The sequence below is a fragment of the Dromiciops gliroides genome, chromosome 3 (assembly GCF_019393635.1).
Source record: "Dromiciops gliroides isolate mDroGli1 chromosome 3, mDroGli1.pri, whole genome shotgun sequence".
Classification (NCBI taxonomy): domain Eukaryota; kingdom Metazoa; phylum Chordata; class Mammalia; order Microbiotheria; family Microbiotheriidae; genus Dromiciops; species Dromiciops gliroides.
The window spans coordinates 427,432,468-427,576,646 of NC_057863.1; positions in this window are offsets into that span (position 1 = coordinate 427,432,468).

Consider the following 144,179-nt stretch of genomic DNA (forward strand, 5'->3'; position numbering starts at 1 on the left):
AGCTAAGTTTTATATCTTGTGTGTGTGTGTGTGTGTGTGTGTGTGTGTGTGTGTGTGTGTGTGTGTGTTTTGAGTGCTGGGAATCAGTGTGCTGCAGTTGACCTCAGAGTCAAAGATGTGGGTTCATGTCCTGCTTCTGATAAATTCTGGCTGTGTGATTCCAGGCCAGTCATGTGACCTCTCAGTGCCCCCAGACAATTCTCTAATATTGTAAATCTACATTGAAAGAGTGAATGGCCTAAACAGTTCTCTATAATAAGGAAATTTTAGTTTTAGTCCAAAAATTGAAAAAGTAACATCATATGAAAAAGAAAGTCCTCTGTACTATATAAAAGAATCATAAAAGTGTAAAGATATGTTGCTTAACAAAATATTCTGGATTTAAATATAAACTTCAGAGGATGAAAAGGTATGGAGAAGACTGGATCTACATTACTGTATTGTACTCACACTAATGAAATCATGTATTTACCAAAGAACACACTATCTAAAACGATAGATTAGAATGAAAAGTCATGGAAAAATAGAATGTTAGAACTAAAAGAGACATTTGTAAGGGCCAAATTTATTATGGGGATAGTTAATTGGGTGGCTCACTGTAATATTGGGGTTCAGAAAATAATGAGAGGCCCTTAGGTCCAAAGTTTCCTCCCTTCTAAACTGCCTTTTTGGTTACTTCTCCCAGGCTAATAAGGAAGGAGATTAACAGCCTCTTTTCCACACAAAAAATCAGGTTTTATTCATGGGAATAAAATTTACAACAAAGGTGAATTTAATAAAGCCAGGGACGAGGGAATAAGGGAAGAGAAAAACAGATAAGCTCCCTGGCTTTATTAAAGACTGACTCAAACCCCAAACTTTCTTCCTATTCAGTTAGCCCAAAGATCTGACCTCAATTCTACTCACCACCTGGGGTCTGTAGTTTCAATGGGAGTCAGTTGTGCAGTCCCTCTCTGGTATGATCCTCTGCTCACCAGAAGGAAAGATAGCTTCTCCAAGCAAGAGTTCCCTTTTTCTACTTTTTCTCTCCCTCCCCTAAAAGGGAGGTCCTTCAAGTTGCTTGGTTGAGAGTGGCCTCCCTAGTGATGTCAGCAGTACACTAACACATCACTCAGGACAGGCCAGGTGTGGCCTATATCTAATCATCCTCTAAGTAGGTACTTAGTTTCTCATTCTCACTCAATTCAAACAATACTAAATCAGTCAGGTGGGACCCCTGGGCAGCTGCTAAATTCCATTATTTTATCACACATTAAAGGTCATCTGATCCAATTCCTTCATTTTTTTTTGCACAGCAATGAGGGTTAAGTGACTTGCCCAAGGTCACACAGCTAGTAAGTTTCAAGTGTCTGAGGCTGGATTTGAACTCAGGTCCTCCTGGATCCAAGGTCAGTGCTTTATCCACTGTGCCACCTAGCTGCCCCCAATTCCTCCATTTTATAAAAGGTAAGTATTGCATAGTGAAAAGACCACTGAAACAAAAATCAGCAGGACCATGGAAAAATCACTTGATTTCTGAATTTCTTTGGTCATACATAAGATAGTCATTTCCTAGATGTGTGATCCTGGGCTACTCACTTAACCCTGTTTGCCTTAGTTTCTCAAAAGTAAAATGAGCTAGAGAAGGAAATGGCAAACCATTTTCTTTGCCAAGAAAACTCCAAAGAGGAGTCAGAAATGACTGAAACAACTAAACAACAATGAAAAACAGATTATACAGTTTTAATCAAATAAAACTAATAAAATAGGTAATCTGATACATAGTTTTAAAAGACTACTATTGTGCTTCTATTGTAGTTGGACATAAATGGTAAGCAATTCATATAGGTTGTTTTAATTATGATTGTCTGGGAATTCTTTGGATGTCTTGTATGAAGTATACCCATAGGGGAATGGGGTCCAATAACTTTGTCAAAGATAGGAGGCCAAGTTGAAAGTAAAGAGATTAATTAACATTCTAAAGAATTGGCTTTTGCTGATTTTTGGAACACATATTTAGTTTTTATAATCTTTCAAGCCCACTTAGAATTACACAGCCATTCAAAGTAAAACATTTCACATAAGAAGGTGGTATATAATGAAAGAGGGAATCCATCAAGGGAAGAAAGGGGACAGTTTGAAATACAAGTGGCAGAATTTATTATAAAAATTAGAAAACAATCCAGTTTGAGGCAAGAGAAAGGGGAAGAGATAAAATATTTTTACAATTGTGAAAGCAGGCCTTTTAGACCTAATTGCAGAAATAGGAAGCAGCTATTAAAACAGTAGATGGGATCATTTGCTTTTACACGTCCTTATCATATGTGTATGTGAAGGAGACAGAGAAACAGAGAGAAAGAATTTGCTTAGTCCACAAAGTACTTGGGGGACCTTCTATATTATTAGTTCACCAAGATATAGACACAGTATTTGTTATTCCTATATTTTCCCCAAATTGCACAGTGAGATTTTTTTCTAAATCCTCAAAACCTGGGAGTCTGAAGGCAGAAAGAGTGAATATGGAGAAAGGCCTAGGGAGATGGCCAACTCAGGCACCATATTCTCTTCTCATCCCATCTTGCCTAAGATGTAAATAACAGCAACATCAACAAGATGATGATGATGACAAGAACGACAATGATATACACTTATCTTCAAGGCTAGAAGAACTCCCCCTCACACCCCCCCCCAAAACACTCTCATCTATATGCTATTATATGAAGTTCATGTAGTGGGATGTAAAGGTTTTCAATTCACAGTTCAATTGAATATGAAAAAAGACTTTAAGGGTAAAGTCCTTTCAGAGATTCAATACATTGTTCCACAGGAGCTTCAGTCAAAGGGTAAATGATTTTAAAAGAGGCTTTTTGGCTTGCCTGGGACTGGCTATTTATATTAATTTAAAAGGATGAAGTAGAAGCTTTGGAAAAGGTACCCAAAAGACCACAGAAGGAACCATGTAATGCACTCAAATTCTATTCTTAAATATACGATATGCCAAATCAAATGCTTCACCCCTCCATACTTATTCAACCAACTTCAGTGTAATCTATGATGATTAGTTCCTATAGTAAACCCAGTGCAATTGTGTAATGTTTTAAATACATATTTAAAGAAAAGTAGCTCATAGCTTTGCTTTGTGGGTTTCTATTTACAGTTTCAACTTTAAGACATTTACTCACAAGTTTTTTCCTGCAAATAAATAAATTGACAGCAGATGGTCATGGCTTTAACCAGCAGGCTTAAGCTAAAATTCTTTTTACCTGAGGTTCATCTTAAACTCATCCATTTTCCAGATCTAAAATACAAAAACTTAACTAATTTAAACAAACCAAACCTTTAAAGTTACATATGGCATCATAAGAAGTTAGTGTCAGAAAGAAGCTTTGAGACATCATTAGAGACTGTATCTGCATTGGCTTCAATACTACAATTTCCTCTTGAAAACTAACAAGCTGAAGTCTTTTGAATTTAACTGAAGCCCCAAACTTTAGCTCAGGTGATTAAACTGGTTAGTGACAGAAGAATTCTGACTCAGCTTTTTTAAAAACTCTATTTACGGGGACAGCTAGGTGGGGAAGTGGATAAAGCAGCAGCCCTGGATTCAGGAGGACCTGATTTCAAATCTGGACTCAGACATTTGACACTTACTAGCTGTGTGACCCTGGGCAAGTCACTTAACCCTCATTGCCCTGCAAAAAAAAAATAAAATAAAAAAATAAAAACAAAAAAACCCACCAACTATATTTACTTATGATCAGCATTTCCTGTCACTAACTATAGCTCTAGTATTAAGGGTTAGTTTGAAATTTCCCATTAGAAAGCCTAGTGCTTGTTGATTAGTTTATTATTTTGGCTCATGTAGATCTTCCCCTTTTGCTTTTGTTTCATTGACCCATAAGTCAATGTTCCCCTTCTCTTCTCTGTCAAATGCAATTGTATTCCTGTTACTAAAATCTATATGAGTTTTCTGAAAACGTTGCTCAAGGCCTACTGGTTTTTGTATATACTGGGACTATACTTAGCATATAATAAACCAGTTATTATAATGTTAACATGTCTCTGTGGGTTGATAAGTATTATTGGCAACAGAGCAATGCATCTTTGGACAATTTTATGTCAGAAATCATTGTTCTAATGCCCTTATTTATCAAATGAAAGAAACTTAAAAATAATGAGAAAACAATGCTAATGATAGGATTAGGGTCAGAACCAAATACTTCCTATTTCTAGTTCTTTGATCTTTCCATTATAACATGACATTTTCAAGAAATCTTTCAAAAACAAGAATCTCAAACATCAAACAGTATCTTTTTTTTTCACTAATTCTTTATTATGGTCATCAACCACCATTTACCTAATCTTGCTCTTATCCCTCAAACTTATTTTGAATGAAACTCTAATTCACCCTGAATCCTCTTCATGAAAAGCCTGCTGCCACCTTCAGGTTATGAAATTATTCCTGTAACTGTCCTTCAGAGCCCTATTTCTTGAAGAAATTTTCGAAAGAACTCAGCTTCATTAGAGCCCCTTTTTCAAACTTCCTTCACCCACGAGTGTCCCCCACCCCATAGAAAAAAGTTAATTTCCTATCCCCTTTCTAAAGAGTGAGTTATCATCATCCTAATTAGTATCTCTAAATAATTACAAACCAAGTATTTAATTTAAATATATTTCCCTTTACTAACTCCTCTAATGGAGAAAATATTTTTCTCTTACACAAACTGCTTTTTGCAAGAGTTCCTCAAAAGTGATTTATAAAAATGGCTATTTCTGCTAGAATAACATATTTTAGACAAAATTTTAAATAGCTTCAAGATAGAATTAATGCAGTTTCATGACATACCTTGAGAATTTTCAGCCTACCACTTCTAGCTACTCATATATAATGGGTGAATCCTACTGCTTGTGACAAAATCATTGTTGCTTAATTACATAAGAGATAGATTGTCTTTATTGCTTGTGAAACCTGCCTAGAAGGACTATAGATTATTATTTACCTTGAATAACATCATGTAAATTTTAATAGAGAAAGGTACTCTGGAAGGTTAGTTCTGATGTTTGCGATATTTTCAAGCTTAAAATGTGAAGAGCTTTTAGCCAACTCTCCAGAGATATCCATTCCAGAAACAAACTTTTGAATCTTTATCCAAATTAAAACTGGATTTGAAAACCTATTGCTGCTCATCTATTTCAGTTCACAGTATCTTTGATGGCCCTGTCACTCAACTGAACTATTGAGATAATGCCCTTGGGACAACTGCCATTCAGTCTGGCTATTAACAATACTCCTGATAACACTGTCATTCAGCTGTGCTATTTACAATACTCTGGAGACTACTATCATTTGGCTGTGCTCTTTGCAGTGTTATTGATACCATTTTCCTGACCCCTGATTCTCACAATACCCTTGATGACACTGCTGTTTTGCCACAGAGATAACAAGGTGACAGAACCATTACTTGTCCACTTTCCAACTCTTGCTTATATCTTTGTTGCCAAAATTTGATCAGCCATGCTAAGACTATCAGTGACTTCTCCTTCATTCCTGAATTAAACTTTAAAAAGCCATCTTATATCTTAAGGAGGAAGAAAATAGTTTTTTATCCTCATTAGAAACAAGCCTTCTCTTTACTATTAAAGATTTTCTTCCCTGGTGTTTCCATCCTTCATTATGTAGGCATAAAATGACAGGACTAGAAAGAATCTCCATATGTCACCCTAGTCCTGTATTGTTTACAATAAAGACAAAATCACTATTATTCTGGAAAAATTGGGAGCTATTTTTAAAGATCTCCAGGGAAGAATAGCCTCTTTTGTTAACATTACAACAATACAGATATCTGAATAGCTATTCAAATCCAGAGAAAAACAGCTTGTCAAGAGTTAATGATTCAGGAGGATGTGAGTTCAAATCCAGCCTCAGCCACTTGACACTTACTAGCTGTGTGACCCTGGGCAAGTCATTTAACCCTCATTGCCCTGCAAAAACAATTTTTTTAAAGAGTTAATGTCCAGGGCTAGGGAGATTACAGTCCTTCAATACTAGAAGAAATATACATGGGGTGTCAAAGGATGTATAAACTTGGATGAGGGCAGGGAACTTTCATTGTTTTCACTAACCTCTAACTGAAATTTAGTAGCTCTATAATAGGGGTCCACAGGCTTTACCAGACCGCCAAAAGGGTCTGTGGTACAAAATAAGTTAAAACCCCCTCCTCTATACTCTGCCCTAATTGTACCACATTGGGGATTGTTTTCAGATGAGTGTTACATTTTAGGAAGAATACTGACCAGCTGAAGAGAGCCTAGAGAAGTGAACCAAGATAGTGAGGCCCAAGGTCATGCTATATTGGGATCCATTGAAGGAACTGGGTGTCTTCATCGTGTCTTCATCATGGAGCAGAGAAAAATTAAGGAAAGAGTATAGTCTTCAAGTATGAAAGTCAGTTAAGATAACTCGGGATTTCAGTTGGTGCCCTACCTCTAGCCTCTCCACAAAAATAGCCAATGGCAATCTGGATTGTGAGGTGAATTCTTCTTTCTAACATTTTTTTTCTTTCTGCCCTCCACTATTATATGGAGACAACTCCAACCTTTCCTGTTCAACACTGATATTCTCTGCTTGCCCTGGTACATAGTTCCAATCTCACCCTCAAAGTCTCATCACAATAAAAATGGTTTCAGAACCTTAATAGGATCTCTCCAGGACAATGCCAATGTCATTCATCTTGCCATTTTTGCCTCTTATAATATTTGGATACTGAGTGTCCCTACATTATTTCCTAGTCCTTCAGCTCTTTTCATATCAGTTTGAACATTATGAATGGGAACAATTGAAAACAAGGAACCTTCAGGTGGAATATCCTTTTTACTCTTTAAAGAATAGACTGCACAAATTACCTCTATGCCCTCAGTCTCTCTAAATATATATTCTGTTCATTCCCTTTCTTGACTGCTTGATGAACCAGTTCAACTATACACTATCCTGCACACTCTAGTTCCCTATTCCCCATTCCTATCCTGGACCATGCCTTGACAAAACATAACCTTGTATTATTCCTACTCTACACCAATTTTGCTACTATCCACATGCCAGCTGATTAGAGCTAGGGAAAATAACAAAACTCATGGTTACTGGATCCACAAAAAATTTATGTTCCTCTTATATCAACTTGGTCCTCATTAAAACAAAGCAATCCTTTTATATTTCCCTAATCAATTCATTTTCCCACTCATCACAGCAGCTATTCCAAATCTTTCCATCTCTTCTCAAGGCCCCATGGCATCTTCAAATCCCTTCAGGTGAGACTTTGCCTCATACTTCAATGAAAAAATTGAGGCTCGTTTTATTCAGATATCTCTTTTCCACTATTTTCTGCTTCAGAAGAAGGACCTTCTCCTTGACAAGACAAATGCTTCAACATGTGTCCTTAATCCTATTCTTTCTCATCTTCTTCAGCAGAAGACCCATGTATCATCCTCATTCAATAATCTTTGGTCTCCCCCTGTCTACAAACTGATTCCCTGCTACCTCCATACAAACCAATCTTCGAAAAAACCTTCATCTGATCACTTCTATTAGGTACATGGTCTTATATCTTTCTTGACTTTTGTGACTAAACTCCTTAAAAAAAGCCATGTACACTTGTTGCCTCCAGTTCCTCTCCTGTCACAGCTTCTAAACATTCTGCAATCTGACTCATGACCACATAATTCAAAACTATCTCCCTAAAGTTATTAATCATCTCTTAATTTCCAAATTTAATGGTATACTTAGGAAAGTGATCAACAGTGCTAAAGGAGGAAGAGCCAAGGAAGTATGTGGGGTTTTTTTGACTTAAGCCAAATATAACACTGACTAAAATGCAACTCCATTGTATGGGTATCTTTACCCTTTTTTAGAGACGTGGAAAAGTTGGAGTTCACAAAAATAAAATGGTTTGTCACAGCTAGTAAAATGTCTTGGAAAATATTTGAGCCTGAACTTTTGTTCAAGTGTTTTTGTCGAGTGTTCTGGGTCAACCATGAAATGTGATTTGCAAATCTAAAAATGCTACATTAATGACAATTATTGAGAAAGAACATTAAATAGGGCTGTAATTCTAGACAGGAGATAGACTGTTGTGGGCATTAAATGCCAGAATAATGAGTCTGTGAGAAGAGATGAAGATTTGAAATCGGGATGTTGGCAATATGAGTAAAAAGGTGTGCACAAAAACATTAGATGTTATGGAGATGGTATGGAACTTGGTCATCTATTGGATGTGTAAGAATTTAATGTGATTTGGGACCCCCACCTTTGGCTAAGATTAGAAAGCTTAGGCCCTCAGGGTTTTTCTCTGTGTGAACCAGGCTGGTGCCCCTCCCTCTCTGCTTCAACAGCTGAGCTAAGAAGCCCTGTGGGCCTTGGAGCCTTCAGGGGTGGCCAGCCTCACTGGATGGCTGCGGAAAGCCCCATCTTCCTCCAACCTGAGGGGATATGCCCTGGAGATCCCAGGCTTACTCCACCCAGCCCCTGGCTCTGGGCACGGCTGACACAGGGTCTTCATCCTGTCTTGGGGCACAGCCGCAGGGGGTACCAGCAAGGTAACTTGGGGGCATGGGCATCAGCTGGCCTGTGTTTTCTCAGAGATAAGGGTTTTATATTCAGGAGCAGGGGTAGTAAAGACGTAGTGAAGACAGAGTGAAGGAGGATGTAATGAAGATGTAGGAAAAGTAGTGGGTCGGTCAATTAGACAGGGGATGCTATGGTAGACAAGTGAGGGCACGGCCAGAGAAAGGATGGAGCACACAGAGACAGGGAGTGAAGGCGATAGTGACAGCTGGCCAACCACACCCATAGGTGAGAGATGTGCAGGCAGCAGGAGAGAAAGTTAAAAGAGATAGTGAGTCTTGTGTACTGAAGTTCACAGGCTGTATTTTGCTTTTCTTTGTCCTTATTTCTACATTTATCTCTAAGTTTATTCACCACAATAAACCCTGTTTTGTGTTAAACTAAAAAGAGGCTTATCAGTCTGGGAGAAGCAGTTGGGGAAAGTGCAAACGGCCCTTACAGACTGGCTTAGGCAACTAATAGCAGTTAGATAGCCAGCCAGCTAATTACAGCTATAGAAAGCTAATTTGAGCTATAGAAAATTTTACAGATGTAGAGTGAGGAAACAGGAAGAGTTGAAGATCATTTATAAGTATAGAGTGATGACTCAGACTTTTCCAATCTTCTTATACTTTGGCCCCTCCAAATACCCTATGATCCAGCCTTCCTTCTGAAACTACCCATAATTCATCCTGTGTACATCTTCTTTGTAATGGTTGTTTGTATGTGGTATCCCCCCATTAGACTGAGAGAAAGAATTGTTTGGTTTTTTTTTCTCTTTCTTTACATTGTTAGCACTTCCAGCTAAAAGTCAGTCAACTAGCATCTGTTGGGTGAAAACTATTTGCCAGGCACTGTGCTAACAGTTACGTTTCTTAACCACAATGTTCCATCTCCTAATGCCTTGCCTTCGTATAGTTGCCCCCCATGCTTGGAATAGTCTGAACTCTCACTTCTTCCTCTTCTCTGGTTTTTCTTGTCTCTGCTTTCCTATTATCCCAGGGCAGCTAGGTTTGGGTAGAACACTGTCTTTGGAGTCAAGAAGATCTGAGTTGAAATCCAGCCTATACACTTGAACACTTACTAGCTATGTGACCCTTTAGCAAGTCACTTAACCCTGATTGCCTCAAACATCCAGAGCCAACTCTAGTCATCCTAATCTGTATCTTGCCACTGGGCCCAGATGACTCTGGAGGAGAGAGTAAGGCTGGTGACTCTGCACAGCCCTCCCTCACTTAAATCCAATTCAGTGCAAATCATGATATCACCTCCCAATATCATTGTCCTCTTCAAGAATCAAGGACAAATGCCATCAACAATAATGTCCTATTATCCCAAGCTACTAGTTTCTTCCCTCAGAGATTACCTTCTACATATATACACTTGTACATACATACCTACTTACTTACACAGAATGTGATCTCTTTGAGGACAGGGAGAGAGTTTTTACCTTTCTTTGTATTGATAGCAATTGGCACAATGTCTGGCACATAGTATTTAATTAATGCTAATTGACTGATTGATTAGTTAAATAGAGGGTAGAGAGGTCAACCAGGTTACTGAAAGGCCTCCTAAACTTCATGTTTGCAGGAAGTGCTACAATCTTTTTAGAGGGAGCACCAACTTGATCATATAGCTATAACAAAATCTGTGCATAATGAAATTCCTTTATAATAAAACATATAACAAATATATAATATATGTTATAATGTATACCAATATTGTATAGTGAAAGGCCTGAGGCCATCAACAAAAATAGGGAAATTGACAAAGAAGTCATATTTCAGTAGGAAGCTGATATGTTAAATTTTGCATATGCTAAATTTGAGGTACTGGTGTGACAACTGGGTGAAGATTCTTAACTGGAGCTTAGGAAGGACATTGATACTGGGTATATAGATTTGGGAAGTCACCAGAAAGGGGTGATTACTGAAACCAGAAGAGTGGATTAGAGTTTTAGTAGAGAGTGTAGGAAGAATAAAGACTTAAGGGGAAACTTTATTTAGGGTCAAGGTGAAAAAGTTTCTCTCTGAAACAAAGGTTGATCTTTTTCTTTTTTCTTTTTTTTTTTGTCCTGAGCTATTATTTCAGGGAACCTGGGAACTCCAGGTAAGGAAATTCTCCCCAGTCCAGAGCAACAATTGTTCTTCAGTTGTTAGTTGGAGATAGTTAGTTACCTGGGATACTAAGAGATTAAGTGATACCTTTCTTTTTTAACATCAGTATTCTTCCAGAGATCCAAAATAACTGTAGGTCACCCAAAGAGCAAAGCAGAAATATATGAAGTTTATGAGTAGGTTATAATATGGTAAAAAACAAGAAAAACTCAAGAGGATTAAATAAAGAATTAATCACATGGGAGGGGGGATGAATCATGTAGGAAGATGAGTGGATAACTGATAAATAGCTCATGTAAGTCAATGGCATTCACATGATGTCAAGAAACCTAGAGGAAGGGCTCATGGATATTTGGTAGAACCATCTATGGAGGATTTATAGGAGGATGTAGACAAAGCCATACATGTTGAAAAGAGGTAGATGTTTTCAACTTGCATCAAGGGAGTACCATAATTGAGAAGATCACACATCCTTTAAAATATGTAAAAATACAGTTATATAATTCAAGTATTACATAAAATTTCAGGTAAAGCAAGAAAATAAAAAGCATTAAAATTGATAAGCATATATTTTTAAAAACATTCGATATAAATTCTCATTATATGGCTAGCTGTGCTTGACTAGAGAAAATTATGAGCTGAAATCTATTGAGCCAAATTAAAATGCATTGATTTGAAAAATAAATATTTGTTTTACAGGGGGAAAACACTGCAATTACTTAAAGTACCCTATTTCAATGAACATTAATTAATATCCATAAAATATTTGAGCTGTTTGCAGTTGCAAAACATTACAATGCTTATAGCTCATCTTGGAGGATGTCCTTGAGTTTTGTCCTTTATAGCCTCTTCATTTAAGAGCTATTCTGAATGTATCTGTCACTGTTTGGAGTATGTTATCTTTCAAAGCTGAATTTTACTCATTCCTTAATGTATCATGATGTTCAATTTCTCATTACGAATATCTTGGTTTTTCTGTGAAGTGACTTCATATACTATATTCTCAATCAATCATCAAGAATTTATTGAATAGCTATTAGGTGCTAGGCACAGCAATATGTTCTGGAAATACAAAGACAAAAATAGTCCCTGCCTTCAAAGAGCTTATATTGTACTGGATGAAGTTGGAGAAACCAAAATAGAAATACATATGGGCATATTCATGATAACTTAATGAGGAGACACAAAGCACTAATGTCTAAGACAGATCAGGAAAGATTTATTATAGGAAATGTTACATTTGCTGAATTTTACAGGATGCTATAGAGTCTAAGAGTTGAAACTGAAATAATGGCATCCCTAACATGGGCAACAGCCAGCCTATAAAGATTCAAGGAAATATCAAGTTCAGAGAATAACAAGGAGATCAATTTAGACTTTGGAATAAGTGAAGGAGAAGAGCATCAAGCCTGGAAAGATCAGCTAAAGTCATATTGTGAAGGGCTTTCTACTGTATAATATACCAGTTAAGCATCCTATATAATTTTGAAGATTTATTTGATGTAAGACATACACAACATAACTTTACCCTCTACTTCACTTCAAATTTACTATGGATACCCACCAAGGAATAGAAAGTCTTCCCTACTTTTTGTTAAACGATTATCACTTATTTCTACATCTTACATATTGCTGACCCATGGTAAAATATGCCAAATTGGTTCTTGCCACTACAAATTCTTAATTAAGTTGCTGGTATGAACGATCAACAATTCTTTCATTGATATTGTATTCAGGATCTGTTCGTTCATGGAACAGTTATAAAATGTTGTCATTGTATGACTATTACAACCCCTCTCTCTGGGAGTTGTTGGTCCCAGAGTTCTCCCTTTGAAGGTCTTTTTTTGTGTATAACAAACTAAAATGAGGAAAAAGACTTGAGAAGGCTTGCCTCTCCACTGAAGCAGAATGACACAGGGAAAGTATTTGGGTCACAGGACCTCAGTTCAAGGACTAGCTTTGAAACTTAGTATCTTTGCAGCCTTCAACAAGTCACTTAGGCTGTGGTTATCTTCAGTGTTCTTATTTGTAATTCAAGTCATTAAATATTTATTAAGTGACTACTATGTGCCAGGCACTGTAACATGAAAGACTTGTACTAGGTGTACTAGATGGATGCTGGGATATATGGGGTGTCCAGGAAGGACTAGTACTCTGGTGTGATGGCTGCTGAGCCAATCTCAGGGATGCTCATCCACCTTTGGTGTCCACCTGTCACACAAGTCTCACCTGGGGCTCCAAGAAGATATAGCATGAACAGCAAATTGTTGTTATTTGTCCTTTGATCTTGAAGACAACCATGACATCGAGGTGATGTCATGACTTACAGTGAACGGATTTATGTGAGGGAGGGCTGTACAAAGTTACCAACCTCACTCTCTCCTCCAGAGTCATCTGGGTTCAGTGGCAAAATATTCATCAGGACAACTAGAGATGTCCCCAGATGTTTAAGGCAATTAGGGTTGTGACTTGCCCAGAGTCAAACAACTAGTAAGTATCTGAGGTAAGATTTGAACTCAGGTCCTCCTGACTCCAAGGCCAGTGCTTTATCTACTGTGCCACCTACCTGCCCCTGCACAGCAACTACATCCCAGTAAAAGTGGTCCAGCAGATGAGCCAAGCAAGCTTGAAGGTAACCAGTGGTCCTCAAACCTGTTGATGAGTTAGGAGGGAATGTCCACCCCAAGCTTATGAAGAATGGGCAGATGAGAACAATGTGTTCTAATGGCCATGAAGGCAGCTGAAGCAGATGCTATGGAGATTGATGTAACATCAAAGACAACAAGGTAATTCACTACATTCTGGGCCATCACCAGTGGTCTTAACTTTTTGCCTTACCACTGGAATTCAATGAGTCAGGAAGAGTGAGCCTGACAACTTTGTGCAACTCTGCCTCATTTAAATCCAAGTCACATACAAGTCAAGACATCACCCTATGTCATTAGTCCTTTTGGAAAACAAAGGACAAACAACAAAAGATGGACTCTAAAGTCCCTGCTAATCATTAATCTATGCTGCAGATCTTCCATGGGTCCCAAGATATCACATTACATCTGCTTTCAAGTGTCATTTTTTGGACCATAGGGATTATGCTTTCTTTAATTAAGCCTCCCAATCTTGACCTTTTCAGAAAGTGATACAATCTTTTTAGAGGGGGCACCAACTTGAACATATAGCTATAATAAAATCTTTGCATAGAGAAACTCCTATATCGTATAACATATATTATATAATAGCAAATATATAATGTTGTAATGTATAACATATATAATAACATAACTCCTAAAATATCCTGCAGTTCATCTCACATTTCTGAACTGTCCTATCCATAGCCCTTCCTGTAAAGAGTCACTTTTCCATATTATAACATCTCAACCCAATGGGTAGACTACACTAACTGAACAAGAGGGCAGTATCTCAGATGCTGTGTCTCCTACTATCGGAATAATTGAGTCACTGTACTTCCCACTGAGGAATTCTGTTGTAATAATTCAATTTATTCATCTATCCAGAACAATTACTCTGAAAGGCTGAAAGTCACTTGGCTTCATTTCCATTGCATCCTGTAAGCTGCCAAAAATGTCATAAAGACAGGAGGGCAGGAGGAAGGATACTCATCTACTTATGCAGCCCTAACCTCTCTCCTGACCTCTAGTTTCAAATCTCCAACTGCCTACTGGACATTGGATGCCCCAAAACATCTTAAACTCCACATGTCCAAAACTGAACTCATTATCTTTCTCCCCCCAAATCCTGCCTTTTCCTAATTTCCCCATTACTGTTGAAGTTATCACCATCTTCATGGTCACTTGGGCTCACAACCTAAGTGTTATCCTCAACTCTTAACTCTCTCATTCCCCATATACAATTTGTTGCCAGGGCCTGTCAATTTTGCCTTGATAACATCTCTCATATATGACCCCTTCTTTCCTTTAGCGCTGCCATCACCCTAGTGCAGGCTTTCGTCATCTCATACCTAGACTATTGCAATAACCTTATGGTTGGTCTCCTTGCCACAAGTCTCTACCCACTCCATTCCATCCTCCACTCTGCTGACAAAGTGTTTTTTCTAAAGTGCAGATCTGACCACATCCACTCTATTCCCCCAAAATACAGTGTTTCTCTATCACCTCCAGGCTTAAATATCTTCTTTTTCATGTTCAAAACCCTTCATAACCAAACTTCCACTTCCTTATCTTTCCATTCCTCTTATCCTCCACCTATTCTGCAATATAGTAACAATGACCTCCTTTTAGTACCTTAAACAAGACATTTAATCTCCCACCCCCTGGCATTTTCATATTTTCCTCCATTCACTGAACACTGTCCCTCCTCATCTCTACTTTCTGACTTCCTTCAAGTTCTAGCTAAAATCCTACTTTTTACAAAAAGTCTTTCCTGATTCCCTTTAATCATAATTCTTTCCCTCTGTTGATTATTTCAAATTTGTTCCATATATAGTTTGTACATAAGTGGTTTCATGTCCCCCATTAGACTGTCAGCTCTTTAAAAGCAAGGACTGTGTTTTATTTCTTTTTACCTGGAGCACTTGGCACAATGCCTGGGCCTTATCAGGTGCTTAATAAATGCTTATTTACTGACTGACTGACTGACTGACTGAGTGACTGATTGTTCTTTAGGCATATCAGTATGGCAGCTGGATAGCAGACTGATTCAGAAAGGGGAAAAATTAATGTTAAGAGACTAATTGGGAGGCTAGTACAATAGTCCATATAAGAGGAAATGTAGACCTGAAATACAGGGTGGTGGCTGTGTGAGGAGAGATAGGGACAAATATGAGATATGTTGTGAAAGTAAAATTGACAAGACTTAGCAATTGACTGGATGTGGGGCTTGAAGGAGAGTAAAAAAGGTGACTATGATTCTAAGGATATAAACTTCAGACTGGAAAAAATATTGGTGTCCTCAACCAAAATATGAAAGTTAAGACAGGAGGAAAATTTGGAGAAAAGGTAGTTTTGTTTTGCACTTGTTTTGAATTAGAAATTCATTTTAGCAATGTATTTAGAGATATACAAAATACCAATGGCCTTAATTTTTTTTTAATTCACAAAAGCTGTCAGTAAAATCTATTTGAGGATTCTCTTTTTTCTCTATCTCTCTTTCTCCATATATGTGTATATATGTAAAATAAAATGTATATATACACACGCAAATACTCACTTGTCTATAAGCATATATCTATATGTATATATACACCTACATGCATTTTCTTATTTACAAGAAACATATATATTTATAAATATAGATATGTCTGTATATTTATTTATAAGTATACATACATATATTTAGTCATCATAAGTAATATATGTTTATATAACAGATTTCTATTACATATATAATTTATTTTTATTTATTTATTTATAAGTAATACTATTTCCACCGTACTAATAATCATGTAAAATATAAAACAGAAAATATAAGTTTAAAAGAGAGTTGAAGATGAAATCATATTTGATATTAGAGTCAATGGGGAGCCACTGGAATTCATTGGGCAGGGATTTAATATGGTCAGAGCTGCACTTAAAGAAAATTATGAGTAGTTGCATGGAGAATGCATTGGAATGAAGTAAAACAGGGAGGCGAATTTCCCTCGAAGCAGGGAGATGAATTCAGTGGCTATAGTCCCCATGAGAGATATTAAGAACCTGAACTAAAGGAATGGCTTTTCATGAGAGATAGTATGGAGATAGAATCCACAATATTCAGCTACTCATTAGACTTTAGAGGTGCATAAGAGTGGGGAGTGCAACATGCCACAAAAGTTGGATCTGGAGTTGTAATATGAAGGCCAATTTGTAAACAGGACAGAGGTTCCAGAGGGCACAACAGAAAGATAAGGTAGATTGGGATCAAGACACAAAAAGAAATGAGACAATTCTATTTGACACAGGTGGCTACAAGAGAGCCAGGAGTTGAAAGCATAACTACCCAACCCAAAGGCCTCCTTCTTCATGAAGACTTCCTCTATCTCTCCAGAAATCCTCTCTTCTTCCTGTGCATTCTCTAACATCTTGTGCTCACCTCTTTTATTTATTTGTATTCTATTTTACATGACTGCCATCTGAGTATCTCTTCTACTTGGTCTTTGAAGGCAGAAACTACAAATTATATATCTTTGTACCAGTATCTAGCCCAGGGCCAGGCACATAGCATGTGCTTAATAAATGTTTGTTGAATACTGAATTTTAGGAAATATGGAAGAATAAGCTGTTTTCATGCCCTACTACGTCAATGCCCTACTCTGTAGTATAGGATGATGAAAATTCAGCATTACCCTGTGATTAAGTAGGACAGTCTGTTCAGTTTACCAACTCACAAAATCATTTTTTCTTCAAAACAAATTGTGTCCATATGGACATGTTGAAGTCTGTTTCACTGCATTTCTACTGATTTATTCTTTAATTAACCTCACAAGTCTTTGCTTTTGAAGATCTGGATAAAAGGCACAATGGGCAAAATACAAAGCAGGAATTAGTGTTCTCTATTTTGGCAAGACCATAGCAAGTAAAGAGCAAAAAAAATGATTAGATCAGCTCTTGGTGTCTGAAGTAGCCTAGTTATTCCCTCCTCTCTAACTTTTTTTTTTAATTTCAGTCAGCATCTATGCATTGATGCTTGAAAGTACTGTAAAATCCTCTAGGAATATTATCAGAAGAAATCTATCAAAAGGAGGAAAACAGACTGAAGCACAGGGTCCCCCTCCCCTTATAGCTATTAACTAATCCTTTCTTAACAATTCAAAAAAGCATGCAGGGTGTTTAATTCGATGCATGACATGTTGTCCTCAAAAAACCTCCTGTCTTCATTTTTGTACTTAACCTTACCAATAAAAGCACCTCTGCTCCTCCACTGAACATTCATTTAGCCCATCACAAATCCAGAAGACCTTGACTATCTTCACAATAAAGCATTAAAGGACATTGCCAGAATTATTTTGCAAGAAAAAAAAAGTTTTGTTTAATAGCAGACTAGTTAATCAAAGTGAAAGACCTGGATGGCCTCCATGCCAAGACAGTGAGGAGCCTGGCCTCAGTCAATGACCCATGTGTTATTTCATCCCTAGGTAAATGTCATGGATGGAATATACTTTTCAATACCACCTTGCTATCAATTCTGGTCTAGCTAAATAATTGATTAACCCCTTTCAGAGTATTTGATATCAGGGGCTGAGAACTATTTTAATGACAACATCCAGAGCATCCTTAAAGCAGGCTCCAAGGTACCCTAATTCCAGTTGTCTTCTTCAGGGAACCACTATGGTCCAGAAACAGTCAAGCAACAAGAAATAAAACAGATGAGATCTTGCCTGATATTATAAAACTTGAGAGTGAAGAAGCATGGGAGTAGATGTAATTTGCCTATCACTGAAATAATATCCCAATAGTGGCTGACTTCTATCAATAAATAAATATTAAGTGCTTATTCTGTGCCAGTTAGGGGCTATTAGGAGGCACAGTGAATAGAATGCCAGGCCTGGACTCAGGAAAACCTGGGATCAAATCTGGCCTCAGACACTTATTAACTGTGTGACTCTGGCATCAGTTGGCATCAGTTTCCTCATCTGTAAAATGAGCTAGAGAAAGAAATGACAAATTGCTCCACTATCTTTGCCAAGAAAATCCCAAAATGGGGTCATGAAGAGTCAAACACAACTGAACAAAAAACTTTATCATCTTCAGATTTAAAAAAAATCAGGCTAATTTTGTTACAAGCTGGTTAGAAATGGTATTCATACCATTAAAGCTTTAAATACATCTTATTTTTAAACTTATTAATTCAAATGATATTCCAACATCATAGCAAAACTTGTTCATTTTACAGGACTAGTCATTAAAATATGACAAAAGCTACTGACCTTAAATTAATCAGTGAAAGTAACAGAGTAATCATTGCATTCTTGCAAAATTTTAGGTTTGCTCTGTTCTTATTAATGTGTCAAGAAACTTACAAAATTTTCAAAGCACATTTATACTGCCTTTTCTCCTTTTAGCTCAAATTAGTATCCACTTCTAAAAGCCCTCAGCTTCTTTAACTAAAACAAACTGACAAAAAAGTTCATTTTTTAGCCCAGGAGACATATTATAAAATCACACAATTTGAAAGCTTCAAGGAACCTCAGTATATCTACTCCAACTCATATATGAAAGTAAATCTCAGTATTATATATTATTATATTAATGTATCATATCTATATTATAATTAACACTATAATATTAATTTTAGTAATATATAACTATTAATTGTCATGTCATGTTAAAGAATAAGAATATATTATAATTATATATTATAGTAATAGTATTAAATTATATTCCCAAGGGATCATCTGACCTTTTAAATATGCTCATAAAACTTCCCTCTTAAAGTCCTACCATGACACTGTGCACAGGTACGTATTTAATCCATGCTATTTAGTTTGTCATTATCAGCCTCAGATCAACTCTGTTTATTCCATTATACACTTGCATACCCTAAAGATCTGTGATTCTTTTGGTGAGGGGCAAACTATCCAGTGTACTATAACATATTAAATAATCCCTAGGAAGCTGACTGAAGAAAATATGGGTTAAATTACTTTCTGGGCATCACAGTGATAGCATCAGAGGCATTACTTGAACCCAGGTCTTCCTGACCACAGGGTCAACATTCTTACCACTATTACATGTTGTCATTGGTGCTGCCATTGCCTCTGACCTTAGGATACCACATGAAAGTACCAACAGATACAGATATCAGGGTGGTTTTTTGTTTGTAGATAGCTATTTACCATTTCATTTTTTATATATTTAGAATTTTATTTTCCCAAATTACATGTAAAATACAAATTTTGACATCGATTTTTTTTTGCTGAGGCAATTGGGGTTAAGTGGCTTGCCCAGCATCACACAGCTAGTAAGTGTTAAGTGTCTGAGGCCAGATTTGAATTCAGGTCCTCCTGATTCCAGGGCCAGTGCTCTATCCACTGCGCAACCTAGCTGCCCTGAAATCGATTTTTAAAAAGCATTGTGTTGCAAATTCTCTTCCTCGCTCCCTCCCCTCCCCACCAAGAACTCAAGCAATTCAATATAAACTATATTTGAGCAGTCATGCAAAACATTTCCACATTAGCCAGGTTGTGAAAGAAAACAAACACAAAACTTCAGATAAAGGAACTAACAAAAAATTATTCTTCAATCTGTATTCAGATAACATTAGTTCTCTCTGTAGAGGGATTGGATTTTTCATAAGACCCTCAGAGTTTTCTTGGAATTCTTGAAAATAACCATTATCCACAGTGGATCATCTCACAATATTGCTGTTATTTTGTATACAGTACATTTCACTTTGCATCAGCTCATGAAGGTCCTTCCAGGTTTTTCCATTTATTTTTTTTGGGGGGGGGGCAGGGCAATGAGAGTTAAGTGACTTGCCCAGGGTCACACAGCTAGTATCAAGTGTTTGAGGCTAGATTTGAACTTAGGTCCTCCTGAATCCAAGGCCAGTGCTTTATCCACTTCACCACCTAGCTGCCCCTTCCAGGTCTTTCTTATAGCATCGTGCTCATCATTTTAAAAATAGTAAACTACATTTATATAGTACTTTAAAGAGAGATTTCCTTACAACAAATCTATGAGGTTGATTATTGCAATAATAGTAATAGATAACATTTATATGGTACCTTATACCTGACAAAGAATTTTCTTCACAATAACCCAGCAAAGTACCATACATTTTGTCATCATCACCAATCAATCATCATCCATCAATACTCATCATAAATCAATCCTCATCTTCTTCCAATCATCATCATCATCCAGATATCAGGTTTTTAAAAGTAATTGTAGCCCAGCTTATAGGAGACACAGATTCTGACTTCTGGCCTCCCATTGGTCTCCATGTGTAACTGGGGGTGTGGGTGGGGGATTGATTGCTAAAGGAGAACACTGGACCAGGACAAGAGCAGAGGCCAGCTGACAAACCATGTAGAGAGATACTGAAATGAAATTTCAGTCTTCTTGAGAAACAGTATTCTGCTGCATTAATTGGAGACAAGGGCTTGTCTTTGAGGGCTCTGGAAGATTATTGCCCAAGTAACTAATAAGAGCAAATTGAGGGACCATCAGAAAACTTGCCTTGAGGTTGGAACACCAAACTTAAATATTGAAAGAATTGAGTTAGAGATACTTCACCCCAGGTGAGTCATGATGGTAGCATGAAAGTAGCATTTTTTTCCCATCTTACCCAATACATCACCTCCACAACAACCTAAAAAATAGATTATGCTGAATTAGTCAAGAAAATGTCACAGTGAGTCATTTTTCAACCAGGACAGCTTACAAAGATAGCTCTGTAAACCCTTGGGTCAGGGCTGGCCAGGAGTACAGGACAAAGAGCAGCAATAGCAACAGTGAAAAACAACCTAATGCACAGGGATGATAAGGAAGTTGTGATCAATAACCAGGACTAAAAGCACAAGGGTGGAACAAGATCCAAGAGAACCCTTGAACCAGTGCTATGAATATGGGTGGCAGCGCTTCCATCCATTACTCAGTTGCAGGGCAGAGGAGTGGTTACAAGCAACAGAAGCCCTAGTTTTGTATGAAGCTAGGAACAAGTTCTAAAAACTTAGCTATGTGGCTCTGTGTGCAATAAATAGCAGAGGAGAACTCAGTTCTAACCTTTAGCCTAACACATTAGCCTACATTGGAATCCCCAAGGCAAGAAACCAACAGGGTGGTAAGCAGTTTAGTCACTTTGAACCTACAGTACTTCCCAGAAAGCTAACAGTAACTGAGTTTAACAGCAGTCTACTGTAACTAAGCCACATACAATCCAAAAAACTACAATTTGGGTCAGGAACTTACAAAGCCCATACGATGAGGGTAGTGAACAAACCTCTTCCCAGATCACTCTACCTTGGAATCACTAAAAAAATTTAGGCCCCATACTGAGTTGTGAAAACAACAACAAATCATAACAAGATAGGTTTATGCCAGACATCACCACCACCACAGAAGGGGAAAAAGCCCAACACTAAAATGAAATCCAAAGCTAAGAAGTAATCTGGAAGAATAATCAAAGAAGAAGAGCCTAATGACAAATAGCTCTTATGGTGACAGGAAGCTCAAGACACAAACACAGAAAACAACAATGGCTTTAAAAGCAAACTCTCAAAAGAATGCAGATTGGATACAAGTCAAATAAAAATTATTCAAAGAGTTCATGAAAGAGATTTAAAAAGAGCCAACAAAATGATTTTCAAAACCAAATAAAAGTGGTAGAGGAAAAGCAGGAAAAGAAATGGAAGCTATGAAAGAAACTTATGAAAAGAAACTTATGAAAAGAGAATTAATAGTGTTGTAAAAGAGGTACAAAACATTAGTGAAGAAAATAACTCCTTATAAGTGAGTTGGTCAGATAGAAGCTAATGACTCCATAAGAAATCAAGAAATAATAAATACAAAGTCAAAGACTGAAAAATAGAAGAAATATTAAATATCTCATAGGACAAACAATTGACCTAGAAATTTGATCTATTTCTCTCCTTGATCTAGGAGAGAGAAAAATTATTTAAATACTTGAACAATAACAACAACAAAGAGCCTATGTATCATATTTCAAGAAGTTACAAAGGAAAAATGCTCAAATACCATAGAATTAGGGGGCAAAGTAGAACTTGAAAGAATTCACTGATCACCTCCAGAAAAATACCCCATGACAATAACTCCCACAAATATTATCAGCAAAATTCAGATTGCCCAAGTCAATGAAAAAATACTACAAGTAACTAGAAAGAAAGAATTCAAGAATGATAGCACCAGAGTCAGGATCACACAGTATTTGATAGAAACAAAGGATTTAGAATATGATATTCTGGAAGGTAAAAGTTCTAGGATTACAATCAAGAATAATCTCTTTGGAAAAACTGAATATAATTTCTTCAGGGAGGAGAATAGATATTTAATGAAATAGAAGACTTTCAGACATTTCTTATAAAAATGCCAGAGCTGAATAGAAAATGTGACATTCAAACATAGGAATCCAGAAAAGAATAAAAAGTATTAAATGATGGAGAAATCATAAGGGAATAAAGAATTTATATTGTTGTAGGGATATATGGAACCACTCAGAACTTTCTCATCACTGGGACTCTTAGATGAAGTCTAATTAGATAGAGTCTAGGTGTGATTCTTTTTATTTTTTTTTTTGCTTTGAATAGAATTTTGTTTTCTAAAATATATGTAAAAACAAGTTTAACATCAAATTCTATTTTGTTGGGATCATCTCAAAAGAATAATGGAAGGGTGGGAAAGAGGGAAGAGAGAAGTACAATGGGGGAAATTATAATACATAAATATGGCTCAAGGAGGAGTTTATACAATGAAGGAAAGGTAGTGGGAAAAGCAAGCAATTTTGAGCCTCACTCTCATTTGAACTGGCTTAAGTAGGGAAGAATAAACATACATACATAGTTCAGAACTTACCGGACAGTGTAGTAAGATAGAAAGCTGTTAAGAGATAGCGGGTGAAGGAAATAAAAAAGAGTGTAGAATAAGGGAGGCAAAGGTCATGAGGAAAATAGTCTCTTAAGGAGGAGACAATGTTAAAAAGAGAAGGATAAATATTAGAAAATAAGATGGAGTGATATACACAATTAGCAATCATAACAAGGATTGCTAGTGGGATGGACTCATCCATAAAAGGGATGAAATGGCAGAATGGACTAGCAACCAGAATTCAAAAGTTTGTTGTTTACAAGAAACACAATTGAAACAGAGAGATACACCTAGAGTTAAAATAAAGGGCTGGAGTAGAATCATAATAGCTTTACTTCTGCTTCAACTGAAGTTTAAAAAAAAAAAGCGGCAGAATTAGCAATCGTGATTTCAGACAAAGCAAAAGCAAAAAAAGACCTAATTAAATGAAATAAAGGGTACCATAGAACAGTACTCAATATATTGACCAAATGGCATAGCATCCAAATTCTTAAAGGAATAATTAGTTACAAGACAAAATAGACAGTAAAACTATACTAATGGGGGAACTCAATTTACCCCTCTGAGACCTAGATATATCTAACGATAAAGAAATAAGAAAGAAGTTAAGGAGATGAACAGAATTTTTAAGAAGTTAGACATGATAATCATGGAGAACATTGAATGATTATAGGGTTATATCTATTTTTAAACTGTGCACGGTACTTTCAAAAATCTGAACATGTATAAAGACACAAAAACCTCAAAAATGCAGAAAAGCAGAAATACTGAATACATCTTTTTGTGCCACATTCAATAATTACAACAATGTAATTTGGGAAAACCAAATGTTGCAAAACAAAGAACAAGTTTGGCTCAAAAAGACAGATGTGAAAAGAAGCATTCCTCAAACTTCTAAAGCGTAGGTTCCACAGGTATGGAACAATGAATTTATCAGATTTTTCTCATTGTATTGATCAGTTTTGCTTAATTTTTTTCTCTTCTTCCTCCTTTTTCTTTTTTTTAAACCTTGTTATAAGGGAATACAGTAAAGAAGAAAAGGAGTACATGGGCAATTTAGCATATTAAAATAAAAAGATATCAAGATATCAATTAAATTTACTTTTAAAATCCTAAATTTTTAATAACAAGATGATAAGGTCATGTGTATTTTCATACCTGACACATAAGAAGTCTGTTTCCCAGAGTATGAAAATAAATGTTATTGCAAACATATAGATGCTTTTGGCAGGATATCAAAAGAACACTTGAAGCCAACTCTACAGAAACCCTCAAAGTGTTATGTTCAAGATGGAAGGACCTCACAGGTCATCTAGTCCAATTCCTTCCTTTTATGGAGCAGGAAACAAGTTGAGTTAGTGTCAGAACTCACTATAATCAAGATCTCAATCACAATTTAACTTCTCAACCACAGCTGAAATTTGGCCTTTTGTCATCTTTCCAGTTCTTCTTATGCAACTGTCTCATGATTTGGGACAAATAGCTACACAGAGAAGGGTTATTGCTCAAGTAAATATGTCCCCAACTTCATTGAAACCTCTTTTGACCTGTGGGAAAGTTTGAGAAATCAAAAAGAATAGAACTTCATGGAAAAGTAAAGCATCCCATTACTGAGTGGCTGGCTTTCTCCTAAGTGTTGACTCACCTGAAAACCTGGCCCTGGTCCCTCCCTGTAAGCAGAATTCATAGATTCATAGGTTAATTGGTATAGAACTAGAAGAGACATAAGAATACAACTAATCCAACCCTCTTATTTTAAAGAGGAGGACACTATAGTCCAAAAAGGTAGAATGCCCAAAGTTATACAGGTACAGGTAAATCCAGTGTAAGTAAATATATCAATGACTATTCTTAAATATCCTTAAAATTTTTCTTGAAAATATCCTTAAATTGTTGAAGAATAATCTAATATTCTTCATAACTTTAGGGATTTATAATTTCATTGGTACATGCACTTCAACTAGTGACCCAAATCTCAACCCTTCCAATAACTTGGTAGACTGTCTTTGGGAGTTGCCATGTCAGGAAAATTAATCATTCAACATCCAGCCTGTAATCTGACAATCATAGTCTAAGAAAAAGGAAAATGGGAAAAATAATCTAATCCAATCCCATCTTTATATGGGCAAGGAATTAAGGTCTTAAAAGGTTAAGGGCCTGGCCAACAGTCATATTGATAGGAAATGATACTCAGGATTTGAACTACCAACCTCTGATTCCAAATACAGGACCCTTTTCACAGCCTCTCATAGCAGTACAGCCCAGTAACAATGCCACTAAACTTAACTAAGCTTGCCTTCTGAAATAATTGGTCACCTCATTATATGAGAAGCCTTTATATACTGGGTAGGACATTCTAGAACATGTACTCAGGTGGCGTAGGGGATCTAGGATCACCTTCACACTATGATGAAATATCAGAGTAGGTTTTCAGTGGAAGATAAACAATGGAGGAAAAAAACAATATCACTCTTTTATTTGGACAAGTGAAATTAGTGTTAATAGCTGATATTTATAGACCATTTTAAGATTTACAAAGCATTTCACATTCATGATCTGTTTGATCTTCAGAGTAGGCTTTTGAAGTACTTATTCATTAAATATAACACTACCCCATACCAAGCATCATGTAAACAATCTAAGTAATGACCTATTTTACAATGATAAGCAGCTTTTATACCAATTTTTTGAAAGGGAGAACATGGCTATTTATATCTTTTTGCTTTAGTGATATTCACCCTCTTGAATTATAGGAAGAGCCCACCTGAAAGAAATCAGGGATAGTTAGAGGAGCCAAGGCCCTATATATAACCATTTCCTCATCTTCTCTCATAGACAATGCTCTCTAGGCAAAAGATAAATATGCAAAAGAGAAGAGTTCACTAAAGATAGATAAAAACAATCTGGATACTAACATATGCTTAGTTCCAAATAAGAAGTTAGTAAGAAAAATGGCCAAAGACCACCTTTGATCCATGTAGGAATGCTGAAGTATCCACCCTAGTTCCTTCTCCCCATCCCCACAGGTAAGGAGAAAAAAAAGGTAGAAGGGCATATATGGATCTAGTTTTCTACCTTCCTAGAGATAATAACTCTAAAGACAGGTAGTCATCCAGCATCCTGTATTTGATAGGATGGAAGGAAACAGATCCATACACAAAGACTTATATAGAGAGAAGACCCTAGTTTCCATGGGATTGAGAGAAATGAAATACACTAGGGGGCACATCAACATCAAATTGCCTGTCTAGGTCAGGAAGAGAGGAGCTGGGGTGCTAGTCTGAACCATAATGACATGGCTTCTGTCCATCTGTCTGTCTTCAGCTTGACAGAGTTCCAGTGTTTATAACAATATTTAATTAATTTTTAACTTGTAAATTATGCAGTATTGTGGATATATATTTATATTTATCCCTACTTTATTGACACTTAGAGGAGACAGTGTGGTATAGCAAATAGAGACCTGGTCTTAGAGACAAGACAATCCAGGTTCAAGTCTCACTTTTGACACATACTTGCCTTGTGAATTTGAAGAAATCACTTAACCCTTTGGTGCTCTAGGCAACTCACTCAAATTTTAAATTGCAATCAAAGTGTCAGCCTACATGTATTAAAGGAATTTTCTCACCTAAGAGTTCCCTATATCATATTGTTGATGCCCTATCATTGTGTCCAACTCTTCATGACCCCATAGATCACAGCACACCAGTGCAGCCCAAGGGGGTTTCTTGGCAAAGATACTGAGTACTTTGCCATTTCCTTCTCCAATAGATTAAGGTAAACAGAGGTTAAGTGACTTGCCTAGGATCACACAGATAGTGAGTGTCTGAGGTTGGATTTGAATTCAGGTCTTCCTAACTCCAGTCCCAGTGCTCTATCTACTGAGCCATATATTACCCTATATTATAGTTGCATAGATTGAGAGCTGGATAAAACCTGAGAGGCCATTGAGTACAATGCCCCCATCACCAGTAAATTCATATCTGTATCTTTTACTGATACTTATGCAAATCTTTAGATTTCAAAGTATGGGGCTGAAGGAGGTGGGAGAGTAGAAAGGTACTATATTAATATTTCTCTGCTCCTAAGGATTTACCTAGAGATTTTATCATTATGCTTAATTTAAAATGACACAACACTCTATCATCAGGAGAACATACACTTTGAATTGTTTTATTGCTGCTGGTGATGGATTGTCAAGCATCTGTACTTTCTCACCTAGGTTTTCTTATGAGCAAACATCACACAGTGGTGGCAGCTTGGAGGTAGAAGAGAGCAGTTTATGGTTATGAGTAATAGAATAGAACATGGTTAATTTCTCCACAAAAGGGTGATTAGCACCAAAACTAACATTAACACCTAGCTAAGTTAAAAATCACAGAATGATGAAATGTTAGAAAGGACCTTAGAGGTCATCTACTCAATCCTTTCACTTTACAGCTGAATTCTACTAAGTCAGCGACCTGCCTTCAGCCTTCCCTTCCCAATTTTTCCTCCAATGGTTGCCAAAATAATCTTTCCAAAAAACAACTTTTGCCCAGAAGTCAATACCTATTGCATGTGGTATAGACTTCTTTGCCTGGCATTCAAAATCCTGAATGATTTAGCCTCCTCCTTTCCTAACCTTTTCCCTCAAAATTCTACTTTGTGTATTCCAGCCAAATGTGATTATTTCATATTCCCTAAATGCCCTCAAGCATTCCCAGCTGGTGCCTTCACTGTGGAAACGATTGATGCTGCTGCTACTACTGCAGATGATGATGATGATAGCCAGCATTTATATAATGCTTTAAGATTTTCAAGCATTTTATTTATGTTATCTTATTTGATCATTACAATAACCTAAGGATAAGAACTGGGCATACAAAGGCAATGCTCTCAAAGAATTTAGTCCAAGCAGGGGTAAAGTGAAGATAACATGCAAATGACTATGTACAAACAAAATATAGACAGGAAAAATTGGAGATAATCTCAGGGAGAAGGCACTAAGATTAAGGGCCAAGAAAGGCTTCTTTTTTTTTTGGTGAGGCAATTGGGGTTAAGTGACTTGCCAAGGGTGACACAGCTAGTAAGTGTTAAGTGTCTGAGGCCAGATTTGAACTCAGGTACTCCTGACTACAGGGCTAGTGCTCTATCCACTGCACTACCTGGCTGCCCCCCAATAAAGGCTTCTTGCAGAAGGTGGGAATTCAGCTAGACTTGGAAGCCAGTGAAGACAATGGGTAGTAATTAGGGGGTATTAGGTAGATGCTATTATTATTCCCTGAAACTTAGACTTGTAAAGTGACACATAGCTAGTAAGTGTCCCGGGATTCCTACTACCTCCAGTACCTAATATAAAATCCCCTGACTTTTAAAGTCCTTCATCATTGGGTTCTTTCCTACATTTCCTCAACAACAAACATTTATTTTATTTTTTCCAGTTACATTTAAGGGTAATTTTCAACATCAATTTTCATAAGATTTAGAGTCCCAAATTTTTCTCCCTCCCTTACTCCCTTTCCTCCCCCCTCCACAAGACAGCAACCAAGTTATATATGTACAATCCACAAGTGCTCTTTTTATCAGTTCTTTCTATGGGGGTGGATAGTAAGCTTTGTCATTAGTCCCTTGGGATTGTCTTGGATCATTGCATTGCTGAGAGTAAAGTCATTCACAATTGCTCATTGAACAATACTGCTGTCACTATGCACAATGTCCTCCCAGCTCTGCTCACTTCACTATACATCAGTTCATGAGTCTTTCCAGGTTTTTCTGGGATCATCCTGTTTGTCATTTCCTAAAGCACAAGACCATTCCACCACAATCATATACCACAGCTTCTTCCCTCATTCTTCAACTGATGGACATTCCCTTGACTCTCAATTCTTAGCCACCACAAAGAGTTACTAGAAATATTTTTTGTACAATTTTCTCCCTTTTCTCTTTTTCATGAATACTATTGTTAACACTTTCCCTTCCATCCTATTCCCTTCCCCATGATATTTATTCTATTATCCATCTTCTTTCATCCTATCCCTCTTAAAAAGGGATTTGCTTCTGTCTGTCTCCTCCCCCAATCTGCCCTCCCTTCTTTTGCCTGTCTCTCTTTATCCCCTTCCCCTCCTATTTTCCTGAAGGGTTAGAGACATTACTCTACCCCATTCAGTATTCCCTCTTTGAGCCAATTCTGATGAGATTGAGGTCTTTGAGCCAATTCTGATGAGTGTTGGGCTCATTTACTGCCCAGATTAAATAGATTACTCCACCCAGTTGGGTGTATGTGTGTTAGTTCCTCCTTGAGGCAACTATGATGAGTTTAAGGTATTTGAGCCTTTTCTGATGAGTGTAAAGTTCATTTACTGCCCTGCTCCCCCCTCCATCTCTTCCCCCACTCCATAAACCTTTTCCTGTTTCTTTCATGTAGGATTTCACCTCTGCCCTCCACCAGTGTATTCCCCTCACCCCTCAATTTAACCCTAAAGATGTCATCATGGGGCAGCTAGGTTACACAGTGGACAAAGAATCCACCCTGGACCCAGGGGGATCCCAGACCAAAACCTGTCCTCAGACCCAAGACAGTCACCCACTGCATGACCCCAGGTGTGTCCCCCAACTCCAATTTTTTATGGTTCTCTAGGGTCTTGTATTTGAAAGTCAAATTTGCCATTCAGTTCAGGTCTTTTCATCACAAATACCTGAAGGTCCTCTTTTCATTAAAGTCCCATTTTTTCCTTTGAAAGATTATGATCAGTTTTGCTGGGTAGGTGATTCTTGGTTGTAATCCCAATTCCTTTGCCCTCTGGAATATCATATTCCATGCACTCCAGTCCTTTAATGTAGAAGCTGCTAGATCTTGTGCTATCCTGACTGGGGCTCCACAGTGCTTGGATTCTTTCTTTTTTAGCAGCTTGCAATATTTTCTCCTTGACCTGAGAGCTCTGGAATTTGGCTATAATATTCCTAGGAGTTTTCCTTTTGGGATCTCTTTCTGGAGTTGATTGTTGGATTTTTTCAATTTCTATTTTAGCTTCTGCTTCTAGAATTTCAGAGCAATTTTACCTGAGAATATCTTGGAAGATGATGTATAAGCTCTTTCCTTGATCATGGTTTTCAGGTAGAGCAATAATTTTCAAATTATCTCTCCTGGACCTATTTTCCAGGTCAGAAGTTTTTCCCAGAAGATATTTCACATTTCCCTCTATTTTTTTATTCATTTGGACTTGCTTTATTATGTCTTTTTTTCTCATAAAGTCGCTAGCTTCCATTTATTCAATCCTAATTCTTAGGCAATTATTTTCACCAGAGAGCTTTTTCATTTGGCTTTTCAAAATGTTGACTTTTTTGTCACATCTTTCCTGCATCACCCTCATTTCTCTTTCTATTTTTCCTCTACTTCTCTAACTTTATCTTCAAAGTCCTTTTTGAGCACCTCTATGGCCTGAGACCAATTAATATTTTTCTTGGAAGCTTTAGATATAGGGGCCCTGATGTTGACATCTTCCTCTGAGGGTGCACCTCAATCTTCCTTGTCACTGAAGAAACTTTCTATGGTCCTCACCTTTCTCTGTCTGATCATCTTGCCTTTCTTTTACTTGACTTTTATCTCCTTAAAGTGGGGCACTGTTTCCAGGCTGCAGTATCCCAAGCTTCAGACATCATAGGTGGTGTGATTTAAGGAGGATCAGGTTCTTCACTTGCCCAGCCTGCTCCCTGGTCTGTAGATGACCCCAGAACAACTTGTTAATCAACCAGCTTTGTGTGTTGTGGTTGTCAGCTCTGATGAGCTTGTGCCCCTCCCCCACATGGGCCACTGCTACTCAAGCCTACCTTCTGGTTCCCAGCAGGGGTGAAAAATCCAAGTTCTGCCTCAGCACCAGCATAGACCCCTGTAGTCTCCCCCCTGCCAAGGGCTCAGCCCTCTCGCCAGACTGTGAGCTTAGTTCCAGAAGACACTGGCCCTTCAGGTGATTCAGAAGCTCTGGGGGGTCTCCTTCTCTGGTGAGGCCTTCCTGGAAATGGATCTGTGTCAGGGTGACTGTGGGGTTGGGCTCCACTCCTATCTGAGCACAGCAGCTCCCTCCTTCTGACCTTGCAAGCCGTTGTTGGTTATAAGATGATTTCAGCACATTCTTCTGTGGGTTTTGCTGCTCCAGGCATTGTCCAAAGGCATTTTATGGATATTTTTCAGAGTGATTGTGTCATGAGTTCGAGAGCTCACTGCCTTTCCTCCACCATCCCTTCTTACATTTCTAATCTTACACCTTATTCCCCTTTGCATTCTCTGTGATCCAGTGACAATGGCCTCCTTGCTATTCCATGAAAGGAACACAATGCCTAATATATATTAGCTACTTAATGAAATGCTTGTTGACTTGACTTGACTCCAGGTCCAAAGATCTATTCACAATGGCACCAGTATTTGGGTTCAAATTGTTTCTTTAACTCCTTTTTTTTTTTTTTTTGTGCAGGGGAATGGGGGTTAAGTGACTTGCCCGGGGTCACACAGCTAGTAAGTGTCAAGTGTCTGAGGCCAGATTTGAACTCAGGTACTCCTGAATGCAGAGCCGGTGCTTTATCCACTGCGCCACCTAGCTGCCCCTCTTTAACTCCTTCTAACTAATGTTAGGCTTCAAAATTCATTGCACTAACAACTCTTGCAACCTCATGCAAGTCAGTTTGGATTAGATGGCTTCTGAGGTCTCTTCTAGCTCTGAATCTAAGCTCCAGTGATCCTACCTACAATTTATCCCATCTCTCCCTGTTCAATCCCTTCCCTTCCAATTTCTACTCTTTCCTTTAATGACCAGCTCAAAAGATATGTTGTTCATGAATCCTTTCCTGACCTCTAGCCCATGAATAAAAGTGATCATTTTCTCCCCTGACCTCACAGGACAAATTTTTGTAGCTCTATTTTTGAGAGCTTTGTAATATTCAATCTTGTATTATAATTTTAAGCTTTGATCATTAAAACTGAATTAGGATTTTGGGGATGCCCTGTATTTCTTGTTTGTACCTTATATTTTTTTCCCTTCTTACATTAGATTGTGAACACTTTGAGGATAAGGACTGGTTTTTGCCTTTATTTTTTATACCTAGAGTTTTAGCACCTGGCAAATAATAGATGCCTGATGCCTTCCTATTGACTTGCCTCGGTTTGACAGGTTATGGTTTCCATACTACTTAGTATATAAGCTCTTTAATGCAGGAATTGTTTCTTTTTTATGGTTCACCACTTTGCTAGCCATGGTGGGTCAATACTCAGAAAATATTTATTAAAAAACAAATCAAACAGCGTTTTGTTAAAGTTTTCTTCATTCATGTTGAAAACCAATAAAGAAGTGGCATGAATACTCTTGATACTTTATACTATTTTTATGGCACTGAGCTTTATACTGGAACTATTTACCAATACATTTTCTTCTCCAGCACCACAATAAATATTTAATCAATCTTTGAAAGCTTTCTCTCATATCTATTTAAAACATGACCATTTTGCAAAAGTGATTGCCTTTGTATGATCATCTGTCTCTGTGCATCCCCTTGATTTGCCAAATTGTCTTTATTATAATTATGATCATCATTAAAGTGATATCCCTGCCATATGCTAATAAAAATTAAAGAAGATATAGAAATGTATTTGTAAGAGAAATGGTGCTAAAGGAAAGAACAGTTAGGAGTGATTTGAATATATACACATGCAAGAAATATATTCACTTTTACTTTTTCATCACCAATGACATTGTCAGTGTCCTTATTAATCTTCCTTTTTGCAAGTACTTTTAGTTAAACCTATTCCATGTTACTTTCTGTCTTTAATATTCTAGTAATAAGTGAGCATTATATGAACCTTTATTCCTTACCAGGGATGTTATTTATGCCTGTCTTTCCTCAGTCACTAGAGCTTATAGTTACTTTATTTAGATTAGCCATTAAATGCAATTATCTATACTTTTTTCTTGAGGGAGCACCAAGTGTGTAATTGTTACTTTCTTGCCTTGAAGTGGTTAGTCACAATTCATGTTCTTTTTCCTCATCCTCCTTTTTCTTCTTCCTCTTAACATTATTATGATTATTATTCTTTTTTATTTGTTTTCCTTTTTGTTTTTTTGGTGGGGCAATGAGGTTTAAGTGACTTCCCCAGGGTCATACAGGTAGTAAGTATCAAGTGTCTGAGGCTAGATTTTAACTCAGGTTCTCCTGAATCCAGGGCCTGTGCTTTATCCACTGTGCCACCTAGCTGTTCCTTATTGTTCTTAATGTTTATAACAATATCTAGCATTTATATAGTGTTTTAAAGTTCGCAGAGTATTTTACAAATATTATCTCATTTTAACTTTACCACAACCCTGAGAGATAGGTGCTATTATTATCATCCCTGTTTTTCAGATAAATCAACTGAGGCAGGCAAACATTAAATTATTTGCCCATGATCACTGAGGCCAAATTTGAACTCAGGTCTTCTTGACTTCAGTTCCAGGACTCTATCCACTATATCACCTATCTACCTTAATATTATTTCTACTATTATTTTGTTTCATCATGTCTAGATGTGTAAATATTCCTTTTCCACTAAGCCAGTCTCTTCTTTTAACAATCAATAATGAGCTATATCCACTGCATTGAAAATTAAGATTCTCAAGTACATGGCTAAAGAAGATTACAATTTTAAAGTAGGAGCCTTCCCCTGGCAATTCTACAGGACAAATTAACTAAGACCTGGTTGATTCTTTAATCTGTTTTTATCTTCACACGTCTGAAAATTGGAAATACATTTGAGCCAATCATGCACTTACTAATCCTTGAAGACAAGATCCACATTTTTGAGAATAAACATCTCTGGTAAAATCAGGCCCCATGAGATAAAATTACCTTACAATTGTATATAAAGTTCATTTGGCTATTTCAAGGCTCTGTAAAACACATTGTACCCACTTTCTTTACTTTATGTTTGTCTGCATTTCCTTTTCCCTAGACAAATCATAAGCACCTGCTCAACCCACAGTGATTTCTTCCTTTCCTCACCAAACTTGATGATTGATCAGTTCTTATGATAAGAACCTACAGAAGGTAATTCAATCAATTTGTCTGAGACCCTCAGTCAACACCTATTTAAATTACTAGGGCCTACTATCCTCCTTCATTCATTAAAGCTTTAGTTTCTGACTGTTGTTTATTATCTCTTTCCTTGTCTTTGTTTCATAGTTCTGATAAATTACTCCAATGTGGATAATTCCCTGATTTCCCAGGTTCTGACTGAATTGTTAAGTGATGCTTCCTTACCCTGAAGGCAATCAATGCTTGTTTATTAACAGGGAAGCCGGATAACACCAAAGCTTAACTCTGAAAGCTCTTTCTCATCTTGGGTTTCATAGTCCCCATAGGATTCATGGGAACATTGCAAAAAGACTATAATTTCCAGATTAAGAGGTAACTCTTCAAGTCCTATTGCTCTCCCTTCCAGGTCATGCTCTCATCTTCTACAAGAATCTTTTCTTCATCCTCTTTTATTCTACTGTCTTCCCTCTAACAATTGTCTCCATTATCTATATCATGTTTGTACATAGTTGCTTTGCTGTTGTCTCCCTGCTAGATTGTGAACTCTTTTAAAGAAGGGACTATCTTTTGCCTTTATATCTAAAACTCATAGCATAGTGCTTAATAAATGCTTATTGACTGAATGAATGACCACTACCAATTTCTAGTATCACTTAAGATGGCAACCAGGAGTTATGGATAAAGTTGAGGTATGGAATCAGAAAGACCTAGATTTAAATTACTTATCTGATCCTTACTAGCCGTGTCATATCACGGATCAGTCTCTTCACTTCTTTGAACCTCAGTTTCTTCATCTCTAAAATGAGGGGGTGATGATGTCTATATTATCTTCCTCAAAGCATTGGGAGACTTAAATGAAATATTATATGTAATGTGCTTTGAAAATTTTAAAGAGCTATCTAGATGCCACCTATGTTTTTGATTAAGAGGTTTTCATCTACACAATTTGAGATTGCTTAAGCTAGAAGGGGCCTTAGGGATCATCTAATCCACATGTCTCTTTTTATAGACAAAGAAACTGACTCTCAGGACAATAAAAATGCGACCTTCTCCAAGGTCACACAGCCAGGAAGTAGAAGGACCAGAATTGAAACTGCAATCCACTGGTTCCACACCCTTTCTTTTTTTTTTTCCCACATCCTTTCAAGACAACATGTTTCCTTCTACCTGTGTCTCCCTCCTTCCCAAAGTGGTGGCTAATATCACTTGAAAGATGGGAGACCCATTTATGTTGGGGGTATGGGAAGACTATTTACTGAAAAAGCATAATCCAAGGACTTCTTATATCAGAGAATGTCAGAATCATAGAATTTAAGAGTTGAAAGGGGTCTGTCTCACCCAAATCATGCACAAAAGGAAGATTCCACAGATGCAAAACTATGATCGTCTAACTCCTATTCAAGTCCTACAAGGAGGGAAAGGCATCATCTTTCCAGGAAGCCCACTGCATTTTTAAACATCTCTAACTATTGGGAAGTTGAGTTTCACTCATTTTCCTGATATAGATCCTAAATTTGCTTCTATGTGTATTTCACCCATTGCCTCTGCTTTAGACCTCTAGGCCTAAATATCAATCAATCAATAAACATTTATTAAACACCCACTATGTGGTAAGCACTGGGAAATTAAAACAGGCAAAAGATAGTCTTTGCCTTCAAGCAAGTCACAATCTAAAGATAGAAAAATCATGCAAAGAAAGCTATAAAAAGCAAATTATATACAGAATAAATAGGAAATAATTAAAAGAGGGAAGATATGGCAATAAAGTGGGGTTAGGTGAAGATGTAAATGAAAGGAAGCCAGGGAGGTCAGTTGTTTGAACAGAGGAGGGAAAGTATTCCAGGCATGGGGGAGAGTCAGAGAAAAATGCCAGGAGCAGAGAGATGGAGGGTCTTGTTTGTGAAACAGCCTGGAGGCTAATGTTGATAGATCAAAGATGACATATTGGGGATAAGATGTGAGAAGACTGGAAAAACAGAAGGAGGCTAGGTTATGAAGGACTTTGAATTCCAGATATTTTGTATTTGCTTGTGTAGTGAGTAGGAAGCCATTGGAATTTGAGTAGGTGGGGTGACAAGTTTGGACCTATGCTTTAAGAAAATCACTTTAGTGGCTGAATATAAAATAGATTGGAGTGGGGAGAGTCTGGAGGTGGAGGCAGACCCATCAACCGGGTGATTAGGGTCTGCATCAGAGTGTTGGCGGTAGTGTCAAAAGAAAGAGCAGAGTGCATTCAAGTAATAATTTGAATTCGATAGGCCTTGGCAACAGTTTAGATATGGTGAGGTAAGAGAGAGTAAGGAATCCAGGATGACTCCTGTTTTTGAGCTACCGTGAGTCTCTTTTTTCCTAGAATAAACACGCTGTTTTGTTCAATTGATTCTCATACGTCAGGTTCTCAAGGTCATCATGTTGGTTGCCCTCCCTGAACATTCTCTAATCTGTCAATTTCTTCTTAAACTACAGTTCTTAGAACTGAAGACAATACTCCAGGTGAGATCTGATCAGGACAGGGTACAGTGAGACTATCACATCACTATTCCTGGAAGTTATTGTCCTCTTAAGGCAGCCCAGAATATAGTAGCTTTTTTTTTGGCTGCCACATTATATTGTTTATTCATATTGAAACTGTAATCCAATAAAATCCTCAGACCTTTTCACAATTATTTCTGTCTACCCAGGCCTCTTCCATTTTATGTTTGTGAAACTGATTGTGTGTGTGTGTGTGTGTGTTTGTGTGTGTGTGTATACTATCACAAGATTTAACATTTATCCCTATTCAATCTTATCAGATTCAGCCTCATGCTATAGCCTGTCCTGTAAGCTACCCCTCCTATCTGTCCAACAGCTACAAATTGGATAAACATACCATCTATACCTTTATCAAAGCCACTGATAAAAATCTCAAATGGCACAGGGTCAAGCAAAGATCCTTTAAGTACTCCACTATAGACCTCCAACCATGTTGATGTTAGACTTTGAACAACTACTTTTTGAGTCTAACCCTCCAACCAGTTCTGAATCACTTTGATCTTTATTTTTTAACTATGGCCATTGACGTCTAGGATACACTAGTAATAGGAAGCATTTAGGCATTATGGAAAGCCACTGTTGGAGGAATAAAGATCTGGATATAAGTCTTGATTCCTAGATCCTCATTCTCTATTAGGCCAAACAAGTATCTGAAGGACATTATTGATGGATGAGATTGTCCGAATCCCATAGTACATGCCTTTTGATCCTGGGAGGGAGATGTTGCTCCACCCAACTAGAGAACCTCACAGAGAATTTAATCTAAGGTGAATTCTAGGCCATTGTGTTCCACTTAGCCAGGTCTGAGCAGAGGTGGACCCCCTTTTGTCTAAATTGCCCTAGTCAGGGGTAGTCTAGATATTGTAGTCTAAGACTGAAGGATCAGAGTCATCCCCCCCTCACTAGGATAAGCCCAAATCTCATTAAAATATTTATTCTTCCCATTAATTATTAACCAATCAGAGTTGATTGCCACCATCAAGAACACCAATGCTTCTGATGGCTTATCAGCATTGAATGGGTCCCATGATGGGTTTTTGGCATTTGAGAGAGTCACTGACCCCTTTAATTAAATATATGCTAGCATGATTAATAAAAAGATTAATTACCTGAAACTCTGCCTCAAAGTTTTTATACATCACTACTTTTCTCAAGAAAACTGCACTAGGAGCCTAGCTGTACCATATCTAAAACTATGTTATAAAGCAGCAATAATCAAAACTATTTGGTACTGACTAAGAAATAGAGAGGAGGATCAGTAGAATAACTTAGACACTCAAAACACAGAAGCAAATGAATATAGCAATCTCCTATTTGATAAACTGAAAGACTCTATCCTATAGGATAAGGACACAATATTTGACAGAACCACTGGGAAAACTCAAAAAATAGTATGGCAGAAACTAAGCATAGACCAACATCATATACCATACACCAAAGTCAAGTCAAAATGGGTACAAGATTTAGACATAAATGGTCTATTAGACAAATTAAAAAAGGAACGAATAGTTTACTTGTCAGAACTATGGAAAGAGGAAGAATTTATAACCAAAGATGAGCTAGAGAACATTATGAAATGCAAAATGGATAATTTTGACTAAATTAAATTTAAAAGTTTTGTACAAAAAACAATGCAAACAAGATTAGAAGGAAAGCAGAAAGCTGGGAAATAATTTTTACAGACAGTGTTTCTGATAAAGGCCTCATACCTAAAATATATAGAGAAATGGAATCAAATATATAAGAATCCACATCATTCCCCAATTGAGAAATGGTCAAAGGATATGAACAGGGAGTTTTCAGATGATGAAATTAAATCTATATCCATGTGAAAAAATGTTCTCAATCGCTACTGGTTAGAGAAATGCTAATTAAAATCACTCGGGGATACCACCTCACACCTATCCAATTGGATAATATGACAAAAAAGGAAAATGATAAATGTTGGAGAAGATGTGGGAAAATTAGAACACTAATTCATTGTTGGTGGATCTGTGAACTGATCTAACCATTCTGGAGAGCAATTTGGAATTATGCCTAAAAGACTTTAAAATTGTACATACCCTTTGACCCAGCAATACCACTACTACTAGGTCTATATCTCATAGATCATAAAAAGAGAAAAGGACCCACATATACAAAAATATTTATAGCTGCTTTTTTGTGGTAGCAAAGAATTGGACATTCAGGGGGATTCCCATCAGCTGGGAAATGACTAAACAAGTTGTGGTATATGAATGTAATAGAATACTATTGTGCTATAAGAAATGATAAGCAGATGGATTTCAGAAAAACCTGGAAAGACTTACAAGAATGTATGCTGAGTGAAATGAGCAGAACCAAAAGAACATTGTACATAGTATCAACAACATTGTGGGATGTTCAACTGTGATAGATTTAACTCTTTTCAGCAATGCAATGATCCAAGACAATGCCAAAAGACTTATGGTAGAAAATGATCTCCATGAGCAATTTGGAACAATGCCCAAAGGGCTATAAAGCTGTGCATATCCTTTGACCCAGCAATACCACTATTAGGTCTTTTCCCCAAAGAGATCATAAAAAAAGGGAAAAGGACCTACATGTACAAAAATATTTATAGCTACTCTTTTTGTGGTGGCAAGGAATTAGAAATTGAGGGGCTGCCCATGTACTGGGGAATGGCTGAACAAGTTGTGGTACATGAATGTAATGGAATATTATTGTGCTGTAAGAAATGATGAGCAGCCAGATTTCAAAGAAACTTGGAAGGACTTACATGAACTGATGCTGAGTGAGATGAGCAGAACCAGGAGAACATTGTACACAGTATCAACAATATTGTGTGTTGATCAACTGTGATAGACTTGACTCTTCTCAGCAATACAGTGGTCCCAGATAGTTCCAAAGGACTCATGATGGAAAATGCTCTCCAAAGAACTGTGGATTCTACATGCAGATTTAACCATACTATTTCTATTTTCTTTCTTTTTTGAGGTTTTTCCCTCTTGCTCCAATTCTTCTTTCACAGCATGACTAATGCAGAAATATGTTTAATGTGATTGTACATATATAACCTATATCAGATTGCTTGCTGCCTCGGGGAGGGGGTAGGGAGGGGAAGGAGGGAGAAAAATTTGAAACTAGAAATCTTATAAAAACTAGAAAATAATAAAATACTTTTATGATTAAAAATTTTTTAAAAATAAGTAATGCTTAATGAGGAAAAAATATTTGAGAATAGTCTCCAATAAAAAAAAAAGTCGTGGTCTGAGCTCAGAAAGGAAGGAAGGAAGGAAGGAAGGAAGGAAGGAAGGAAGGAAGGAAGGAAGGAAGGAAGGAAGGAAGGAAGGAAGGAAGGAAGAAAGAAAGAAAGAAAGAAAGAAAGAAAGAAAGAAAGAAAGAAAGAAAGAAAGAAAGAAAGAAAGAAAGAAAGAAAGAAAGAAAGAAAGAAAGAAAGAAAGAGAAAGAAAGAAGAAAATGATCTCCACATTCAGAAAAAGAACTATGGAGTTTAAATGCAGACTGAAGCATACTATTTTCCCCTTTGTTCTGATTAATATGGCAATTGTTTAACATAATGGTACTGTATAACCTGTATGAAATTGCTTGCTGGACTTGGGACAGGGTAGGGCAGGGAGGATGGGTGAAAATTTGGAACTCAAAAAAATATCTACATGTAATTGAGAAAATTTAAAAATAAAAATTTAAATTAAAAAAAGAAAGAAAGAAAATCCCACCATGGTCACAAAGAGTTGAACACTACTAAAAACCAACTTAACAACTACCCTGCCATTTTATTTGATAAGATAAAAGCAGCAACAAATGTAAAAGGAAATGATATAGTTGTTTATAGTCCCAAGAGCCACCTTGTTTCTCAATCCCATGTTCAAAACACATTATTTGATTTATGTCTGTTCATTTGTTCTGTTCAATATACTATATTCTATTCATGTATGTCCATGTTTGTTCATATCTTCTGTGCCCTTCCAAAATAACATAAGATTAGTCAATAAACAAACTGAATCTGTTGAACTTTAAGCATGTACAAGAAAGAGTGGAGATTGCAAAAAAAAAAATGTGATGATCACAGAAAGTTCGAAAATCTCAGGAGGAAGACATAACCATATCTTCAACCCATATATTCCTATATCTCCAAGGTCAGCCTAAGACTTTCAAAGATGTCTCTTTTCCCCAAGTTTCTTGTTTTTTTCCACTTCATGTCATCTTATACTCCTTTTTTTCTCCTACTCTGGGTACTGTTAATGTCCTAACTATGCATTTCAGGAAAGAATAGAAAGATGTAAACAATCATGAGGAAGCTGTCTATCCAGTTAGAGTATAAGCTTCTTTTCAGGAAAGATTATTTCATTTATTGTGTTTATATTCCCAATACCTAGCACAGTGCCTGACAAGTGATTAACATTTTTTTTGGTGAGGCAATTGGGGTTAAGTGACTTGCCCAGGGTCACACAGCTAGTAAGTATCAAGTATCTGAGGCCGGATTTGAACTCAGATCCTCCTAACTGCAAGGCCAGTGCTCTTTCCATTGCAACACCTAGCTGTCCCCAAGTGATTAACATTTAATAAATGTTCATTGTTTGATTAGTTTATATAAAGCATTCAAAACCTCTCATTTTCCTTAAGTTCTGCATACTGCTTTATCAGTTAACACTGAGTCACACATTCATGTGATCTAAGGTACTTCAGAGGCTTTCTAGTCCAGCCTCTACTTAAATAAGAATCCCCTTTCATGCATTCTTGACCAGTGGACTGGCTTTCACTTGAAAACCTCCAGTGAAGGGTCCTCCATAAGAAGCAGGCTTTCTTATTTATTTCAATGTTGCTTTAAATTGGAAAGGAGAGAGAAAGAATCAATATTTCACATATACCAGAATTTTAAGTAATAAACCTAACCAAACAAGAAAAGAACAAACGTATGAATATTTCACTAGTGCTATTCATTTCATTAATTCCAAGTTCAGTCCTCTCCTTACCAATGCAGATGCATTAGTAGACTTGTTTAGCCACAGTGACTCTTGAAAGCTACTTCAAAAGTTGCTATGACTAAAATATTCACCAGTCTGACATCTTCTGGGTAATAGTATCTCCCCAAACCTCTTACATAACAAATAGTCCATTGCTGTTCTATACAGAATATATTTCCCTTCCAATGGATATACCATGGTTTGTGTCCCATTGACATAGTTTTAATAATTCAAAGACAGGGAAGACAATGTGGTACAGTAGATAAAGTGAAGAATGTTGAGTCAGGAATGACTTAGTTAGAATTTATTCTCAGATACAATTTATCTGGCTCAGTCAATAAAAATCTATTAAGCACCTACTACATATGAGGAATTATATTAAGCCCTGAAGACACAAAGAAAGGCAAAAGACAGTCCCTACTGCCAGGAAGGAAAGGCAGTTAAACTATTTGAGTCTCAGTTTTTTCATGAAAAATGAGAGTGATAGCAACACTTGGCTCATGGAGTTGTTTTGAGGATCAAATAAAATAGTACGAATAATAAAGACAGCTTTAAAAAAACTCAATGTCACTTTCATACCACAATGAAACACTGTAATAGGACTTTGATGGAGACAATAGTATATATTCATTTTAGAAGATATCACATAAATTCATGTGCAAAAACAGGTTATTTTCTGATTTGGGGTAAATGGAGATTAGAGGAATTCTATGAGTTAATCAGATCCTTCATTTTTCAGCTGGAGAATCAGAGGAAATAATGGCTCTTGTTCGGTATTAGAATTTGGACCTCTGTTCTATCAAGTACTTTGTAATAAGAAGAGTCAAATTGTGGATTTTGACCATATCTCTGGTTCCTTTGATGTTTTCAGTTCTCTTTATCAGAAGCCAGCATGCTTTAAAGCAAAGGCAAAGCTTTTGTTTTCCTTCTTCATAAAAGAAAGGTCTGGCTCACTTGTGTTCGTGCTTGCCTGAGTGGCTACAAAGGCTCACAGCAGGACAGCTGCTTCTGCTGTGATGACTCTAGCCACATTTAAGGGCTGGCTCTGATTTCATACCCCCTCTGGGTAGTAGACAGGAATGAAGAACTTAGTGAAAGACCATTGGAATCATGATCATGGAATAAAAGTAATTCAGAAAGAGTTGAGCTAGAAGAAGACAATAATATCCCATGTTTTCTTATATGAACAATGCTTTAAGTCAATCAAAAGCATATTTCTCTCTTATCAGTAGTCACTCAGTCTTCAGTGGGCATGGCACATGTGAATCTCTTGCAGCAAGGTGACCATGTTTCATACTTCTATACCTGACTGATTTGATAAATATTTCTTTCTTGATCTATTATCTTGCTTTTACCACAACTAAAACCAATTTCTTACAAGTGAAAGACTATCCTGACTTTAAAGGACTCCAGTAATGTTATATCCCTAACTCCTTTGGTAATCAATTCTATTTTATAATAAACCTTCATACTAGTAGATTTTCTTATTAACTTGCTCTCAGTGCATTTTCACCATCCATAAAACTCTATGTGATGAATAATGGGGACAGAGGGCAGGGAGGGAATCAGGAACAATGGGATAAGAAAGACCATGCCAATGGAAATCAAAATATAGCAGGCAGGTGACCAACCTAGAAGAATTTTGAGTGCAAACTCAGCCACAGGCTGTGTCTAGTGTCTGCATCTCAGCTAAGCTAAAAATATAGAGGATCATAAACATAGGATTGGGCACAAAATGATGAAATTTTAGTTCATGGAGACCTACATAAAATATAATATTCAGTCCTGTTTGGCCCTCCTAAGATTCCGCTGTAATGGTAGCAAAGTGCTAAAATGAAAGAAAGAACATATTAAGAGTCACATAGTCCACAGTAGTAAATTACTTTAGTAATGTATTGTTTGATAAACCCAAAGACTACAGCATCTGGGATATGAACTCAGTATTTGGCAAAAATTGCTGGGAAAACTGGAAGATAATATGGCAGAAACTAGGCATAGACCAACATCTTACACCTTATACTAAAATAAGGTCAAAATGGGTACATGATTTAGACATAAGAGGTAAATTAGGTAAATTAGGAGAGGAAGGAATAGTCTACCTTTCAGATCTTTGGAAAGGAGAACAGTTTATGACCAAACAAGAGATAGAGCATATTATGAAATACAAAATGGATGATTTCATTTATGTTAAATTAAGAAGGGTTTGTACAAACAGAAGCAATGTATCCAAAGTTAGAAAGGAGGGAGAAAGCTGGTAAACAATTTTTATAGCCGGTACTTCTGATAAAGTCCTCATTTTGAAGATAAATCAGGAACTAAATCAAATTGATAGGAATCCAAGTCAAAGCATATGAACAGGCAGTTTTCTAATGGAGAAATCAAAGCTATCTATTCCCATATGAAAAAATGCTCTAAGTCACTATTGATTAGAGGAATGCAAATTAAAACAACTCTGAGGTACCACCTGACATCTGTCAAATTGCCTAGTATGACAAAAAAGGAAAAGAATAAATTTTGGAGATGATGTGGAAAAATTGGAACACTAATGCATTGTTGGTCAACCTTAGAATGTCTAAAATATTGTTTTTAGATATTCTAAGCACTATGTGACTCATAGTACTCTTAAATGTCAGTACTATTAAGGTTCAGTCTTCATCCAAAGATCAACAAGCTGAACTCTTACTATAAGAATTGGAATTCATCCAAATCATTATTTTTGCAGAAGATGAATCTAACAAAAATAATGATTTAAAAGCTAAATGCAAAAATGGTTTACAAAAAAAAATACAAAAAAAAATGGTTTACAGCTTTTCCTGAATAAAGGAGTGAGTGGTTTCCTCTTGCATCCTAAAGTTACAAGAAATATCATTTCATGGGTCACTTTATATTTTTGATTTGCAGTATTCCTGCCAAGCTTAAACAAATAGATGACCGTGAAAATGAAGTACCTAATGAATCAGTGAATTAAAACACCTTTATTAAGCATTTACTATATACCAAACACCATCCTAAGTGCTAGGGGTACTAACAGGAAAAGAAATAGACCCAGCTTTCAAAGAAGTCACACTCTAATTGGGAGAGACAGAACATAGACTAGTCATTAGCTTAATGCCTAGTCTTCATGGATTCTAGGAAAGGCATTGGACATGGCAGATGATGATGAACAAGACATTAACTAACAGTATGAGAAACTCTTTCATATTACCAAGGATAGAGTACTAGAATTGTAGTAAGAGGAATTAAGGTTAAATTCTACCTCTGTCTCTTAATACTTGTGACTATGAACAATTCCCTGAAATTTTCTGGGATAATGGATTTTAGGAATTTACTAACTGTGATTCTGGGCAAGTCACTTAATCCTGTTTGCCTCAGTTTCCTCATCTGTGAAATGAGCAGGAGAAGGAAATGGCAAGCCACTGCAATATCTTTGCCAAGAAAACCTCAAATGGGATCACAAGGAGTTGGACACAACCAAACAACATATTTCTATATCACTTCTTGTGTAGAAGTAATTGTTTCTGTTACAGTGCCAAATAACATTTTTTAAAAAGGAATTGGGGCAGCTAGGTGGCGCAGTGGATAAATCACAGGCCCTGGATTCAGGAGTACCTGAGTTCAAATCTGGCCTCAGACACTTGACACTAGCTGTGTGACCCTGGGCAAGTCAATTAAACCCTCATTGTCCCACAAAAAAAGAAGAAAAAAGAAAGGAATTAACTATGGCTTAATAGATAGGAAATGAATGGTTACAAATGTCAGGGTTTTTGGTTTTTGGGGGGTTTTGGAGTAGTTTTCCCCATAAAGTCTAAAAATAGTATGCTTAGATCAAAGTAAATTACAAATTAGAAGAAAGTATAAAGATGAGAAAACATATAAGCAATTACAACAAATCTCATTTGACCTATTTGTATCAGTTTCTATATTTTAAAAAATGGGGGTGGGGAAGATACATGAACTCATCACTGTTTATTAGAAAGGTTAGCCATGAGAAAATGGTCTCCACAATGAGATCACCACAGACAGATGCATAATCTCCTTGGTCAGTATATAGGTATTGCAGTCAAAGTAACTAACCCTTTATAAGTTTTTATGAAAAAAAAAATTACAGTACACTCAATATATCAACAAGAATGCATTAAGTAGCCACTATATGCCAGACATTGTGCTAAGTGTTAAAGATATAAACATATAAAAGAAACAGTTCCTGTACTCAAGGAGTTTACATTCTAAGAAAAGGAAACATGTGTGCATATAAATATATACAAAATACATATGAAATAAATTCAAAGTAATTTGTGCAGAAGATTGAAAGCTAGGAAAGGGGGAATCTGGAAAGCCCCATGTGGGAGAAGTTGAGGTAACTGTGAAGGAAACTAGGGATTCTCAAAAGTAAGGTGGAAATGCATTCCAAGCCTTTGCAAATTCAGAAATCGGAGGAAATTATGAGAAGTATCACTTTAGGTGATCGTCGATCATAGTGTAATGTATTTAGAGCTGCTAGGAATCTTTAAAATAATTTTGTCAAAATCCCCCATTTACACATAGGAAACTAAATATTAGAAGAAGAATATATAAAGTCACGCAGATAGATAAATGTCAGAACGAGGATTCAAACTCATGTCTTCTGACTCCAATGCCTTTCCACCATTCCATATTTTACAAAATAGAGGAAAAATAATTAAAGGGTAAACATCCCTATGTGGAGATTGAGATGAGATGTAGCTAAGCCATATCATCCAGAAAATATTTGTAAATAAAAACGGGATAACAAAAATAGCAAGAGCATGAAATAACATGTCAGTAATAATAGAGATGCATTTGATTTCCATAATCTTACACCATCAATTAATCAAACAACTGACAAAAAATTTTTAAATATCCAGTATACACTATGCTGGGTACTGACTATACAAATATCATAAATAAAACAAGTCCTACTTGCATGGAGCTAGCATTCTAGTGGAGAAGTATAGTGTGATATTTATCTAAACAGAATACATATAAAAAAGAATAAATACAAAGCAGTTATAGTAAATAGTTTGAGAAGGAAGGCAATAGCATCACAACATGAAAATACAGCTAGAAAGGACCTTAGAAGCCATCTAGTCCAACTACTTTAATCTACAGATAAAGAACTGAAGCCCATAAAGCTGACAACTTACCCAATGTCACCATAGACTATAACAAAGAGAGCTGGCATTTGAATCCAGGTATTTTCTCCAAAGACCAATGTTCTTCCATAGTACCAAATCACATCTCCTGCAATTTGAAAGTATGAAGAAAGGATCATTTAGAATGTTATGTTTAACCTGTGTCCTTTAAAAAATGTTTATTTTCTTTAATTTTATTACTTTTTAATTAACAAGTATTTATTTTCTCTCTTCATCCTTCTATTTACTGAGAGAGTGGGACTAAAAGAAAAAGAAAATCTTTGTAAGAAATTTGCATAAAAAATAAAAATAAATCTCTACATTGACCACATCCAGATAAGGTATGTCTCATTCTATATATCGGACCATTGCTTTCTTCCCAAAAGCTGATACCATTCCTTCATCATTGAACCTCACATTGGTTATTGCATTGATGAGACTTTTTAAGACTTTCAAAGTCCATTTGGCCTTACAATGGCAGCGTAAAGGTATAAAAAAAACAATATTCCAGTTACATTAATATACCATCATTTTTTTTCCAGCCATTGCTGTGAAATATGGATGCTCTATTCCTTTTTTTGTTTCATTATCAATCATTCATCTTTTCCTTCTACCCGCCCCCCCCCACCCACTGGAAAAAAAAAAAAGAAACCCATACAGGATCCCATAGTACATTAATATAGTTAAGTTTTTAGTGCTTCACGTGGTGTGATCATGAATAGGTCTATTCAATGCCTCCTTATCTATAGTCAGGCCCATTCCTGACCCCATTTAGGTCGTGTTAGTGTGTGTTTGGTTGAGTTTTCACAGATTTGCTACTGAATGTTAGTTATAGTTAGCCTGCTATGAGATTCTATGGGTTCAGCACAACTGAATTGCTGATCCCCTTGGTTTTGGTCCTCCTGCCCTGGTCCTGTTCCACTGCAGGCTTATTGTAGGGCCTAAAGGTAGGAACTGAGTCCTCTTCTCTGTTAATTTGGCTCAGTGCCACACAGGTTATGTCCTCTGGAATTTGTCCCTTGCTGCTTAAAGAGTCCCTGCTTCCTCAGGACTGACACCACCATACCTCACCCACTTGGAACTGGGTAAGAGTGATAAAGCTGCCACATTTCTGTTGCCCAGTTCTAGTTTGCAGGGGTTTCATGGAAATCTTTCTTCCCAGGTGTTCAGTCCTTTTAGGATTTCTTGGGCTCTAGACTAACTCCCTCACTGATGCTATCACCACACTCTGACGTCATTTCTGGTGGTGGCTGCCACTGCTGTTACACTGTGCTCCTGGCTAGCCCCTATCCTGGGTGTCCATAGACCTCTCCTATCTATCTCTATAAGCTTGCTGGGCCAGAAAAAATGACTCATTGTGACTTTTTTCTTGGCATTTCCTCCTCAGATTTTGTTTTGGCTAGTTTTTATGGATGTTGTGGACAAGTGAAAAAGAAGTTAAGAGACCTTGCAAGGTACAGCTAGGTGGTACAGTGGATAGAGCACCAGCCCTGGATTCAGGAGGAACTGAGTTTCCAAATTCTGGCCTCAGGACACTTGACACTTACTAGTGTGTAACCCTGGGCAAGGCACTTAACCCTCATTGCCCATAAAAAACAAAACAAAACCAAAATAAAAAAACCACCACCAACAACAAAAACAAAAAGAAAATTGTATCTCACTATGAAAATGATACCTTTATTAGAGAAATTTGCTACAAAATACTTTCCCTAGTTTGTAGTTTCTCCTTTAATCTTAGCTTTTTGATTTGTTTGTGCAAAGAAAGCATTTATTTAATGTAATCAAAAGTATCCACTTTAATCTTTGTGATCTTTTTTGATCATGAATTCTTCCACTTAGCTGTAGATCTGATAGGTATTTTTCCCTTGTGCTCCTAATTTGTTTATGATGGAACATTTTATTCCTGGTCATAAAACCATTTGAAGCTTATTTCAGTATAAGGTGTGAACTGTAGGTCTAATTTAATTTATTCCATACTGCAGTACAATTTTTGCAGTAAGTTATTTTTGTTTTTTTAAAATCAAATAGCGAGGCTTTATACCAGTACCTGGAGTCTTTAATTTAACACTAGGCAATTAGGTTTGTTTGCTTTCATATGTAGTAAACACCCACATCGGTTTTCAATTATCAATCTATTTTTAACGAATACCAAATTATTTGAAAATCACGTCTTTTAAGTATAGTTTGATAACTAGTATTACTAGGGCCCCCTTCCTTTATATTTTTTTTTCATTGATTCCTTTGAGATGCTTCATTTTTGTGCCTTCTAGATGAATTTAGTTTTTTTTCTAGTTCTATAAAGAAATTTTTTTATAATTTGATTAATATATCTCCAAATAAATAAATAAATTTAGGTAGCATATCTCTTTCTCCATATTGGGAATTGTCCTATGAGCAATTTTATTTATCCAATGAATTTTTTGTCTTCATTTATGTAACAGTGCTTTGCGGTTTTGTTGTTGATGTTGTTGTTGTTGTTGTTGAATCATTTTTAGTGCTATCTGATTCATTATGACCCCATTTGGAGTTTTCTTGGCAAAGATACTGGAGTGTTTACCATTTCCTTTTCTAGCTCACTTTATAGATGAGGAAATCGAGTCAAACAAAGTTAAGTGACTTTCCTAGGGTCAAGTGCCAGCTAGTAAATGTCTCAGGCCAAATTTGAACTCATGTTTTCCTGACTCCAGGACTGGTACTCTGTGCCAGCTAGGTGCCCTGTGCTTTATAGCTGTATGCACATAGTTCTTTTATGTATTTTGACAGCTAGATTCCCAAATACTTCATACATTCTATAATTGTTTTAAATGGAATGTCTGTCTCTTCCTACTTAGTTTTATTGGTTTTCTTAAATATTCATTAGTTTTATGTCCTGGGACTTTTTTATGGAGGTAGAAGTTATTGTTTCAATTAATTTTTACTTCTCTAGGGTCCTTTAAGTACCTCATCACTTCATCTGCTAAAATTTTTTCTTCTCTGTGCCTATGCTTTTTCTCTTCATTTCTTTTCTTCTCATGTTGCTATAACCAGCATTTTTAATACTATACCAAATAGAAGTAGTGAACAAATGACAACCTTGCTTTACCCCAATCATATTGGAAAGGTCCTCTATAGTTTATCAATTTTGGTTCTTGGTTTTAGATATATCAATATTAATAATATCTTAAGTAAAGGTCCATTTACTTCTATGTTATCTGGCGGTGGTTGACAGATGTTTGTTTGAACAGAAATAAGTTTTGTACATGATTTTTGGGTTAAGAAACAGTAAATTACCTATATTTTCTAGGTGCAATTCTAATATAAGACCAACTTGATTCATAACATAATTTTCATGATATATTGCTTTGGCCTCTTTGCTAAATGTATTTTAAAATTTTACATCATTTGTTCAGTAAAGATATCAGTACATCATTTCCTTTTTCTGTTTTGTCCCCCTTTGACCATATTAGTATCACAAATGAAATCCTTCTTTTTCTGTTTTTACAATTTGTGTAGTAGCAGAATTAATTATTCTTTGTATGATGGAATTCACTTATGAATCCCCTATATTGGAAGATTTTCCACCCTTTGGGAGTTCATTTACAGCTTGTTCAATTTCTTTCTCTGAGATTGAGTTATTTAAATTTTGTATTTCTTGGTTCTATTAAGGCATTAATAGTTATTCTAAATATTCCATTAATTTCAAATAAATATCAGTTTTAATTGACAAGCAGGTTAGGCAAAATAGTTTCCAGTCCTATCCTTATGTTTTCTTCATTGGTTATAAAGTCTCTTTTCATTTTTGATACTAAAAATTTGGTGGTCCTCCTTCTTTTAAACCCAAATGGCTTATCTATTTTATTGGTTGTTTTTTTTTTTACAAAGGCCAGACAGATATACAACCTTTTCCTCAGTGTTCTCTGGGCCTTCACAAACATTGACCATGTTTGGGGGCTAAAAAAAATATAGTTAAAAGCAGAAATATTAATCATCCTTTTCAGATCCCAATGCAATAAAATTATAATAAAGGACCATAGGAAAACAGATTAAAAACTAATTGGAGACTAAACATACTAATCTTAAAGAAAAAGTGGGTTAAATATCAGATAATATAAACAATCAATAATTTCATTGAAGAGAATGAGAAAAATGAGACAATAAATCATTACCTATAGAATACAGCAAAAACAGGAAAATGTATGTCTTTAAATGGTTGCATCAATAAAATAAAGGAGTATCAATGAATTGGGTATGGGATTTAAAAAAAAACAAACTAAAAATCCCCAATTAAACTCTAAATTGGAAATCCTAAAAATTTAAGATGAGATTAATAAAATTGAGTGTAAGAAAATCATCGAATTAGTCAATAAAATTAGGAATTGTTTTTTTATGAAAAAACAAATAAAATAGATAAACAAATGGTTAATGATTTTTAAAAGAGAAAGTAAAAACCAAGTCAATAGTATTAAAAATGAAAAGTGTGAATATACCAACAACTAAGATGAAGTCAAAGCTATTATAATGAGTGAATTTACTTAATTATTTGCCCATAAATTTAACAATTTAAGTGAAATAGAAGAATATTTCAAAAACATAAACTACAGAAGAAAAATAAAAGAGTTAATAGACCAATTTTAGAAAAATAAATAGAAAAGGTTATAATGAGACTGCTGAGGCCCAAAAGCACCAGGACCAGATAGATTTATAAATAAATTCTTGTCAAATATTTGAACACCAACTAATTCTAATTTTAAATAAATTATTTGGAATAATAGGTAAAGAAGGAGTCCTACCAAACTCTTTTATGAAACAATTGAGACCTAAACTAAGAAGAGCAAAAGAAAGAACAAAAAGTATATTTTCCCCCTAAGAACTGCTTTTGTAGCATTCCATAAATTCTGATATGCTGTCTTATTGTCATTTTTCTTTAATGAAATCATCAATTGCTTCTATGATTTGTTCTTTGACCCATTTATTTTTTTTAGGATCAGATTATTTAATTTCCAATTGGTTTTTAATCTCCTTTTCAATTGTACATTATTGAATGTAATTTCATCGTCCATAATGATCTGAGAAAGGCTGTGTTTATTATTTCTGCCTTGTGTTTATTATTTCTGCTTTTCTGCATTCCTTGTTAGATTTCTATGCCCTAATACATGGTAAATTTTTCATGTAGACCATGTACTGCTGAAAAGAAGGTATATTCCACTTCTATTCCCATTCAATTCTCTCCAGAGATCTATCATATCTAATTTTTCAAGAATTTTATTCATTTCCTTTACTTCTTTCTTATTCATATTTTGGTTATATTTATCCAGTTCCTGAGAGGGGAATGTTAAGGTCCCCCCACTAGGATAGTTTTATTATCTATTTTTTCCTATAACTCATTTAAATTCTCCTTCAAAAAATTTAGGATGCTATACTATTTTGTGCATATGTTAAGTATTGATATGACTTTGTTGTCTATGGGTACCTTTCAGCAAAATATACTTTCCTTCTTTATCTCTTTTTACTAGATTATTTTGCTTTTGCTTTGTCTGAATCATAATTGCTACCCCTGCTTTCTTTGCTTCAGCTGAAGCATAATAGATTCTGTTCCAGCCCCTTATGTGTATACCATGTGTATCTCTCTGCTTTGTGTTTCTTGTAACAACAAACATATTGTAGGACTTGGGTTTTTAATCCATTCTGTTATCTGCTTCTGTTTAATGGGGTGAGTTCATTCCATTCCACATTTATAGTTATGAGACTTAACTTTCTCTCCATGCTATTTTTACCTGTTAATCCTTCCCACTCTGCCCTTCACCATCTCCTTTCCCACAATTGTTTTACCTTATGACACCACCGTTCCCAAAATTCCCTCATCTGTATCAGTCCCCTCACCCCCTTCTATTAAGATAATTTCTAAATAAAACTGAGTGTGTTTCCTTGTTTCCCTCGTTAAGCCACTTTATGAGAGTAAGGTTTAATCTTTGTCCTGTCCCCCATATTGCCTTCTATTATAAAAATTTTATGCCTCTTTGTGTATGTGTGTATTCACCCCTATTAAGTTCTCTCCCCTCCTACTTCTTCCATGGTAATTTCTTTAAACCCTTATTTTGTTTTCTATGGTGTTGTATCATCAATGTCACCTTATGATCACACCCTCTGTCTAACTATACTCTTTCCAATAATTCTTATATTACAATTTTTAGATATACAAATTCAAATAAACTTACAAATATTATCATACCTTAAATATTACCTTATGACCACAAGTTCCTTTACATATACTCCTTATTGCACTATTAATTACTTTTACAATAAAGTTGAGAATTACAAATATTATCTTATCTTACAGAACTAGCAACAGTGTAACTTTATTAAATTATTAAATTTTTTACAGTTTTTCTTTCTTGTTTCTTTTTTACCTTTTTATGTTTTATGTTTCACTGAACCTTGTATTGGATCAAATTTCCCATTCAACTCTCCTGGCCTTTTAATCAAAAATGCTTGAAATTCCTCCTATTTTGTTAAATATCCCACTTTTTCCCCCTGAAAGGATTATACTCAATTTTGCTGGGTATGTAATTCTTGGTTATAAACTTAACTCCTTTGCCTTCTGATACATGGTATTCTAAGACCTGTGATTCTTTAATATGGAAGTCGCCAAATCCTATGTAATTCTGATTGTAGCTCCATGTTATATGAATTGTTTCTTTTTGGTTGCTTGGGAAATCTTTTCTTTGATCTGTGAGTTTTGAAATTTGGCTATGATGTTCCAGGGAGATTTCATTTGAGGATCTCTTTCTTTTTGTTGTTGTTGTTGTTTTGTTTTGTTTTTCCAGGGAAATTGGGGTTAAATGACTTGCCCAGGGTCACACAGCTAGTAAGTGTTAAGTGTCTGAGGCTGGATTTGAACTCAGGTCTTCCTGAATCCAGGGCTGGTGCTCTATCTACTGCAGCACCTAGCTGCCCTTGGGGATCTCTTTCAAGCTGTGATTGGTGTATTCTTTTAATATCTATTTTGCCCTCTGATTCTAATATTTCAGGGCAATTTTCCTTGATAATTTCTTGAAAAATATTGTCCAGGACTTTGTTTTTTTAGCTTTCACGAAGTCCAACATTTCTTATATTATCTCTCCTGGATCTATTCTCCAGGACAATTGTTTTTTTCAATGAGAAATTTTACATTTTCTTCCCTGTTGTTTTTTTTTGCTTTTCTGACTTGTTTTAACTGTATCTTGATGTATTATAGAGTCACTAGTTTCATTTGATAACTTTATTTTTTAAAGAATTTTTTTTCTTCATTAACTTTTTGGTCATTCCTTTTTCCATTGGCTAAATCTGGTTTTTAGGGAGTTATTTTCCCCAGTAATTTTTTGTATTCTTGCATTATTATTTTGTATTTTCTTATCATGGTTTTGCCAATCTTTTCTCAACCTCTCTAATTCGATTTTGTCTTTGTTGTTTGTGTGTGTGTGTGTGTGTGGTGTGTGTGTGTGTGTGTTTAGTGAGGCAATTGGGGGGTAAGTGACTTGCTCAAGGTCACACAGCCAGTAAGTGTTAAGTGTCTGGGGCTGGATTTGAACTCAGGTCCTCCTGAATCCAGGGCCGGTGCTCTATCCACTACGCCACCCAGCTGCCCATCTAATTCGATTTTCAAAGTCCTTTTAAGCTCTTACAGGAATATACTTTGGGCCTGAAACCAATTTGTACTTCTCTTTGAAGGTTCCACCTGTAGTCAATTGTTTCTTTCCCTCTTCTATGTTTGTGTCCTTGATATTTCTTGGTTATTGAAATAGCTGTCAAAAGTCAAATGTTTTTATTGTTTTTTTTTCTCTTTTTTTTCTGTTTTCCTCATTTTGTGTCAACCACTTACTGAGTTGCTAAAATTAACAGTTGGCCCTGGAGGAATGATCCCTTTGATCATCAGGCCCGGGGTAGTACCTGCTGCTGGGTTTTTATGGTAACCAGTCACTCTGGTAGCAGGCACTTGAATGGTAATTTTGTTGCAACCTGCTAAATCCCTGGGTCTGGTTTGGCTCAGGAAATAGTCTCTCTTCTAGGAGGACACTGGGGTGGAAATCTGTTTAGGTGGGGCTTTACTACTGTTGAGCAGGCTCAGAGGTCTGCTGTAGGCCCCTGCTATGAGCCCAGAAGCTATTGCTGTTGCTGTTGCTGCTGCTCTTGGATCTCTTCTCCCTCCCATCCAGGTAAGACAGACCTTTCCTCCCGGGCTGGTAGATTGCTTCCCTGTTCCTTGAAGATTACAGAAGCAGTTTTAGGTCAGTTTAGAGGGGAAATCTGGGAGAGCTGTATTGGGTTGCTTCTTCTCTTGGCCATCTTGGCTCAGAATCCCTCACTTAGATCAATAAAAAAGAGAAAAAGCAGATCAATGATTTGGGCATACAACTAAAAAAACTAGAAAATGAGCAAATTAAAAATCCCCAACTAAACACCAAATTGGAAATCCTGAAAATCAACGGAGAGATGAATAAAATTGAAAGAAGACTATTGAATTAATAAATAAAACTAGAAGCTGGTTTTATGAAAAACCAAAAAATTAATAAATCATTGATTTGTTTGATAAAAAAATAAAAGAAGAAAACCAAATTACTAGCATCAAAAATGAAAGGGATGAAATCACCACCAATGAAGAAGAAATTTAGACATTATTAGGAATTATTTTGCCCAATTATATGCCCAATAAATTGACAATCTAAATTAGATCTAAACAATTGGAAAAATATTAATTGCTCTTGGGTAGGCAGAGTCAATATAATAAAAATAACAATCCTACCCTAGTTAATTTATTTATATAGTGCTATCTAGTATATGATAAACCTAAAGATCCAAGCTTTTGTTACAAAAACTCATATTTAATAACAACCTGCTGGGAAAACTTGAAAATAGTATGGCAGAAATAGGTATATATCAACATCTCACACCATATACTAAAGAAGGGTCAAAATGGGACACTGATTTACAAATAAAGTGATGATAATATGAGAAAATTGAATCTGTCAGATTTATTGTCAGGGAAGAATTTAGGACCAAAGAGGTTTAGAGAATAAAATTAAATGTAAAATAGACTCATTTTGATTATATAAATTAAAAAAGCTTTTTCAAAACCAAAATTAATGTAATCTAAGATTACAAGGCAAGTAGAAAACTGGGCAAGATTTTTTTGTGGGGCAATGGGGCTTAAGTGACTTGCCCAGGGTCACACAGCTAGTAAGTGTCAAATGTCCTGAGGCCACATTTGAACTCAGGTCCCTACTGAATCCAGGCCATTGCTTTATCCACTGTTGCCACCTAGCCCTGGCCCCTTGGGAAAGAATTTTTGAAAACAAATATCTCTGATAAAGGCCTCATTTCTGAAATATATAAAGAATTGCATCAATTTTTAAAAATAGAAGTAATTCCCAATTGATATTGTGTCCAAAGGTTTTGAACAGGCTGTTTTTCAGACAAATAAATCAAAGCTATCAATAATCATGTGAACAAATGCTCTAGATCATTATTGATCAGAGAAATTCAAATTAAAACCACTCTGAGATATCACTTGACATCTATTAGAATGGCAAATATAACAAGAATAGAAAATATTGGTTGTTGGAGGGATTGTGGGAAAACTGGGATGCTAATCCACCACTGGTGGAGTTTTGAAAAGATTCAACAATTCTAGAGAGCCATTTGGAATTGTGCCCAAAGGGATATAGAATCATACATATCCTTAGATGCAGCAATACTATTACTTTTTTATGTCCCAAAGAGATCCCCCCAAAAGAGAAAAAGACCTATTTGTACAAAAATATTTAGAGCAGCTCTTTTTGTGGTGGCTAAAAATTGGAGATCAAAGAGATGCCCATCAATTGGGGGAATGGCTAAACAAACTGTGGTATATGATGGTAATGGAATATTACTGTGCAGTAAGAAATTACAAACAGGATGACTTCAAAAAAGCTTGGAAAGACTTGTATGAAATGATGTATTGGGAAGTGAGAAGAATCATGAGAACACTGTACACAGAGACAGCAATATTGTTCAATGAAGAACTGTGGATGACTTGACTATTCTCAATACAATAATCCAAAACAATCCCCAAAAGAATGTTGATGAAACATACTAACAACCTCCAAAAAAAGAACTGATATTGATAGAACAGACTGAAGCATGCTATTTCTCACATGCTTTCCATAAGTGATAATATGATGATTTACGTGATCATATATGTATAAACCTAGCAGATTGTTGCTGCCTTGGGGGGGTGGGTTTGGGCAGAAGGAGAGAAGGAGGGATAGAGATTGGAGATACAAAATAGAAAATAAAATGTTTAACCTGAGAACAAAACAAATAATTAAACAAACTAATTAGATGAATGAATGTGTTTTGAACATTTTCCAGATTAAAAAAATAAAGAAAGAAAAATATAGATAAATTTCTTTAATGAATTTGGCTGCAAAAATCCTAAATAAAATACTAGTTTAGATTAAAAATTACAATATTACAAAGATGATATACCAAGCAGAATTTCCACTGGTGGAATCAGGATGTATTATCATAAGAAAAACTATTAGCATAATTGATTTATGAATAATAAAGTAACAAAAAAACATGATTATGTCAATAGATGCAGAAAAAGCTTTGATAAAAACTACAACTCTCATTTCTATTTTTAACAAACACTAGAAAGTACAGGTATGAATGGATTTTTCCTTAAATTGATAAAAACCATTTACCTAAAATCACCAGCTAATATTATTGTAATGGGGATAAACTAAAAGCCTTCCCAGTAAGATCAGGTGTGAAACAAGAATGCCCACTGGCCCAAATATTATTAAAATATTGTATTGTAAATCCTAGCATGACAATAAAAGAAGAATGGGAAATAGAAGGAATTTAAATAGGAAATGAGATAATTAAAATACTCTCTTTTTGCAGATGACATGATGATATACTTGGAAAATCCCAAAGACTCAACTAAAAAGTTAATTGAAACAATTAATCACTTTTAGTATCAAGATACCAAAAAAAATCCACCTAAATCATCAGCATCTCTATACTATCATAAGCAAAAACCTTCAAGAGAGATAGTAAGTGATACTACTTGTAAAAATAATTATAGACAGTATAAAATACTTGTGAGAATGCTGCAAAAGTAACCAAGAAAACTACTTGAACAAATTATTTTTAAAAACTATCTATACCCAATAAAATCAGATTTAAGTAAATTGGGAGAAATATTCATTATCTTGGGTAGGCAGGACCAATAAAATAAAATGACAATTTTACCTAAACTAATTTGTGTATTCAATGTCATCCCAATTAATTATAAAAAAAAATTACTGAGTTATAAAAAAATAACAAATTCATTTGGAAGAAAAAAAGGTCAAAAATATCAAAGGAAGTAATAAAAAATGTAAAGGAAGGAGGGTTTAGCGGGTTAGCAGTATCAGATCTTAAGGTCAGTAATTATCTACCTGGTACTGGCTAAAAAATAGAAAGGTAGATCAATGGAACAGAACAGACATACAATTTCAGCAGCAAATGACTATAGGAACCTTACATTTGACAACTGTAAAGACTTGAGTTTGGGGGAGAAGAATTCATTATTTGGTAAAAAAAAAAAAAAAGAAAAGAAAAGAAAAGAAACTATTAAGAAAGCTATAAAACAGTCTGGCAGAATGGGCGCATAGACCCAATATTTTACACATTAACCAAGATAAGGTAAAAAGATAATAAATGACCTAGCTATAAAGAGAGTACAAGATTTATGGATAGGTGGATATTTATAATAAACCAGAGATAGAGAGTAGTGGTGAAAGAGAAAATGGATAATTTCAATTATTAAGTTAAAAAAAGGTTTTGTACAATAAAACCAGTGTAGCAAAGATCGAAGGAAAACAGAGAATTGGGAGGAAGGGGGATTTATAATAGTTTCTCAGAACAGAGATATCATATCTCAAATATATAAAGAACTTTGAGAAATCTATAAAATATGAATCATTCCTCAATTGATAAATGGTCCAAGGCTAAGAACAGTTTTTCTGATGAAAGAACTCAAAACTATAGTCATTGAAAAATGCTCTAAATCATTATTCATTAGGAGAAGCAAATTAAAATCAAACTTGAGATAGTATTTTATACTATAAGATTCATGCAATGATTGAAAGGGGAAGCAAAAAAAATGTTGGCGGGGATGTGGAAAACTTGGCACACATTCACTGTTAGTGGAACTATGAACTGATCTAACCACTTTAGAGAGCAAATGAAATAGCCCACAGATTATTTAAACTCCTCTACCTTTTACCCAGAAATACCAGTAGATCTGTTTTCACAACATGGGAATAATGGATGTGAACCTATATGTTCTAAAATATTTAATATTAGCTCTTTGTGGTGGGCAAAGAACTAGATATTGTGGGATGCCCATCAATTGGGGGAATGACTGAACAAGTTGTGGTATATGATGTGATAGGATACTATTGTGCTATAAAAACTTATGATCTGGATGACTTTAGAAAAACATTGGAAAATATCTGAATGAAATATTGAAAAGTGGAATGAGCAAGATCAAGAAAACAATGTATACAGTAAGAGCAATATTGTTTTAGAACACAAGTTTAAACAACTAAGTTATTTTGACTATTATAACTACCAGATTAACTACAAAAAACACTATATGCATCCAGAGAAGAAATGAATTAAATAAATAACAAGAAAAAGCATTTTATACATATAAGTGATTTTATATGCACACACATATTTGCATCTAATGGTAGCCATATTGAGGGCAGGGGGGGAGAAAAGCAAAAGTGAGGAAAACTTTTTTATATATCATAAAAGAACATAGCAAGTACATAATAGATTGCAGTTTATATGTACCATTCTTTTTTTCTATTCTTTGTTATGGAATGCAGTTTTATTTAATTATTTTATTTTATTTATTTATTAAGTTCAGAATGAAATAAGATAGACAGACAGATGGTTCGAGTAGAAGACCAGTGGGACAAGGATATAACTTGGGTTGACACCACAATTAGTGGTGATGACCTAGATAAACACCAGCAAAAGAGATTGAGAAGGAATGGTCATGGTCATACAGGTAGAGGAGAACCAGAAGAGAGCCCTGTCAAGAAAAATTAGAGAGCAGAAAGTACCTAGGAGAAGAAGGTGAGGGGCAGGGTCCAATATTGCCCCCAGGTAAAGAATGAGGCTTGAGGGAGAAAACATTTTATATTTTACAATTAAGATTCCAGTGGAGAGACACTTTTAGTTGAACAAACCCAAAAGAGAGTGAGAGGAAAGAACTGAAGGCATTGATTATATTTGGCTTTCTCAAGGAGTTTAGCCATGAAAGGGAATTTTAATGAGTTCCTTATGTATCTTAGATATGCAATCTTTATCAGAAAAACTTGCTTCCAGAGTTTTCCCCTAGTTAACTACTTTCTTTCTGATCTTAGCTACAATGGCTTTGCTTGTACAAAAACTTGTGTTAATTTTAGGTAATCAGACATCCATTTTATCTTATGTGATCCTCACAGTACATGATTGGTCATGAATTCTTTCCCTATCCATGGATAAATAAGGCAATTTCTTCCTTGCTACTCTAATTAAATTGTTGTAGGATCTTTTATATATGTCATATATCCATTTCAATTGGTAAATGCTAGGAGGTCCTGGTCCAAATATAATTTGTCAGACTATTTTCCAATTTTTCCAGTAGTTCTAATGAGTTTTATGTTCATAAAAAATGAGGCTCCAGTGTTTGTTCACCTTTGTAGTCATGCATAAAATATGTTCCATTGATATCTCTATTTCTTAACCAGTACTAAATCATTTTGATGATTACTGCTTTGTAGTAAAGTTTAGAACCTGGTTTCTTCTAGTGCCCCTTTTTCCCATTTATTTATCATCATTTCCTTTGAGATTCCTTACTTTTTGTTCCTCTCAATGAATTTCATTATTTTTCTACATATATAAAGTAATCCTTTGGTAGTTTGGTTTGTATGGCACCTGGTAAGTAAATATATTTAGGTAGTGTGAGAAACAGGTGCAGACCACCTTTGATTGCCTTCTCATGAGAATGGGCACCCACAGTAAAACCAATTAATGAGTGCCAATGCTAAGAGTGCTCAACCTGTATTTATCCTGAGCCCTGACTTGGTAAGTCCCTTCCCTTTGTCACTATAGGTTGCTAGACTCAGGTTCACAATCTTCCTGGAAGAGTTCTAACTAAATTCTCCTTGATATGTTACCCCTCCCATCCACATGCAACCCATGATCGAAAATGGGGTGGAGATTTTAGGCATGGGAGAAGTTAATATTCATAAGCCTATTAAGCAAGCATAGTAGTGACTAGGGTTGAACTTTTACCTACTTTTACTAGACCACTGGCAAGAGTCAGCTCAAACTGGTTTTTATCAGTTTTCCCTCAAACCCTGAAAAACTTACTTTTCTCTAATTCTTGAGCTGACCTAGTTGACTTGCTGGTTCCTTATATGGGCATGCTTATCCCTAACTGAGAAGAGTCCACCACTTTAACCAGTTGTTACTGTATCTCACAGATATTATTATCATTTTATTATATTTGTTTGGTGTTCTCATGAGTAATTAATATTTTTCCAATTATTTTTCTTTTGCCATTTGGACTTGATAAGTTTAAAATTCTTAAAGTATTCCCAAAAAGAGAGAAATTAAAATATACAGCTTACAGATAGAGATCACAATGAATAAATGGATATAGGCCATACCCCAAATACCTTGACATCCTCTAAGAAAAACTTCAAGCATAAAGCTATCAAGGAAAAGGCTGTGGCTAAGTACATTAGGAGACAATGTCATCCTGAAATCAAACTTGAAGGGGAAGAATACACTTAAAGCAATCAACACTTTGAAATACCAAAGAAATCCACACCAATGAAATACCAGTCTTGATATACACTTAGGGACTTATTAGATGTGCTATAATAAATTAATAAAGTACTCCCTCCTCTCTTGCTTTCTCTATCTCACACACACACAGCAACAACAATAACAACAACAACAACAACAACAACAGCAACTCTATACTATATTAACAAAACATTGGGACAATCACCCTAAGACAGCCATGTAAAGATTAACACTTGCATGCCAGAAACAATGAAGACATTTGATAGATATTATTAGAGCACATGACAAATAGGTAAGAAAAAATTCTAATCTTTTCAATGAGCAAAAGTAAAGGGTGATAACAAGTAAATAGCTTTGGAATTATCTAACATAACTTAAAGTAGCTTATTGCTAGAATTAATGCATAAAATAACTAATATCCAAGAAACAAAACCAATAGTTAACTCATTTGGATTTGTTTGTGGAAATGGAAAATCAGAATTAGGTCATTGCTATCAAAAATTAGAAAAGGGCTCTATTTAAGGAGATTAGATTTAATGGTCAGTATAAATTATTCAAAAAATGGAGACAGTGAAATACATCACTGAGTGCTCTAAAAATTTATCACCCCCCTAATACTTAACAAGACCTTATCTGGTAGCTAGAATTGTATTTTAGAAGCTTGATGACTAATTCCCATTTAACAAATACAATCCTGAAAATACCAGAGATGACTCAATTAATAAATTGTCCTAGAACAGAACTACTTATCAAAAATGAATTGTTACACACCAACAATGGGCATAACATTTATCATAAAAATTATGAATTTAAATAGATGTCACTGTCCCAGTATTTATACTCTCTTACTACATGGAAAGAAAAGTTTTCAAAGTATAGAGACCCGTCCATAGAGATAACATTCAAAGGCACAGGAGAAAGGCTAGATAATGAAAATTAATTCTTTTTCCTCCCTGGAGAAAACTACATCTTTTATAAAACTCAAAGCATTTATTTTCTCCAACTATCTAATAGTCCATAGGAGATTGAAATAAAAGATAAAATCAGACAGACTTCTTCCAAAGACATTTCTATATAAATCCCATGAAAATGGAAACACAACAATAATAATATCATTTATATCAATATTTTAAGGTTTCCAATGTACTTTAATTACATTATTTTATTGAACACTGGTTGTTCTAAGTTTATAAAATCAACGAAATTTCATTATCACAGAATTCATCCAATGATTAGATAATTATCTAATCTAGAGTCATCTAATCCAACACTTATTTTACAGATGAACCAAAAGAACCTCTAAAAACTTAAATCACTTTAAGTTCACACAACTTTGCCTGTTTAACTTGAAAACTCCACTAACTAGAAATAAAACTAACATTATAATGCTAATATCTTTTGATTATATCTCACAGCTTGAAGCAGTTCCTAAAAATCCAAATTCAAGAAGATAAAATGACAAAAACTGTACAAAGACTATCTAATGAATTCTCCTTTTCAGGCATAAAAAAACTCCCACTTGAAGAAACTAACATTCAGAAATGCCTTCTGACATGGGAAATCTAGAATTAGTACATCAATTTCTACTAAATCCTTCTATCTGTATTCCCAGTGGTAATTATATCAAAATACTAATGTTTATTTAAAATACTTGTATCATTAGGAAAAGGAAGACTCCTTTCCAATTAAGCCTTTAAACTTCTTTTTTTTGTAACTTGCTATTTATCTCAGGTGAATCTTGCCATTTGAAAACAAAAAAGATAATTTTACCTGCTACATTTCAGTTGTTAATGAAAAGCTCTCAGCAAGACTGGACTTCTATATTTATTACTGTATCACATTTTTACTGATGAATTTTCCATATTTTTTAAATTTCAAAATGCAAATTTGTAAAAAAAAAAAAAGTACAATTCTACATGCATCTTTCCTTCTCTAATAGAGTTTTACATTTAAAGATGTTCTAACCCAGAACTGGTGAGAGGATTTCCAATTAATTCCCTTGAAGGAAAATGCATGGTTCAGGGATCCAGAAGTATATCCTATAGTCATCAAACTGAAACAGCTGTCCCTCTTTAAAGGTATCATAAATTGATGTATAGTATAAACAACTCTGCCTTCTTTTTTATTAGCACTGGAATTTCACAAGCAATGTCACTTTCATTGGTCTCAGTGGTTAAAATGTCAAAGAAATAGGCATAAGAGCTGTCATTTTTAATGTACAGCTGATTGGTTGGGACATGTCACTAAGCATGCTCCTATTCCCTTAATCTATAAATTTTTAGTCTAATTGCATACACTGAGAGATAGATTGTTAAAACTAAGAATTTTTTTAAATGAACATTTAAGTAACTATCATATGCCAAGTACTCTGCCAAGTACTGTAGATGCAAATAAGAAAAAGTAAGTCACCCCTTGCCCACAAGGAATGGTCCAGTCAGAAGTGAAAACACAAAAGGAAGGTGAAAGAGAAGGAAGGAGGGAAGAAAGGTATCAGGCAGGGAGACATGAAATCTAGTTCAAAGGGAAATTTAGAATTAGTACATCAATTTCTTACATAAATCCTATAAATGACAGGTTGATTGGACTGGGAGCCCTCTCTAAATAGAGGCACTGGAGAAATTCTTTACTTTACCCTTCAGCTCTCCCATCAGAGGAATAGAGGGTATCAAAGAAGTCTGAGTACCAAAGCTCATGCAATCTCACAAGATGATGAGCTAGTAGAGAGGTTTAATTTTAATCTATCTTATGCAAATACTTCCATAAGAAAAAGGCTTAGAATAAAAAAAATAATTCTCAATAATATGAGAAAAAAGACCTGCAGAACTAGTAGAAAAAACATCAATCCAATCAGTTTTTACTGTTTGGAGATCTTTTTAGCCTATAAAATGATCGTTTGCTATTATACATTTGTTTTTAATTTTAATCTCATTCACACAGTTGACAAGATCTTGATATTACAAATGTCTCAAGATAATAACTACACTCTGCTCTTTTATGGAAGCAGACTATTTTTTCTTTAAGTTAAAAAAAATGATGAGTTTAATCTGAAGAAATTTATTCTCCTTGGCAAAAAAATTTTTTCCTTAAATCATATTATAAAGGCATTAAGAAGGATTAAATGGGGTGGCTAGGTGGTGCAGTGGATATAAGCACCGGCCCTGGAATTCAGGAGTACCTGAGTTCAAATCTGGCCTCAGACACTTAACACTTACTAGCTGTGTGACCCTGGGCAAGTCACTTAACCCCAATTGCCTCACTAAAAAAAAAAAAAAAAAAAAGAAGGATTAAATACTACTGTGACTGACAAAGGCATAAATACAATTATATACATATATTTTTAAGAGTTCATTTTTTCTAATATTTCAGTAATAGAATGATCAAGGAGTCTATCCCTAAACACAGATTTTGTCAACCTGTGTGCCACAGTACTTTTAAAGCTCATCAAATGAAGAACATCATTCTAGAACCTAGAAAAAATGGAGCCAAAGTAGTTACTGGAATTCATAAAATAACAGACATTAATGGACAGCCTCTCTATGGATGACTAGAAGAATGAAAAGAAGGGTAGGATTTATGTCTAGCAGGCACAGCTGGAGGGATGGTACAAACAAGAACACTAATATATAATGAAAAACTCACTTGCCTTATTCAGTTTCACTGAGACTGCCAACTGCAATATGTTATTTGACACTGCTACTCAGAGCCAAATCATTCATCGAGCATTTAAAACTCAGCACATCACCTGTCCATGGACAGATTTATTTAAAAAGTAAAATAAGGGTTTCCCTTTGCTCTGTGATAAAAGCAGAAAGCTTACCTTTGTAGTAGTTAAAAGTTACACTAAGCTTTGCCAACAAAATATTCTATAGTGTCAGAAAGAAAAAAATGAAAAAGACAAAGAAAATTAGCTATGTCACTCAATTTGTCTCACTGATGGTAGGCAATGTAGCTGAAGCACTGTCAGCCAATGTATTACAAAATTAGAAATGCCTTTTTTCTGACACAGCTTCCAAACTTCAATTTTGAAGACATCATTTTCGCATGATTTATTTTCCTACATAATTAACCTCAAAGATTTTAAGGAGTTACTCCATATATTTATTACACAGACAAAGCTATTCTGAAGAAGTATTATATGCTCGCCAAAATATTCAACATTAAATTCAAAGAATAAGATAAATGGAGAGGGGTGAGGGATAGGAGAGAGGAGAGATAGAACACAGAGACAGAGACAAAGAGGAGGAGGTAAGACAAGGGAGACGAAACAGAGGGGGAGTTAGAGAGATGAAGGGAGAGGAAGGTATGGGTAGGGAGAGACAGAGAAACAGAAAGAGAAAGGGAGAGAGGAGAGAAAAGTGGGAGACAGAGTGAGAGAGAGATGGAAGGAAGGAAGAAGAAAGATAAGAAGGAATCAGAGAAGGGAGAGAAAATAAATTCAAAGTAATTCTGGACAGAAAAGAAAAGTGGATTAACAACTTGGAAAAGGCAAGACTTCTTTAGGAAGTACACTTGATCCAAACTTTCATTAAGCATTCCAGTAGCCAAGGGGAGAACATTCTAGGCAAACAAAGTCATGGAACAGAAGAGGAACTATCTATACAGAGAACAATAGCAAGTAGGCTAATTTAATTAAAATTTGAGTGTGTAATAGTGAGTAATTTATAATCAACTTGGAAAGAAAAGTTGGAGTCCGATGGTGAGGGGCTTTAAATATCAAATAAGAGTTTGAATTGGGGGGCAGCTAATTGGAGCAATAAATAGAGCACTGATCCTGGAGTCAGGAGGACCTGAGTTCAAATCTGACCTCAGAAACTTGGCACTTACTAGCTGTGTGACCCTGAGCAAATCATTTAACCCCAACTATCTCACCAAAAACAAAAAAGAAAGAAAAAAAGAGTTTGCATTTTATCCTTAAGGCAATTGGGAGCCATATAGAATAGAAATAAGTATGTTAATTTAGGATGACAGTGGGGACACTAGACCCTAACTTATCTTCAAGTCTCTATTCATCTTTTCTTGTATACCATGTCATAAGTAGAGGAGACCCAACTTTTTATTTGACTGAAACACAACAGAAACTTACCAGAATACCACAGCAATCACTTAAGCATCATTGAGAGATTTAGACTGAATTTACAAAAAGAAAGGACATTGGGGTAGAGTCAAGATGGCAGAGAGAAGACAGGAAGTTGCCTGAGCTCTCCCAAGTTTCCCTCAAAAGCAACATTAAATCAAGCCTCTAAACGAATTCTGAAACTGCAGAAATTTTTAAAAAGACAGAGAGACACAATCTTCAACTTGAGATAATTTAGAAGACTTCAAGAAAGGTCAGTCTCACTCAGGCAAAAGGGGAGTGCAGCACAGTTCAGAGTACCAAGTAGCACTGAGGGGTTGGGCAAGTCAGCAGGAAGCTCTGGGCCACAGTGAAGCAACTGAGAACCCTTGATCCTGGCTCAGCAAGCTGGTGGCACAGCAGGCACACCACCACCAGCTGAGAGGGCAGACTGCCAGCTGGAGGGCCACTCACAGGACAGGTACCCTGGCCTTGCCATCCTAGGAGCAAGCGCTGGGAGCAAGCCCCAGGTGGTGAGAAATTTGCAAGCCATAGAAGCCTCAGAATAGAAATCCAGTGACACAGCCCCTATCCCCCAGCACAAGAAGCTTAAAACAGTAAACCTTCTGCCTCAGGAGCAGTCCTCAACTTAAAAAAAAATAATAAGCTGCAATATGAGTAAGAAACAGAAGAGGGCTCTTACCATTGAAGGCTTCTATGTCAACAGGAAAGAGCAAAACAGAAATTCAGATGAGGACAATCTCTCAAATCACCTACATGTGGAGCCTCAAAAGGGAAAATGAATTGATCACAAGACTAAAAAGCCTCCTTGGAAGAGCTAAGAAAGGATTTTTTAAATCAATTGAGAAAATTAGAATTAAAAATGGGGAGACAAATGAAAGCAACACAAGAAAATTATGAAAAAAGAATCAGCAGCTTGGAAAAGGATGCACATTCCTTAAAAAATTCATTTGGCCAAATAGAAAAGGGAAATGAAAGCTTACTGAAGAAAACAATGCCTTAAAAACTTGAAATGGACAGATGGAAGTTAATGACTCCATGAGACACCAGGAATCAGTTGAACAGAATCAAAAGAATGAAAAAATAGAAAATGTGAAATACCTTACTGGAAAGACAACTGACCTGGAAAACAGATCCAGGAGAGACAATTTGAGAATTATTGGACTATCTGAAAGTCATGATCAGAAAAAAATAGTCCAGACACAATATTCCAGGAAATTATCAAGGAGAACTGCCCTGATATTACAGAATCAGACAATAAAATCATCATTGAAAGATCTACTGATCACCTCCTGAAAGAGACCCCAAAAGGAAAACTCCAAGGAATATTGTAGCCAAATTCCAGAATTATCAGGTGACTGAGAAAATACTCCAAGCAGCCAGAAAGAAGCAATTTAATTATCATGGAACCATAGGCAAGATTGCACAGGACCTGAGAGCATCAACATTAAAGAATCACAAGGTTTGGAATATGATATTCTGGAAGGCAAAGGAGCTTGGATTGAAACCAAGGATGAACTACCCAGCAAAACTGATCATTCTCTTTCAGGGGAAAATATGGACATTCAATGAAATAGGGGACTTTTAAGGTTTCCTGATGAAAAGACCAGCACTGAATAGAAAATTTGATCTTAACATACAAGACTCAAGAGAAGTTTACAAAGGTAACCCTGCAGGAGGTGGGGGGGGGGAGGGAAGTTATTCAATATGGTTAAACTATTTATATCCCCACATGGGAAGATAATACTTATAACTCTTGAGAACTGTATCTCTATTTGGACATACAGAAGTAGTATACGTATGAATTGTATAAATATGAATTGTCTTTGATGTTATGATATAAAGAAAACTAAAGGGTGAAAATGGGGGAGTTTATGGGGAAAAAAGGAAAGGAAAGGTGGAATGGGGTTAATGATATCATATGAAGAGGTACAAAAAACCTATTGCAATAGAGGGAAAGAAGGGAGGGTTGGGCATTGTTTCAACCTTAGTTTCATCAGATTTGGTTCAAAGAAGGAATAACATATACATTCATTTGGATAAAAAAATTTAGCTTATCCTTTAGGGAAGTAAAAGGGTAAGGGGAGAAACAGGGACACAGTTAGAAGGGAGGGCAGAAGCAGGGGAGAAGAGGGTAAAGAAAAGGGATGAGGCGAGATAAAAGGGAGGGCAGATTGGGGAGGCAGGGTAAGAAGCAAAATGTTGGAGTGAGGAGGATTGGGTTGAAACGAAGGGGAAAAGGAAATAAAGGGGGGTAAATAGAATGGAGGGAAATAAACAGTAATAATAACTGTGAAGTGAATGGGATGAACATCTGGCATAAAAGGGAAGTGAATAGCAAAGTGGATTAAAAACCACAATCCTACAATATGCTGTTTACAAGAAACACATGTGAAGCAGAGAAATAAACACAGAATAAAGGTAAAAGGTTGGAGCAGACTATAGTCTTCATCATGAAGTCAAAAAAGCAGGGGTAGCATCCTTATCTAGACAAAGCAAAGGCAAAAATAGATCCAATTAAAAGAGATAAAGAAGGAAACTACCATCTTGCTAAAAGGGGACTATAGTAAGAAGTAATATCAACTATGAATATATATATCATATATATATTTATAATATATATATATATATATATATTAGATATATATATATATAGATTATATATAAATATCATGCACCAAGTGGTATAGCATCAAATTCTTAGATAGAGAGTTAAAGTGAAGTTACAAGAGGAATAGCAAGAAAAATCTATACTATGGAGATCTGAATCTTCCCCTCTCAGATTAGATAAATCTAGCCACAAAATAACATAAGAAAAGAATTTTAAAGAGGTGAAGGGGAATGTTAGAAAAGGGGTTACGTATGATAGATACTGGAGAAAATTGATGGGGTATAGAAAGGAAATCCTTTTTCTCAGCAGTACATGGCTACATTTTTCAAAATTGAACATGTATAGGGCACAAAAGCCCTCAGAGGTCAATGTAGAAGGCAGAAATAATAAATGAATCCTTCTCAGATCATGATGCAATAAAATTACCTGTCATAAAGAGCCATGGAAAGGATAGACTGAAACTTAATGGAAACTAAATAATTTCATCTAAAGAATGAGTGGGGTCAAACGAATCATAGAAACAATCAATAACTTCATCCAAGAGAATGACAATAGTCAGACAACATACCAAACCTATGGGATGCAGCCAAAGCAGTGGTTAGGGGGAATCTTATTCTCTAAATGCTTACATCAATAAAAAAAAGAGAAAGAAGAGGTCAATGAATTAGGCATGCAACTTGAAAAGCTAGAAAAAGAACAAATTAAAAATCCCAGGTAAAATACTAAATTAAGAAATCCTGAAAATTAAAGGAGAAATAATCGAAAGCAAAAAAACTATAGAATTAGTCAATAATGCTAAGAGCTGGTTTTATGAAAAAAACAATAAAATAGATAAACCATTGGTTAATTTGATTAAAAAAAGAAAATAAAACCAAATAACCAGTATGAAAACATTAAAGGGGTGATTTCACCACTGAAATGGAAATTAAGCAATAATTAGGAACTATTTTGTCCAACTTCGTATGCAATAAATTTGACAATCTAAATGAAAGGGATAAATATTTACAAAAATACAACTACGCCCAGTTTAACCGAAGAAGAAATAAAATCCTTAAATAAGCCCATATTAGAAAAAGAAATGAACAAGCCATTAATGAACTCCCTAAGAAAAATCTCAGGACCAGATGGGTTTACAAAGTGAATTCTATCAAACATTCAAAGAACAATTAATTCCAATGCTATATTAATTTATTTGGAAACACAGGTGAAGAAGGAGTTCTACCAAATTCCTTTTATGATACAAATATAGTGTTGATACCCAAACTAGAAGAGCCCAAATAGAGAAAGAAAATTATAGTCCAATTTTCCTAATGAATATTAATGCTAAAATCTTAAATAAGATATTAGCAAGGAGATTACAGCAAGTGATCACCAGATAATCCACTATGACCAGGTGGGATTATACCAGGAACGCGGGGGCTGGTTCAACATTAGGAAACTATTAACATACTCAACCACATCAATAAGAAAACTAACCCAAACCATATGATTATCTCAATAAATGCAGAGAAAGGCTTTTGGACAAAATACAGCACCCATTCCCTAATAAAAACACTAGAGGCTTAGGAATAGGGGGGGCTTTTTTAAAAATAATAAGCAGTATCTACCTAAAACCATCAGCAAGCATTATATATAATGGAGATAGTTAGAGGCATTCCCAATACAATCAGGGGTGAAACAGGATGTCCATTATCACCTTATTATTTTAATATTGTACTAGAATGTTAGCTTAGCAATCAGAGAGAAAAGGGAATTAAAGGAATAGAATATGCAAAGAAGAAACAAAACTATCACTCTTTGTAGATTGATATTATGGTATACTTAGAGAATCATGAGAATCAAACAAAAAAATTACTTGAAACAATTAACCACTTAGCAAACTTGCAGGATATAAAATAAACCCACATAAATCATAAGTATTTCTACACATGAACCAACAGTCACGCAGCAAGAGATAGAAACAGAAATGCATTTAAAGTAATGGTAGACAATATAAAATACTTGGGAGTATACTTGCCAAGACAAACCCAGGAACTCTATGAACATAATTACAAAACACTTTTCACACAAATCAAATCAGATCTAAATAATTGGAAAAATATCAATTGCTCATGGATAGGCTGAGCTAATATAATAAAAAATGACAATTCTATCTAAATTAATTTGCTTATTCAGCACCATATCACTCAGAATACCTAAAAATTCTTTTATAGAACTAGAAAAAATAATAAAATTCATCTGGAAGAACAAAAAATCAAGAATATCTAGGGAACTAATAAATAAAAAAATGGGCAGGAAGGTGGGCTAGCTGTACCAAATCTGAGGCTTTACTATAAAGCAGCAGTCATCAAAACTATTTGGTACAGGCTAAGAAATACAGTGGAGCATCAATGGAAAAGGTTAGGCACAGGAGACACAGTAGTAAATTATTTTAGTAATGTACTGTTTGATAAGCCCAAAGACTCCAGCTTCTGGATAAGAACTCAGGCATTTTGACAAAAACTGCAGGGAAAACTGAAAATAGTATGGCAAAAACTAGGCATAGACCCAACATCATACACCTATAAGGTCAAATAGGTACACGATTTAGACTTAAAAGCTGATACCATAGGTAAATTAGGAGAGGAAGGAATAGTTTACCCCTCACATTTATGGAAGGAGACAGTTTAGACCAAACAAGAAACTAGAGAATATTATGAAATGCAAAATGGATGATTATTGATTACATTAGATTGAAAAGTTTTTTGTGCCTAAAACAGAAAGCAATGCATCCAAATTAGAAGGGATGCAGAAAGCTGGGAAATAATTTTTATGTCCAGTACTTCTGATAAAGGCCCTCATTTCTAAATACTATTAGGGAACTAAATCAAATTATAAGAATCCAAGTCATTCCCCTATTGAGAAATGGATAAAGGATATGAGCAGGCAGTTTTCCTCATGAAGAAATCAATGCTTTCTATTACCATATGAAACTATGCTCTAAATCACTATTAGAGAAATGCAAATTTAAACAACTCTGAGGTACCACCTCATACCTATCAGACTGGCTAATATGACCAAACCAAGGAAAAATAATAAACGTTGGAGCTTGGAACAGTAATACATTGTTGGACAATGGATACTGTGGAATGGATGGAGGTGGTCCCCCTGTTAACTTTAATAGTAAAGGCATAGCAGATTAAGGAGCCCCACTTCAGTAGAGGATGAGGCCCAAAGGGACTCAGGAATGTCAGAGGCTTAACATCTGTTTTATGTTTAGCCCAAGATTTTAATTATGAAGATTCACTGAATCTCAGACCTGATATGTTTGGTATGGGGTTATTAAGGACATGGAACTTGGAGAAAAATTGTATTGTTGTCCCCTCTTCCTCTGTCATTTCTTGTAATAACCCCAAGTACAGGGACCAGTTCTTTCCTCTCTAATTTACTTTTTCCTCCCTTTCCCCAAGAAGGTATGCTGTGGGTTTGCCTGTGTGTGTGTGTGTGTGTGTGTGTGTGTGTGTGCATATTCACTAAGTGTTTAAACTTTCAGGCAATAATTGTAGACCCTATCAGGGAGGTACAGAAGGACAGGATCAATTGGGGTAACTCTAGAATCCCTCAGAGGAAGACACAGGACTGATGGCGTCCGGGGAGGCGTGGTTTTTGCTTGTATTCTAAACAGGAAGACAAAAAGATATAGCTACAATATATCTATAACTATATTATATGCCTAGATTCTGGTTCTACTATGGGTTCATATTAAAGTCACAACACGTATGCAATGCTACTCTAGCTTTCCAGTCTACTTATTGGAATAAAAATCTGGACTTAAATATAATTCCAGAGTTTTTTCGCAAACGTGGGTCAAATCATCAGTCACTATCTTGAAAATCAAGGCATTTTCTTAATTCCATCTTTAAAAAATAATTTTAACACCATAAAAATATAGAACCTTGACTAGGGGTCCAGATAAAAAAAGTCTACCATAAACCTGTATGCCTCTGCATAGGTCTGAAGTGCTTTTTAAATCATCAGCTTGGTGGGGTCACCATGACCTCCTTCTCCCTGAATCATTGTCCAGCTGCCAAAAATCCTTCTCACTTGCCTCCCCTCCCCCAAGTTCTGCCCTCCTGCACATACATTTTGGTCCTTGGTGGTCAACTGTGGAATCTAGATGCAGATTGAATATACAATTTCTATTGTTTTTCATTGTAGTTGTTTTTCTTTTTCTGAGGTTTACTGATTCTAAGCCCAGCACTCTATCCACTGTACCACCTGGCTGCAATTCCAAATATAATGACTTAAAATCTTTGAATGGAAAATGGAGATAAGGAATTCTAGGATGTGTTTAAAATCCTCTGGAAAACATTTTCCATCATGAGTCCTTTGGAACTATCTTGGTATTGCTGAGAAGAATTAAGTCTATCACAGATGATCCATACAAAATGTTGTTGGTACTGTGTACGATGTTCTCCTGGTTCTGCTCATCTTACTCATCATCAGTTCATACAAGTCCCTTCCAGGTTTCTCTGAAATCTGCCTGCTCATCATTTCTTACAGCACAATAGTATTCCATTACATTCAATATTCAACTCTCAATTCAGCCATTCCCCAGTTGATAGGCAACCCCTCAATTTCCAATTCCTTCGCCACCAAAAAAGAGCAGCTATAAAATATTTTGTGGGTCCTTTTCCCCTTTTCCATGATCTCCCTGGGAAAAAGACCTAATAGTGGTATTGCTAGGTCAAAGGGTATGCATAGCTTTATAACTCTTTGGGCAAAGTTGCAAAACTGCTCTCCAGAATGGTTTGGATCAGTTTCACAGCTCCCGCCACAATGCGTTAGTGTTCCAATTTTTCCACAACTTCTCTCCAACATTTATTATTTTCCTTTGTTGTCATATTAGCTGATCAGATTAGGTGTCAGGTGGAACCTCGGAATTGTTCTTAATTTTCAATTCTCTAATCAATAGCGCCTACACTTACTTTTTAAAAAATTACTAAAGACATATGTGTTTCTCCCAGATTTGGTAACTATTAATGGTATGTGTATGTACACCAGATTTGTTAAATAAATACTACTGATATGCCCTACCCCTGAATCTGGTTAAAAAAAAAAACTAATGCTCTAGCCCATCAAAAATTCAATAAATCACTAATATACACTTGTGAATAATGTTTGCTTTGATTGGTAGTTTTCTTTCAACATAAACTTAGGTAGTCATTCACCAGTCAGAACTTAAATGTAACTTAAAAATGACTTATTCAGAACCATAAAAATCTACCAGAAGCTACAATAATTATTCTACTCCTGGTTGATTACTAGGACAGACATACTCCTGCATTCCCTGTACTCAAAAATGTGAATATCCATATTCATTAAATATACAGTGCTGAATGACAGAGACTTGTAAGAATGCCTCCTCAGAGGAAAACATGATTTCCTGCTGGGCAGAGAGAGAACCTTTTCATGAACACTGGTCTGGGACACATTTACTGGGACCTTTGGGAATCAGATTGGTAGTTTGTTTCCAGATGGACTGGTGATTATATTTTTGAATACTCAATAAGTTTTGGTTGTGTGCATTGATGCGTGAAAATCTACTAAGCACACATAATTGCAAATTGATCTTAAGCAGTGTATTAAACCATACAAGCTTCTTAAGAAAAGAAATGTTATGGTTGGACATGTTCTCTCAGACTTTTTTGGCATCTACAGAATGGAGAAAGGATAAATAGTATGCAGAGAGGGAAAATAGGAGCTTATTGGAATAATACCTAAAGTACGGTGGCTGCTGTGAATGGAAAGAAGGAGGTGGATATGAAAGCTGTGGAAGCAGAATTAATGAGACTTGTCTACTTATTAGATATGAAGACACTGAGAAAGAGTGAAGAGTTGGGGATAATTTCTAGGTCATGTCCTAAATGCTGGAAAACTGGTACTGACCTCATCAAATGTAGAGGAATTAAAGAAGGATGAGTTTGGGGGGAAATATAAAGCATAATTTGGAACGTGTTAATTCTGACATATTTTAATTTAAATATAAAGTAGGCAACTTAAGACATGGGACTGGATACCGAGAGAGATGTGAACTTGATTTGTAAATTGGATTGTCTTAGAAATAAAGAATAATAATTGAAGACAATGGAGGATGATGAAAAGTCTGTAAAATTTTGTTTGAAACATTGTTTTAAAATATTCTTATACGTTTGTTAGAGTCGATAAAGGGTTGACCTTGTAGTCAGAAGATCTGGATTTAAATCTATCTTCTGACACTATACTAGCTATGGGACCATGCGCTAGTTACCTTATCCTCACAGTGGCTCTAAGCCATAAGCTGTACGTGTGTGGGGGGAGGAGATACTAGGGTTGATGGTACTCCAATAAGTGCTTTAAGCATCAATAAATGCAGATGTGGGGGCAGCTAGATGGCACAGTGGATAAAGCACCGGCCCTCGATTCAGGAGTACCTGAGTTCAAATCCAGCCTCAGACATTTGACACTTACTAGCTGTGTGACCCTGGGCAAGTCACTTAACCCCCATTGCCCCCCCCAAAAAAAAGGAAAAGAAAAAAAAAGAATAATAAATGCAGACGTGACTAATCTTAATGTCCTTCTAGCTCAAAAATTCTATGATAGTAAATTAATTTCTCTGAGGTATAAATTACTAATAATCTCCCCACCACAAAACACTTTGCAATTATAAACTCTTAGTCCTTAAATGTTCAGCAATATTATCCTCTAGACTAGATTTCTATTTATCAGGAGCCTGTTTCACTAAAAAAAAAAGAACAAAGTTTCTGCCTGAAACATCACAAGAGACCCTCACAATCTCAGTTGGCAGAGTGAAGTTATCTGAGAAGTCATTTAGGCATTTGTTCCACAGCCTAATGACAACATAGAGTTTGCCAGGAGTGGATGCCAAGAGGTTATGTATTTGTAGCAGCTGTGGGCTGACATGGCCCCGACCTCAGTAACATTATGGTAGATATCACCAATACCCTGAAGAATTCATGTCCTACATGCTTACACAATCCAAATGAGTGTAAATTTTAATCATTTTGACCAAAGTAGAAAAATGTTGAGTACTCTTGTTTCCTTTTTCCAAGGACTATAACATTTTATGCTGCATATTTTAACATTGGATTAAATTCTATTTCCTTCATTCATTAAAAAAACTCTTATTAGATACCTATTATGTTCATTGTTTTAAGTATTGGGGTGATACAACACAGTCTAGACACACATTGCTCTCTTGTTTTTATCATTTTATGAAATTTAAGTTGTTTAAGAATCCTAGAAAAGGTGTTTTAAAATTTTGCTTTAGATGGCATAAAGGTATTCTGTCATTTTGGACATTTGTCTCTCTAAGCATAACAATGCTTGAATTGAAGAATGATAATTCAATTAAAATTATTTATGACAGTTGGGTCTACAATATAGTACCATTAAATCATTTTTTTTTCCTTTCTTTTAAGCCTAACCTCTTACTTTTTAGGTCAAGAAGGAAACCTTGGGCCCAGGAAAAATAGATTAATGAAGGTAATCAAACCAGTGTTAATTTTTTCAACAATATACAGTAAAATGATGTATAATTATTACATGAGACAAATACAAATAGATGGAGGCTCATTCTTGGTGTCAAAAAGACTTGGGCTCAAATCCTGCTTCTGATACATACAAGCTAAGTGACATATTAGCAAAACATTTAAACTCCCTAAGTCTTTGTTATATCCAAGTTGAAGTGCTGCTCTTCACTGATATAAGATGTTTCTATGCCAAGAATTTCCTCTACTGATGAAATCATAGGTTCAGACCTGCCCTCACCCTACTCTACTTCATAAAAGAAGAAAAAAGATAGGTGAAAATAAATTTCTATAAGAGAGGGAAGGGGCAGAGATTAACTGGGAGATCTGGGTAAATTTTCCTGGAGGTTAAACTCATCACATCTAATCCCATCACCATGCTGCTAACTCAAGTGTGACACCTCCTTCCTCAGTTTCCTCTCCCCTCTGATTAGAGAGCTAGAGGATAGAGTTCTAAACTCTCCCATGTTTTACTTTAGAGGGGGCAGAAACTGGCTGGACTTTTGTTCATTGCATTTTGCATTTACTGCTCTGCCTGCTTTCAGTTCCACCAAATGAGATGCTTCCATGCCTGGTATGGCTAGGTATCTCACCTTTTACTTCTCATAATCTTGAGAGATCATCATGCACTTTGAGCAGAAAGATGTTATGTTCAGGTCTGTCTATAACAAAGATTAATCTAGTATTTCTGGAAGATAAATTGGAGAGAGGAGAGCGTAAAGACAGGAAGACTAGTTAGAAAGCCATTGCAATAGTTCAGGTGAGAGGAAATTAGAATCCAGATTAGAGTGATATGAATGAATATTATAAACACAATGGCTTTTACAGTTAATCCTTTAAAATAAGAAATCCTCTGGTGCAAACTGCTACCTGTATTACTATAATTTATTAGAGTTCATGTGGTTAAGCATTGCAAAGTACAAAAATTTCTGGGTCAAGCAAACATTAATTACTTACTAATATTAGCTTACTACTAATAAAACAATCTATAGTTACAAAACACTTTGTATACAATATCTAATTTGATTCTCACACTAACTCTGTGATAAACCAATGCTAATAAGGCATTGGAAATAATTTTTTCCTAATTTAGAGATAAGGACATTAAGTTTGTGAGAGGTGAAACTTAATGTGTTGAGGATCACAACATAGCTAGTAAAAAATATAGCCAGTACCTGAGCTCACTGCCTCTAAGTTGAAGGTCCTTTTCATTACACTACACTATCTTTCTAATAGATGCATCATGTTGGCAAATGGTCAAACACTTGGTGAAATCTATAGGTAGTTTCATAGTTTTTAATCTTTAATAAAAGAAAGACCATACATATCTATTTCTACCAACTCCTTCAACATTGTTATTTAAAGGCAAAATCTTTCAAGTAAAAATTCATCAACTTAGAAGACTCTTGCCATACTAAGCATACAGCTCATTCATGCCAAGAGTCAAACAGGAAAAGTATGATGGAACAATATTTTTGTATTATTACAGTTTATGGGGAGAAAAGCGTAAGAAATATTCTACAATGTATGTAAGTGCAAAAAAACCAAGAGGAAACAATGAAAATGGAACTGTATGACAAGTAACAATGAATACCAACAATATCTTACCTCTAAAATCCTATAGGATTTACTAAGAATTCTATGATCTTCTCACAATAACCTTGTATAGCAAGGTCATAAGTATTGTTATCTCCATTTATTGATAAGAAAACAGGTGAAATGACAAATATGTATGCAATTAAACTGTATGCTACTTAAGGGGGAGAAGCCAGGGATCATTAAGATGTTGAAAGATTAGGGAAGTTTTCATGAAGGAGGTAATATTTGAGCTGAATACTAAAGGATAGCTTGAATTTAAAGAGTCAGAGGAATAAATCATTTTAGGTATAGGTAATGATGCAAACAAAGAAATGGAGGTGGAAAAGCTTCTAAAATTAGATTTCCTCAGTCTATGGTACACAACACTATGAAGCAAAACACCATCAAAGTAAAATAATTTTTCAGACTGTCCGCAAGCATTCAGTAACTGCCTACTACATGATAGGCACTGGGTTAAGATTTGGTGATATGCCAGTGTCAGTGAAATTGTGAACTGGTCCAACCATTCTGAAGAGCAATTTGGAACTATGTCCAAAGGGTTATAGAACTGTACATACCCTGTGATCCAGCAATACCACTGCTATGTTTATATTTCAAAGACATCCAAAAAATAGAAAAAGACCTATTCGTACAAAAATATTTAGAGCAGCTCTTTTTGTAGCTAAGAATTGGAAATCAAAGGGATGCCCATCAATTGGGGAATGGCTAAACAGGATGTGGTATATTATTATAATGGAATATTATTGTGCTATAAGAAATGATAAGCAAGATGATGTCAGAAAGCCCTGGAAAGACTTGTATGAACTGATGTATAGTGAACTTAGCAGAACCAGGAGAATGTTGTGCACAGTGACAACAATATTGTTTGATGAAGAACTGTGAATGACTATTCTCAGAAGTACAATGATCCATGATAATGGCAAAGGACTAAGACTGAAGCATATTATCCACCTCCAAAGAAAGAAATGAAATTGATTAAACACAGACTCGAGCATGCTATTCTTCACTTTCACTTTATTCTTTTACTTGAGTCTTCTTATACAAAATTACTAATATGGTCATGTTTTACATAACTGCACATGCATGACATATATTTGATTGCTTACAACCTCAGGGAGAGGGGAGGGGAGAAAAGGAGTGAAAGATATAATTTGGAACTCAAAACTTTAAAAATCTTTATTTTAAAAAATTTGGTAATATAAAAAGGCACAAGACAATTCCTGTTCTCAAGGAGTATATAGCCTAACAAAAGAAAAAAAAATCATACAAACAACTATATACAAACAAGACACATATGGTATAAATTGGAGATAATCAATAGAGGGAAGACACTAGAATTAAGGGTATTCAGGAAAGTTTGGGAAATTATATTAACTAAAACCTCCATTAAAACCCAACTATGATGCAGAGCTGCTTTGACTTAGCATCATCCAAGGTTATGCCAGGGGAACTTAAGGCCTCACAGATCCTAACAAACAGGAAAGGCTTTGAGCATGAGCCTGACAACAGACTTTCTGTCTATTATCTGAGATGATCACAAGAATAATAATTAATAAATAAGATTAAAAAATTAAATAATTAAATGCTCATTGCTTAACAGAAGGTTGGCCACCAAGTTATGAAAATAGCCAAAGGAACTTACTAAATCATCTAGGAAAATGTGGAGAGTATATGATGTGCCTTTGTAGAGGAAGTACCCATAATGACAAGCACCATAGATCCTTGAAGTCAGTATTCACTAAAATTTTCTGATTTCTCTCAGGTAGTTAATACAAGGAGCTTCAAATAACCCTTTTCATTAAAGCCCTAAGTGGGTACATAAGAGTAGACAGTAAGCTGTAAAAACCACTTTTTTAACTTGGAAAAGAATATGAAACCAAATAGATTTCTGACTAAAGGCAGAAATCCTATGCCTCTGTGCTCAGTTAAGAGAGATATAGGAATAGACAATGATATAGAAAATGACCATATAAGCAACAATGGGTTGCTAAGTAGCTAGGCCAATATTTCCAACATTCACAATGCTCTAATTAACATTTTATGATGGTATATATTGAGACATGTTTTCAAAGGTCAATATGTATGTGTTTCCATGAAAAAATAAACTCTCATCCATGAGGTCTGTAATGATGCCGTAACCAGAAAAATTAACAATGTTTGTTTGGAAACAGATTGGGAGGAGCCAAAGTGTTGTCTGGTGATGTGTAGCTTATAAAAATCTCATTTGAAACTTGATTTAATGTCTATCACAAAATTTTTCCTGCTGACTAGGTGAAAGCAAATCATCTCTGTTAGTCTAACAGATTTTATTTCCTGGATATGGTCAACAAAAATGTCAGATATGCAAGAAGACAATATCATTTCTAGGTCTATGCTTGGCTTCCTAGGAAATGATATCTCTCTATGAAAGAGATTTTGATAAGTGTTTTTAAATTTTAAAAACTACATGTGTGTGTGTGTGTGTGTGTGTGCTTGTAAGCATCTTGGGCCATCTCCAGTTGTCTTGATATATATCTTTCCACTGGACCCAGATGGCTCTGGAGGAGAGAATGAATTTGGTGACCCTGCACATCCCTGCCTTACTTAAATCTAATTCACTTTAAGTCATGACATCACCTCCCCAATGTCATCATCCTCTGAGAAGGACAAACAATATATAAACAGATATGTAATGTGTGCTTTAATATGTGCATATATATGTATACGTGTGTGCATATGTGGATCTGGATGGAGTATATGTATGTATGAGTATAAAACACATGTTTATGTGTATATACATACTCACCATCCATATACACATCCATAGGTAATACATATCATATATGTTATAATACAAAATATATACATATACATGTATACACACACTTTAAAACCATTTAGAACCACTTAAAAGCAACAGCAGTTTCCACTGTAATGGTTGGGGAGAGTGGTTCCAAGTCTTTCAAAATTTGTTGAAATAAGGGATCTAAGAGCTGAGTAAATGCAAGGACACTTCAGCATGGTGCTGTAGCCATCAAAATATTAAAGGGTGATTACTTCTGAGATACTTCTGTTGAAAAAGAAAAATTGGCTATCTTTAAAGTGCTATCTACTTCTGCATTGCTATCTAATGCTTAACATATAACCCTGAATATCATAGGCCACGAGAGATTGAAGTTCTTTTCCCTCAACAGGAATGACTTGTTTAAACTCAAGGTGAGAATGACGATTAAACAGCATGTCTACATCTTTCAGAGAACAAGAATGTTTTCAAGGTAACCATTTCATCATCACTGTTACTTCTCTTCTGTTATTACTTAGTAATCAAAATGGACTTCAAGTTTCAATCATCATTTTTAAAAGGAAAACAAACTCTTTGGACAGCACTCAGCACATTAAAGACCAAGGCTCAACAAATACAAATGTAATAGAAGACTATGTATGTCAATGTTTGCAGGTGTGATAGAATTGGATAATGTGTTGTTTTTTTTCCTCAAGGGTAAGTTGAAAGTAGCTCCAGTAACTCACAATAACAGAACTCAGTTTGTCCCTTTTAACACCACAGGATGCAACTTTATCCAGTCTATTTTGTAAAGTATTCTTAGGACAAAAGGTGGGAGTTTGTGAATGTCTTTTAAAGCATGAAAAGCATGCATCCAAATGATTAACAAATCATATACATATGTGCCCTTTAAGGTTTACAAAGCATTTCACCCACAACAATGCTGTGAAGTTGATAATTGGTGTTTACTGTTATGGGTAGCTAGATATCTCAGTGGATAAAGCACTGGACATCAGAGAGATTCATCTTCCTGAGTTTAAATCCAGCCTCAGACACTTCCTAGCTATGTGGAAGACTATATGGAAGGCTGCATATGTGGAAGTATGGATGAATGGACAGACAGACCTGAAAAAATACCTCTGAGTTGCTGTTACTGTGCAACTGATCTCTGGTCTGCTTATCTTCTTGTAGCACTTTGGCCCTCTCTTCCAGTGCATCCACAATCACCTTCTGTTGATTCACAGCATCTTGCTCCTGCTGATCCAGCATTGCCCTGACTTTATCCCTCTGTTTTTCAAGGTCCCAAACTAAGTCACAGAAGTTCTGTTCTAGCATGGCTTTTACATTAGTGGCGAAGCTCTGAAGCAGGGGAATAGGGGGAGAACAAGAAAAGAGAAGGCTCCAGTTGAAACAAATCACCAGGACATCCCATCACCAAGTCCCTAGAAATTGGGATCAGGGTGTTTTCATTGACTCCAAGTGATGCAACTGATCTTACCAACACTCACATGATGAACAGAAACCTCATGTGCAGTCAATTTATGTTTGTTCACAGGCAGATTATGTTATTTGTTAGATTGTCCTTGTCCAACCCCCTAGGCTGTTGCCCAATTACCTTTCAGAACTCCATCATTCTTCTGTGTTACCTCAAGGAAAAAAGGCTTATTACAATACCAGCCTACTTTCTTCTCCTTCCCCACCCTCAATGTGCACGCACACAATGGCCTGGATAACTAGAGTTAAAGGTATTTTGTAGCTGGGCAGCATCCACTTAAGAAAACTAGCTGGTCCATCATGTTCATGGGTTGATCAGTTGTGGAACCTCATTCAAAAGGTTTAATAAATATTTGAATTGTAGCAAGAACCTACTTCTCTACTAGAAATAATCATAGATGGAACAGCCAGAAGGAATACATGGGTGGGTGGGGGTGACTCAAGAAGCTTACATTCTTTTTTTAATTATAAAAGTATTTTATTATTTTCCAGTTACATGTAGAGGTAGTTTTCAACATTTGTTTTTTATAAGATTTCTAATTTCAAAATTTTCTCCCTCCCTCCCCTCCACCCCCCCTGCCCAAGACAGCAGGTAATCTAATATAGGTTATATATATATAATAACATTAAACATATTTCTGCATTAGTCATGTTTTAAGAGAAGAATGAGAGCAAAAAGGAAAAACCTCAAAAAAGAAAAACAATAGCACCAAAAACAAAAGACATAGTATGGTTCAATCCGCATCCATATTCCACAATTCTTTTTTTTCTAGATTTGGAGAGCCTTTTCCATCATGAGTCCTTTGGAACTTTTTTGTACCATTGTATTGGTGAGAAGAATCAAGTCTATCACAGTTGATCAACACATAATGTTGATGATACTGTGTATAATGTTCTTCTGCTTCTGCTCATCTCACTCATTATCAGTTCATGCAAGTCCTTCCAGGTTTCTCTGAACTCCTCCTGCTCATCATTTCTTACAGCACAATAGAATTCCATCACATTCATATACCACAACTTGTTCAGCCCTTCCCCAATTGATGGGCATTCCCTCGATTTCCAATTCCTTGCTACCACAAAAAGAGCAGAAGATAACATTCTAATGGAGGAATAGATAGACAGACATTTAGAATGGTGAAAGGGCAAAAGTATCATCCTTGTAAATAGCAGATCTCAGTCTGACTCCCAACTATAACACTTACTAGCTGAGAGACTGTAAATGAATGGATGAAAAAACATTTGTTTAAGGGTTTTCTATGTAACAGACAATATGCTAGGTGCCGGAAACACAAAGACAAAAGTTAAATTGTCCCTGTTCTCAAGGAACTTACATTTGAATAGGGAGAAATAACATATATAGGAGAAGTGCTGGCCAATAGAAAGGGGTTTTTGTTTGAGAAGTCATAGGAACACCAACTATAGCCACAGGCCAATGTATTCTCACGACCTTTCCAAAAGTATAGATTTTATTCAGAGAATATCCTAGGATGTCTGGAGTAAGCTGAATTTGGTGCTTGGGTTGAATAGTTTGGGACAAAATAGACATCTAACAAATGCCTGTTAAGTGACTGATTCAGTGGCCCCAAGTCACTTCATGTCTTTAAACCTTAGGCTACTCATATGAACAATGCGAACACTAATTCTTATGCTACATTCTCCCTGGGTTGGTTGTAAAAAAAAACACTTTGTAAATCAACAAATGATATATGAACAGGAGCTATTATTATAGATAATTATTTAGAAATATATTATCCATACCTGTAGTTTCATTGGTGAGACAACTCCCTCTTCCAGTACAGATAAGACACTAGTTACTCTGCAATTTAGACTATTAGATGCTTTGGCACAAAGAGTACAAGTGACTTGCCCAAAGTCACAGAGCCAATGTTTGTTAGTGATAGGACTTAAACCCAAATCTTCCTCACTCTAAGGCCAGCTTTCAATCTTATACAGCCTTCAACTTAAGTCTATACTGGGGCAGCTAGGTGGCGCAGTGGATAGAGCACTGGCCCTGGAGTCAGGAGTACCTGAGTTCAAATCCGGCCTCAGACACCTAACACTTACTAGCTGTGTGACCCTGGACAAGTCACTTAACCCCAATTGCCTCACTTAAAAAAAAAAAAAAAAACTTAAGTCTATACTTATACTCCCAATAAAGAATGATGTATATTTTCAAACTATAATAGAAAAGAAAAATTTAGTAACATCTAGAACTCTGCTGCAAATCATTTTAAACTTCATTTTTGAAGTGCTTTGCAAATACTCATTCATAAAAGCAAATTAGTACTCTTCATATTCTACCCTTGGAAAGAACACAGTAGCTGACGTTTTTTGAGGTCAGGGACTATTTGAACCATGTATGAATGATCTCACCACTAGCACAGTGTGACCAGCAAATAAGTCCTTAAACTTGTTGAATTTGACTGAAAGTCCTTCCCAAAGATCCTGATCCACTAAGAAATATATTAGGATTAAAACACATTTCTGTGCTCAGTGCAATGGACAATGGCCAACATATCAACATTCCAGACAATCCTCCTCCAGGAGTCCATTTCCCCCCCAAAATTATCCAGGATTATACATATGTATGTTCCTCACATTTGATTTTTCAAATATTTTACTGTATTGACCACCATTAAAATTTCATGAATCTCCTTACTCATGTCAAAATGTAAGTTAATCTCTTAATATTAATGCATATTTCATGACTTCAGTGATTTCATCACATTCCTTTATACATTTTACAACAAATGCACTCATTATTCATGTACTCTGGTCCCTATAGCATTTTTTACACATCCATTTCATATGTATTCTGAATTGGGAAATGTTATTACTATCTTTTAGTCATATGACATCAGTGTTAAAAACACATCTTTTTTAATGTGTTTTTTTTACCTTTTCTTGACAGAGTTTTGCACTTTTTCTGTAACTGTCAAATTGTTATACATCATCTTTTTTCTTTTCCCATATTAGCAGATAATCTTATGTTAACTAAACAGACAGTACAAACCTTTATAAAACCTGAAGCAAGGCTTCAATACCTATTAACTCTCATTCTCTTACCATCCCCATGTTTAAAAAGCTAACCTTTACTTAGTCCCTACTGAAATGTAGAGTTAAATACCAACCAATATTTAAAATGCCTTCAATTATAGTATGAGTAATAAAACTCCAGATTTTCAAATGATCTATTTTAAATTGAGGTTTTAGCTTTTACCCACTCATGAAGGGGGATTCACAAATGTGCTATGTCTCCACCTTACCACTACAAACCAGTTTCCTGAAATTTTAAATAATGAATACTAAATAACTAAAAACATTCCCCAAATGTTAATGAGACAATTCTGCTACTTTTTATAACCTCTTATGTTCTCATATAGTAAGAATGTCCTGGAGGCACCTGCCTTAAAGCTTCAAAACTACCATATAATCAACATTTTCTGGGTGACCCAAGTGGTTCTTTTGAAATATTAATTTTAGGAGTATAATTGTTCATTCCATTGAATTTTCTGGATTTTCTTAGTGAAGACCCTTTTAGGTTGCTAGAGAGAGGCTTACATTAATTGAAAAAAATACAGACCTTCCTTTTGAAGAGAGAATTAAATAATAAAATAATGATGAACAGAAGATTAAGCAAAGTTCAGATCCTGTGAACCATCAACTTCAGCGATTCCGCAAGCCTCCTTATATCCTTACAAGTTTTATTGGTGTAACTTCATTAGCCTACAATATTGCACAGGTGAAAGTATAAGTTTCAGGACCATTAAACCCTACATCCTCCCAGTGTATCACAATTAGATAAACACCTGGGCTAAACAGCAGTGTGCCTCCACTGTGAAAATTAAAGGTGTGTTCAACTACCTTTAGAGAAGTCTTTTCTGCTAAGCAGGATGATCGTAGGGGTCAACATGAGGCTGTCATGTGAAACAGGTGGACCCAGTAGTTCAGGACCCTGAAATATTTAAATCCTTTGCATTATGGTTTTCAAATAGGTTGGGTTAACTTCAAAGCAAAATTATACGTAATTAGTATACAGAATCACAGGATTTATGTACTGAAAGGAAACTCACAGGCCTTCTAGTTCAACCCACATTTGATAAGAATTTCTATTACTACTCTGTGTTTTTGTTGTTGTTGCTGTTGTTTGTACTCTATATAAACTCTGGTTTTGCCCCCACCCTTTGAGTTTTATTAGCATCTGCTAATAAAAATTATTAAAGCAATCAATGTAACAAAATTAAGGTCTTTAATCTGGGCAGAGGACTTGAAATTCAGTTAGCAGTTGCTAATAAAACCTAAAGGGTAGGGTCAAAAACAGAGTTTATATAGGATACAAACAACAACACCAAATCCTTGGGCTGCCTTTGGGGCTGACCGCCTCCTGTTTCACCTGTTAAAGTTTTACATAAGCTGAGATTCCACAAGATTCCTTGGAAGATCTGCAAAGCAATCAGAGCTGGAATTGACAAAGTCTGGTCAACCCCAGGTGATTCATTAGTGTTAGAAAACAAAACTAAAAGAAGTTAGTCAATTCTCAAATAACTAAGTTTGTCTTTCCTCCTCTTTGGTCAAGAAGAATTCTGGAATTCCATCTATGACCAAAAAGAAGCACTAAGAGTCTCATATCTTGCTTGAGCTTATAAAGGGGTGATCTTATATACATTTACCCCAAAAAATATTTTTAAAGAATCTGCTAATGGGAATAGATAATACAGAAAGAATAACAACTAATGTACTTTCAGTATCTGGTACAGGGATATTAATGTAAACTGGGGCAAGGAATACAGGATTCCCAGATCACATCCAGTGTTCTGGGAAAGCAGTCCAGCCCTGCTATCATCTACTTCTTTTTCCAGTTCAGGCAGAGGTTGGTATCACTAGTAGTGGGCTCAGGTTATATGTTCTATCAGAACAGAGGATTGGGGGTAGCAAGCACATTTTAAGTGTTGAAACACTCACCGGCCATGCATGTAACAATTGGGAGACAATGGAATCAGTAAAATGAGTGCCCCATCACTGGGAATTTCTTTAGAAATTCCTAAGGGAGGGAAAATCCTTTCTAACGAGCATTTGGCTACTACATGGCTTGCCTATAAGGAAAAGCCTATATCCGATGGGAAAACATGCAAACCATAACTGATACAGACTTATAACTAGAGGAGGGTGGGAGCTGGAAAAAAATCAATCTGCCAGGCTTAAAAGGGGCCCCCAGGGAGAGGAAATGTCCTGGGGGAAGTCTTAGTGGCTTGCTAACATCATATTTGGGAAAGATTTCACATTGTAGATCAACATCATGAGCAACTTGTCTCATTTTTCCCCACCACTATGTGTGGCCCACACTAAGCAGCTTGTCAGGGCTCCAGTGACTTAACGAGTACAGATATTCCATCATAGGCTGACACAAAGAGTTTTTATCCTTTTGTACTCTTTCTGTTATTAAAGTGCCAAGACACTTCCATGGAGATTAGCCCCATGCCTGAGGTAATGCCCTTGTTGACCTGTATGTCAAGCAGGCTGCTTGGAAGCCCCCAATCCTTATTGGTCTTTCTTCTTTTACATCTGCTGGGCATTCCCTCAAATTAACATTGACCCCAGCAGAGCTTGTTGCTATATTTCTATTATCAGGGTAGGAAAAGTGGAAGTTTGTTATTGCAATATGAAATCAATTGATTACTAAATTAATACCAAAGCATCTAAATTACTATAATAAGCTGGGAGAAAGATTTTTGTTGTTTTTGTCCGAGTTTGTTGGTATTAAGCAATAGTTAAACTAGTGTCTGAACTTGTCATATGTATAAGATATGTTAGTGAATAATAGTAATTTATGAGCTATCTTATATCACCTTAATGTGAAATCTGAGTTTACCTATGGTTGTAATTTAATCCAGAAATAGAACATCTATAGAAATGTGTGCAAACTAGTTGAGTTACCTTAAAGATGTTCCCACTATTTTAAGGAATTCTGAGGTAGTATCCTATGTTTATGCTTACATGGTTAATAACTGAACCTGTTTTACTATATACTATTATGTAAAACATGTTTAATCTGTTCTCTGTATATAATTTGGGATTATTTACACTTATCCCAACTCTTTTGTTGTTTGTTTTTAAGCATCTTAAAGCAAAAATCATTTGTGTAATGTTAAATTAGAGATGAAGATCATCGACTTAACATAAGTACTAGTATAATTAATGCTTGCTATCTAGAATATGTGATCCTTGAGAAGTGAAGTCACTTGTAGTACTGATTATTGTAACTTGATTTTTAAAAACATTATGGGAGGGGCAGCTAGGTGGCATAGTAGATAAAGCACCGGCCTTGGATTCAGGAGGACCTGAGTTCAAATCTGACCTCAGACCCTTGACACTTACTAGCTGTGTGACTCTGGGCAAGTCACTAAACCTCAACTGCCTTACAAAAAAAATAAATAAAATAACAAAACATTACAGGACTGTTAACTGTTATTATTCTGAATCTGACTCCACATATGATCACTGAGAAATACTACTGAACCAATGAGCTGTGGTGCTAGCAACCCTATGGGGTTTCACATACATGCATTGCAGGTTGTGGAATTGTCATGGGAAAGTCTGGAGAATGACTGGGCAAAGGCTAAGGTAGGATTCTCCTGACTCAATTTCCCCAATATGACACATGGAATGTAAGCTATCCCACTGAGCTGATTTTAAGCCTGGCCCACTGCAATTGGATATCTCTACAACTTCTGCCTGGAGTGGACATGAAGTTTAGGGAAGCACTATTCTCCAAGACTTTTGTCCCTCTTCTTTTATGGCAAATTCCTATAATCATGTCATGAGACTAGTATGAACACAAAATTGGACTATAGTGAGATACATGTATAAAATTCAAACTATTTAACCTATAAATTCTAGTCCTTTTTACATTTTAAAACAATTAAAATGTACAAGCATCTGGCTTTGTCATCTCTGTTATTAGTTATGCATTTTAAAATGGAATCAAAAACATCTTAAGTTTGTTGTAAAGAAAAGAATTTTAATGCAACCACTTTTCTTAGAGGGGGTAGCTTATAGAATATTTTGTTACACCTAAGGAAAAGTCAATTGTATTTAAGTTTATTATGCAATGTGAAAATAACACCTGTCTATAGAGCATGTCCTATAATACAAACATGGTTTATTATGGACAACTTATTTGACATGCACTGTTTGAAAATTAATTACTTGTCATCCTAAATCCTTCACTACAGTTGAAGTTAGCTTGGTAACTTTTATGTAAGTTCACTTGTGGTGATCTTCTTATAAAAGTATTCTGTTGAGGGGCAGCTTGGTGGCTCAGTAGATAAAGCACTCGACTTGGATTCAGGAGTACCTGAGTTCAAATCCGGCCTCAGACACTTGACACTAGCTGTGTGACCCTGGGCAAGTCACTTAGCCCTCATTGCCCTGTAAAAATAAAAAAAAAATTTAAAAATTTAAAAAAAATAAAAGTATTCTGTAACCTAAGATTTATATGAGGATTAGATCCTTATCTCTCTGCTCCTCTTGAGGAGGGCATTGATTAATTGAATTAACTCACAATTACTTTAAATCAAGGGGTATTTAGATTTGGACTTCCAAAATGCTCAACTATCTTTTTATTGTTGTAGAAATTTTAAAGTATTTTAAAGAATTTAGTAAAATTTGAGAGACTGTACTAATTTGTATCAAGATCTGTTATGATTTTTTAACAGGAACATCTGAGGAGTCTCTATAAGTAATCCAGAACCAGGAAAGTAAATCTACTGAAGAGGTGCCCTGAAGCCCCTACAAACACTTTGGGCAGTACATACTGGAGTTTTTCGTTTTGTTTTATTTTTTTCTTTTTTGTTGTTTTTTGTTTTTGTTTTTGTTTTTTATGAAGGACACTCATGAACAGCTCTTCACTCCTAGTGCAAGTTCCTGATTTTTCGCTTGGTGGACCTCCTTTCTCCCTATAGTAATATTGGTTTTTGTCCTTTTGAGTTTTGGCCCTCATCTCTTTAATCTCTTGTAAAAGTTTGTTTCAACTAGGCTCAAGGCTTGCCTGTACACCAAGCCCAAAAGTATTTCTTCTCCTCCCCCTGTGATTTCTGTAACCCTGGTCAACTTGAAGCAGTTACAGAAGAAAAATCTTCACCCTCTTTTCCCTTATATATAAGAAAGATGGGGGAGATGACAGGGGCTTAAAAATCAATCATAAGGGGTTTGGGGGTTTTCCTGTGAGAAACAAAATCAAAGATGTAGCAGGGTCTGAGAAGCTCTTCCTGTGAAAAAGTATTAGTCTACCAGATAACAGGATAGCAGGAAGTAAAATGTTAATTAGGTATGTCTACTACCTGGCTGGGGACAGGAGACAGAGATAATCCCAGAGGACAGGAGTATCCCCACCTCAAAACTTGTAACATTTGACCCCAGAGTTCAGGAAATGTAATACCAACTATTTCAGTATCCCCACCCCAAAACTGTCAAATCCGCCCCCCACCCCAATCTATCCTCTATAAAAGCTTCGCCTTACCTCTGTCTTTTGAGGGATTGTTTTTAAACTCTTTTTCCTCCCCAAGAGGCTAAATCTTTGATTTTCCTCTGGGTCACTTTCCCTAGTACCAAATTAAAAAAAAAAAAAAAACCTTAATTCTGATTGGACTCTGTGCAAGAGTATAATTCTTTAACAGAGGAATACCCACAAACCGGTTGTTTTGTTTTTGTTTTTTTCCCATGTCAAACATAACAAAAGTTAGGTCTTTAATCAGGGCAGAGGACTTATAACATGGAGTAGTGCATGACAGATGCTAAGAAAACCCAAAGGATAGGGTCCCAAATAGTTTATATAGGGTACAAACAACCAAAAAAAAGACAAAAACACAGAGCATGTGAAAAGGCTGCCCTTAGGGTTGACCACCCAGTGTTTCACCCCTTAAGTTTTTTACATAAGCTTAGAGTAACAAGATTCCTTGGGAGATCTGCAAAGCAAACAAAGTCTGGTAAGCCCCAGGTGATTCATTGGTCTTAGAAAATGAAACTAAAAGAAGTCACTTCTCAGACAACTGTCAACTCTAAGTTTTGCAGAACACTTCACAAATATTATCTCATTTTTGTCCTCACAGTAATCCTGGGAGGCATGTACTATCATGCACATTTTACAGAAGAGGAAACTGAGGCAAACCAAGGTTGTGACTTGACCAAAGTCACAGAGCTAGTAAGAATCTGAGGCTAAATTTGAATGCAGGTCTTCGAGATTGCAAGTTGAATGTTCTATCCACCGCACCACTTGATCAGGTATCTTTTTTTTTTTAATAATCCATCCAATGATTGATTATCTAGCCTATGCTTGAAGATCTCCTCTGAGTAAAAACCCAAATCTAAGAAGCCCAATATCAGTTTGTACCGCAGTGCTGTTTTGGTGAGGGGATGCTCAGAAAAATGGGAAAAACCCTGGATTTTTTAATGTAAAAGACCTGAATTCAAATCCCAGTTCTGCCACCCACTGGTTATATGCTTCTGATCTTGAAATTTTCATCAAAGTTATTTGAATCATTTTGACATATAGAAAAAGGGAATAAATAGCTTCCTTAGAAATACATTTTAGTTTTAATATTACTAGAAACGTTTTGCAACATAAGAGTTTTCTGAAACAAAAAAAGTCTCATTAACTGAGAAGGATTTATGCATACCCAGGCTCTGCAGTAACTTGTCTGTTGGGCAACTATATCTATTGTATTATCTAATGAATAAAACCGACCCAGGTATCTAGATTTCCCTTCTTTATTCTTCAACGGTAATTAACCTCTAACTTCATTCCGCTCAAATTAAATAAGAGGATGAATTAAAAGAAAGTAAAAGAAATGTTCTGTAGAATTATACACAGCAAGTAAGTTAATATTGGACTGGTAACAAAGGAAAAAGAACAAAGGATTCAATACTCAGAGAAAAGTACTCATATTAAACTCTGCAGGTTTCTCTCAAGATTCTAGAAATCTCAGTCTTTGTACCCAAAGTAAACCATTTCTAAAGAGACCACAGTCCCCACAAGTTCTTTAAGAACAATAATTCATGTACCATTCCAAACAAAATATAAGATGCAAAATACATTAGGGCCATGACTAATGCCCACAGCCAAATTGAACCAGATTGACAATTTCAGTCAGTCCAATTCACCACAGTTTATCTCTACAGCTGAGCCCATGGCATGCTGGGGATCAGACAGACTGCAGATTATTAAGACTACCCCCCCTCCCCATTAAATTAGAGTAAAAGAATATTTTGTTATACATATGTATAACTTATTTTGAATTCCTTGTGTTCTTGTGGGTGGGGGGTAGTAATGGAGGGGGGAAGAGAAGTTGGAAACACAAAGTTTTTTTAAAAATTGATGTTAAAATTTTGTTTTTTACATATATTTTGGAAAATAAACTTCTATTCAATAGTGAAAAAATAAAATAAAAATAAAATAATATTTTGGATACACACCAAATTCATCCATGCTATAGATACAAAGAGAGCCCAAGTTGAAATGATAGAATGGCAGAGACATTAATTATGTGCTTGGTGTAAGTAGTAGCTTTTTAGAAGGTTTCATATCATAAGGCAAATCTCAAAAATGAAAGACCTGATGTCATGAAAAGCCCAGGGATAAAACATTGTCTGTTACTGGTTTTCCCACTCCTATTCAAGAATGGATATGCCAGAGATTTAACTAAGTTGAATTTTTTTTTCTCTTACAAATCTACCAAAAGAAAGAAGAGCTGTCCAGAGAAAGACATAAGAAAAATTACAGCTCAAGAAACCCAAGAAGAGAGAAAAGAATAAGGTCCTTTATGCATTATTAAAGTCTGAAAATGACTAAACATTTAGCAGTCCCTACTACATATAGCACACTGTGTAGATGCTGTATATTATCACTCCTATGGGTATCTCTATGTTATTAGAGCACTAAAGAATCCCAATTTGGCCCCAAGTATGTGAATCAGTAATAATAGAATGTTAGGCACTGAGACTGCTAGTGGGAAAAATAATTGAGGAGGATAGTAGAATGGGGCTTCTGCTGCCTCTCAAATCAAACATTTAGTGACTGTCTAATCATCTAGGTGTATATAGTTTACCCTGCATGTGACTTTCGGCCTGTGTTGTAGGAAAGTGATATATCTGCCTTTTCCTCTCATTTAGTCTTTGATTAGAAGGTATTGTGGTTGTTACAACATCTTGCTGAATTCCTGAAGAGCTGCTGATAAAACCCTTTTTGCTCTTCTGCAAGATGCTATTTCTATCTGTAATTACTGTTCCATAATTGTTCCAAAGAAGAAACATCTGTTAGTTGCTCATTACCATTTTTCTTCTCACTTCCTTATAGCTTTTATGTACTTTTGAAAGTATTCTGGGATATATTATTACTTTTTTTTCCCCAAGTGTCTTCCATAGAAGTCAATTAACACTGTTTCAAAATAAACAATCCAAATGAAAACCAGGAGTATTCAGGGACCTAAAAAATAGGACAGTGTTTTTTCAATTAGGGTTAAAAAAAGTTTTGCTTGAAAGGTGTATCTATAGTTATACCGCAATCCTCATAACTTCTTCACAGAAATAATGTCTCAGCTCAGGAGAAATTAAGTGAGATTTCCTATCTCTAAGTTCAGCAGTCCTTGCAACATCAGGCAAATGACTGATTTTCTTGTTCTTATTTTCATAACTCAGATAAATGTGAAATTCACACATTTATGCCAGTAAAGTGCATTTTTAAATTGTGGAACAACTGTTCCTGTCAAGAATCAAAAACTTGGGGGGCAGCTAGGTGGCGCAGTGGATAAAGCACCGACCCTGGATCCAGGAGGACCTTAGTTCAAATCTGGCCTCAGACACTTGACACTGTGTAGCCCTGGACAAGTCACTTGACCTTCATTGCCGCCCCCCCCCAAAAAAAAAAAATGATGAGCAGGCAGATTTCAGAAAAACCTGGAAAGACTTAAATGGACTAATGCTGAGTGACATGAGCAGAACCAGGAGAACATTGTATACAGTAACAGCAACATTGTGTGATCATCAACTGTGATAGACTTAGTTCTGCTCAGTACAAAATCCAAGACAATTCCAAAGGACTCATGATAGAAAATGCTTTCCATATCCAGAAAAAAAGAACTGTGGAATATGAATGCAGATTGAACCACACTGTTTCTAGTTTTGTTTTTTCTTTTGTTTTTGATGTTTCCCCTTTTGTTCTGATTCTTCTTTCACAACATGACTAATGCAGAAATATGTTTAATGGGATTGTACATATATAACCTATGTCAGATTACTTTCTGTCTCAGAGAGAGGAGAGGAAAGGGAGGGAGGGAGAAAAATTTGGAACTCAAAATATTATAAAAATAAATGTTGAAAACTAGTTTTACATGTAACTGGAAATAATAAAATACTTTTATGATTTTTTAAAAAAGAAAGAAAACAGGAGATAAACTGCATTCTCACTAAGATTCCCTAAACCTATTAAATCATTGGTCTGATAACAACAAAAACAACAACATAGCTGCTTAGATAGCAAGAGCCAATCTTCAGCAAAACCTCCCATTTTTTCTTTGTTATGAAAATACAATAAGCTAGAATTATTTTTCAGAAAAATTGCCAATTTTTTTTTTAGTGAGGCAATTGGGGTTAAGTGACTTGCCCAGGGTCACACAGCTAGTAAGTGTTAAGTGTCTGAGGCCAGATTTTGAACTCAGTACTCCTGACTCCAGGCCAGTGCTCTATCCACTGTGCCATCTAGCTGCCCAAATTTTTTAAAAGACAATGTAATGAATTGTAGAATGTGATAGGGAAATGGATTCCTCAAGAATAGATAATGCCAAAGTAACCTCATTTTTTTATTTTAATGAAATGGTTTTCCAACAGACAGTATTGGATTTCAGCAAGGCATTTGAAAACTCTCCCAATGCTACCTTATCTTTCTAAAATTGATGCAGAAATATGAGCTAGATTATAATACAGTTAGATCAATTCAGAACTGCCTAAATAGTGAATCAAAAGGGCAGTCATTAATGATCGATGTCAACCTAGAGAGAGGTGTCTATTAGGAAGTTGCCCCACATTGATCTGTTCTTGGCCCTGTTCTGTTCTACATATTTATTAAGACTTGGGGAACATAAAGATGTCATGATTATCAAATTTGAGAACCATAGCCAAGACACTGGGTAGCAAAATTTGAGAATCAAATGATCCTGATAGGCTAGAAAAATGAGACAAATTTAATAAGATGAAATTGAATAGAGCAAATGTTATATTCTAAACTTTGGTTTTAAAAAATGAACCATACAAGCACAATGACAGGAAATATGAGAAGGAAGAAAAAACAAGCATTATTAGGCACCTATTATGTGGCTGATATTGTGCTAATTATTTTACAAAATTACCTTCATTTCATCCTTAAACAACCTGTGAATAGGTACTATTACTATCCCATTTCAAAATTGAGGAAACAAGGCACAGAGTCACACCAGTTGGTAAACGGATTTTCCTGACTCCAGCCCCAGCACTACACACATTGAGCAATCCAGTTGCCTGCCTTCACATATTCATGTGAAAAAGACCCGGGTTTCTTAATGGAACAATCTCACTATGTGTCCAGAGTATTGTCTGGTGGCCAAATTTGAGAATTCAGTAATAAAAACGTAGGGCACACAGTAATGGAGATGATGACCATATTGTGTTCTGTGATGGTCAGACAATATCTTAAGTCACGTGTCAGGTCTGGGGCACTAAGTTTTTATGAATGGCTGTAAAAATACTGAATATATCTAGGGCAAGACAAGAATGAAAGGATTGTAGAATATGACATTGATGATGAGTAGAAGGACCTGGATGTATAGCCTAGGGAAAAGAAGACATAGGAGAAACCTATAAATATATTTTTAAAATGATAGACTGCCATGTTTAAAAAAGGGGGGGTAGTAAGCTTGTATCTGCTCAGGCTCATAGGGTTAAATTAGAAAAAATACTGAAAGATAAGAGAATACAATTTTGGCTAAAAAATATTTTTTTTAACTTTCTAATAACTAGAACTATCAAAAAACAGAGTGGACTGCCTCAAGAGTAGCAAGTTTCCTAAAATGAGGATCTGCAAGTAAAGACTTGTCAGGATGCTGTAATCAATTAGTCAAAAGCATTTACTAAATATTATTCTATGACTAGACAATATACTAAGTACTTGCATCTCAAGACAAAAGAAATAAAAGTACTTCCCTCAGACTTTACATTCTATGTTAGAATGTAAAAGAAGGGAAGACAAATGTGCAAATAGAAAATGCATGTGCAAGCTATGTACATACAAGTGATATATAAATTAAATATAAGATATTTAGTTGAGGGGAGGTACTGGGTGAAGGGGGGATGTAAGGAAAGGTTCCACATAGAAGGTGGTATTTAATTTGTAGCTGGAAAGATAGGTTGGAATCATATTGTTGAAAGGCTTAAACATACAAATTTTTTAAACTGCATTTTATCCTAGAGTTAATAGGGAGCCCCATGAAGTTTATTGAGCAGGAGAATTAAATTATCATTCAGGTACTTTAGGAATACAACTTCAGAGAAGGGAGAGGCTTGAGGCAAGCAAAATCAATTAAGAGACTATTGCAATAGCCTAGGTGAAAGTAGTATAGGGCTTTACTAGGGTGTTCTTTCTATAAGTGGACAGGATGGAATAGATGTGAGAATGTTGTAGAATAGAATCAGCAAGACTTGACAACTTATTAGATATGAGGGTTGAGTGACAGTGAGAAGTCAAGAGGACTCTGAGGAATGCTTTAGATAGAAAGAGGGAAGTATTAAAGAGGATTACTACTCTAGTATATGTTAGACAAGATGACTTCTAGCCCTCAATCACTTCCCATTGTGAAATTCTGGAATTCTGCTAAATAATCACCTTATTGGTGTCCATATAATTGATGACATTGAAAAAGGCAGAGTCTTCTCAGGCAGATATCATAAAATATTTTGAAATAGGTGGATGTTTTCCAAGTAAATTAGGAATGACATCTGGACTTGCAAGGAATCATTCTCCATTTTATTTAATTTACCTCAAGCTTATTTTTGTAAATCATCCAAATATGGCTAAGGTTTGTTTTCAAGGAATCCTGAAGTGTAAATTAACTTTAGCCATACCACAGTTTCATCTCTTAATTATGCAAACATACTTATGTATCACTGTTTCAACTAAATTTGGTTCAGATTCATGTTAAAATTTAGCCCTATCCAAAAATTGCCTGAGGTTTGTCAAAAAAAAAAAACCTTCAAATCTTAGAAACATTCTAAAAAACTTGAGTTAGTTTTTGTGTCATTAAAATCACAGCATTTTCAGGCCACTACCAAATACTCTAACCTCAACAATACTTTCAGTAAATGTTTCTTGACTAGTGGCTCCTTAAGCTATTCTAATTTTCTAGTAGTATTTCATGTCACCAATTTACTGTACCATTTGTTTTTATGGATAAATTTAAAAGTAAATATCTATTTTCTAGATGTTTTCTCTTCAAAATATCCAACTGCAACAATCAAGGAAAATTCTCAATGTTTTAAATTTTAATATATGATTCTATGATGTAAAACATATTAGATCCATTTGGATCCTAAAAATTCAAGTTGAATTCCATCTATTTATTTTTGCTAACTTCTGATTAGCTTGATTTTTCAAACTCATAAATGTTTAATGGATCAGTACCAGCCATATATAATTCAAATTACATTGAATTATCTATAATTCAAAGGCTTATGATAGTATTCCAAAATACTAATAAACATCTCTAGCATGATGAGCTAGAGCAAAAATAGATTGTTTACTTTCTGTTTCTGTCTCTAAAAGAATATCTGACATTTGTAACCCTTACTTAACTGATATTTTTCACACTTAAAATTATTTTTAGTGTTTCGCTTACATTGTTCTGTTTATGGTCAATTCAGTTGTGAAATTATTTGAGGGTTGGCCTTTAGAATCATAAGGAATTAGATTCAAGTCCTGACACTGATACAAACTAGCTACATGAAATGTAATCAAGCATCTTCTAAGTACCTTCAGACAAATCTCTAAGGCCATAAGTCATGGGTAAGTTTCCTAACCATATAAATGAAGGGACTTTCTACTCTGGGAGGTTCCACAATGTCTAAATCCAGACCCCCTCCAAAAACAGAAAACCACCTCAGTGACTCATATGTTCAGGATCCTATAAACTCACAGAAATTCATACTTTTAGAGTTTAAAGTGTCCTGAGGGAGCATCAAATCCAATTGTTCATATTACAGATAAAGAATCAGACCCTAAAAATCCTTAACCACTAAATGCACTTAGTAAGTTTTATACAATTTGTCAAGTCAGTGTCAAAGCCGCTAGGACCCAAGTGTTTTAATTCCTAATTCAGTGTTCCTTTCATTATACTACACAGCTCCTTCTAAAAATTACCTTTACTATAACATGTCAAAAATTAAAAGAACTAGAAAAATGTTGTAGTTAGACAATTGTTTCTAAGTTGAATGAGACATTTGCCTTGCTTAAGCTCTTCCACAATGCTGATCTAAGAATATATATCTAACAAAATGATCACCCATGAATCCACATGCTACTCGTGGCCTCCTTACAGAGAAGTGATAGATTCAGTGAGATGTATATTTTTGTACATAACCTAAATGGTGATTTATTTTTATTAATTATGCATATTTGTTACAAGGGTTTTGTTTTTCTCCCACCCCCCCGACCCCTGGGGTTAGGGGTAAGAGAGAGAGAAAGAAAAATTTTTTTAAATTTACAACTAAAATTAAATTTTAAAAGATAATACATATATATTAGATTTGGGTAGTAGATTCATTAATTCATTCAACATTTATTTAGGAATATATGGGTTATATAACTGTAAGTAATTAGATTTACATTTAAATTCTTCAAAAACATTCCAAATTCAAATGAATTTTGTCTAAAGTCTTTTGATATTTCATACATGAATAAGCTTTCTCATTAACCATATTATAATCAGGACTACCATAAAACAAAATTATATGTCTTTTAACTATTCTGAGTCAGCTAATAAAACTGTCTAAAGTTAATAAATGCATTAAAGCTTCACTACAAGATACCTGAGCTAATAAGTCTTCCATTAGGCATGGGTCACCACTGGTTCTCACTGATATTAAATTACATGGAATGTACAGTTTGATAAAACATACACATTTCTTCATTTTTGGTGTTGTAGTAAAGAAGAAAATCAAGTGTAGCTTAAATTATTCCTATTCTACATTAAGAGTAATAATTCTCAATTTTCTCTCTGCGTGGGTCATTATGTTTTGCACTACGCCCCACCACTCAGTACTCTAGAAAATAAATCTCACTGGGATAAATGGGAAGGACAATACTATTTTAATGGGAAAACTGAAGTAGTGATGATTGCTTTCTGGGATCAGAGCTACCAATCTGAACTATCTTTTACAGAAATAAGTATGTAAAAATAACTATAGCCAAAAATAAAAGAGAGAAAAGTAAAAATCTCTTTTCCTTGTAAATTAAATCAATAATTTAATGTAATTGAAAATTTTTTTAAATGTATTTTCTTCAAGGGTCAGCTAGGTGGTGCAGTGGATAGAGCACTGGCCCTGGAGTCAGGAGTACCTGAGTTCAAATCTGGCCTCAGACACTTAACACTTACTAGCTGTGTGACCCTGGGCAAGTCACTCAACCCCAATTGCCTCACTTAAAAAAAAAAAGTATTTTCTTGAAATTAACAATCGATTTTCTATCTTAATTCTAATATGCTTCCTATTATACTAACTAGGGTTCTAGTTCAGCAGTCACTGCATTACAATTCAATTAGTACTGATTTTGTCTCAGAAAGCATAAGATTGGTTCGTGACTGAAATTTACTAGCTGCATGACTTTAGGTGAGTCACAACCTCTCTGGACCTCAACTTCCTCATATGTACAATGAAGGAATTGTTTTAGATGGTCTCTAAAACATCTAAATCATCTAAGGCTCCAAGATTTTAATACTATGGAATCAATCATATAAACATTTTTTTAGAATATCTCTTTTCTTATTCTGTTTTGAAACTTTAAAAGGAACCTTGGTTAAATGGTCTTTACCTATGAGAATCAAAGACCGATCTTATTTCTCAGCTATAACACTGACTTTCTATTAATACTCAGCAAACATATTTAACCTCTCTACTCTACACCTATGATTTTTTGAAAATTGAGAATGATAGTTTCCTATTTGGAAGAAAATATAAATCCTAGGGAATAAGTAACTTCATTATCTATGAGCTTTGAAGGAGATAGCATAGGCTTAATAATGACCACCTAAATGTCTTATGGCTATTTAATTCATTTCAAAGCAATACTCTTTATGCTTAAAGGTTATGACTTATTTGTGTGACATAGTTCATATTTGTCATAGCATAACTTTTACCTAAATTCTAATGAACCTCAAGGTCAATCCTCAATCAACCATGCTGTATTGACTCTCAATCTTTATAACAATTTTAAAAGCCAGTAACCTAATCATCAGGAACCAAGAAAATTAATCCTAAATATCATGTTTTAGAATTTATCATACCTGGTAAACACTGAGTACTCTGTAAAATTTTGAAAAACACCACTATTTATTATGATCTTGAATCTCAGTAAACAGTACAAGTTATTTCATTTATTTTCACAGCACATCAACTATAAAGTATGTAAATTACTAGGAAATAATTTGTATGAGTATGTGGTTAACTCTTAAAAGCCCAGAATTAAAATTTCTCCATCAAAGCACATTCTTATGTGCTATTTTAAAAAATCTTGAACCCTCTCTTCAAGGAACAAAATATGGTAAACTAATTAGGCTAATAGTATTATAAGAGGATCTGCATGAGATGTCAGTTAATGTCTTTTTTAAGAATACCAATATCAAAAATGAAAGTAGTGAATTCACCACCAATGAAGTGGAAATTAAAGCCATAATTAGGAACTATTTTGCCCAACTGTATGCCAATACATTTGACAATCTAAATGAAATGGCTGAATATTTACAAAAATATAAATTGCCCAGATTAATTGAAGAGGAAATAAAATCCTTAAATAAGCCCATCTTAGAAAAAAGAAATTGAACAAACCATCAATGAAATCCCTAAGAAAAAATCTCCAGGACCAGATGGATTTACAAGTGAATTCTTTTTTTTTTTTTTAAGTGAGGCAATTGGGGTTAAGTGACTTGCCCAGGGTCACACAGCTGGTAAGTGTTAAGTGTCTGAGGCCAGATTTGAACTCAGGTCCTCCTGACTCCAGGGCCGGTGCTCTATCCATTGTACCACCGAGCTGCCCCTACAAGTGAATTCTACTAAACATTTAAAGAACAATTAATTCCAATACTGTATAAATTATTTGGAAAAATAAGTGAAGGGGTTCTACCAAATAATTTTTATGAAACAAATATGATGTTGATAACTAAACCAGGCAGAGCCAAAACAGAAAGAAAATTATAGACCAATTTCCCTAATTAATATTGAATCAAAAATATTAAATAAAATATTAGCAAGGAAATAACAGCAATTTTTCACCAGAATAATACACTAGACCATGTTGCGGGTTTATACCTGGAATTCAGGGCTGGTTAAAACATTTAGAAAAACTATCAACATAATCAACCACATCAATAACAAAACTAACCAAAATCATATGATTATCTCAGTAGATGCAGAAAAGGCTTTTGACAAACTACAGCACTCATTCCTATTTAAAAAAAAACACTTTTAGGGGTCAGCTAGGTGGTGCAGTGGATAAAACACCAGCCTGAAATCAGGAGGAACCTGAGTTCAAATCCGGCCTCAGACACTTGACACTTACTAGCTGTGTGAAACTGGGCAAGTCACTTATACCCCAATTGCTCACCAAAAGAGAGAGAGAGAGAAGAGAGAGAGAGAGGAGAGACGAGAGAGAGAGAGAGAGAGAGAGACGGAGAAGAGGGAGAGAGAGAGAAAAGAAAAAAACACTTTAGAAAGCATAGAATAAATGGAGCTTTCCTTAAAATATAAGCAGTGTCTATCTAAAACCATCAGCAAACATTATATGTAATGTGGATAAGTTTAGAGTCATTCACCAATAAGATCAGGGTGAAATAGTGATACTATTTAATATTGTACTATAAATGTTAGCTCTAACAAAAGGAGAAGAAAAGGAATTAAAGGAATTAGAATAGCCAAGGAGAAACAAAACTATCAATCTTCAGATGATATGATGATATACTTAGAGAATCCTAGAGAATCAACTAGAAAACTACTTGAAACAATTAAAACTTTAGCAAAGTTACAGGTTATAAAATAAATCCACATAAATCATCATCATTTCTATACATGACCAACAAAGCTCAGCAGAAAGAGAAATTCCATTCAAAGTAACTGTAGACAATATAAAATATTTGGGAGTCTACCTACCAAGACAAATCCGGACAAAACACTTTTCACACAAATAAAATCAGATCTAAACAATTGGAAAAACATCAATTGCTCAACGATAGACTGAGCTAATATAATAAAAATTACAATTCTACTCAAATTAATTTACTTATTCTGTGCCATACAAATCAGACTACCAAAAAGTATTTTATAGAGCTAAAAAAAATAACAAAATTCATCTGATAGAACAAAAGTTCAAGAATATCAAAGGAACTAATGAAAAAATGCACAGGAATGTGGGCTAGCCATACCAAATATGAAGCTATACTATAAAGCAGCAGTCATCAAAACTATTTGGTACTGGCTAAGAAGTAGAGTGGTAGATCAATGCAATAGGTTAGGCACAGGAGACACAGTAGTAAATGACTTTAGTAATCTACTGTTTGATAAACTCAAAGACTCCAGATTCTTGGATAAAAACTCACTATTGGACAAAAACTGCTGGGAACACTGGAAGATAGTATGGCAGAAACTAGGCATAGACCAACATCTTATACCTTATAGTAAAATAAGGTCAAAATGGGTACATGATTTAGACATAAAGGGTAATACCATAGGTAAATTAGGAAAGGAAGGAATAATTTACTTCTCAGATCTATGGAGAAGAGAAGAATTTTTGACCAAGGAAGAAATAGAGAATATTATGAAATGCAAAATGGATGATTTTGATTATATAAATTATAAAGGTTTCATACAAATAGAAGTAATTGCACAAGTAAGGGGGGTTTAAAAGATTCCTCAGGTTTGTTAAGCCCCATGTGGGCCAATCTTTAAGGGCCTTGCCCCCTCCCCAACATTCCACCTGTGCCAAAATGCTCTAAATCACTTATTGATTAGAGGAATGCAATTAAAACAACCTCTGATGGTACCACCTCACACCCATCAGATTGGCTTAATTGACTTAAAAAGGAAATAATAAATGTTGGAGCAGCTGTGGGAAAATTGGAACACTAATGCATTGTTGATGGTGCTGTGAACTATCCAACCATTCTCAGAGAGTAATTTGGAACTATGCCCCAAGGGCTTATAAGCTGTGGTTTACCCTTTGACCCAGCAATACCACTATTAGGTCTTTATCCCAAAAAGATCATAAAAAAAGGGAAAAGGATCCATATGTACAAAAATATTTATAGCTTCTCTTTTTGTGGTGGCAAAGATTTGGAGATTATGGGGATGCCCATATGGTATATGAATGTGTGTGGTGGTATATGAATGTAATGGAATACTATTGTGCTATAAGAAATGATGAGCAGGTGGATTTCAGAGAAACCTAGAAGGATTTACATGAACTGATGCTGAGTGAAATAAGCAGAATCAGGAAAACATTGGGAGAACACTGTACACATTTATCAACAGCATTGTGTGATGATCAACTGTGATAGACTTGGCTCTTTTCAGCAATACAATGATCCAAGATAATTCCAAAGGATCATGATAGAAAATGCTCTCCACAACCAAAAAAAAAAAAAAAAAAGAACTGTGGAATCTAGATGCAGATTGAACCATACTGTTTCTACTTTTTTTTGTTTTTCATTTTGTTTTTTGAGATTTTTCTCTTTTGTTCTGATTCTTCTTTCACAACATGACTAATGCAGAAATTGTACATATATAACCTATATCAGATTGCTTGCTGTCCTGGAGAGGGTGAGGGTAGAGTGGGAGGGAGAAAAATTTGGAACTAAAAAATCTTATGAAAACAAATGTTGAAAATTATCTCTACATGAACTAGAAAATAATAAAATACTTTTATGATAAAGAAAATTAAATTTAATTAAATTTAAATTAACAAAACAAAAAATATATACAGCATTTGGAAAAAGAAATCAAAGAAAGGAAAAAGGAAGGAAAGGAAAATTATGGAGTGGGAGAAAAGAGGTGAAGTTAAAATATAGAAATAAACTGTGTGAATGCAAATAATATATATGCATATATATACACACATACATACATACATACATGTATAATCTTCTCCCTTAACTTGAGAAATTATCAGAAGAGAGAGAACATTAGGTCTTTTCCTTTCTAAAATTTATTTTACTTCAGAATAATTTGATCCTACTAAAGACAGTCACAGAGCCCTCTACAAAGGCAGGGAGGTGCTAAGAAGACTGCTGGCCTTGGAGTCAAAGTCCCTGAGGTCAAATTGCAGACCAGTTCCTTGCCACCTAAGTGGTTTTGAGACAGGCCTTTAACTTCTCTGGAACCTAAGGTTTCTTATTTGTAAAATAAGGGGGTTGGACCAATTGAACTCTAAGCACCTTTCAGTTCTATATCTATGGTCCTATATTCCTGATTCAAGGCTACAGTGCTTACTAAGGCAATTTAGGAGCCATTGTTTTCTAGTTTGAGGACAGCTAGATGGTGCAGCAGATAGAGTGATAGGCCTGCAGTCAGGAAAACTCATCTTCCTGGGTTCAAATTCCTGACTTCCTGGCCTCAGACATTTTATATCTGTGTCACCCTAGGCAAGTCACTTAACCCTGTTTGCCTTAGTTCCTTATCTTTAAAATGAGTTAAAGAAGGAAATAGCAAACAACTACAGTATCTTTGCCAAGAAAATCCCAAATGGTATCACAAAGAGATGGACACGATGAAAACAACTAACAACAACATTTCTGTTAGAAGGATCTGAGTATAGGCTTCCTCACTGGCTTTCTTCAGTAACTGCTGTGATGTACTCAAGTGCGATAGAATGATGTTTGGACAATTCTATCCTATCCTGGTTTAAATGCCCTGTTCTGGTGTCTAGCCAAAGGATATTTGGGCTAGGGAAAATGGGAGTTGAAAAATAGGCATGTGGAGACTCCAGACTTGGATTCACTTTTTTGTATATGACTATATAATCTTTGACTATTCTCATAAGGTAGGAAACATAAAACCTAGCACAAAATATAAACTTTTAAGAATGAATTTGAATTAAACTGTACTTATTTACAAATATGTTTTATAAAATTGTATAGAGATTATTTTATCAGCTGCTTCCAATTTATAATATAAAAAAGTGATGTTAATATTAAGATATCTATTTTATATATCACATCATTATGGGCAAGGCTGAATACAACTACAGAGCATTATATTATTTTACTGCAAGTGTTTATAATTAAAAACTGCAAGATATTTTATAATTATTAATATAAAATATGTTGTTACATTGTTAAAATGTAATTAAAATACATATATTTGTAAAGTGCTTTGTAAAAACTTAAAGTGCTTTATAAATGTTATTATTTTTAGCAATAATTATTAGAGCTATTAGACTCTTTAATAGGAATATATCCTTGCCTTAACCCTCACTCCCACAAGGTTATCATATGCTATAGAAACCTCCCTTGCCATATATAAGAAATCCATACATAGCTCATTAATACTGACTCTATTGTGTATCTCTTCCTTCTACAATTCCAATGCACACTGTTTGAGTCTATTTAGGCATGATTGTCTTGCTATATTAAATTTTGAGTTTCTTCATAGAGTGTTTCTGTGTGTGTGTGTGTGTGTGTGTGTGTGTGTGTGTGTGTGTGTGTGTGTGTATTATGATTTCTAAACTGTAAATTTCCTGAAGGCTGTGTCTTTCATTCCTTTTGTATGTCATTCCTTCTCCCACTCCTGGACCCTAAGTTACAAGGTTCTGAGCATAACTTAATAATGGTGATTGACTTAATGACATCTGACCCATTATGGCTACAAACAAGGATTTAGCATTCAGATACCTCATGTGTTTTCAGTGATCTCCTTTCTAAACTGTCTAGTTGGAATTATCCAAATATTGACCTCCAACTAAAACCCTCCATCTAATGGGGGAATAAGCTTTCTGTAGGTCAAAAATCTCTTTGTGCCATAGAGCATTTGCCCTCAAGTATAACAATAGCAACCCATTTAATTCTGATACACAGAAGACATTTTCGGAACATTTTAGAAACAGGAGGGTCCAACTGCCTACTTTACTAAATATAATTTTTGCTAATGCTTCTTTGGATTCTACCCAGTTGGTGGGCCTTGGCTTTCAAACAATCTTTTCTTTGAAATAAAAAAGATATTTCCATTGTTCACACAGATGTAACCCCATGTAAAGAGAGAAAAATAATGATGGAAGACGTAGTGCTACAATGTTGTGCCTTATCAAAATACAAAGAAAAAAAGTTTTAATATAATTTTCCTTTTCCCATTGTTGGACTGAGGACTACCAGAATGGTGGCAAGTGAGCCAGTTATATGCAATGGTTCTCCTCAAAGGACCCCAATGGTATCTGTGTCTCAGGGAAATAGAAGTCAGCCATACATGCTGTCAACTGTTTGATCTCTGGCTTTCACAGAAACCACATGCCATTTCTGTACTTTTTTTTGGCTATTTAAATACGACCTTGGTGATTGATGATGATCTTCCTAACAGTTATCACAAAAGAAAGCACTGGAAACTATCAAGCTTTACGAACAGTTTGTCAGCTGAAATAACTGACCCAATTCTGATTGGAAGCTCATGCCAAAGGAGTCATATCACTATAACACTTTAATTGAGGAGGCAGAATGATATATGCAAAAAGAACATGTGACCTCTCAAGTCAGAGGACCTGGACTCATAGACTGTCTCTGATGCTTCCCCCATGTGATTTTAGGAAAGTCACTTAATGTCCTGGGCCTCAGTTTTCCTCATTTGTAATGAGGGGGTAAAACTTAATTGCCTAATGAGGTCTCTTTCACTTTGGGGACCATGTCCTCTGATCTCTAAAGAGTCCCACATAGACCATCTGAAGCTTTAATGTGCATAGAATCAGTATAGCCTTAGAAATAGCAGGGAGCTCCCATATCTTCCAATCCAACTCCATCATTTTATGGATTGAGAGATTAAGTCTGCATAGGTAGTAAATGGCAAAGCCATGATTCAAGCCCCAGCCCTCTGACCCCAAATCCAACATTCGCTGCATTGCACTACATAAAGGCATTGATATTCTGCAAGCAAGTCCAAAATGGACCAATACCACTAATGAGCTACTTTTCCTGCAGTGACAACCTACTAAAATTCTTCCTTTTTACCAGCACACACTGAAGTCTGCAGGTTTGTGCTAGAAGTATGCTGTTACTCTAGGCTAAGCACTACTGATCAGTTGTATGGGTTAGAAATGGTAGGTGACAAACTGTATATGGTACCTTTGTGGAATCACAAAGAGAAGTAAATATAGGCACAAATGTTGCCTTTAGTAACCAATACTTTGGGGAAGCTAGGTGGCACAGTGGATAGAGTGCCAGGCCTAGAGTCAGGAAGACTCATCTTCCTGAGTTCAAATCTGGCCTCAGACACTTACTTAGCTGTGTGACCCTGGGTAAGTCACTTAACCTATTTACCTGAGTTTCCTCAACTGTGAAATGAGCCAAAGAAGGAAATGCAAACCACGCTGGTATCTTTGCCAAGAAAACCTCAAACGGAGTCACAAAGAGTCAAAAATGACTCAACAACATCAACAACAACAGCAACAACAACTTTGGGATTGGGGTTGGAGAGCCAGAAAAGAGGTCTCTGGCTGTTTATTTTGAAATTAGAGGCAACATGGCATAATGGATAGAGCACATGAAAGCCTTAGTACAAATCCCACCTCAGACACTAGCTGTGTGATCTAAGGCCAGTCATTTATCCTCTCATGCCATAATTACCTCATCTAAAAAATGGGGAATTGGACTCAATGGCACCTACAGTCCCTTCCAGGTGCAAATCTATGATTCTATGAGCCTATTAAGGGCTAAGAAGGTCCTTTGTGAAATTGAGCTGAAATTTATACAAGTTGTTGAAGGTCAGTAACATGGAGAAAAGGGGAAAATGAGACAGTAGAAGAAATGTGCAGTTGTAATAATGAGGTACTCTTCCTTCAAGAAAAACCTAGTCTAATTCTTCCTCTTGACCTTCGCACAATAAAATCTGCAGGTTTGTTCTAGAAGTATTCAATTCCTTCAGATTAAGTGCTACTGCTAAGCCCCATAGGTTAGCAATTCTAGTTCACAAATGGCTCAGTCAATTTGGAGTTTAAAATGACCAGGCACACAACTGATAGTATATAATCACAAAATATAGTCAAGAGCCAAATACAGTCACAATGATGCCCTAGTTCCATAAGAATCAAGCTGCAAGCAAAGGTTTATCATTTTTTCCATTGTTAACACACAAACTCTTTCCTCTTGCTGGTTGAGTGCACAGAGAATCAGCTGAATAACTGCAACATCCCATGAATTTATTCAGAATTTCCTATAATAGCTTGACTCTGAATCAGTCTTGTCTCTATATTGCTGTTGGCATTTACTTGCTTGGCTGCTGGATTAAATGATTTCTCACAGAGGAAGACATAATCCTCCTTTCAAGCCCCATTCACACTCTCTAGGAAACACAGTTAACAACAACGGTATCAGCAAAGTGCCTGGACCACGTTTCCATCCAGAGATAGCTATCTTTATAAGATAATATGTGCAAAGCACTTAGCAAACCTTAAAGCACTATGTAAACTTGAGTGACAATTTCTACTGAAGCCTTGGGTCTTCGAATACCGAAAAAATAAAAGTATTCATCTCAAACCTCCCTGTGTCCTTGTTTTTAATCTCCCTCCTCTCTTAACTGGCAACTGCTACTGTAGAACAGACTGGCCTAATGATAACATTACCAACCAAAATAGCAATGATGCCTATTTAGACATTACTTTAAAGTTTACAAAGAGTTTTTTTTCAAAATTATCCTGTGATGTAGCTTGTGTATGTATTATTAATTCTGTTTTGCAGTTGAAGAAACTGAGGCTTGTAGAGGTTTAGTAAATTGACAGGGTCATATAGCAAGAATGTATCAAAGTCAATCTTGAACCCAAACAGTACACAACTGTTGAGAGATAGAAACAGAGAGGAGCAAAGAGACAGAAAGACAGAAATAAAGATAGAGAAGAGAGATGAGATAGATTAAAATAGAGATAACTTTACCCAGGATTTGTTCAATAAATTATCTTCCTGACTAGCAAACACCAATCTTTTACACTTGTTTAGATAAGGATAGAGACTGGATCTGTGCTTTCACTGATATAAGAAATTCCTGAGTGAGGAAAATATTGGCTCTTTCTCAATAATTTATAGTGCAGTGCAGAACTGCCTAGAGCACTGAGAGGTTAGGTAACAAAGAGGAAGATGAACCAAGTCCAAATCCAATACTGTGTATGTGTGTGTGTTCATGCATAAATATGTGTCCAAAAGTAGACTTGAACCATTGTCTGTTGCAAGAAATAAACAAAAGATAAAAGCCAAGTCTACATCCAAGGTGTGTGAATATACATATCTGTCTATATTCACACATATATGTATGTTAACATGAAGTTATATGCACATGTGCATATACAGACAGAGATTAATATAGAATATAACTGCATATGTGTATACATGCATAAATTTGTATGCATGTTTATATATATTATATATGTACATATATTACAAATATATGTACATATAATACAAATTGTGTATCTGTGTAACTGGTAAAAGGTATTATTGAACTCAGGGGCAAAAACCTCAGTCAAAAGATTAATATTTCAATGAGTATTTCTTAAGCAGGGTAATATCCTCTTATAATAATTAGCTCATTTTAAGTGTGGCAAGCAATTTAATATTCCCTAAGTTCTACTTTGTTCCATCATATTTAGCTTTAGGGAGTTTATTTTAGATGAATAGTTCTGAATTCAAGCACAAGCCCTCTGAAGCACCCAGACAGGAAAATTGCTAATGCCCATGCAGAGGATGAGCTCTCTGTGTAACCTAACAATTATGTTTACTCCTGGCCTCTTTGTTGTTTAGGGGGAAGAAACACTTTCTTGGAAACATTTGGTAATTAAAGAGCATATTATATTATGTGCCTGTGATAGACAGGTGTCAGATAGGAAAGTTGAAGAAATAGTTAACTCTTTCTTGGGACTTATCTCATCCCAGGTCTTCCTGAGAGTCCTACAAAACCAATAACCCTCTTCAATATCTCCTTTTTCTGTCACAGCTCAAATACACCCTTTGTTCCATGAATGCTCCAACCTTTTGAATCCAGACTCTCATAGACTCTTTCCTCAAGGGCCAATGGTTTCTTCCCTTTATTCAAATTGCTTAGGGCATGACCCAAGGAGATCACGCAAAGCCTTTGGTTAGTTCAAGGAGGTAAACATGCTCTTCTGACACCCACCTCTTATTGCTTGATTCAATGAAAAAATATGCTCACCTAATCAAGCCATTAGAGCCTAATAGGGCAGATTCAACCTTACCTTTACACCAGGCACTGTTCTGGATGCTGAAAATACAAGTACAAATGTGAGCTACTCCTTGCTTTCAAGGAGTTTACATTGTCCTAGAGGACAGTCTGATGACAGGGCTTATGGATGAAATTTAAAGCTCCTCAGCTTTAAGAATTTAAAAACCAGAGAGGCAAAGAGACATATAGATCATTATACAACCTATCCTTATCATCATTTCAAGGAGTATCTCAACCAAAATGGCTAATAGAGTACTTTTATCGCAATTATATAAACTCTATCTCTTGTCTATTTTCTGACCAAAGGGTTTTTTTTTTTAATCAAAATGTTACTTCCCAAAATTTTGTCAGAAATATAATGTGACTACTTGAATTAACTAGATCAATATGCCTGTTCTGAAGAACTGAAATATCTACTGAAAGTACCTTATCAGCCTGCAGATCTCGGGGGAATTACTTCTCCCTATTTCTCTCTGGAAAATTTATTCCTTATGTTTAACATCCTAACTGAGCTCCCAAATGGCTTCTCTAGAGAGCAAGCCCCAGACATTAACTTCCTGCTGGGACTTTCTGTTCATGCTGGCTCTTCCTCTCTCGGGATATGCTCTTTTTAAACCTCTATATTCAATCTGGAAAAGTCACTATGTGTGGTCAGATTTCTGCAACCATTACTACAACTTCAATATCAGAATTTTTAGAACCAATCTTAACTTTTCACAAAACAATAAGCCATCATAGAGTTATGTTCTGACTGGCATTTAGTTCATAGGATCCCAGTATAGAAAAGTAGGAGAAGGGGCAGCTAGGTGGTGCAGTGGATAGAGCACCAGCCCTGGAGTCAGGAGTACCTGAGTTCAAATCTGGCCTCAAACATTTAACACTTACTAGCTGTGTGACCCTGGGAAAGTCACTTAACCCCAATTGCCTCACTAAAAAAAAAAATTAAAAAAAAAAGAAAAGTAGGAGAGATCTCACAGGCCATGTAGTCTAACCACTTTATTTTACAAAATGATAACTGAGTCCCCCAGAGAAGATAAGTGACTTGCCTAAGGTCACATGTATCTTAGGAGATAATTGGAACCCATATCCTCTGACTTCAGAGCCATCCCTCTCTACTATACTACCTCCCTTCTGTGAATCTACTGCTAATTTTGTCATGTACTAGAAACATAAGCAATGAGTTCAATGAGAAAGTTACATTTGGAATATTTTTGCAAATTCCTTTCAAAAACAGACTGATATTGATTTCTCTGCTAATGAGACTTTGCAATGGAATTGTTATAATACAACACAATATCTTAACACTTTCATGAACTGTCATTTAGTTCTTAGCCTTTTCCTTGCTACTACTCCAACTTCCAAACCAGATCTCAGGAAACCATGCCCAGAATTCGTTCTGAATTTCTTGGTCATTTTTTATCTTCTTCATCTCTCTCCCCACTGCCCCCATTTTCCACTTCTTTTTCTAAGAACTGTAATAAAATTAATACAAGCACTGCTTCCAGAATGGCCTTATGAATCAACTGCCATATAGTTCCATTCACCATTCCTGTGACTTCCTAGACCAGAGCATCTTCTCTGGCCACCATTTCCCAGATGTGTTGTCTCCCCCATTTGTAATGTTAATCCCTTGTGGACAGGGACTATCTCAATTTTGCATTTGTTTCCCCCTATTTTACTCATTCTTTGGCATTTAATCAGTATTTAATGCATCTTTTTATTCACTGACCTGTGTCACGAAAATTTCTAAGTCTGACAAAAAAAAAAAACAGAAATACGAAGTCTTCAAGCCATTTAAAGATAAGTTTATTGAGAGAGGGACCCTGTCTCACAATAAAGCCAGTCAGTCAGGGGTAGGACCTGAAAGACCCCAAGTAATACTGATCTCAGACTTTGTAGCACTATGTGGCTTAAATGCTTATATACCTTACTATTTTAAGACATTAACACTTCCCATTTCATCTACATCACAAAGTCAATGTTGTGGTTAACCACAATGTACCTTGGAACCAACGATGGAGAGGGAAATCAGTTAAAGTTTACAAGTTTACAAGAAATAAACTAAAGAATATATATATATATATATATATATATATATGCTCTGTACTATATTATTATTAACCTAAAAGATAAAATCGAAATTAAGTAAATCACCATTTGTAGTCTACAATACTGATTACTACCATAACTAAATCTCTTATACTTAAGGGGTGGGGAAAATATCACTCACACCTGGTCAAGTACACATGTTGGTATGTTGAAGCAGAAAGAACTCTGACCTCTTCAAGAGATATGAGTTTTGGTCCCAGATCTGTCCCTGCTTAGCCATTTGACAATGGACAATTGCCTTTGCTGCTCTGAGTCTCAGCTTCTATATCTGTAAAGACTTGCCCAACCTACAGCAGGGTTATTTTCACAAAGGTCAGTGAACAGATCAATCAGACAATGGGCATTTATTAGTCTTTGCCCTTCATTGTAGAAGATGACATCAATAGGGTGATGTGTTGAATTGCAAGTAATTTGGATTTAAGCAAGGCAGAGCAGTGTAAAGTCATCTTCCTTGCTCTTTCCTCCAGAGTCATCAGACTCCAGTGGCAAAACATAAGTCAAAATAACTGCTGATGGCCCATGATGATCATTTATTATGCACTTACTATCTGCCAGGCACTGTACTAAATAACAGGGACACAAGTAAGAAGAAAGACAGTTCCTGACTACAAGGTACTTATAGTGTAATGAGAGAAGAAAAATGGGGTGGATATGGTAGCAAAGTCCAGGAAAGGAAGGGTGGGTGATCTCTTCTCTTCCTCAAAATAGAAATTCAGGCAAGAACTTACCAATAGGGAAAAGACATTTCTAGAGAGAAAGGAAAAGACAACTGAGTTGCAGTGGTAAAGTCCAGAGAAAATACATTGAAAAGTTTAATAATATGAAATTAATGTGAGTTCAATAAAGGTGGAACTAGGCAACTAGAAACCAGTAGGCTTCAAGTCAGCATTTTGTAACACTTTGCAGAAGGTGTATTTTATTTATGATCAATGCACTCTATAAATTTGCATTAATCATAATATAGTCAGTGCTGTTTTAGCTTTATGTCCCTAGTGTTTTTATCCCTGCACAAAGTAGGTCCTTAATAAATATGTTTTGATTTGAATTGGAAGGAAACTGCCTATAGTTAACCTGATTCAGTCTCATGACTGAATAATCATAATATTAATAATAGTGATATTTCATCCATTTTATAGAGTGCAGGATAGCATTAAAAATGTCACATGGCTCAATAAATATCAATACACCACTTCAAATAATTGTGATACAGGTATCAAATACCAAAAGCAACTCTTTCCTTCAAATTTTTAATTTTACTACACTCTTATAATTTATTACACACACTCACTGTCCCCCAAATAAGCTATTCCCATATTCAGAAATACTAGAGATATCTGGCAGTAATAATCATGATAGTCTTACAGAGCCAGAAATGTCCTTTGTTGGCAATGGGAGATAGAGTTGGCTTATAGGAAAAGGGAAGTAAGGAAAAAGATATAAAGTCAGTATCTACCCAGAGGTTACCATTGATATATTTTCATTTTGCCAGACAGAAAGAAGGCATTTTAGTTCAAAACAAAAAATATAACTATATTTAATCAAATAGCATAGCAAATAAATTAACAAGAAAAAAATACCTCTCTTCCCATGTACATGTGGTACATTATCCCTATGATTATTATATCATCAGTGGGAAAGGAAACATATTTACATATTTAGACAATTTGTACAGCCATAAATAGACATATATAAAGGAACATGTAGCCAGGATACAAGAGTAAATAGTGCAATGAACACCTTTAATGTAAGGGTTTTACAGCTGTTGGATTATAGTATCTTTTAGTGATCTCATGATTCTGTTCTCTCATGGTGGGACATCTCTGCTCTTGGTTATATCTCTACTAGGAGGTTCATATCCACTTTAAACTGGTTTCATAGTCTCCAAGTTGCTGTCTCCTCCATCTTCTCAGCCACAACTTTTCAGGGACATCTGAGAAATTCTGCTACTCTCTACTCAGAAACAATGATTAGAAAGCTACCTTCTAGGTTGAGGCTCTTTTAGTATATAGCTAAAGGGATGAGCCTCCAAATTCAGCTAGGGAAGATTTAAAAAAAGAGAGCAGATCCTGTGCTTAGCCATGGCCTGAAATGAGGCCTGGCAAAGTTATGTCAAGGTAGAGCTGGCATACACAAATGATCAGTGATGTTGCCTTTGATCTCCTACAGCCATCACCAGTATGCCTTACAGCAAAAAATACCCCTGAGAGGCTCAGTCACCCCAAGCCATTGTCATCCCCACCAAAATACAACAGAACTACCACTAGGAGTAAGAAGCCACTGTCAACCAGCAGATCAACTTGGGACTCTACACCTCCTACATCAACCTATCCATGATTTATTAGTTTGACCAAGATGATATGGCATTGCAGAACTTTGCCAAATATATTCCATGCAAGCCCCAAAAAGAGAAGGAGCATAAAGATAAGTTGATGGAACTTCAAAACCAATGAAGTAGTGAAGTTTTCAACCAGGACATCAAGACACTAAAATAGCACAATTGAGAAAGTGACCTAAATACAATGAAGTATGCTTTCACTTGAGGGAAAGGGGAGTTTATTAGTCATTGTAGGAATTTCACAAGCTAGAAACTAGTAAAAAGATGACCCACATTTCTATGATTTTGAAACCCAATACCTGGATAAACAAGTTAAGTCCATAAAAGAACTGTAAACCATGACCAAAACAAAAGCTTAGACATCATCCTCCAAGAGATCGTGAGGGAAAATTTCCCTGATATTCTAGAAGCAGAAGCTAAAATAGAAATCAAAAGAATCCACTGATCACCTCCTGAAAGAGATCCCAAAAGGAAAACCTCCAGGAATATTATAGCCAAATTCCAGAACTCCCAGGTCAAGGAGAAAATATTGCAAGCAGCTAGAAAAAAGGAATTCAAATACTGTGGAGCTCCAATAAGGATAAAACAAGATCTAGCAGCTTCTACATTAAAGGACTGAAGGGCATGGAATATGATATTCCAGAGGGCAAAGGAACTAGGTCTACATCCCAAAATCACATACCCAGCAAAACTTAGCATAATCTTTCAGATTATGGGATTTCAATGGGAAAGAGGTCTTTCAGGCATTTGTGATGAAAAGACCTGAAGTAAATAGAAAATTTGACTTTCAGATGCAAGACCCTGGAGAAGCATAAAAAGGTAAACAGGAAAAAGACTTCATGAGGGATATTAAAAGATCAAACTGTTTACATTCCTATATGGGAAGATAATACTTCAAACTCATAAGAACTATCTCAGTAAGGAATTCACAGAAGACACGGGCCTGAACTGAATATGAAGGGATGATACCTGTAAAGCATTTATGTTTTGTTCTTTGTAAAGCAGAAAGGGTGGGGTTTCTTATGTCTGTGGCCAGATTGGGGCTTGGGGCCTCCTGGGTCCAGGGCTGGTGCTCTATCCGCTGTGCCATCTAACCCATGATGACATCTTTAAAATAGTGTTGAGGTTTAGGAGGCATAGACTGGGGGAGGAAGAAGGGGAGAGATGGTCTGGGGAAAGGTAGTTCACATGAAGGAAACAAGAAAAAAGCTTATCGAGGAGAGGAAAAGAGGGGAAGGAGTTGGGGAGTGAGTGAACCTTAATATCATCAAAATGGCTCAAAGAAGGACTAACATACATACTCAAGTAGGTATAGTAATATATTTTTGCCCTGAGGGAGGGGAGGGAAATAAGGGGGGGGGGAGGAGGGAAGGGCAGATTGGTGGAAAAGAACAGTAAAAAGCAAAACACTTTCAAGAAGATGAAGATGTTCTGCATTACTGCACAAGTATGACATATTAATTTGCTTTATCTCATAGGGAGGAAGAAAAATTTAGAACACAGAATTAGCTCAGGGACCTGGATCTCATCAGAGTGGGTTCATGGAGGGAATAGCATTCATACCCAATTGGGAGGAGTAATCTATTTAACTCTGCAGGGAAGTAGGAGGGGAGGAGGATAAGGAGGGAAGGGTGAAAAAAGGGGAGTGCAGAGCTGGGGAGAGTATAGTCAAAAGTAAACACTTTTGAGAAGGAATAGGTAAAAAGAAGATAGAGTAAATGTCATGGAAGGGAGTGGAATGGAGGGAAATAGTAATGGGGATTGATTATAATAGCAAAACATATGGTACCTACTTTGTTGCGCTATTATGAAGAAAATGCTCTGTCAAGCTTAAGGTACTATATACAGGTTATGATGAACAGATACTATCAGAAAAACCTGGAAAAACCTACATAAACTGAAGCAGAGTGAAATGTACTGTATACAAAATAACAGCAATAGTGTGGGATGACCTGCTGGGAAGCATGTGGTTATTTTCAGCAAGGCAATGATCCAGTAGAGAGTTTAAAATCAAATGAAAGCGAGGCCAGGCAGGCTGAAAAGAAGCTCAACCATCCCCCTGGGCCACGCTGTAGCTTGAACAGTGTGTCCTGGAAGCAGTGCCACACTTTAAGAAGGAGTGAAAAGCCAAAAAATAGTACTCCAATATAACCCTGAAGGACTTATAAAGATTGCAGCTCATCTCCAGAGAAAGAACTGATAGTGTCTGAAAACAGATGGAAACAATTTTTTTTCCTCTTTCACAATTCCTTAATCTGAAGTTTTGGGGGGTTTTGACTGTTTTCTCTCGCAACTAGCTAATATGGGAATGTTTTCCATGACTACTCATGTATAACTTATTTTGAATTGTTTGAGCTCTTGTGGGCGGGGGGGGGGTGGAAATGGAAGGAGGAAGAGAAGTTGGGAACACAAAGTTTTTAAAAATTGATGTTAAAATTTGATTTTACATATATTTTGGAAAATAAAATTCTATTCAAAACATAAAAAAGAATTATAAAACTATGTAACCTACCTTGGTAAAATGGGGACCCCATAATTCCACTATTGCCGAATAACTTTTTGACAAGCATGCCTTTGGAGACAATGACAATGAGAGATGAACTTCAATCTGGCTTCCCCCAAAACTGTGAAGTGTTCATTTCTGGGTGTAACATAGCCCACTGAAGAGTTACTCCCTTGTTTGCAGAGCACAGGGTCCCAGATATGGGGGTGATTCACTGCTGGTCTGTATCCCACAGATTTCACTTTCTACTAGTCTTGGATACCACCAAGTCAAGATATGGGTTCTGATATGGACTCCAGTTCCTGGAGTTCTGCCACCTCTTCTAAAATTTTTGAAGTATGGGGCAGCTAGGTGGCATAGTAGATAAAGCACCAGCCCTGAATTCAGGAGTACCTGAGTTCAAATCTGGCCTCAAACACTTGACACTTCCTAGTTGTGTGACCCTGGGCAAGCCACTTAACCATCATTGCCCCTCAAAAAAAAAAATTGGGGGGGATTCTAACAAGTGTGGTACTATCTTTCAAGTACTGGCATAATAGCAGTTTCCATTTTCCTAAATGACATAGTGGTATTTAATGAGAGACTTCTGGGTTGGATAGGAAGCAAGAGTTCCATGGGCCAAAAAAGTTTCTCATCAATTGAAGAATGGCTGAACAAGTTGTGTGGTATATGATTGTGATGGAATCCTTCTATGGTATAAGAAATTATAAGCATGGAGGCAGAAAGCTGGGAAACAATTTTTATAGCCAGGATTTCTGATAAAGCCCTCATTTCTAAAATATATGGAGAACTAAATCAAATTTATGAGAATGAAAGTCCATTCCCCAATTGAGAAATGGTCAAAGGATATGAACAGGCAGTTTTCTGATGAAGAAATCAAAGCTATCTATTGACACATTAAAAAAAATGCTCTAAATCACTATTGATTAGAGGAATACAAATTAAAACAACTCTTAGGTACCACTTCACACCCATCAGATTGGCTAATATGACTAAAAAGGAATAAATGTTGGAGAAGCTGTGGGAAAATTGGAACACTAATGCATTGTTGATGGAGCTGTGAACTGATCCAACCAATCTAGAGAGAAATTTGGAACTATGCCCAAAGGGCTATAAAGCTGTGCTTACCTTTTGATCCAGCAATGGCACTATTAGGTCTTTATCCCAAAAAGTTCATAAAAAAGGGGAAAGGATCCATATGTACAAAAATATTTATAGCTGCTCTTTTGTGGTGGCAAAGATTTGGAAATTATGGAGATGCCCATCAAACAAGTGATGGTATATGAATGTAATGGAATACTATTATGCTGTAAGAAATGATGAGAGGCAGATTTCAGAGAAACCTGGAAGGATTTACATGAACTGATGCTGAGTGAAATGACCAGAACCAGGAGAACATTGTACACAGTATCAACAGCATTGTGTGATGATTAACTGTGATAGACTTGGCTCTTCTCAGCAATACAATGGTCCATGATAATTCCAAAGGACTCATGATGGAAAATGCTCTCCACATCCAGAAAAAAGAACTGTGGAATGAGACAGCTAGGTATTACAGTGGATAGAGCACTGGCCCTGGAGTTAGGAAGACCTGAGTTCAAATCTGACCTCAGAAACTTGACACATACTAGCTGTGTGACCCTGGGCAAGTCACATAACCCCAATTACCTCACCCCTCAAAAAACAAAAACAAAAATAAACAAACAAAAAGAGCTGTGGAATCTAGATGCAGATTGAACCATACTGTTTCTATTTTTTTGTTTTTGTTTTTTTTCTTTTTTGAGGTTTTTTGCTTTTGTTCTGATTCTTCTTTCACAACATGACTAATGCAGAAATTATACATATATAACCTATACCAGATTACTTGCTGTCTTGGGGAGGTAGGAGGGAAGGAAGGGAGGGAGAAAAATTTGGAACTAGAAATCTTATAAAACAAATGTTGAAAACTATCTCTACATGTAGCTAGAAAATAATAAAATGCTTTTATGTTTAAAAAATTAAAAGAAATAAACAAAAGAAATGATGAGCTCAATGACCCTAGAAAAAACATGGAAACTGCGAGAAATTAATTATTAATAATGGGATTTGGGGTGGGGGATCCTTTCTCTTTACCCCTACTTTGGAAGGTTCAGTTCAGTAACTTTAGTTAATCTCTTTTTGGGACCAGTTTAAGGATAGGATAGAGGTGGAGAATAGACTCTTTGACTAGCTCAGTAAACTGATAGGATTAAGCCACACCTATCTGGACTTTGACTTTGCCTTTCAGGGGATCTCTTCCATTAGACCCTGATGTCATCACCTTTACAACTTATTTTAATATGGACCACCCTAAAGTCAGGTCAACCAAACGGAATTCAATGATGCTAGCCAATTAGCTTTGATCAGTGTGTAAGGAGCCAACTCTATGGAAAAGAAGAAAAAGATTGGATTAAAAGGGGCTTGGGGCTTGCTCTTTTTTCCCCTAGACTCTCTTTTACTCTCTATGCTCCCTCTTCTCCTTCCTCACTATGCTAGGTATGTAATTGTTTAGGCCTGTAAACCTGTGACTGGTAGGGAAGTTAGGGAGATACGGCTAATATTTTAATAATATGTGATATTAATTAATAATAAACAATTACTGCCAAAACTGGTGCAATAACCATTAATATATAATTTAGTAATATTTTAGAAAACCCAGGCTAGTCTCCCAACAATTTATATAAAACAAAAGACTTGCACAATATAATGAAGAGCAAAATGAACAGAACCAAGAGAATATTGTATATAGTAATATCAATATTGTTTTGAGCATGACTTTGAGTGAATAAGTTGTTATGATTATTATAAATATTCAAATTAACTATAAATGACATATGAAGAAAGATTCTATCTAAATCCAGAGAAAGAACAGATAAATAGATGTATAAAATAATATATATGTACATATGTATGTATGTATGTATGTATACAACTATTTGTGTCTAATGGTACCCATCTCTAGGGCAGTGAAAGTGGGGAGAGAGAGAAAAGGAAAAAAAGAAATTTACATGATAACTTTATTATATATGGTTTTTAAATAGCAAGTTGTACAGAATAGATATGCAGTTTCATGTCCCATCATTTTTATTATACTATGTTATGGGGAAAATGCTTCTTAAATTAAAAATTAAAATATGAAAAGAAAAATAATATTGGGAATACAGATTATTACTAATAATTGCTTTAATGTTTAAGAAGTGCTTTACAGGTGTAAAAAAAGCAGAAACACTAAATATATCATTTATAGACTATAAAGTAATAAAAATTAAAAGAAAATATTTCAGGAAAAACAAACAAAAATAGGCCTAAAAACTTTATAATTTAATCCTAAGTAATGAATGAGTTAAAGAACAAATCATAGACATAATTATTAATGTTGTGAAAGATAATAATGAGACAACATACCGAAATTTCTGGAATATAGTTAAGGAGTCTTAATTTGTTAATTAAGGAAAAATTATCTCCCTAAAGACATACATTAACAAAACAGGAGGGTAAATAGAAAGAACTGAATATATACTTATAAAAGCAAAAAAAAAAAAAAGAAACCCAACAAAAGCACAGGAAACTTTGAAAATTAGAGGAGAAACAGAGAAATTATAAACTCAAAATTACTATAACATTCATAAATAAAACTCAAATCCAATTATTTGAAAAAATAATTAACTTAAAAACCCTTTAATCAAACTTATTAAAAAGATGAGGAAAGAAAAAAATGAACAAAATTTTAAATGATCAAAATGAAATCATAACAGAACTAGAAAAAAACAAAAGAACTGTTACTATTGAAAGTTTAGGCCAACCTTTCATACCATATGCCAAAAGCTCTAACTGGATATATAATTTAGATATAAAATTTATTCAAGAAAAAACAAAATAAATACTTTTCACAACCATAGATAGGGGCAGCTTCATAACCAAAAAGGGATAGAAAATATCAAAGAACACATAATGAATACTTTTTGTTATATAAAATTAAAACACTTTTGTACCAGTACAACCATTGGAGTTAAAATCTCTGCAGCAATTTTCTCTAATAAAGTTATATAAGCAATGAATTCAAATTATCGAGCCAAATTAAGATCCATTCACCAATAGAAACAGAAGAAAAACACAAACATTTTATAGAGTTTGGGGAATAAAGTCCACTTCATTCAAAAAATCTTTGATTGATTTACAAACGAATAAAAGACCCAGTGAAATACCTGAGACATTCTTTCCTTTATTATGCACATAGAGCAACTGCAAAAGCTGACCTTCTTTGGTTTGGCTCTGTCCAACCTAAAATTGTCATGTCCTCATATATTCTCACTCAGTTAAAAATACTTAATAATCATAACTGTTGTTATGCTCAATTTTTCATCACCAACTCCTATGTATTCATGGTTTAAAAAAAAACAAACAGTATCAGAATAGTCTGTCTCTTCACATATTAAAGGTTGATGTATGCCTGGATTTGATAGACCTATATCTGGTAGTAAGAATTGTGAAATTCTAACAGAACCAGAAGTTTACTTTTTTGGCAATGGGAGACAGAATTGTCTCATAGGAAAAGGGAATTAAGGAAAAAGTTATAAAGTGAATCTCATGCAAAAAGGAGAACCAAAAGATCCCAATCCTTAAACATAAATATTAGCTAATCATATTAAGAAAGGGCAAAGGAGAGATTATGAAAAGGAATAGAAGTTGACAAGAAGATTCCCAATATGAGGATGTGGTAGGTTAAAACACACACACACACACACACACACACACACACAGAAGCAAAAACACTCCCCCATTGCCTAAATGCAATATGAGTTCCTCACTTTTAAAACATACTCACCACCACTAGGAAAGGAATAGTAAAAGTTACATGCATTATCATGAGAAAATTTATCACTAAAAAGGAAGTGTAGAGGCAGCTAGATGGCACAGTGGATAAAGCACCAGCCCTGGATTCAGGAGGACCTGAGTTCAAATCCAGCCTCAGACACTTGACACTAGCTGTGACCTTGGGCAAGTCACTTAACCCTCATTGTCCCACAAAAAATAAAATAAAAATAAAAAAGGAAGTGTAGGGAAATCTCAACCTGTAGCGAAGTGTAGGGAAATCTCAAGTCCTTTCCATAGTTAGGTTCAGAGCTTAAGATTACAATGCAAAATGTAACTAGAAAATATATTTTAAAATAACAGCTGAAATTTCTATAGAGCTTTGAGGTTAAAAAGTGATTTACCGAAATTGTCTCATTTTACCCTCATTGTCTCATCCTTTTTTAATTTTTTTTTTTACATTTTAAGTCCTAAACTGCCTCCTTCCCTTCCCACCCTGCACTAAAGAAGGCGACCATTCCACTCTACACACACACACATACATGTACGCATACATATATCACAGATACTATATGTAGATATACACACATATACATTTGCATTCACTTATGTGTACTTACATAGACATGCGTGCATACATATATACATATGCAGCAGATTGAACTTTTAAAACATGCCCTGACTTATGATAGTCTGGCCTCCTAGACAAAGGGAACAATCCAGGACCAGAGATAGGCTAGGTAATATCTCCCCTTCCCTACCCATGACTAGCACTCTGAAAGGGGATAAAGAGTAAGATAGGGAATAAAGGGTGTACATGTTAGACAAGTAAATTGAAATAGGACTGGGACCCAAACTTTTGGGTGATATTTGGACATTGTCCCATCCCAAGCTGCTTAAATTTCCCTAGGAGGAGTAGAGAATATAAAGAATTAATTGCTATTTGAGGTTTTTATGCCTCGGCACCCACTGGCCTGGGGCTCCGCAAACTGCAGGGTGTTCCACCCACTGGTTGTAGCTGTTGCCAGGCCTCTGGCCGATGCCTACATGGGCCTGGCAAAATTATAATGATTGGAAGCCTAGTGAGGGCAGTCATGTGACTGTCAGAATGGCCATTCCATTGGCTGGGGCAAATGACAATTAATTCTTTACAGGGATGAGCCTGGAGCCAAGGTATGCTTGGAAAAACCAAGGGGATCTCCTTTCCTACTTAGCTATTTATTCTGAGACATTAGACCCTGGGTTCTAAAATTGTGCATGGGGCACCTGAGCAAACTCACATTGACTCCAGGGGACATTTCACATTTTTCAGAGGAACACAATGACACTCAATATCTGTTGACCTCTGTTGAATACCATATGTGCCACAAAAAGGCCAAATTTCAACAACCCAGCTGAAACAGTGAGAATCAGGAGCCAGAGAACTACTCTAGTTTTTGCTCTTATGCTAACTCTGAGTCTTTCCTCCTCTAGAAAGAGGGATTTGAACAAGATGATCTCTAAGGTTCCTTCTATGCTGATATTCAATGAATCTATGAAATCTGAGTTCCATTTGACTACACCTCAGCTCAACCTTAGCTTCAGTAAGAGTAGGGTGAGGTTTCCCCTATGACCTTGGACATGTCATTTCTCTAATCTGGGGCTTCAGTTCCCTATTCTATAAAATAAAGGAGTTGGACTGAGTTCTGAGGTTCCTTCTTGCTCTGAAATGATCATTTGAGTGTTGCTGGGTGTTTTAAGCAGGGAGAGAGGGAATTAATTCCAAGCCCCTTTCATCCTGCTCCTCGAAGGTATTTATCAATTCTCTGTAAAGGTTATCATTCTACCTTCATCATCCCCTAGGGATCAGGCTTCTTAGATGAAAAGCAAAAAGAAATAACTAGTTATTCATAACTAGGTATTAAGGTCTGTTTAAATAGGAATCTCCCAAATAGGTCTCCTTTCAGGTGTCCTTAATCTTTTTTTTGTATCATAGACCCCATCCATGTCTAGTGACACTTGTGGATCTGTTCTAAGAATAATGTTTTTAAATATATAAAATAAATACATAGGATTAAAAAGAAAACCAAGGGGCAGCTAGGTGGTACAGTGGATAGAGCACCAGCCCTGGATTCAGGAGTACCTGAGTTCAAATCTGGCCTCAGACCCTTGACACTTACTAGCTGTGTGACCCTGGGCAAGTCATTTAACCCCAATTGCCTCACCAAAAAAAAAAAAAAAAAGAAAAAGAAAAAAGAAACCCAATTATATAAGAATGGAGTTATCAAAACTTTTTTTTTTTAAGTTCACATTCCGTAGGCTAAAAACCCTATTAGACAGAGGGTTACAGGTTGGGTAATCTCCTCCAATGACTCCTAGGTCTCTGTCTCACCCTGCACCAAGGAGTCCATGCCACCATCCAACTGAAAGTGCCTCTTGTTCCCTCTTGCCTTAAGTCCTTGCTCCAGGTTAAAAAAAAAAATAAGTTACAGCTTTTTTGGTTAAAAATAAATTGGGTTAATTCTGGAGAACAATTTGGAATTATGCCCAAAGGTCTATAAAGCTGTACATACCCTTTGACCCAGCAATACCTGTATTAGGTCTTTTCCCCAAAGAGATCATAAAAAAGGGAAAAGGACCCATATGTACAAAAATATTTATAGCTGATCTTTTTGTGGTGACAAGGAATTGGAAATTGAGGGGTTGCCCATCAATTGGGGAATGGCTAAACAGATTGTGGTATATGAATGTAATGGAATACTATTGTGCTGTAAGAAATGATGTGCACGCCAATTTCAGAGAAACCTGGAAGGACTTACATGAACTGATGCTGTGTGAGACATACAGAACTAGGAGAACATTATACACAATATCAACAACATTATGTCTTGATCAGCTGTGATAGACTTGATTCTTCTCAGCAATACAATGGTCCAAGATAGTTCCAAAGGACTCATAATGGAAAATGCTCTCCAAATTCAGAAAAATGAACTGTGGTATCTAGATGCAGATTGAACCATACTATTTCTATTGTTTTTGTTATTGTTGTTTTTCTTTTTTGAGGTTTTTCCTTTTTGCTCTGATTCTTCTTTCACAGCATGACTATTGCAGAAATATGTTTAATGTGATTGTACATATATAACCTATATCAGATTACTTGCTGTCTTCGGTCAGGTAGAGAGAGGGGAGGGAGAGAGAAAAATTTGGAACTAGAAATCTTATAAAAACAAATGTTGAAAACTATCTCTACATAAAACTGGAAAATAATAAAGTACTTTAATGGAAAAAAAAGTCAGGTTATTTTATAATAACAGCTTTAACTTATATTATAAATCCTTTGTTCTCCATTCAATAGAGTCCTGAACAAATATCTGAGCAACTTCTAGGGAGAAAATCATCTGTAAAGATTTAAGAATGAAGGATGTGTCAAAATGTGTCCTCTGGTCCCATGTTAAAAAAAAAATACTAGAGTGTGAATTTTGGCTGAATGTTTGTAAGAAAATCAAACATACCAAAGATATGTCCCCATAAATATCTTAAAAACTTTTATCTGTATCACATCTGTTGAGTGCTTCAAAATATCATTTTATTTATTTTTGTTTGTTTGTTTGCAGGGCAATGAGGGTTAAGTGACTTGCCCAGGGTCACACAGCTAGTAAGTGTCAAGTGTCTGAGGCTGAATTTGAACTCAGGTCCTCCTGAATCCAGGGCCGGTGCTTTATCCACTGCGCCACCTAGCTGCCCCCAAAATATCATTTTTTAAAAAACATTTTTGGTGAGGCAATTGGGGTTAATGACTTGCCCAGGGTCACACAGCTAGTAAGTGTTAAGTGTCTGAAGCTGGATTTGAACTCAGGTCCTCCTGACGCCAGGGCTGGTGCTCTATCCACTATGCCACCTAGCTGCCCACAAAATATCATTTTAAAAGAGCTAAAATACACAATCCACAGAAGAAAGGAAATCAAAATATGCTATGGGGCCTTTAAAAAGAAAGACTTAAAGGGTTATGTAATTTGATTTAGACTTAGAATAAGCATTCAAACCATTAACTCCAGTCCTGGGAAACTTAAAGAGACTTTATCCTTCCCACTATTACTAAATGACATTTTCTATTTTATAGAATTATTTCTTAATTGCAGGCAACATTTAGCAAAATAAGTTTTTGACTAAAATCCTGGGGTATACATGGGGTATGAAAATGCTTTGAACAATTTGTTATTTTAAGTTACAAGTTGTAGTCCAGTTTTGGATATAGTCCCAAAGGATGTTTCCATATGTTATGTTTAACAGTTCCAACATAAAGGAGGACAGCTAATTTTCCAAGAGTACTCAGACGCTAAGTGGAATATAATGATAATACTACTGCATCAAAAAGTTATTAAAAGGGTGATTATGTCAAAAACACTGTGCCAGGCATTATGAGACAAATGAGTTGTAGGATATGGTTCATTTCCTTAAGATTCTTAAAGTTTCCTTGAGCAAAGTTAAAATATGTAGCAAATAGCTATAGCTAAGGAATAATTAAGAGCTAAAATCATTTGAAGCATTGGTATAATAGATAGAGATATGACTTTGAAATTAAGGAGACTTCAGTTCAGGTTTTCCTGAATTAGAACCTGGGTACTTCTGTGTCTTTAGAAATATATTCCATTATGCCATATTCCATAATATATCTTATAAAGGTAGATAATCTTAATATTAAAGATCATACTATAAAAAAATTAGAAAAGAAGAAAATCATACACCTCCAGCAGCTAAGGATAAGAGATATATTCTTAACCAAAAAACAAGTGAGATAATTACAAAAGATAAAATAGAGAAATGATTATATGAAATTGAAAAACTTCTGCATAGATAAAATTAATTCACTTATGATAAGAAGGGAAGAAGGGGAATGGGAAAATGTCTATAAACAGAATTGCAAAATGAAAGTTAAAGTTAATGACAAATTATGCACAGTACTATATTGTGAAGTTAACAAAAGTGTGCAATATTTTGTCCCTTCCCCACCTATTGCACCTAGTTTTTATCACTGATGTTTGGCTGTATGAATTTTTTTTAATGGAGCTATCAGGAGATGTTTGGACAGGGCTCTTTTTTTTCAAATAGTAAACAATATTATCCACAAATAGTCTTTGAACTTTTAAAAATCTTGAAGTGTCTGGATCCATTCTTTCAATACAAGAAGAAAATTCAGCTGCAGGATATAAAATAAACGCACATAAATCATCAGCATTTCTAAACATGACCAACAAAGCTCAGCAGCATGTAGAAAGAAAAATCCCATTTAAAATAACTGTAGAAAATATAAAATATTTTGGAGTCTACCTGCCAAGGTAATTCAAGAACTATATGAACACAATTACACAACACTTTTCACACAGATAAAATCAGATCTAAATAAATGTAAAACTACTAATTGGTCATGGATAGGCCAAGCTAATATAATAAAATGACAATTCTACCTAAATTAATTTTAGGTACCTATACCATATCATACTAATCAGACTACCTAAGAATTATTTTATAAAGCTAGAAAAAATAATAACAAAATCCATCTGGAAGAACAAAAGGTCAAGAATATCAAGGGAACTAATGAAAAAAGGCATAGGAAGGTAGGTTAGCTGTACCAAATCTAAAGCTATACTATAAAGCAGCAATCATCAAAACTATTTGGTGCTGGCTAAGAAATAGAGTGGTGGATCAGAGGAATGGGTTGGGCACAGGAAACACAGTAGCAAATGAGTCTAATAATCTACTGTTTGATAAACCCAAAGACTCCATCTTCTGGGCTCTTTTGTGACTATTTGATACTATTTGACAAAAACTGCTGGGGAAAAAACTTGAAAGATAGTATGGCAGAAACTAGGCATAGATCAACATCTTGCACTGTATACCAAAATAAAGTCAAAATGGGTATATGGTTTACACATAAAGGGTGATACCATAGGCTAATTAGGAGAGGAAGGAATAGTTTACTTCTCAGATCTATGGAAAGGAGAAGGATTTATGACCAAACAAGAGCTAGAGGACATTATGAAATGCAAAATGGATCGTTTTGATTACATTAAATTAAAAAGGTTTCATACAAACAGAAGCAATGCAACCAAGATTAGATGGAAAGCAGAAAGCTGAGAAACAATTTTTACAGCCAGTGTTTCTGATAAAGGCCTCATTTCTAAAATATATAGGAAACTGTGAGAAAATAATTATTAATAATGAGTTTCTTGGGAGAACCCAGTTTCAGTCCCGTTCTCCTCATCCTCCCATCCCCACTCCAGAAAGTACAATTCTTGAAGAAGTTCTAATCTTATTTGGGGCAAGCCCAAGGGAACTAAAGGAATTAAGACTGGTTCTTTTGTTTAGCTAAATTGATTTGATGGGATTAAACTTCAACTAGACACTGGACTTGCCTTTGCCCAAGGGTCTCTCCCATTAGGTCATTATAGAGTTCATTTTAATTTGGACCACCCTCACGTTATGTCAACAAATGGAATTGAAAGATGCTAACCAATTAGCTTTGATCAATGTATAATGACTGGCCTCTATCAAAAGAGGGTAAAAATCTTGACCCCTCAAGGGTCACCATCTTGGCTGGATCTTGGCTCTCTTGGCTTCCTGGACCTAATCTCTTAGTTCAGTTTGCAGTCATTTGGTACATGCTATTCCTCTTAGGCCTTGAGACCATGTGCTTATCTCTCTGAGAGACAAGATGGGTCTGGGCTTTTCTCCTGCCTGTGCTCCTGCAATGTGGTCAATTCTTTACTAATATATATAATATTAATTAATAATAAATGCTTACTGCCAAAACAGGTGCAATAGTCATTAACATGTAAATAGCAATTAATTTCAGAAAACACAGTTTAGCACAAATAATTTTTAAAACACAGAACTAAATCAAATTTATATGAATGCAAGTCATTCCCCAATTGAGAAATGGTCAAAGAATATTCAGATGAAGAAATCAAAGTTATCTATTGCTATAATGAAAAATGCTCTAAATCACCATTGATTAGAGAAATGCAAATTAAAACAACTCAGAGGTGCCATGTCACACCTATCAGATTGGCTAATATGACAAAAAGGGAAAATAATAAATGTTGGAGAAGCTGTGGAAAAATTGGAACACTAAATGCATTGTTGGTGGAGTTGTGAACTGATCCAGTCATTCTGGAGAGCAATTTGTAACTATGCCTAAAGAAGTATGGGGCTCTGCATACCCTTTGACCCAGCAATACCACTGCTAGGTCTATATCCCAAAGAGATCATTACAAAAGAGAAAAGGACTCATATGTACAAAAATATTTATAGCAGCTCTCTTTGTGGTTGCAAAGAATTGGAAATCTAGGGGATGACCATCAACTGGGGAATGACTGAACAAGTTGTGGCATATGAATGTAATGGAATACCATTGTACTAGAAGAAATGATGAGCAGGCAGATTTCAGAAAAACCTGGAAAGACTTATGTGGACTGATGCTGAGTAAAGTGAGCAGAACCAGGAGAACATTGTACATAGTAACAGCAACATTGTGAGATGATCAACCATGATAGACTTAGCTCTTCTCAGCAATACAATGATCTAAGACAATTCTAAAGGACTTGTTTGGAGGGACTTATAACCTAGTTTGGGGGTCTAGCTCACCCAAAGAATTGGAGGCTCATCAAGATCCTTGTAAAATAAAAAGACATTTATTAGGAGAGGAAAATATGACCAGGGAACAGATCCACTGGAGTAAGAGAAGATTGTCTTTTGTATCTTTACAAAACAAAGAAAGGGAAGGCAATTACAAGGTAAAGGGAAATGCAAAGGCTGGGGCAAGATAACTAGGAAAGGACCTTTGATAACAGGGCATCAGTAGGATATGAAGCATCCAACCATATCCCGCATATCCTCTTGAAGACCTTAGTATTGCTTATCAGCATACTGGGGCCATGTCCTGCCACATCTCATACATGAGATGGGAGAGAGAACTGCATTTGTTCTGATTCATCTTCCACAACATGACTAATGTAGAAATATGTTTAATGTACATATAAAACCTATATCAGTGTGGTAAAAATTATTTGTGGTAAAGATTAATATTCCCGTTTTTACCTAACTCATTTGGGAAGGGCCACAGTTGGCCCATCCTGAGGTTACACTACTGAGCTCAGAAAGGCAGTTTTTGAAGGACCTCCCCTTTTGGGGGAGGAGAGGGTGGCAGACTTCTTCCGGAACTCAGTCTTTTTCCTTCTGGGCCCCTGCACTGGCGGCATGTGTTCGTGCACTGTCTCGGTGTGGCAACTGCTGACCTGGTGGCGTGTGTTGGTTCTTGGTCTGGTGGGCTGTTCAGGTGTTTGGTGAATTAATGACAGAAAACCCTAAATTCCTTTGAATTAGCTTAATAGAAAACAGTCTGAGGATTGCATAGGCTAAGTTTAGAGTTAAGAGCATTTATCTGTATTTCTTTTTTCCTATTTCCTTATCTTTGATTTTTATTAGTTTCACCTTTGTTGTTTAGTTAATTCCCAAGTAATAAAATCTGATCCTTTTGTGAACTACAGCTTAGAGGCTCCTTTCTTATTGGCCTAGGAGAAATATCTAAAAAGGGCAGTTCAGAGGAGAGGGTTAAACCTAAAAGGTTCCTCATATTTCTGGGACCCCAATATTAAGGCGAGTCACCCAAATAACACTCCATATATCAAATTTTGGCCCTCACATCAGATTGCTTTCTATATTGGGGAGTAGGGAGGGGAAGGATGAAGGAAGGAAATTTTGAAACTTGAAATCTTATAGAAGCAAATGTTTAAAACTATCTTTACTTGTCACTGGAAAAAAATATTATTAAGATTAAAAAAACTAAATAAATAAATGGTTGAATGAATGAATAAATAATAGATAAATAAGCAAATAAGCAGATAAATAAATAAATGGATGGATGGATGAATGAATGGATGAATGAATGAATGAGAAAATTCGCTCAAATGATGAGATGCTTCTGCCAAACTGTTTTATTGTGAACTTTTTGATGGGACATTTGGTTCCTAACCTTCCCTGTTTCTGCAAGCTGTTCAGTTAGCAGCTCCATCAGATCCTCATTCTACATTTCTTCTCCATGAAACTCAATCAACTCCTCCACATCATTCTCATCCCCTTCTAGCTCCAATTCTTATGCTAATTTTGCAATTTTGTTATTCACTTCATCAAATGTTTCATCTTTGTCAAATCCACAAAAATCAGAACAAACTGCTGGCAGGCTTTTTTTCCAATCCCTCTTTATACATGTTTCTGTTAAATCTTCCCATGCTTTAACAATATTCTGGATTGCATGGTAAATATTATAGGACTTCCAGAAGTCTCTCAATGTCAAGTCCTTATCTGCATCCAAAGCTGCAATTGCCTGAGTAAATGTACTGCATAAATAATCCACCTCGAAATATTAAATCACTCTGATCCAGAGGTTATAATAATGAGATAGTGTTAGGGGGAAGGTAGACTACTTTTACATTTTCATTAAAATAAGCCAGATGGGGAGGGTGACCAGGGGCATTATCCAAAATAAGTAGAATCTTGAAAAGAATTCCATTATCAATACGAAACTTCTACACTTTGGGAATGAAGCAGTGTATAAACCATTGTTCAAAGATGATAAGGGTTATCCACGCCTTAGGGTTAGCGAAATAATGCATGATGCATAGTAGTGTTGCCTTGCTGATTCCTTTCAATGCTCTGGGACTTTCTGAGTAAAGCATGAGAACAAATTTTAATTTGCAGGCCCCAGATGTATTCCCTCCAAACAGAAGAGTAACTATTTTTCAAAGCTTTATGCCTCAGCTAGTTTTTTCCTCCACTGAGATGTAGGTTTGAGATGACATTCTTTGATAAAATAAGGCAGTTTAGTCCACATTAAAGATTTGCTCTGGTAAGAAGAGACCTTCATCTATTATTTTTTGCAGGAATTCTGGGAACTTTTTTGTTGCTTCAATATCTGCACTAGCAGCTTTCCTGACACTTGTAAAGTATGAAATCCTGCATGATTTTTAAATTGGGCAAACCAACCACAGCTTGATGCAAATACCTGTGTTCCTTCATATACTTTACCTTTAAATATTCAAAGAGGCTTAGAGCTTTGGCTTGAATTGTCATCAAGCTTAAAGAAATATTCCTCTGAATCTGCTCTTCTTTGTACATAGTTAATAGTTTCTCCATCTCTAGAACAGCCCATTCTTTTTGTTTCCGCAGAGAAGTCACCTTCATGCAAGCCCTCCCTTTTGTAAGCTCCTTCATCAGGGCAGCATCCTTCACTATGGTGTTCACAGTTGACACTGCAAGATTAAGTTTATGTGCTATTAATGACAATTTTTGTCCTCCTTCATATTTTCTAATTATTTTCATTTTCCTCTCTAAGTCTATTAGCTTACACTTCCAAGAGGGTTCACTTTTCCTGTCAAGAGCACATTTGCCACCAGCCATGGTGAAAATAGAAGGATAACTATTGAGTATAGAGAGCCCACAGTTTCACTCACTGCCTTCAGACCTACAGGAACTAACTTAGAGATGCTTCTTAGCTTACCATAAACATCTTATCATACAGCATCTGCTTTGTGTAAGGAATTTCTGTAATTTTCTTTTTGGGGAATGAGGATTTTTTTCAGAATCCTTTACATAAAATCAAATGTGTGTATTGGAAATTTGCAAAAAATGAAGACCACATTCACAATGTCTACAACAATGTAAATGGAAAGGGCAATTGAACACAAAAGTCAAAAGTGAATTTAGGGGGCCGCTAAGGTGGCGGAGTGGATAAAGCACCTGCCCTGGATTCAGGAGGACCTGAGTTCAAAACCAACCTCAGACACTTGACACTTACCAGCTGTGTGACCCTGGGCAAGTCACTTAACCCTTATTGCCCTGCAGAAGAAGAAGAAGAAGAAGGAAAAGTGAATGTAGCAAAATTATAAAGATCAAGCATAATACAAATGAAGAACTAGGAGAAGACATCCCAAACCTATCCCTTTGGGGGGGTCCCCCCCCCCCCAAGGTTCACAGGTGTTACTCATTGCACATGTGTTTTGACTTTTTCAATGTATTGATTGGTTGTACTGATTCTTTTTCTTTCTTTTGTTGTCTTTAAAAAATAACATGTGTTATATGCAATGGCCATCTGGGAAGAGAAAGGATACTGGGGAAAACCATGATGATTTAAAAAACAGAAGACATCAATACAAACTTATCTGTAAAAAGAAGTACATACCACCCACATTACTGAGCATATAACTTAACCTCTGAGATCCTTGGGCAATTGTCTAAGACATTAAGTTACAAAAAAAATGTTGATTTGCTTGGGGGTGGGGGGAGTGCCAAGCAGTTGTTTGTTTGTTTTTTTTAATAAGGAGAGTAGAGAAAGAGATATATTCAGAAAGATCCAGAGATGAGAGGGACTTCTAAGAAAAGAATTGGCAGGTACTGAGATAAAGAATTTGAGTAGGAGGGGACCTCAGCAGCCATCTAGTCAAATCTATGACTGAAAGGAATTGTTGTTCAGTCCTGTCTGACTCTGTGATCCTGTTTGGGACTTTCTTGACAGAGATACTGGAGTGGTTTGCCATTTCCTTCTGCAATTCATTTTACAGATGAGGAAATTGAGTCAAACAGGGTTAAGCATCTTGCCCAGAGTCACACAGCTACTGTGTGAGACTAAATTTGAACTCAGGAATATGAGTCTTCCTGACTCTAGGCCAGCATTCTATCTACTGTGCCACCTAGCTGTTCCATGATCCTACATACTATGTTATTGTCACCTCATTATCCCTGAAAACTCTGCCTCTCTCAATGCAAGGCAGAAATCAGAGTAGTTTTTAATGGTGATCACAACATCACACTATTGACTCATATGGAGCTTGTACTTCATTAAAACCCCCAGATTGTTTTAGAACGAAATGTTGTCTCACCACCCACCCCACTCTAATACATGTGAATTTGGTTTTGTTTTGTGGTAGTTTGTTTGTTTGTTTGTTTGGTTTGGTTTGGTTTTCTGAAACTAAGTTTAAGGCTTTAAAAATATCCCCATTACATCTCAACTCAGGATCAGAGAACCAGAGCTGGAAGGAATCTCAGAGGCTGCTTATTCCAATCCCTCATTTTACAGATAAGGCAACTAAGATGCAGAAGACAAGTGACTTGCCCAAGATCACATAAAGATTAAGTGACAGAGTTAGATTTTGAATTCAGGTGCTCTTACACCAAGTTAAGAACTCTTGGCATTGAGCCGTTGTCCCTTGTCAAGAATTTTTAAAAGGATGATTCTGTCATCTAGAATATTAGTTCTTTTTCCCTGTTTTGTGTTATCTGAAATTCTGATGTGGGACAACTATACCTTTATTCAAATTACTGAGTAAAAAAAAGTTTTTATACAACACAGGGCCAAGCACCTAGGGGCACACCACTAGAGAGCTTGTCTGCTAAGTGGATACCAATGATGACCACTCTTTGATTCCTACCAACCAAACCCTTCTGAATCCATCCATTTAACTAGTATTGTGAAGCTCACACATAGCTCTCTATATTCTCAATAAGAATAGTATAAGCTTGGGGGCAGGTAGGTGGTGCAGTAGATAAAGCACTGGCCCTGCATTCAGGAAGACCTGAGTTCAAATCCAGCCTCAGACACTTGACACTCACTAGCTGTGCGACCCTGGGCAAGTGACAACCCTCATTGCCCTACCAAACAAACAAACAAAAAATAATAGTATAAGATCATTTTTAAAAAACGTTTTGCTAAAACTCTAAGCAAACCACATCTACAGACATCCTATGACCTATCACTTAGTTACTCTGTCAAAAGGGGAAATAAGATAGGTCCAGTATTACCTAGTCTCCATTAATCCATGCTGGCTTATTGCAATCATTGCTTCCCTTTCTAGATATTGATTAACTATCTCTTTAGTGACCCATTCTATAATTTTTCCAGGAACTGAAGTCAAATTTGCTGAACTATAATTTGAAAAATCTATTAGCTACCCTTTTTTGAAAATCAATATCATTTCAATTAAGCAATCATTATGGCACCTCTTATACTATCCACAATATTTCGTATATCACTTTCACCAACTTGAGTATTATATCTGACAGTTCTCAGACGTAGTTCATGAGAATTAGGAGAATTAAATCCATCAATGTGGGTGTTCTCCTATTACCTTATCTTGGATATCAACTTCCTGTTAGACATTTTTGAGTTTTCATTCCCAGAGGAAAGGTCATTCTCCTTGGTAGAGAAAACAGAAACTAAATCAAAATGGAGGTACTCTTTCCTCTCTCTTGTAGAAATATTTTGAATTGACTAGTGCCTAATTTGGGGGGCTAATTTGACTGGAGGACTAATCTGGGGACTTTTGACTATTTGGCTATCTGACTGCTATTAATTTAACATGGGCCGTTTATAAAGTTCCACCACACTGCTCCCAAATTGATAAGCTAAAGATTAAGAAGCCTCTTAATTAAATAATCAAAGCAGAGTTTATTTATGAGATACTATTTAAAATTATGAATACAGGGAAATAAAACGTACAACCTGACTGCATTGTGGTATGTCTCTTTCCACTGCGTCTCTTTCCCACCTGCTGTGCCTGGACCTTCTTTAATAAAAATAAGGGCCTTAGCCGCCTCTTGCCATAGGGCACTCAGGTCCTTTATTCTAACTCCAAGCCCCTTTCACTTTGTAAATACCCCTGCTTCTAACTTTCCTCTCCTTACTGCCACTGCTGAACCCCTGCGTTTCTCTCTCACCTACCTTCTGTCTGTCTGCTCCATCAGTCTACCCTTTGGCCTCTCTTTTCTCTGCTCCTAGTCCTTCTCATATTCTCCTGCGTCCTTGTGGCCTGCTGTCTGTCTTCTCCAACCTTTGCCGTCTCGTCAGCAGCCCCCAGTCTCTCTATCTCGTCCGTCCTTCCTGTCTAACTGCTAGGTCTATATATACCTTTTCTTCTCTCCACTCAAATCTCGGGACTTCCTGCACCTCCACAGACCAAGCTAATCCTCCAGCCAGGGCTGCGGCTGCTGGTGGGGGGGGGGGGGTGCACTCGAGCCTCACGGGCTACACCAGAGCCCAGCCTGGACAAGTCCAGGATCTCTTGGATACCTCCACTCAGGTCAGAGGGAGCTGAGGGCTTTTTCCCCCCAGCTGTCTGACCTGGCATCTTGTACAGCCCACAGGGCTTTTTGGCTCAGCTGAAGCAGAGGGGGAGGGGCACCAGCACCTCCCACACAGAAGAGACCCTGAGGGCCTAAGGCTTTCTAATGTCAGCCTAAAGGTAGGGTCCCCAAATCAAAATAAATTTCCACACTCCTTTGTCAATTATCACTAGCCTATCTATCCTAAACATGGTGCCAGTTTTTCTTTGCTCCTCTTCTTTATTCTATTGGAGGAATAAGGACTTGACTTACAATTTTACAAAGTAAACTCCCTGGTAAGAAAAATTCCTTCCACCAATGTAGAGTAGTACCTACTTTGCAGCATATAGTCTTAGAGAGCTACCTAGAGCAAAGGTGTGAAATTCAAGGCCCACCGGTTATACGCTGTAATTAGGAAATATTTAACAAAATAAAGAAAAGTACAACAAATATGATATTATTTGTGGTTTTCAACATTTCAATTTGAGTTTCACACCCCTGGCCTGAAACCCTGAAAGAGAAGGGAAAATAAGCATTTATTAATCATCTACTATGTGCAGGTATTGTGCTAAGCACTTTACAAATATTACTTCATATGATTCCGACAACAATCCTGTGAGGTAGGTATTACTATAATGATCTTCATTTTACAGTTGAAGAAACTGAGGGGGACGATGGTTTGATGACTGGCTCAGAGTCACACAGTAAATGTCTGAGGCCAGATTTGAACACACATCTTGCTCACTCCAAGCCTACTGTTCTATCCAGTGGGCTACCTAGAGCACAATTGACTTGACCACATGGTCACATAGAGGGAGGACTTGAACCCAGTACCTAAACCAGCTTTTTTTTTTAATTGTCCTTGGTTTTCCTGTACAGCATTATCTTATTCTGAGCTTTAGCACTCTTTTTTTTTCTTTTTTTGAGAGGCAATGGGGGTTAAGTGACTTGACCAGGGTCACACAGCTAGTAAGTGTCAAGTGTCTGAGGCAGGATTTGAACTCAGGTACTCCTGAATCCAGGACCGGTGCTTTATCCACTGTGCCACCTAGCTGCCCCTGAGCTTTAGCACTCTTGACAATATTGTTATGGGACAATTCTATTATCTTACATTCATCTTCTGTTAATTATTCTTTCTTCTATCTTCTTTTCATATTTTAATTTGTTTATTATTAAGTTTCCTACACATAGCATTAGTCTCTTCAGTCATCTCTCATTTCTCCTTGTCATTAGAATTATTTCCCTTTGTGTATTCATAATTTTGTTCTGCAGAGTGTTCCATGTCTTCTGGACTTACTTCCATTATAGAACTTTGGTTCGTGGATTTTCTCTTTCTTCTGACCCCTTTGAAATCTGCTTTCTGAAAATCTAGGTTACGTGTCAGACTATGCCCATTTTCTTCTCTTTCTCTACTGCAAATTCCAGGAGGGAACAATCACATCTCCCCATGGTTCTTACCATTTCTATCCCACCTAGCAATCCATTTTTCCCTGTTTGTGAGAATCCAAAGCTGAAGAGCTAACCAGAGACTAGTGCTATATTCCCTGGAAAAGAATACTGAGAAATTCCTCCAGAGAATGAGGAGATGCCAATGCTAGCAAAGGAAGAATATAGTAGTAGAGCAGGAAACAGGTTCTGTTCCATGCTTTTTGGATACAACAGAGGATCTCCTGGACCATGAGGGAACTAGAGCCAAAGAGCCTGGCCTAATACTGATATATTGTTATATTCAGAATTTGAACAGATGAAGGGCCCTTTTCCCCATTTGTAGACACCTAGACATCAGTCAACTTCTAAGGTTTTGATATGAAGCAAAAAGATAACCAGAGTCTCTCAAAATTAAACCTGATATCTATAAACCCAAAGTTCCAATTCTGGACCATAGAATAAATGTTTAGCTTTCAGATAAAGGCCATATTCATGTGATAAACTAATATTTTTTTTTAATTTACTGAAAATAAATGTTTTTAGAAATTTCATTTCTAAAGTGTAGAAATCATTTCCTTCTAACCATTATATTTATTCTGGTTATTAATCTCTGTATGATGAAATGCAACCAGCAAGGTATTTACATGAAAGTCCCCGTGGGTAGGAAAGTTTTGTTGGTTATGGCAGCCCACAGAATTCACAAATTGAACCTATTTTAATGTTATATAGCACACAACCATGCTAAGAAATCAATTCTATTCTATTTTATAAACATTTATTAAGTGCCTTCTATGTGACAGTCACTGTGCTAAGCACTGGGGATACAAAGAAGCAAAAAACAGTCCCTGCCCTTAGGGGGTTTACAGTCTAATGGGGAAGACAACATGCAAACGAATACATACAAAGTAAACTACATATAGGGAAACTTGAAACTTGTTTAGGTGAGAATCTCAGAATCAAAATACATGAATGAGGCCTGATATAAGATTTAGGAAATATGATATTTTCCTTTCTTACTGTCATTAGCTAGAAGTAAAACATATATAGAATTTCTAGGTTTAAGAGAGTTTTCAACTTGAGAAAACTGAAAACTAAAAAATTTGAAAATAACCAGAATAGGAACAGTATCATAGTGCTAAGCACTCTGCCTAGTATATATTAGGTACTTAATGTTTGCTAATTTATAATAAAAAAAACAAACAAAAATGCCTTAAAGATTAAATACTGGGGCACCTAGATGGCACAGTGGATAAAGCACCGGCCCTGGAGTCAGGAGTACATGAGTTCAAATCTGGCCTCACACACTTAATACTTAACTAGCTGTGTGACCCTGGGCAAGTCACAACCCCAATTGCCTCACTAAAAAAAAAAAATATTTCAAAATGCTTGCAAGACCTAAATATGTATTCATCACTTTTCTCAGTCATCATCTATCACTACAGATATTAGGAAACAATTGGTGGACACTAGCAAATTTGTCAGAAGTTTAACATCTGCTGGTATTTTATTTATTTTGAACCATAAATATTTGGTTTGAAGGGATCTGTGATTTCAGAAGAGGGAAATTCCTGGTTGAAGAAATTCTTTCTACCAATATAAGCCAGTGCTGAAGTGACTTACCCATAGCCATTATATGTTAAAGGTAGAATTTGAACCCAGATCTTCCTGGTCAGCAATCTATGCACTTTGCCACACTATCTCCATTTAAAGCAAGAAGAAAGGTACATCTAACAAATTCATACTTTCATTCTTCTCCCCTTGACCTTGCTATAAAATGTCTCCATTGCATTTCCTCTAACATAACTTCCTTTCAGTGGTAAGCAGATGAAAATCAGTATTGTGAAGTGGATGGCAGGAAAGATATAGGTTTGATGGTCACAGATCAGCTTTAGTTTCCTCATTTATAAAATAGGAATAAAAACACCTATAGTACATGTTTCATAGTACCGCTTTGAGGATTATACAACCTGATATATGGAAAACGCTGGAATCTTTGAAGTGCTATATTTATTAAGTCAAAGGGATATGACTATGGGCTATAGATTTGAACCTTAATTCATGTTCACATTTATTATGTTCTGTGTAGTTAAGCCTAATGACCTATAAAATTATGTTTTTCTGATCTTCCTTGAATCTCAAGGGAATTTCAGTAAGTTGGAAAACCTGCCACTTCCTACCTCTGGGATCTTTCACAAGTCACTTGGCCCCTGTAGGCTCAGTTTCCTGATGAACCCTTCCTAAGAGAAGAGGTTGAACTACATCATCTTTAAGTCCTATCCAGTGCTAAATCTTATGAAGTCCTAACTTGGGGTAGCTCTACCAATATTGATTTCCAACTTTACGGTGTAGAGCTCAATTCTTGTTTATATCTGTATATTTTATGGTATAGGTATTTATACTGAAAGTCCTTGTGGGTAGGAAAGTTTTGTTGGTTATCTCAGCCTATAGAATCTCCAAGTTTATGTTTATATATTTATTTCCTGAAATATCCAGATGCAATTTCAATTTTACTTACATTTAAAGGACTATCCAGTGACTGCAAGTCCATTTAGTCCATAATGGAGGGTTTTAAGCCAATTAAGCATGTCTGAGATCTTGTCCAAGAGAAAACACACAAGGCAAAGAAGTTGCCACATGTCTACATAAAATTGCTACCACACTGTTCCCTTCTGCATGATTACCATCTCATTAGCTTTTAAACCAATTTGGAAATAATTTGTTCAAGGTTTAGGCTTAATTAAACTTTATTTAGGGTCACTATAATACTGAGAGTTTATCTTATTTAAAACTTGATTTTCAAACTACATGAATATAAGACCAGCAGCATTTATTTTTCAAAAGAGAAGACAAACCTTTTGCACAACAGTAATTAAGATGACTATGAACTCAAAAAAACTCTTTATGATATTGATTGGAACCCCACCATTATTCTAGCTGAAGGTCTGTATCTTAGCACAGACAATCAACATGTTCATTTATATAAGAGGAAGTTTTATATTCTTCCCATCCTCCCCATTGCAGTACTAAGTTGTGGGTGGGTATAGATCTTTGGCTCCAGCAAGGAGACAGCTTGGTACAGAGGAAAGAATGTTGGATTGAGGTCAAAGGACCCTAGGTTCAAATCAGCTTCTGTGACCTTGGGCAAATCATGTAAATACCCTGGGCCTCTGTTTCCTCATGTGAAAATGACAGGTTGGACTATATGACCTCTAAGGTCCATTCAGCCCTAAAATTATGATCCTGTGACTATGAAATTTAGATGAGCAGCAAATTGAGGGCTAGGAAGAGACCTCTAAGGGGATTTTAATAGTTAACATCAGGTGTTCCAGTAGGTCAAAAAGTCAGCAGAGAGGAAATTTGACTAGCACAAGTGTTAGAACTCATGCCATGAATCAGCAACAGTGCAGGCAAGCTCCTAGTAGAGCAAGACATCAGAAAGACAAGGTAAGCAAAGAGCCAGCAGGGTAATTTGGATATCCAGAAATCATATGAGGCAGGGGTTCAGAAAAACCTCATTGCGGAGGGGAGAGAGATGGTGGAGGGAAAGAGAGGGAAAAGGGGAACCACAGTGTGGAGGGAGACAGAGAGACAGAGACAGAGAGAAACAGAGACAGACAGAGAGAGAAAGAAATGAGAGAGACAGAGACAGACAGACAGACAGACAGAAAGCAAATAAGAAGTAAACAGGGGAGTTCTCCAGTTCTAGCCTTCAAGTAGCTTTGATTTTGGGGAAGCTAGGTGGTTCAGTGGACAAAGTGCTGGGCCTGGAGTCAGGAAGACTTATTTTCATAAGTTTAAATCTAGCCTCAGACACTTGCTAGCTGCATGACCCTGGGCAAGTCACTTAACCCAGTTTTCCTCAGTTCCTCACTTGTAAAATGAGCTGGAGAATGAAATGGCAAACCACTCCACTATTTTTGGCAAGAAAACCCCAAATGGGGTTGCAAAGAGTCAGACACAACTAAAAATGACTAAACAATATATACATATATGTGTATGCATATATTCATAGTTACACACAAAAGATGTATACTATATATAAATATGTGTGTGGGGGCACAACTACACACAAACATACAACTTGGCCTATTGCTAGGCCCTGACTAATAGAAAGTGACTCCATGTTTAAGCACTAATTGATCCACCTATATACTAGGAAACAACTTACTAGGTTTAAAAATGTAAAGTTAGCAAACAATCAGCATGGCAAATTTCATGTAATCAGGTGTGAAAAGTTAAAGAAAAATGTACTAATCATAGCAACCTTGCTCTTGATAAGAGGGGAGTTGCAGTCCAGACCACCTCACTGGTTGACTGTTCCTAAGGATCCCCCTTCCACTTAGTCCCTGTGGATCTGCCCAGCAACAACAATCAGATATAAGGACATATACCCAAGAGTTGTGGATTCTTGATCAGTTTACAAGTCTCCTGTATGCCAGAGCCATGGTCAATGTATGCCCATAGGTCTGAAAGGTGAGAGAGTCATACACATTCACACACCTGTTAGTAATAAATTGCCTGACTTGTGATCTTTTGTGTTCTTATTTTCCTTCACCCACCCATGATTCTCTCTGTGTGTCTCTGTCTCTCTCCCTGTCTCTCTGACACACCCATGTATATGTATATATACATATATAGATAAATGAATTTATGATCCAATGTTAATGTTTAATAAGAAACTTAAAAATAACCATATTTTTTAGTTTTTCTTTAAAAGAATATTTTAATTTTTGAATTGTTTAATTACTAGGTACCAGCAATATAATGTTATAGATAAAGGGTCAGCCTTGGAATAAAGACCTGCTTTCAAGTCCTGAATTTGATTCTTGCTAGCTATGTGCCCATAGGAAAGTCCCTTATCTTTTCAATTCCCCCAGACAACTAAGTCAATGATTTGCTGATGTGCACTGGTGGAAAGAATTTCCACACCAACAATTCTGCGCCCTGATGAAATTACAGGTTGAGGTTGGGGGTAGAAATCACTAGTCACTTTCTTAATGAGGTAACAGATGTTAGTGTTCTTAGTTATCAGTTATAGCTTTTACCCCCACAGTTCTGAGGTGAAGAAGCTTCATTATCATCATTGTAATTACTACAGCAGCCACTGGTAATGCACCTGTGCTTAGTGTTATACAAAGTTAAGTAGACACTGTCCAGATAGTATTTGAGGTTATGCACACAGGAATAAATACCAAAAAGTAATGGTTAAATAATGTATAGGCATTTTGCAATTAATTTGTCATTAAAGTAGATGAAAAATATTTTTAAAAGGGTATTTAGAAATTTGAAGGCTGACTTCTAA